The sequence below is a fragment of the Pleurodeles waltl genome, chromosome 6, assembly GCF_031143425.1.
Source record: "Pleurodeles waltl isolate 20211129_DDA chromosome 6, aPleWal1.hap1.20221129, whole genome shotgun sequence".
Taxonomy (NCBI): Eukaryota; Metazoa; Chordata; class Amphibia; order Caudata; family Salamandridae; genus Pleurodeles; species Pleurodeles waltl.
The window spans coordinates 83,452,357-83,574,252 of record NC_090445.1 but is presented as its reverse complement, the minus strand read 5'-3'; the positions used below and the strand labels follow the sequence as shown (position 1 = coordinate 83,574,252).

Below are 121,896 nucleotides of genomic sequence, written 5' to 3'. Positions count from 1 at the left end.
TACATACATGCATCTGTCCTCTCAACCTGTCTCTGGGCACATACTTAAATGTCCAGTAGAGAACAGTGTGAACTCTCCCTGTTTCGCGAGGTGGCAGTCAGCCTCTAGAGCCGTGTTCCGGAGGCTGCCGGAATGACTGAGCAGTGTATGGCGCCACATTCAAGATCAGTATTTTCCCCAGTCCTGTGATCAAATCCCGCTGCCGACATAAAGTAGTTTTCATACCTACTTTTATCATAACACCAGCAGGGATGAGACCTTAAACTCCTCTTTTTGAAAGGATGGGGGTGGGGACAGGACGGACCGGAGCGGACTCCGAGCTCGCTGTAAGAACGGGCGGCTCAGGCTAGGAAAGGGCGCTGGAAAGGCTCGGCCTAGGACCGCTCCCAGCGGCGCCTCCCAGGGCGGGAAGTGCTGCGTTGTGTGGAGTCCTTTGGGAATCGTGAGGCAAACTGCAGGATGTGTGTGTGTGTAGTTTTAAGCCTCAGCGAAATATCTGAAAAAGGAGAGTGTATGTTAAACCCGAAAATGGAGAAGCCTTTAAAAAGCATCACGCCCAACGTGGGGCTCGAACCCACGACCCTGAGATTAAGAGTCTCATGCTCTACCAACTGAGGTAGCCGGGCTGCTGTGCCTATGTCATTTCACACACCCTCTGTGTGTTCTTTGTGAGGAAGTAGTGTGTGGTTATCCCAGGAGGCCCCTTTGTTTCATTTTCTCTGCTGCTGACTCGACACAGGCACCTTTCTCTTTCTCCATCTCTCGCTCTACCCCAGTCTTATGTCCTCATCAGTCTCTCTGGAGCTCACTCTGGTACATACATGCATCTGTCCTCTCAACCTGTCTCTGGGCACATACTTAAATGTCCAGTAGAGAACAGTGTGAACTCTCCCTGTTTCGCGAGGTGGCAGTCAGCCTCCAGAGCTCTTTTCCGGAGGCTGCCGGAATGGCTGAGCGGTGTAAGGTGCCACATTCAAGAGCGGTATCTTCTCCAGTCCTGTGATCAAATCCAGCTACCGACATAAAGTTGTTTTCATACCTACTTTAATCATAACACCAGCGGGGATGAGACCGTAAAACTCCTCTTTTTGAAAGGATGGGGGTTGACAGGACGGACCGGAGCGGACTCCGAGCTCGCTGTAAGCACGGGCGGCTCAGGCTAGGAAAGGGCGCAGGAAAGGCTCGGCCTAGGACCGCTCCCAGCGGCGCCTCCCAGGGCGGGAAGTGCTGCGTTGTGTGGAGTCCTGTGGGAATCGTGAGGCAAACTGCAGGATGTGTGTGTGTGTAGTTTTAATCCTCAGCGAAATATCTGAAAAAGGTGAGAGTTAATGTTAAACCCGAAACATGGAGAAGCCTTTAAAAATTATCACGCCCAACTTGGGGCTCGAACCAACAACCCTGAGATTAAGAGTCTCATGCTCTACCGACCGAGCTAGCCAGGCTGCTGTGCCTATGTCATTTCACACACCGTCTGTGTGTTCTTTGTTAGGAAGTAGTGTGTGGTTATCCCAGGAGGCCCCTTTGTTTCATTTTCTCTGCTGCTGACTCGACACAGGCACCTTTCTCTTTCTCCATCTCTCGCTCTACCCCAGTCTTATGTCCCCATCAGTCTTTCTGGAGCTCACTCTGGTACATACATGCATCTGTCCTTTCAAACTGTCTCTGGGCACATGCTTCAATGTCCAGTAGAGAACAGTGTGAACTCTCCCTGTTTCGCGAGGTGGCAGTCAGCCTCCAGAGCCATGTCCTGGAGGCTGCCGGAATGGCCGAGCTGTGTAAGGCGCCACATTCAAGAGCAGTATCTTCCCCAGTCCCGAGATCAAATCCTGCTGCCGAAGTAAAGTAGTTTTCATACCTACTTTAATCATAACACCAGCGGGGATGAGACCTTAAACTCCTCTTTTTGAAAGGATGGGGGGGGAACAGGACGGACCGGAGCGGACTCCGAGCTCGCTGTAAGCACGGGCGGCTCAGGCTAGGAAAGGGCGCAGGAAAGGCTTGGCCTAGGAGCGCTCCCAGCGGCGCCTCCCAGGGCGGGAAGTGCTGCGTTGTGTGGAGTCCTGTGGGAATCGTGAGGCAAACTGCAGGATGTGTGTGTGTGTAGTTTTAAGCCTCAGCGAAATATCTGAAAAAGGTGAGAGTTAATGTTAAATCCGAAAATGGAGAAGCCTTTAAAAAAGGATCACGCCCAACGTGGGGCTCGAACCCACGACCCTGAGATTAAGAGTCTCATGCTCTACCGACTGAGCTAGCCGGGCTGTTGTGCCTATGTCATTTCACACACCCTCTGTGTGTTCTTTGTGAGGAAGTAGTGTGTGGTTATCCCAGGAGGCCCCTTTGTTTCATTTTCTCTGCTGCTGACTCGACACAGGCACCTTTCTCTTTCTCCATCTCTCGCTCTACCCCAGTCTTATGTCCTCATCAGTCTCTCTGGAGCTCGCTCTGGTACATACATGCATCTGTCCTCTCAACCTGTCTCTGGGCAGATACTTAAATGTCCAGTAGAGAACAGTGTGAACTCTCCCTGTTTCGCGAGGTGGCAGTCAGCCTCCAGAGCTGTTTTCCGGAGGCTGCCTGAATGGCTGAGCAGTGTAAGGTGTCACATTCAAGAGCAGTATCTTCCCCAATCCTGTGATCAAATCCCGCTGCAGACATAAAGTAGTTTTCATACCTACTTTAATCATAACACCAGCGGGGATGAGACCGTAAAACTCCTCATTTTGATAGGATGGGGGGGGGGGGACAGGACGGACCGGAGCGGACTCCGAGCTCGCTGTAAACACGGGCGGCTCAGGCTAGGAAAGGGCGCAGGAAAGGCTCGGCCTAGGACCACTCTCAGCGGCGCTTCCCAGGGCGGGAAGTGCTGCGTTGTGTGTAGTCCTGTGGGAATCGTGAGGCAAACTGCAGGATGTGTGTGTGTGTGTGTGTGTAGTTTTAAGCCTCAGCTAAATATCTGAAAAAGGTGAGAGTTAATGTTAAACCCGAAAATGGAGAAGCCTTTAAAAAGCACTACACCCAACGTGGGGCTCAAACCCACGACCCTGAGATAAAGAGTCTCATGCTCTACCGACTGAGCTAGCCGGGGTGCTGTACCTACGTTATTTCACACACCCTCTGTGTGTTCTTTGTGAGGAAGTAGTGTGTGGTTATCCCAAGAGGCCCCTTTGTTTCATTTTCTCTGCTGCTGACTCGACACAGGCACCTTTCTCTTTCTCCATCTCTCGCTCTACCCCAGTCTTATGTCCCCATCAGTCTCTCTGGAGCTCACTCTGGTATATACATGCATCTGTCCTCTCAACCTGTCTCTGGGCACTTGCTTAAATGTCCAGTAGAGAAGAGTGTGAACTATCCCTGTTTCGCGAGGTGGCAGTCAGCCTCCAGAGCCGTTTTCCGGAGGTTGCCGGAATGGCTGAGCGGTGTAAGGTGCCACATTCAAGAGCAGTATCTTCCCCAGTACTGTGATCAATTCCCGCTGCAGACATAAAGTAGTTTTCATACCTACTTTAATCATAACACCAGCAGGGATGAGACCGTAAAACTCCTCATTTTGATAGGATGGGGGGGGGGGGGGGGACAGGACGGACCGGAGAGGACTCCGAGCTCGCTGTAAGCGCGGGCGGCTCAGGCTAGGAAAGGGCGCAGGAAAGGCTCGGCCTAGGACCGCTCCCAGCGGCACCTCCCAGGGCGGGAAGTGCTGCGTTGTGTGGAGTCCTGTGGGAATTGTGAGGCAAACTGCAGGATGTGTGTGTGTGTGTAGTTTTAAGCCTCACCGAAATATCTGAAAAAGGTGAGAGTTAATGTTATACCCGACAATGGAGAAGCCTTTAAAAAGCATCACGCCCAACGTGTGCTTGAACCCACGACCCTGAGGTTAAGAGTCTCATGCTCTACCGACTGAGCTAGCCGGGCTGCTGTACATATGTCATTTCACACACCCTCTGTGTGTTCTTTGTGAAGAAGTAGTGTGTGGTTTTCCCAGGAGGCCCCTTTGTTTCATTTTCTCTGCTGCTGACTCGACACAGGCACCTTTCTCTTTCTCCATCTCTCGCTCTACCCCAGTCTTATGTCCTCATCAGTCTCTCTGGAGCTCACTCTGGTACATACATGCATCTGTCCTTTCAACCTGTCTCTGGGCACATGCTTAAATGTCCAGTAGAGAAGAGTGTGAACTCTCCCTGTTTTGCGAGGTGGCAGTCAGCCTCGAGAGCCGTGTTCCGGAGGCTGCCGGAATGGCCGAGCGGTGTAAGGTGCCACATTCAAGAGCAGTATCTTCCCCAGTTCTGTGATCAAATCCCGCTGCCGACATAAAGTAGTTTTCATACCTACTTTAATCATAACACCAGCGGGGATGAGACCTTAAACTCCTCTTTTTGAAAAAATGGGGGGGACAGGACGGACCGGAGCAGACTCCGAGCTCGCTGTAAGCACGGGCGGCTCAGGCTAGGAAAGGGCGCAGGAAAGGCTCGGCCTAGGACCGCTCCCAGCGGCGCCTCTCAGGGCGGGAAGTGCTGCGTTGTGTGGAGTCCTGTGGAATTCGTGAGGCAAACTGCAGGATGTGTGTGTGTGTAGTTTTAAGCCTCAGCGAAATATCTGAAAAAGGTGAGAGTTAATGTTAAACCCGAAAATGGAGAAGCCTTTAAAAAGCATCACGCCCAACGTGGGGCCCAAAACCACGACCCTGAGATTAAGAGTCTCATGCTCTACCGACTGAGCTTGTCGGGCTGCTGTGCCTATGTCATTTCACACACCCTCTGTGTGTTCTTTGTGAGGAAGTAGTGTGTGGTTATCCCAGGAGGCCCCTTTGTTTCATTTTCTCTGCTGCTGACTCGACACAGGCACCTTTCTCTTTCTCCATCTCTCGCTCTACCCCAGTCTTATGTCCCCATCAGTCTCTCTGGAGCTCACTCTGGTACATACATGCATCCGTCCTCTCAACCTGTCTCTGGGCACATACTTAAATGTCCAGTAGAGAAGATTGTGAACTCTCCCTGTTTCACGAGGTGGCAGTCAGCCTCCAGAGCTGTGTTACAGAGGCGGCCAGAATGGCCGAGCGGTGTAAGGCGCCACATTCAAGAGCAGTATCTTCCTCAGTCCTGTGATCAAATCCCGCTGCTGACATAAAGTAGTTTTCATACCTACTTTAATCATAACACCAGCGGGGATGAGACCTTAAACTCCTCTTTTTGAAAGGATGGGGGGGACAGGACGGACCGGAGCGGACTCCGAGCTCGCTGTAAGCATGGGCGACTCAGGCTAGGAAAGGGCGCAGGAAAGGCTCGGCATAGGACCACTCCCAGCGGCGCCTCCCAGGGCGGGAAGTGCTGCGTTGTGTGGAGTCCTGTGGGAATCGTGAGGCAAACTGCAGGATGTGTGTGTGTGTGTAGTTTTAAGTCTCAGCAAAATATCTGAAAAAGGTGAGAGTTAATGTTAAACCCGAAAATGGAGAAGCCTTTAAAAAGTATCATGCCCAACGTGGGGCTTGAACCCACGACCCTGAGATTAAGAGTCTCATGCTCTACCGACTGAGCTAGCCAGGATGCTGTGCCTATGTCATTTCATACACCCTCTGTGTGTTCTTTGTGAGGATGTAGTGTGTGGTTATCCCAGGAGGCCCCTTTGTTTCATTTTCTTTGCTGCTGACTCGACACAGGCACCTTTCTCTTTCTCCATCTCTCGCTCTACCCCAGTCTTATGTCCCCATCAGTCTCTCTGGAGCTCACTCTGGTACATACATGCATCTGTCCTCTCAACCTGTCTCTGGGCACATACTTAAATGTCCAGTAGAGAACAGTGTGAACTCTCCCTGTGTCGCGAGGTGGCAGTCAGCCTCCAGAGCCGTGTTCCGCAGGCTGCCGGAATGGCCGAGCGGTGTAAGGCGCCACATTCAAAAGCAGTATCTTCCCCAGTCCTGTGGTCAAATCCCGCTGCTGACATAAAGTAGTTTTCATACCTACTTTAATCATAACACCAGCGGGGATGAGACCTTAAACTCCTCTTTTTAAAAGGATGGGGGGGGACAGGACGGACCGGAGCGGACTCCGAGCTCGCTGTAAGCACAGGCGGCTCAGGATAGGAAAGGGCGCAGGAAAGACTCGGCATAGGACCGCTCCCAGCGGCGCCACCCATGGCGGGAAGTGCTGCGTTGTGTGGAGTACTGTGGGAATCGTGAGGCAAACTGCAGGATGTGTGTGTGTGTAGTTTTAAGCCTCAGCAAAATATCTGAAAAAGGTGAGAGTTAATGTTAAACCCGAAAATGGAGAAGCCTTTAAAAAGCATCACGCCCAACATGGGGCCCGAACCCACGACCCTGAGATTAAGAATCTCATGCTCTACCGACTGAGCTTGTCGGGCTGCTGTGCCTATATCATTTCACACACCCTCTGTGTGTTCTTTGTGAGGAAGTAGTGTGTGGTTATCCCAGGAGGCCCCTTTGTTTCATTTTCTCTGCTGCTGACTCGACACAGGCACCTTTCTCTTTCTCCATCTCTCGCTCTACCCCAGTCTTATGTCCCCATCAGTCTCTCTGGAGCTCACTCTGGTACATACATGCATCTTTCCTCTCAACCTGTCTCTGGGCATATACTTAAATGTCCAGTAGAGAACAGTGTGAACTCTCCCTGTGTCGCGAGGTGGCAGTCAGCCTCCAGAGCTATGTTCCGCAGGCTGCCATAATGGCCGAGCGGTGTAAGGCGCCACATTCAAGAGCAGTATCTTCCCCAGTCCTGTGATCAAATCCCGCTGCTGACATAAAGTAGTTTTCATACCTACTTTAATCATAACCCCAGCGGGGATGAGACTTTAAACTCCTCTTTTTGAAAGGATGGGGGGGGACAGGACGGACCGGAGCGGACTCCGAGCTCGCTGTAAGCACTGGCGGCTCAGGCTAGGAAAGGGCGCAGGAAAGGCTCGGCATAGGACCGCTCCCAGCGGCGCCTCCCAGGGCGGGAAGTGCTGCGTTGTGTGGAGTCCTGTGGGAATCGTGAGGCAAACTGCAGGATGTGTGTGTGTGTGTGTAGTTTTAAGCCTCAGCAAAATATCTGAAAAAGGTGAGAGTTAATGTTAAACCCGAAAAGGGAGAAGCCTTTAAAAAGCATCACGTCCAACGTGAAGCTCGAACCCACGACCCTGAGATTAAAAGTCTCATGCTCTAGCGACTGAGCTACCCAGGCTGCTGTGCCTATGTTGTTTCACACACCCTCTGTGTGTTCTTTGTGAGGAAGTAGTGTGTGGTTATCCCAGGAGGCCCCTTTGTTTCATTTTCCCATGCTGCTGACTCAACACAGGCACCTTTCTCTTTCTCCATCTCTCGCTCTGCCCCAGTCTTATGTCCTCATCAGTCTCTCTGGAGCTCAATCTGGTACATACATGCATCTGTCCTCTCAACCTGTCTCTTGGCACATACTTAAATGTCCAGTAGAGAACAGTGTGAACTCTCCCTGTTTCGCGAGGTGGCAGTCAGCCTCCAGAGACGTTTTCCAGAGGCTGCCGGAATGGCTGAGCGTTGTAAGGTGCCACATTCAAGAGCAGTATCTTCCCCACTCCTGTGATCAAATCCCGCTGCTGACATAAAGTAGTTTTCATACCTACTTTAATCATAACACCAGCGGGGATGAGACCGTAAAACTCCTCTTTTTGAAAGGATGGGGGTGGACAGGACGGACCGGAGCGGACTCCGAGCTCGCTGTAAGCACGGGCGGCTCAGGCTAGGAAAGGGCGCAGGAAAGGCTCGGCCTAAGACCGCTCCCAGCGGCGCCTCTCAGGGTGGGAAGTGCTGTGTTGTGTGGAGTCCTGTGGGAATTGTGAGGCAAACTGCAGGATGTGTGTGTGTGTGTGTGTAGTTTTAAGCCTCAGCGAAATATCTGAAAACGGTGAGAGTTAATGTTAAACCCGAAAATGGAGAAGCCTTTAAAAAGCATCACGCCCAACGTGGGGCTCGAAAATACAACCCTGAGTTTAAGAGTCTCATGCTCTAGCGACTGAGCTACCCAGGCTGCTGTGCCTATGTCATTTCACACACCCTCTGCGTGTTCTTTGTGAGGCAGTAGTGTGTGGTTATCCCAGGAGGCCCCTTTGTTTCATTTTCTCTGCTGCTGACTCGACACAGGCACCTTTCTCTTTCTCCATCTCTCGCTTTACCCCAGTTTTATGTCCCCATCAGTCTTTCTGGAGATCACTCTGGTACATACATGCATCTGTCCTCTCAACCTGTCTCTGGGCACATGCTTAAATGTCCAGTATAGAACAGTGTGAACTCTCCCTGTGTCGCGAGGTGGCATTCAGCCTCCAGAGGTGTGTTCCGGAGGCTGCCGGAATGGCCGAGCGGTGTAAGGCGCCACATTCAAGAGCAGTATCTTTCCCAGTCCTGTGGTCAAATCCCGCTGCTGACATAAAGGAGTTTTCATACCTACTTTAATCATAACACCAGCGGGGATGAGACCTTAATCTCCTCTTTTTGAAAGGATGGGGGGACAGGACGGACCGGAGCGGACTCCGAGCTCGCTGTAAGCACGGGCAATTCAGGCTAGGAAAGGGCGCAGGAAAGGCTCGGCCTTGGACCGCTCCCAGCGGCGCCTCTCAGGGCGGGAAGTGCTGCGTGGTGTGGAGTCCTGTGGGAATCGTGACCCAAACTGCAGGATGTGTGTGTGTGTAGTTTTAAGCCTCAGCGAAATATCTGAAAAAGGTGAGAGTTAATGTTAAACCCGAAAATGGAGAAGCCTTTAAAAAGCATCACGCCCAACATGGGGCCCGAACCCACAACCCTGAGATTAAGAGTCTCATGCACTAGCGACTGAGCTAGTAAGGCTGCTGTGCCTATGTTATTTCACACACCCTCTGTGTGTTGTTTGTGAGGAAGTAGTGTGTGGTTATCTCAGGAGGCCCCTTTGTTTCATTTTCTCTGCTGCTGACTCGACACAGGCACCTTTCTCTTTCTCCATCTCTCGCTCTACCCCAGTCTTATGTCCCCATCAGTCTCTCTGGAGCTCACTCTGGTACATACATGCATCTTTCCTCTCAACCTGTCTCTGGGCATATACTTAAATGTCCTGTAGAGAACAGTGTGAACTCTCCCTGTGTGGCGAGGTGGCAGTCAGCCTCCAGAGCCGTGTTCCGCAGGCTGCCGGAATGGCCGAGCGGTGTAAGGTGCCACATTGAAGAGCAGTATCTTCCCCAGTCCTGTGGTCAAATCCCACTGCTGACATAAAATAGTTTTCATACCTACTTTAATCATAACACCAGCGGGGATGAGACCTTAAACTCCTCTTTTTGAAAGGATGGGGGGGGACAGGACGGACCGGAGCGGACTCCGAGCTCGCTGTAAGCACGGGCAACTCAGGCTAGGAAAGGGCGCAGGAAAGGCTCGGCCTTGGACCACTCCCAGCGGCGCCTCTCAGGGCGGGAAGTGCTGCGTTGTATGGAGTCCTGTGGGAATCGTGACCCAAACTGCAGGATGCTTGTGTGTGTAGTTTTAAGCCTCAGCGAAATATCTGAAAAAGGTGAGAGTTAATGTTAAATCCGAAAATGGAGAAGCCTTTAAAAAGCATCACGCCCAACATGGGGCCCGAACCCACGACCCTGAGATTAAGAGTCTCATGCTCTACCGACTGAGCTTGTCAGGTTGCTGTGCCTATGTCGTTTCACACACCCTCTGTGTGTTCTTTGTGAGGAAGTAGTGTGTGGTTATCCCAGGAGGACCCTTTGTTTCATTTTCTCTGCTGCTGACTCGACACAGGCACCTTTCTCTTTCTCCATCTCTCGCTCTACCCCAGTCTTATGTCCCCATCAGTCTCTCTGGAGCTCACTCTGGTACATACATGCATCTGTCCTCTCAACCTGTCTCTGGGCACATACTTAAATGTCCAGTAGAGAACAGTGTGAACTCTCCCTGTTTCGCGAGGTGGCAGTCAGCCTCCAGAGCTGTGTTCCGCAGGCTGCCGTAATGGCCGAGCGGTGTAAGGCGCCACATTCAAAAGCAGTATCTTCCCCAGTCCTGTGGTCAAATCCCGCTGCTGACATAAAGTAGTTTTCATACCTACTTTAATCATAACACCAGCGGGGATGAGACCTTAAACTCCTCTTTTTGAAAGGATGGGGGGGGACAGGACGGACCGAAGCGGACTCCGAGCTCGCTGTAAGCACAGGCGGCTCAGGCTAGGAAAGGGCGCAGGAAAGGCTCGGCCTAGGACCGCTCCCAGCGGCGCCACCCATGGCGGGAAGTGCTGCGTTGTGTGGAGTCCTGTGGGAATCGTGAGGCAAACTGCAGGATGTGTGTGTGTGTGTGTAGTTTTAAGCCTCAGCAAAATATCTGAAAAAGGTGAGAGTTAATGTTAAACCCGAAAAGGGAGAAGCCTTTAAAAAGCATCACGCCCAACGTGAGGCTCGAACCCACAACCCTGAGATTAAAAGTCTCATGCTCTACCGACTGAGCTAGCCGGGATGCTGTGCCTATGTTGTTTCACACACCCTCTGTGTGTTCTTTGTGAGGAAGTAGTGTGTGGTTATCCCAGGAGGCCCCTTTGTTTCATTTACTCTGCTGCTGACTCGACACAGGCACCTTTCTCTTTCTCCATCTCTGGCTCTACCCCAGTCTTATGTCCTCATCAGTCTCTCTGGAGCTCAATCTGGTACATACATGCATCTGTCCTCTCAACCTGTCTCTTGGCACATACTTAAATGTCCAGTAGAGAACAGTGTGAACTCTCCCTGTTTCGCGAGGTGGCAGTCAGCCTCCAGAGACGTTTTCCAGAGGCTGCCAGAATGGCTGAGCATTGTAAGGTGCCACATTCAAGGGCAGTATCTTCCCCACTCCTGTGATCAAATCCCGCTGCCGACATAAAGTAGTTTTCATACCTACTTTAATCATAACACCAGCGGGGATGAGACCGTAAAACTCCTCTTTTTGAAAGGATGGGGGTGGACAGGACGGACCGGAGCGGACTCCGAGCTCGCTGTAAGCACGGGCGGCTCAGGCTAGGAAAGGGCGCAGGAAAGGTTCGGCCTAGGACCGCTCCCAGCGGCGCCTCTCCGGGTGGGAAGTGCTGCGTTGTGTGGAGTCCTGTGGGAATTGTGAGGCAAACTGCAGGATGTGTGTGTGTGTAGTTTTAAGCCTCAGCGAAATATCTGAAAAAGGTGAGAGTTAATGTTAAACCCGAAAATGGAGAAGCCTTTAAAAAGCATCACACCCAACGTGGGGCTTGAAACCACAACCCTGAGTTTAAGAGTCTCATGCTCTAGCGACTGAGCTACCCAGGCTGCTGTACCTATGTCATTTCTCACACCCTCTGCGTGTTCTTTGTGAGGCAGTAGTGTGTGGTTATCCCAGGAGGCCCCTTTGTTTCATTTTCTCTGCTGCTGACTCGACACAGGCACCTTTCTCTTTCTCCATCTCTCGCTTTACCCCAGTTTTATGTCCCCATCAGTCTTTCTGGAGATCACTCTGGTACATACATGCATCTGTCCTCTCAACCTGTCTCTGGGCACATGCTTAAATGTCCACTATAGAACAGTGTGAACTCTCCCTGTGTCGCGAGGTGGCATTCAGCCTCCAGAGGCGTGTTCCGGAGGCTGCCGGAATGGCCGAGTGGTGTAAGGCGCCACATTCAAGAGCAGTATCTTTCCCAGTCCTGTGGTAAAATCCCGCTGCTGACATAAAGTAGTTTTCATACCTACTTTAATCATAACACCAGCGGGGATGAGACCTTAAACTCCTCTTTTTGAAAGGATGGGGGGGACAGGACGGACCGGAGCGGACTCCGAGCTCGCTGTAAGCACGGGCAACTCAGGCTAGGAAAGGGCGCAGGAAAGGCTCGGCCTTGGACCGCTCCCAGCGGCGCCTCTCAGGGCGGGAAGTGCTGCGTTGTGTGGAGTCCTGTGGGAATCGTGACCCAAACTGCAGGATGTGTGTGTGTGTAGTTTTAAGCCTCAGCGAAATATCTGAAAAAGGTGAGAGTTAATGTTAAACCCGAAAATGGAGAAGCCTTTAAAAAGCATCACGCCCAACATGGGGCCCAAACCCACGACCCTGAGATTAAGAGTCTCGTGCGCTAGCGACTGAGCTAGTGAGGCTGCTGTGCCTATGTCATTTCACACACCCTCTGTGTGTTCTTTGTGAGGAAGTAGTGTGTGGTTATCCCAGGAGGCCCCTTTGTTTCATTTTCTCTGCTGCTGACTCGACACAGGCACCTTTCTCTTTCTCCATCTCTCGCTCTACCCCAGTCTTATGTCCCCATCAGTCTCTCTGGAGCTCACTCTGGTACATACATGCATCTTTCCTCTCAACCTGTCTCTGGGCATATACTTAAATGTCCAGTAGAGAACAGTGTGAACTCTCCCTGTGTCGCGAGGTGGCAGTCAGCCTCCAGAGCCGTGTTCCGCAGGCTGCCGGAATGGCCGAGCGGTGTAAGGGGCCACATTGAAGAGCAGTATCTTCCCCAGTCCTGTGGTCAAATCCCACTGCTGACATAAAATAGTTTTCATACCTACTTTAATCATAACACCAGCGGGGATGAGACCTTAAACTCCTCTTTTTGAAAGGATGGGGGGGACAGGACAGACCGGAGCGGACTCCGAGCTCGCTGTAAGCACGGGCAACTCAGGCTAGGAAAGGGCGCAGGAAAGGCTCGGCCTTGGACCGCTCCCAGCGGCGCCTCTCAGGGCGGGAAGTGCTGCGTTGTGTGGAGTACTGTGGGAATCGTGAGGCAAACTGCAGGATGTGTGTGTGTAGTTTTAAGCCTCAGCAAAATATCTGAAAAAGGTGAGAGTTAATGTTAAACCCGAAAATGGAGAAGCCTTTAAAAAGCATCACACCCAACATGGGGCTCGAACCCACGACCCTGAGATTAAGAGTCTCATGCTCTACCGACTGAGCTAGCCGGGCTGCTGTGCCTATGTCATTTCACACACCCTCTGTGTGTTCTTTGTGAGGAAGTAGTGTGTGGTTATTCCAGGAGGCCCCTTTGTTTCATTTTCTCTGCTGCTGACTCGACACAGGCACCTTTCTCTTTCTCCATCTCTCGCTCTACCCCAGTCTTATGTCCCCATCAGTCTCTCTGGAGCTCACTCTGGTACATACATGCATCTTTCCTCTCAACCTGTCTCTGGGCATATACTTAAATGTCCAGTAGAGAACAGTGTGAACTCTCCCTGTGTCGCGAGGTGGCAGTCAGCCTCCAGAGCCGTGTTCCGCAGGCTGCCGGAATGGCCGAGCGGTGTAAGGGGCCACATTGAAGAGCAGTATCTTCCCCAGTCCTGTGGTCAAATCCCACTGCTGACATAAAATAGTTTTCATACCTACTTTAATCATAACACCAGCGGGGATGAGACCTTAAACTCCTCTTTTTGAAAGGATGGGGGGGGACAGGACGGACCGGAGCGGACTCCGAGCTCGCTGTAAGCACGGGCAACTCAGGCTAGGAAAGGGCGCAGGAAAGGCTCGGCCTTGGACCGCTCCCAGTGGCGCCTCTCAGGGCGGGAAGTGCTGCGTTGTGTGGAGTACTGTGGGAATCGTGAGGCAAACTGCAGGATGTGTGTGTGTAGTTTTAAGCCTCAGCACAATATCTGAAAAAGGTGAGAGTTAATGTTAAACCCGAAAATGGAGAAGCCTTTAAAAAGCATCACACCCAACATGTGGCTCGAACCCACGACCCTGAGATTAAGAGTCTCATGCTCTACCGACTGAGCGAGCCGGGCTGCTGTGCCTATGTCATTTCACACACCCTCTGTGTGTTCTTTGTGAGGAAGTAGTGTGCGGTTATTCCAGGAGGCCCCTTTGTTTCATTTTCTCTGCTGCTGACTCGACACAGGCACCTTTCTCTTTCTCCATCTCTCGCTCTACCCCAGTCTTATGTCCCCATCAGTCTCTCTGGAGCTCACTCTGGTACATACATGCATCTGTCCTCTCAACCTGTCTCTGGGCACATACTTAAATGTCCATTAGAGAACAGTGTGAACTCTCCCTGTTTCGCGAGGTGGCATTCAGCCTCCAGAGGCGTGTTCCGGAGGCTGCCGGAATGGCCGAGCGGTGTAAGGCGCCACATTCAAGAGCAGTATCTTTCCCAGTCCTGTGGTCAAATCCCGCTGCTGACATAAAGTAGTTTTCATACCTACTTTAATCATAACACCAGCGGGGATGAGACCTTAAACTCCTCTTTTTGAAAGGATGGGGGGGGACAGGACGGACCGGAGCGGACTCCGAGCTCGCTGTAAGCACGGGCAACTCAGGCTAGGAAAGGGCGCAGGAAAGGCTCGGCCTTGGACCGCTCCCAGCGGCGCCTCTCAGGGCGGGAAGTGCTGCGTTGTGTGGAGTCCTGTGGGAATCGTGACCCAAACTGCAGGATGTGTGTGTGTGTAGTTTTAAGCCTCCGCGAAATATCTGAAAAAGGTGAGAGTTAATGTTAAACCCGAAAATGGAGAAGCCTTTAAAAAGGATCACGCCCAACATGGGGCCCGAACCCACAACCCTGAGATTAAGAGTCTCATGCGCTAGCTACTGAGCTAGTGAGGCTGCTATGCCTATGTCATTTCACACACCCTCTGTGTGTTCTTTGTGAGGAAGTAGTGTGTGGTTATCCCAGGAGGCCCCTTTGTTTCATTTTCTCTGCTGCTGACTCGACACAGGCACCTTTCTCTTTCTCCATCTCTCGCTCTACCCCAGTCTTATGTCCCCATCAGTCTCTCTGGAGCTCACTCTGGTACATACATGCATCTTTCCTCTCAACCTGTCTCTGGGCATATACTTAAATGTCCAGTAGAGAACAGTGTGAACTCTCCCTGTGTCGCGAGGTGGCAGTCAGCCTCCAGAGCCGTGTTCCGCAGGCTGCCGGAATGGCCGAGCGGTGTAAGGTGCCACATTGAAGAGCAGTATCTTCCCCAGTCCTGTGGTCAAATCCCACTGCTGACATAAAATAGTTTTCATACCTACTTTAATCATAACACCAGCGGGGATGAGACCTTAAACTCCTCTTTTTGAAAGGATGGGGGGGGGACAGGACGGACCGGAGCGGACTCCGAGCTCGCTGTAAGCATGGGCAACTCAGGCTAGGAAAGGGCGCAGGAAAGGCTCGGCCTTGGACCGCTCCCAGCGGCGCCTCTCAGGGCGGGAAGTGCTGCGTTGTGTGGAGTCCTGTGGGAATCGTGCCCCAAACTGCAGGATGTGTGTGTGTGTAGTTTTAAGCCTCAGCGAAATATCTGAAAAAGGTGAGAGTTAATGTTAAATCCGAAAATGGAGAAGCCTTTAAAAAGTATCACGCCCAACATGGGGCTTGAACCCACGACCCTGAGATTAAGAGTCTCATGCTCTACCGACTGAGCTAGCCGGGCTGCTGTGCCTGTGTCATTTCACACACCCTCTGTGTGTTCTTTGTGAGGAAGTAGTGTGTGGTTATCCCAGGAGGCCCCTTTGTTTCATTTTCTTTGCTGCTGACTCGACACAGGCACCTTTCTCTTTCTCCATCTCTCGCTCTACCCCTGTCTTATGTCCCCATCAGTCTCTCTGGAGCTCACTCTGGTACATACATGCATCTGTCCTCTCAACCTGTCTCTGGGCACATACTTAAATGTCCAGTAGAGAACAGTGTGAACTCTCCCTGTGTCGCGAGGTGGCAGTCAGCCTCCAGAGCTGTGTTCCGCAGGCTGCCGTAATGGCCGAGCGGTGTAAGGCGCCACATTCAAAAGCAGTATCTTCCCCAGTCCTGTGGTCAAATCCCGCTGCTGACATAAAGTAGTTTTCATACCTACTTTAATCATAACACCAGCGGGGATGAGACCTTAAACTCCTCTTTTTGAAAGGATGGGGGGGGACAGGACGGACCGAAGCGGACTCCGAGCTCGCTGTAAGCACAGGCGGCTCAGGCTAGGAAAGGGCGCAGGAAAGGCTCGGCCTAGGACCGCTCCCAGCGGCGCCACCCATGGCGGGAAGTGCTGCGTTGTGTGGAGTCCTGTGGGAATCGTGAGGCAAACTGCAGGATGTGTGTGTGTGTGTAGTTTTAAGCCTCAGCAAAATATCTGAAAAAGGTGAGAGTTAATGTTAAACCCGAAAAGGGAGAAGCCTTTAAAAAGCATCACGCCCAACGTGAGGCTCGAACCCACAACCCTGAGATTAAAAGTCTCATGCTCTACCGACTGAGCTAGCCGGGATGCTGTGCCTATGTTGTTTCACACACCCTCTGTGTGTTCTTTGTGAGGAAGTAGTGTGTGGTTATCCCAGGAGGCCCCTTTGTTTCATTTACTCTGCTGCTGACTCGACACAGGCACCTTTCTCTTTCTCCATCTCTGGCTCTACCCCAGTCTTATGTCCTCATCAGTCTCTCTGGAGCTCAATCTGGTACATACATGCATCTGTCCTCTCAACCTGTCTCTTGGCACATACTTAAATGTCCAGTAGAGAACAGTGTGAACTCTCCCTGTTTCGCGAGGTGGCAGTCAGCCTCCAGAGACGTTTTCCAGAGGCTGCCAGAATGGCTGAGCATTGTAAGGTGCCACATTCAAGAGCAGTATCTTCCCCACTCCTGTGATCAAATCCCGCTGCCGACATAAAGTAGTTTTCATACCTACTTTAATCATAACACCAGCGGGGATGAGACCGTAAAACTCCTCTTTTTGAAAGGATGGGGGTGGACAGGACGGACCGGAGCGGACTCCGAGCTCGCTGTAAGCACGGGCGGCTCAGGCTAGGAAAGGGCGCAGGAAAGGTTCGGCTTAGGACCGCTCCCAGCGGCGCCTCTCCGGGTGGGAAGTGCTGCGTTGTGTGGAGTCCTGTGGGAATTGTGAGGCAAACTGCAGGATGTGTGTGTGTGTAGTTTTAAGCCTCAGCGAAATATCTGAAAAAGGTGAGAGTTAATGTTAAACCCGAAAATGGAGAAGCCTTTAAAAAGCATCACGTCCAACGTGGGGCTTGAAACCACAACCCTGAGTTTAAGAGTTTCATGCTCTAGCGACTGAGCTACCCAGGCTGCTGTACCTATGTCATTTCTCACACCCTCTGCGTGTTCTTTGTGAGGCAGTAGTGTGTGGTTATCCCAGGAGGCCCCTTTGTTTCATTTTCTCTGCTGCTGACTCGACACAGGCACCTTTCTCTTTCTCCATCTCTCGCTTTACCCCAGTTTTATGTCCCCATCAGTCTTTCTGGAGATCACTCTGGTACATACATGCATCTGTCCTCTCAACCTGTCTCTGGGCACATGCTTAAATGTCCAGTATAGAACAGTGTGAACTCTCCCTGTGTCGCGAGGTGGCATTCAGCCTCCAGAGGCGTGTTCCGGAGGCTGCCGGAATGGCCGAGTGGTGTAAGGCGCCACATTCAAGAGCAGTATCTTTCCCAGTCCTGTGGTAAAATCCCGCTGCTGACATAAAGTAGTTTTCATACCTACTTTAATCATAACACCAGCGGGGATGAGACCTTAAACTCCTCTTTTTGAAAGGATGGGGGGGACAGGACGGACCGGAGCGGACTCCGAGCTCGCTTTAAGCACGGGCAACTCAGGCTAGGAAAGGGCGCAGGAAAGGCTCGGCCTTGGACCGCTCCCAGCGGCGCCTCTCAGGGCGGGAAGTGCTCCGTTGTGTGGAGTCCTGTGGGAATCGTGACCCAAACTGCAGGATGTGTGTGTGTGTAGTTTTAAGCCTCAGCGAAATATCTGAAAAAGGTGAGAGTTAATGTTAAACCCGAAAAAGGAGAAGCCTTTAAAAAGCATCACGCCCAACATGGGGCCCAAACCCACGACCCTGAGATTAAGAGTCTCGTGCGCTAGCGACTGAGCTAGTGAGGCGGCTGTGCCTATGTCATTTCACACACCCTCTGTGTGTTCTTTGTGAGGAAGTAGTGTGTGGTTATCCCAGGAGGCCCCTTTGTTTCATTTTCTCTGCTGCTGACTCGACACAGGCACCTTTCTCTTTCTCCATCTCTCGCTCTACCCCAGTCTTATGTCCCCATCAGTCTCTCTGGAGCTCACTCTGGTACATACATGCATCTTTCCTCTCAACCTGTCTCTGGGCATATACTTAAATGTCCAGTAGAGAACAGTGTGAACTCTCCCTGTGTCGCGAGGTGGCAGTCAGCCTCCAGAGCCGTGTTCCGCAGGCTGCCGGAATGGCCGAGCGGTGTAAGGGGCCACATTGAAGAGCAGTATCTTCCCCAGTTCTGTGGTCAAATCCCACTGCTGACATAAAATAGTTTTCATACCTACTTTAATCATAACACCAGCGGGGATGAGACCTTAAACTCCTCTTTTTGAAAGGATGGGGGGGACAGGACAGACCGGAGCGGACTCCGAGCTCGCTGTAAGCACGGGCAACTCAGGCTAGGAAAGGGCACAGGAAAGGCTCGGCCTTGGACCGCTCCCAGCGGCGCCTCTCAGGGCGGGAAGTGCTGCGTTGTGTGGAGTACTGTGGGAATCGTGAGGCAAACTGCAGGATGTGTGTGTGTAGTTTTAAGCCTCAGCAAAATATCTGAAAAAGGTGAGAGTTAATGTTAAACCCGAAAATGGAGAAGCCTTTAAAAAGCATCACACCCAACATGGGGCTCGAACCCACGACCCTGAGATTAAGAGTCTCATGCTCTACCGACTGAGCTAGCCGGGCTGCTGTGCCTATGTCATTTCACACACCCTCTGTGTGTTCTTTGTGAGGAAGTAGTGTGTGGTTATTCCAGGAGGCCCCTTTGTTTCATTTTCTCTGCTGCTGACTCGACACAGGCACCTTTCTCTTTCTCCATCTCTCGCTCTACCCCAGTCTTATGTCCCCATCAGTCTCTCTGGAGCTCACTCTGGTACATACATGCATCTTTCCTCTCAACCTGTCTCTGGGCATATACTTAAATGTCCAGTAGAGAACAGTGTGAACTCTCCCTGTGTCGCGAGGTGGCAGTCAGCCTCCAGAGCCGTGTTCCGCAGGCTGCCGGAATGGCCGAGCGGTGTAAGGGGCCACATTGAAGAGCAGTATCTTCCCCAGTCCTGTGGTCAAATCCCACTGCTGACATAAAATAGTTTTCATACCTACTTTAATCATAACACCAGCGGGGATGAGACCTTAAACTCCTCTTTTTGAAAGGATGGGGGGGGACAGGACGGACCGGAGCGGACTCCGAGCTCGCTGTAAGCACGGGCAACTCAGGCTAGGAAAGGGCGCAGGAAAGGCTCGGCCTTGGACCGCTCCCAGTGGCGCCTCTCAGGGCGGGAAGTGCTGCGTTGTGTGGAGTACTGTGGGAATCGTGAGGCAAACTGCAGGATGTGTGTGTTTAGTTTTAAGCCTCAGCACAATATCTGAAAAAGGTGAGAGTTAATGTTAAACCCGAAAATGGAGAAGCCTTTAAAAAGCATCACACCCAACATGTGGCTCGAACCCACGACCCTGAGATTAAGAGTCTCATGCTCTACCGACTGAGCGAGCCGGGCTGCTGTGCCTATGTCATTTCACACACCCTCTGTGTGTTCTTTGTGAGGAAGTAGTGTGTGGTTATTCCAGGAGGCCCCTTTGTTTCATTTTCTCTGCTGCTGACTCGACACAGGCACCTTTCTCTTTCTCCATCTCTCGCTCTACCCCAGTCTTATGTCCCCATCAGTCTCTCTGGAGCTCACTCTGGTACATACATGCATCTGTCCTCTCAACCTGTCTCTGGGCACATACTTAAATGTCCAGTAGAGAACGGTGTGAACTCTCCCTGTTTCGCGAGGTGGCAGTCAGCCTCCAGAGACGTTTTCCAGAGGCTGCCGGAATGGCTGAGCGTTGTAAGGTGCCACATTCAAGAGCAGTATCTTCCCCACTCCTGTGATCAAATCCCGCTGCCGACATAAAGCAGTTTTCATACCTACTTTAATCATAACACCAGCGGGGATGAGACTGTAAAACTCCTCTTTTTGAAAGGATGGGGGTGGACAGGTCGGACCGGAGCGGACTCCGAGCTCGCTGTAAGCACGGGCGGCTCAGGCTAGGAAAGGGCGCAGGAAAGGCTCGGCCTAGGACCGCTCCCAGCGGCGCCTCTCAGGGTGGGAAGTGCTGCGTTGTGTGGAGTCCTGTGGGAATTGTGAGGCAAACTGCAGGATGTGTGTGTGTGTAGTTTTAAGCCTCAGCGAAATATCTGAAAAAGGTGAGAGTTAATGTTAAACCCGAAAATGGAGAAGCCTTTAAAAAGCATCACGCCCAACGTGGGGCTCGAAACCACAACCCTGAGTTTAAGAGTCTCATGCTCTAGCGACTGAGCTACCCAGGCTGCTGTGCCTATGTCATTTCACACACCCTCTGCGTGTTCTTTGTGAGGCAGTAGTGTGTGGTTATCCCAGGAGGCCCCTTTGTTTCATTTTCTCTGCTGCTGACTCGACACAGGCACCTTTCTCTTTCTCCATCTCTCGCTTTACCCCAGTTTTATGTCCCCATCAGTCTTTCTGGAGATCACTCTGGTACATACATGCATCTGTCCTCTCAACCTGTCTCTGGGCACATGCTTAAATGTCCAGTATAAAACAGTGTGAACTCTCCCTGTGTCGCGAGGTGGCATTCAGCCTCCAGAGGCGTGTTCCGGAGGCTGCCGGAATGGCCGAGCGGTGTAAGGCGCCACTTTCAAGAGCAGTATCTTTCCCAGTCCTGTGGTCAAATCCCGCTGCTGACATAAAGTAGTTTTCATACCTACTTAAATCATAACACCAGCGGGGATGAGACCTTAAACTCCTCTTTTTGAAAGGATGGGGGGGGACAGGACGGACCGGAGCGGACTCCGAGCTCGCTGTAAGCACGGGCAACTCAGGCTAGGAAAGGGCGCAGGAAAGGCTCGGCCTTGGACCGCTCCCAGCGGCGCCTCTCAGGGCGGGAAGTGCTGCGTTGTGTGGAGTCCTGTGGGAATCGTGACCCAAACTGCAGGATGTGTGTGTGTGTAGTTTTAAGCCTCCGCGAAATATCTGAAAAAGGTGAGAGTTAATGTTAAACCCGAAAATGGAGAAGCCTTTAAAAAGCATCACGCCCAACATGGGGCCCGAACCCACAACCCTGAGATTAAGAGTCTCATGCGCTAGCTACTGAGCTAGTGAGACTGCTATGCCTATGTCATTTCACACACCCTCTGTGTGTTCTTTGTGAGGAAGTAGTGTGTGGTTATCCCAGGAGGCCCCTTTGTTTCATTTTCTCTGCTGCTGACTCGACACAGGCACCTTTCTCTTTCTCCATCTCTCGCTCTACCCCAGTCTTATGTCCCCATCAGTCTCTCTGGAGCTCACTCTGGTACATACATGCATCTTTCCTCTCAACCTGTCTCTGGGCATATACTTAAATGTCCAGTAGAGAACAGTGTGAACTCTCCCTGTGTCGCGAGGTGGCAGTCAGCCTCCAGAGCCGTGTTCCGCAGGCTGCCGGAATGGCCGAGCGGTGTAAGGTGCCACATTGAAGAGCAGTATCTTCCCCAGTCCTGTGGTCAAATCCCACTGCTGACATAAAATAGTTTTCATACCTACTTTAATCATAACACCAGCGGGGATGAGACCTTAAACTCCTCTTTTTGAAAGGATGGGGGGGGGACAGGACGGACCGGAGCGGACTCCGAGCTCGCTGTAAGCATGGGCAACTCAGGCTAGGAAAGGGCGCAGGAAAGGCTCGGCCTTGGACCGCTCCCAGCGGCGCCTCTCAGGGCGGGAAGTGCTGCGTTGTGTGGAGTCCTGTGGGAATCGTGCCCCAAACTGCAGGATGTGTGTGTGTGTAGTTTTAAGCCTCAGCGAAATATCTGAAAAAGGTGAGAGTTAATGTTAAATCCGAAAATGGAGAAGCCTTTAAAAAGCATCATGCCCAACATGGGGCCCGAACCCACGACACTGAGATTAAGAGTCTCATGCTCTACCGACTGAGCTTGTCAGGTTGCTGTGCCTATGTCGTTTCACACACCCTCTGTGTGTTCTTTGTGAGGAAGTAGTGTGTGGTTATCCCAGGAGGACCCTTTGTTTCATTTTGTCTGCTGCTGACTCGACACAGGCACCTTTCTCTTTCTCCATCTCTCGCTCTACCCCTGTCTTATATCCCCATCAGTCTCTCTGGAGCTCACTCTGGTACATACATGCATCTGTCCTCTCAACCTGTCTCTGGGCACATACTTAAATGTCCAGTAGAGAAGATTGTAAACTCTCCCTGTGTCGCGAGGTGGCAGTCAGCCTCCAGAGGCGTGTTCCGGAGACTGCCGGAATGGCTGAGTGGTGTAAGGTGCCACCTTCAAGAGCAGTATCTTCCCCAGTCATGTGATCAAATCCCGCTGCTGACATAAAGTAGTTTTCATACCTACTTTAATCATAACACCAGCGGGAATGAGACTTTAAACTCCTCTTTTTGAAAGGATGGGGGGGGGGGACAGGACGGAGCGGAGCGGACTCCGAGCTCGCTGTAAGCACGGGCGGCTCAGGCTAGGAAAGGGCGCAGGAAAGGCTCGGCATAGGACCGCTCCTAGCTGTGCCTCCCAGGGCGGGAAGTGCTGCGTTGTGTGGAGTCCTGTGGGAATCGTGAGGCAAACTGCAGGATGTGTGTGTGTGTGTAGTTTTAAGCCTCAGCAAAATATCTGAAAAAGGTGAGAGTTAATGTTAAACCCGAAAATGGAGAAGCCTTTAAAAAGCATCACGCCCAACATGGGGCTTGAACCCACGACCCTGAGATTAAGAGTCTCATGCACTAGCGACTGAGCTAGTGAGGCTGCTGTGTCTATGTCATTTCACACACCCTCTGTGTGTTCTTTGTGAGGAAGTAGTGTGTGGTTATCCCAGGAGGCCCCTTTGTTTCATTTTCTCTGCTGCTGACTCGACACAGGCACCTTTCTCTTTCTCCATCTCTCGCTCTACCCCAGTCTTATGTCCCCATCAGTCTCTCTGGAGCTCACTCTGGTACATACATGCATCTTTCCTCTCAACCTGTCTCTGTGCATATACTTAAATGTCCAGTAGAGAACAGTGTGAACTCTCCCTGTGTCGCGAGGTGGCAGTCAGCCTCCAGAGCCGTGTTCCGCGGGCTGCCGGAATGGCCGAGCGGTGTAAGGTGCCACATTGAAGAGCAGTATCTTCCCCAGTCCCGTGGTCAAATCCCACTGCTGACATAAAATAGTTTTCATACCTACTTTAATCATAACACCAGCGGGGATGAGACCTTAAACTCCTTTTTTTGAAAGGATGGGGGGGACAGGACGGAGCGGACTCCGAGCTCACTGTAAGCATGGGCGGCTCAGGCTAGGAAAGGGCGCAGGAAAGGCTCGGCCTAGGACCACTCCCAGCAGCGCCACCCAGGGCAGAAAGTGCTGCGTTGTGTGGAGTCCTGTGGGAATCGTGAGGCAAACTGCAGGATGTGTGTGTGTGTGTAGTTTTAAGCCTCAGCGAAATATCTGAAAAAGGTGAGCGTTAATGTTCAACCCGAAAATGGAAAAGCCTTTAAAAAGCATCACACCCAACATAGGGCTCGAACCCACGACCCTGAGATTAAGAGTCTCATGCTCTACCGACTGAGCTAGCCGGGCTCCTGTGCCTATGTCATTTCACACACCCTCTGTGTGTTCTTTGTGAGGAAGTAGTGTGTGGTTATTCCAGTAGGCCCCTTTGTTTCATTTTCTCTGCTGCTGACTCGACACAGGCACCTAGCTCTTTCTCCATCTCTCGCTCTACCCCAGTCTTATGTCCCCATCAGTCTCTCTGGAGCTCACTCTGGTACATACATGTATCTGTCCTCTCAACCTGTCTCTGGGCACATACTTAAATGTCCAGTAGAGAACAGTGTGAACTCTCCCTGTTTCGCGAGGTGGCAGTCAGCCTCCAGAGTTGTGTCCGGAGGCTGCCGGAATGGCTGAGCGTTGTAAGGTGCCACATTCAAGAGCAGTATCTTCCTCAGTCCCGTGGCCAAATCCCGCTGCTGACATAAAGTAGTTTTCATAACTACTTTAATCATAACACCAGCGGGGATGAGACTGTAAAACTCCTCTTTTTGAAAGGATGGGGTTGGACAGGACGGACCGGAGCGGACTCCGAGCTCGCTGTAAGCACGGGCGGCTCAGGCTAGGAAAGGGCACAGGAAAGGCTCGGCCTAGGACCGCTCCCAGCGGCGCCTCTCAGGGCGGGAAGTGCTGCGTTGTGTGGAGTCCTGTGGGAATTGTGAGGCAAACTGCAGGATGTGTGTGTGTGTAGTTTTAAGCCTCAGCGCAATATCTGAAAAATGTGAGAGTTAATGTTAAACTCGAAAATGGAGAAGCCTTTAAAAAGCATCACGCCCAACGTGGGGCTCGAACCCACGACCCTGAGATTAAGAGTCTCATGCTCTACCGACTGAGCTAGCCAGGCTGCAGTAACTATGTCATTTCACACACCCTCTGTGTGTTCTTTGTGAGGCAGTAGTGTGTGGTTATCCCAGGAGGCCCCTTTGTTTCATTTTCTCTGCTGCTGACTCGACACAGGCACCTTTCTCTTTCTCCATCTCTCGCTCTACCCCAGTCTTATGTCCCCATTAGTCTTTCTGGAGATCACTCTGGTACATACATGCATCTGTCCTCTCAACCTGTCTCTGGGCACATGCTTTAATGTCCAGTAGAGAACAGTGTGAACTCTCCCTGTTTCGCGAGGTGGCAGCCAGCCTCCAGAGCCGTGTTCCGGAGGCTGCCGGAATGGCCGAGCGGTGTAAAACGCCACATTCAAGAGCAGTATCTTCCCCAGTCCCGTGGTTAAATCCCGCTGCTGACATAAAGTAGTTTTCATACCTACTTTAATCATAACACCAGCGGGGATGAGACCTTAAACTCCTCTTTTTGAAACGATGGGGGGGACAGGACGGACCGGAGCGGACTCTGAGCTTGCTGTAAGCACGGGCGGCTCAGGCTAGGAAAGGGCGCAGGAAAGGCTCGGCCTAGGACCGCTCCCAGCGGCGCCTCTCAGGGCGGGAAGTGCTGCGTTGTGTGGAGTCCTGTGGGAATCGTGAGGCAAACTGCAGGATGTGTGTGTGTGTGTAGTTTTAAGTCTCAGCGAAATATCTGAAAAAGGTGAGAGTTAATGTTAAAGCCGAAGATGGAGAAGCCTTTAAAAAGTATCACGCCCAACGTGGGGCTTGAACCCACGACCCTGAGATTAAGAGTCTCATGCTCTACCGACTGAGCTAGCCGGGCTGCTGTGCCTATGTCATTTCACACACCCTCTGTGTGTTCTTTGTGAGGAAGTAGTGTGTGGTTATCCCAGGAGGCCCCTTTGTTTAATTTTCTCTGCTGCTGACTCGACACAGGCACCTTTCTCTTTCTCCATCGCTCGCTCTACCCCAGTCTTATGTCCCCATCAGTCTCTCTGGAGCTCACTCTGGTACATACATGCATCTGTCCTCTCAACCTGTCTCTGGGCACATACTTAAATGTCCAGTAGAGAACAGTGTGAACTCTCCCTGTGTCGCGAGGTGGCAGTCAGCCTCCAGAGCTGTGTTCCGCAGGCTGCCGTAATGGCCGAGCGGTGTAAGGCGCCACATTCAAGAACAGTATCGTCCCCAGTCCCGTGATCAAATCCTGCTGCTGACATTAAGTAGTTTTCATACCTACTTTAATCATAACACCAGCGGGGATGAGTCTTTAAACTCCTCTTTTTGAAAGGATGGGGGGGACAGGACGGACCGGAGCGGACTCCGAGCTCGCTGTAACAACGGGCGGCTCAGGCTAGGAAAGGTTGCAGGAAAGGCTCAGCCTAGGACCGCTCCCAGCGGCGCCTCCCAGGGCGGGAAGTGCTGCGTTGTGTGGAGTCCTGTGGGAATCGTGAGGCAAACTGCAGGATGTGTGTGTGTGTGTGTAGTTTTAAACCTCAGCGAAATATCTGAAAAAGCTGAGAGTTAATGTTAAACCCGAAAATGGAGAAGCCTTTAAAAAGCATCACACCCAACGTGGGGCTCGAACCCACGACCCTGAGATTAAGAGTCTCATGCTCTACCGACTGATCGAGCCAGGCTGTTGTGTCTATGTCATTTCAAACACTCTCTGTTTTTCTTTGTGAGGAAGTAGTGTGTGGTTATCCCAGGAGGCCCCTTTGTTTCATTTTCTCTGCTGCTGACTCGACACAGGCACCTTTCTCTTTCTCCATCACTCGCTCTACCCCAGTCTTATGTCCCCATCAGTCTCTCTGGAGCTCACTCTGGTACATACATGCATCTGTCCTCTCAACCTGTCTCTGGGCACATACTTAAATGTCCAGTAGAGAACAGTGTGAACTTTCCCTGTTTCGCGAGGTGGCAGTCAGCCTCCAGAGATGTGCACTGAAGGCTGCTGGAATGGCCGAGTGGTGTAAGGCGCCACATTCAAGAGCAGTATCTTCCCCAGTCCTGTGATCAAATCCTGCTGCTGACATAAAGTAGTTTTCATACCTACTTTAATCATAATACCAGCGGGGATGAGACCTTAAACTCCTCTTTTTGAAAGGATGGGGGGGAGGGGGGGACAGGACCGACCGGAGCGGACTCCGAGCTCGCTGTAAGCACAGGCGGCTCAGGCTAGGAAAGGGCGCAGGAAAGGCTCGGACTAGGACCTCTCCCAGCAGCGCCTTCCAGGGCGGGAAGTGCTGCGTTGTGTGGAGTCCTGTGGGAATCGTGAGGCAAACTGCAGGATGTGTGTGTAGTTTTAAGCCTCAGCGAAATATCTGAAAATGGTGAGAGTTAATGTTAAACCCGAAAATGGAGAAGCCTTTAAAAAGCATCATGCCAAACGTGGGGCTCGAACCCACGACCCTGAGATTAAGAGTTTCATGCTCTACCGACTGAGCTAGCAGGGCTGCTGTGCCTATGTCATTTCTCACACCCTCTGTGTGTTCTTTGTGAGGAAGTAGTGTGTGGTTATCCCAGGAGGCCCCTTTGTTTCATTTTCTCTGCTGCTGACTCGACACAGGCACCTTTCTCTTTCTCCATCTCTCGCTCTACCCTAGTGTTATGTCCCCATCAGTCTCTCTGAAGCTCACTCTGGTACATACATGCATCTGTCCTCTCAACCTGTCTCTGGGCACATACTTAAATGTCCAGTAGAGAACAGTGTGAACTTTCCCTGTGTCGCGAGGTGGCAGTCAGCCTCCAGAGCCGTGTTTCGCAGGCTGCTGGAATGGCCGAGCGGTGTAAGGTGCCACATTCAAGAGCAGTATCTTCCCCAGTCCTGTGATCAAATCCCACTGCTGACATAAAGTAGTTTTCATTCCTACTTTAATCATAACACCAGCAGCGATGAGACTTTAAACTCCTCTTTTTGAAAGGATGGGGGGGGACAGGATGGACCGGAGTGGACTCCGAGCTCGCTGTAAGCACGGGTGGCTCAGGCTAGGAAAGGGCGCAGGAAAGGCTCGGCCTAGAACCGCTCCCAGCGGCGCCTCCCAGGGCGGGAAGTGCTGCGTTGTGTGGAGTCCTGTGGGAATCGTGAGGCAAACTGCAGGATGTGTGTGTGTGTGTAGTTTTAAGCCTCAGCGAAATATCTGAAAAAGGTGAGAGTTAATGTTAAAACCGAAAATGGAGAAGCCTTTAAAAAGCATGTCGCCCAACGAGGGGCTTGAACCCACGACCCTGAGATTAAGAGTCTCATCCTCTACCAACTGAGATAGCCGGGCTGCTGTACTTATGTCATTTCACACACCCTCTGTGTGTTCTTTGTCAGGAAGTAGTGTGTGGTTATCCCAGGAGGCCCCTTTGTTTCATTTTCTCTGCTGCTGACTCGACACAGGCACCTTTCTCTTTCCCCATCTCTCGCTCTACCCCAGTCTTATGTCCCCATCAGTCTCTCTGGAGCTCACTCTGGTACATACATGCATCTGTCCTCTCAACCTGTCTCTGGGCACATACTTAAATGTCCAGTAGAGAACAGTGTGAACTCTCCTTGTTTCGCGAGGTGGCAGTCAGCCTCCAGAGCCATGTTCTGGAGGCTGCCGGAATTGCCGAGCGGTGTAAGGCGCCACATTCAAGAGCAGTATTTTCCCCAGTCCTATGATCAAATCCCGCTGCCGACGTAAAGTAGTTTTCATACCTACTTTAATCATAACACCAGCGGGGATGAGACCTTAAACTCCTCTTTTTGAAAGGATGGAGGAGGGACAGGACGGACCGGAGCGGACTCCGAGCTCGCTGTAAGCACGGACGGCTCAGGCTAGGAAAGGGCGCAGGAAAGGCTCGGCCTAGGACCTCTCCCAGGGGCGCCTCCCGGGGCGGGAAGTGCTGCGTTGTGTGGAGTCATGTGGGAATCGTGAGGCAAACTGCAGGATGTGTGTGTGTGTGTAGTTTTAAGCCTCAGCGAAATATCTGAAAAAGGTGAGATTTAATGTTAAACCCGAAAATGGAGAAGCCTTTAAAAGGCATCACGCCCAACGTGGGGCTTGAACCCACGACCCTGAGATTAAGAGTTTTATGCTCTACCGACTGATCTAGCCTGGCTGCTGTGCCTATGTCATTTCACACACCCTCTGTGTGTTCTTTGTGAGGAAGTAGTGTTTTATGCTTTACCAACTGAGCTAGCCGGGCTGCTGTGCTGATGTCATTTCAAACACCCTCTGTGTGTTCTTTGTGAGGAAGTAGTGTGTGCTTATCCCAGGAGGCCCCTTTGTTTCATTTTCTCTGCTGCTGACTCGACACAGGCACCTTTCTCTTTCTCCATCTCTCGCTCTACCCAATCCCGCTGCCGACATAAAGTAGTTTTCATACCTAGTTTAATCATAACACCAGCGGGGATGAGACCGTAAAACTCCTCTTTTTGAAAGGATGGGGGTAGACAGGACGGACCGGAGCGGACTCCGAGCTCGCTGTAAGCACAGGCGGCTCAGGCTAGGAAAGGGCGCAGGAAAGGTTCGGCCTAGGACCGCTCCCAGCGGCGCCTCGCAGGTCGGGAAGTGCTGCGTTGTGTGGAGTCCTGTGGGAATCGTGAGGCAAACTGCAGGATGTGTGTGTGTGTAGTTCTAAGCCTCAGCGAAATATCTGAAAAAGGTGAGAGTTAATGTTGAACCCGAAAATGGAGAAGCCTTTAAAAAGCATCACGCCCAACGTTGGGCTCGAACCCACAACCCTGAGATTAAGAGTCTCATGCTCTACCAACTGAGCAAGCCGGGCTGCTGTGCCTATGTCATTTCACACACCCTCTGTCTGTTCTTTGTGAGGAAGTAGTGTGTGGTTATCCCAGGAGGCCCCTTTGTTTCATTTTCTCTGCTGCTGACTCGACACAGGCACCTTTCTCTTTCTCCATCTCTCGCTCTACCCCAGTCTTATGTCCCCATCAGTCTCTCTGGAGCTCACTCGGGTACATACATGCATCTGTCTTCTCAACCTGTCTCTGGGCACATACTTAAATGTCCAGTAGAGAACAGTGTGAACTCTCCCTGTTTCGGGAGGTGGCAGTCAGCCTCCAGAGCGGTGTTCCGGAGGCTGCCGGAATGGCCGAGCAGTGTAAGGTGCCACATTCAAGTGCAGTATCTTCCCCAGTCCTGTGATCAAATCCCGCTGCCGACAGAAAGTAGTTTTCAAACCTACTTTAATCATAACACCAGCGGGGATGAGACCTTAAACTCCTCTTTTTGAAAGGATGGGGGGGGGGACAGGACGGACCGGAGCGTACTCCGAGCTCGCTGTAAGCATGGGCGGCTCAGGCTGGGAAAGGGCGCAGGAAAGGCTCGGCCTAGGACCGCTCCCAGCGGCGCCTCCCAGGGCGGGAAGTGCTGCGTTGTGTGGAGTCCTGTGGGAATTGTGAGGCAAACTGCAGGATGTGTGTGTGTGTAGTTTTAATCCTTAGCGAAATATCTGAAAAAGGTGAGAGTTAATGTTAAACCCGAACATGGAGAAGCCTTTAAAAAGCATCACGCCGAACTTGGGGTTCGAACCTACGACCCTGAGATTAAGAGTCTCATGCTCTACCGACTGAGCTAGCAGGGCTGCTGTGTCTAAGTCATTTCACACACGCTCGGTGTGTTCTTTGTGAGGAAGTAGTGTGTGGTTATCCCAGGATGACCCTTTGTTTCATTTTCTCTGCTGCTGACTCGACACAGGCACCTTTCTCTTTCTCCATCTCTCGCTCTACCCCAGTCTTATGTCCCCATCAGTCTCTCTGGAGCTCAATCTGGTACATACATGCATCTGTCCTCTCAACCTGTCTCTGGGCACATACTTAAATGTCCAGTAGAGAACAGTGTGAACTCTCCCTGTTTCGCGAGGTGGCAGTCAGCCTCCAGAGACATGTTCCGGAGGCTGCCGGAATTGCCGAGCGGTGTAAGGCGCCATATTCAAGAGCAGTATTTTCCCCAGTCCTATGATCAAATCCCGCTGCCGATGTAAAGTAGTTTTCATACCTACTTTAATCATAACACCAGCGGGGATGAGACCTTAAACTCCTCTTTTTGAAAGGATGGAAGGGGGACAGGACGGACCGGAGCGGACTCCGAGCTCGCTGTAAACACGGGCGGCTCAGGCTAGGAAAGGGCGCAGGAAAGGCTCGGCATAGGACCTCTCCCAGGGGCGCCTCCCAGGGCGGTAAGTGCTGCGTTGTGTGGAGTCGTGTGGGAATCGTGAGGCAAACTGCAGGATGTGTGTGTGTGTGTAGTTTTAAGCCTCAGCAAAATATCTGAAAAAGGTGAGAGTTAATATTAAACCCGAAAATGGAGAAGCCTTTAAAAAGCATCACACCCAACATGGGTCTCGAACCCACGACCCTGAGATTAAGAGTCCCATTCTCGACCGACTGAGCTAGCGGGGCTGCTGTGCCTATGTCATTTCACACACCCTCTGTGTGTTCTTTGTGAGGAAGTAGTGTGTGGTTATCCCAGGAGGCCCATTTGTTTCATTTTCTCTGCTGCTGACTCGACACAGGCACCTTTCTCTTTCTCCATCTCTCGCTCCACCCCAGTCTTATGTCCCCATCAGTCTCTCCGGAGCTCACTCTGGTACATATATGCATCTGTCCTCTCAACCTGTCTCTTGGCACATACTTAATTGTCCAGTAGAGAACAGTGTGAACTCTCCCTGTTTCGCGAGGTGGCAGTCAGCCTCCAAAGCACTGTTTCGGAGGCTGCCGGAATGGCCGAGCGCTGTAAGGTGACACATTGAAGAGAAATATCTTCCCCAGTCCTGTGATCAAATCCCGCTACCGACATAAAGTAGTTTTCATACCTACTTTAATCATAACACCAGCGGTGATGAGACCTTAAACTCTTCTTTTTGTAAGGATGGGGGGGGGAACAGGACGGACTGGAGCGGACTCCGAGCTCGCTGTAAGCACGGGCGGCTCAGGGTAGGAAAGGGCGCAGGAAAGGCTCGGCCTAGGACCGCGCCCAGCGGCGCCTCCCAGGGTGGGAAATGCTGCGTTGTGTGGAGTCCTGTGGGAATCGTGAGGCAAACTGCAGGATGTGTGTGTGTGTAGTTTTAAGCCTCAGCGAAATATCTGAAAAAGGTGAGAGTTAATGTTAAACCCGAAAATGGAGAAGCCTTTAAAAAGCATCACCCCCAACGTGGGGCTCGAACCCACGACCCTGAGATTAAGAGTCTCATGCTCTACCAACTGAGCTAGCCAGGCTGCTATGCCTAGGTCATTTCACACACCCTCTGTGTGTTCTTTCTGAGGAAGTAGTGTGTGGTTATCCCAGGAGGCCCCTTTGTTTCATTTTCTCTGCTGCTGACTCGACACAGGCACCTTTCTCTTTCCCCATTTCTCGCTCTACCCCAGTCTTATGTCCCCATCAGTCTCTCTGGAGCTCACTCTGGTACATACATGCATCTGTCCTCTCAACCTGTCTCTGGGCACATACTTAAATGTCCAGTAGAGAACAGTGTGAACTCTCCCTGTTTCGCGAGGTGGCAGTCAGCCTCCAGAGCCATGTTCCGGAGGCTGCCGGAATTGCCGAGCGGTGTAAGGCGCCACATTCAATAGCAGTATTTTCCCCAGTCCTATGATCAAATCCCGCTGCCGACATAAAGTAGTTTTCATACCTACTTTAATCATAACACCAGCGGGGATGAGACCTTAAACTCCTCTTTTTGAAAGGATGGGGGGGGACAGGACGGACCGGAGCGGACTCCGAGCTCGCTGTAAGCACGGGCGGCTAAGGCTAGGAAAGGGCGCAGGAATGGCTCGGCCTAGGAACGCTCCCAGTGGCGCCTCCCAGGGCGGGAATTGCTGCGTTGTGTGGAGTCCTGTGGGAATCGTGAGGCAAACTGCAGGTTGTGTGTGTGTGTAGTTTTAAGCCTCAGCGAAATATCTGAAAAAGGTGAGAGTTAATGTTAAACCCGAAAATGGAGAAGCTTTTAAAAAGCATCACACCCAACGTGGGGCTCGAACCCACGACCCTGAAATTAAGAGTCTCATGCTCTACCGACTGAGCTAGCCAGGTTGCTGTGCCTATGTCATTTCACACACCCTCTGTGTGTTCTTTGTGAGGAAGTCGTGTGTGGTTATCCCAGGAGGCCCCTTTGTTTCATTTTCTCTGCTGCTGACTCGACACAGGCACCTTTCTCTTTCTCCATCTCTCGCTCTACCCTAGTGTTATGTCCCCATCAGTCTCTCTGGAGCTCACTCTGGTACACACATGCATCTGTCCTCTCAACCTGTCTCTGGGCACATACTTAAATGTCCAGTAGAGAACAGTGTGAACTTTCCCTGTGTCGCGAGGTGGCAGTCAGCCTCCAGAGCCGTGTTTCGCAGGCTGCTGGAATGGCCGAGCGGTGTAAGGTGCCACATTCAAGAGCAGTATCTTCCCCAGTCCTGTGATCAAATCCCACTTCTGACATAAAGTAGTTTTCATTCCTACTTTAATCATAACACCAGCAGCGATGAGACTTTAAACTCCTCTTTTTGAAAGGATGGGGGGGGACAGGATGGACCGGAGTGGACTCCGAGCTCGCTGTAAGCACGGGTGGCTCAGGCTAGGAAAGTGCGCAGGAAAGGCTCGGCCTAGAACCACTCCCAGCGGCGCCTCCCAGGTCGGGAAGTGCTGCGTTGTGTGGAGTCCTGTGGGAATCGTGAGGCAAACTGCAGGATGTGTGTGTGTGTGTAGTTTTAAGCCTCAGCGAAATATCTGAAAAAGGTGAGAGTTAATGTTAAAACCGAAAATGGAGAAGCCTTTAAAAAGCATGTCGCCCAACGAGGGGCTTGAACCCACGACCCTGAGATTAAGAGTCTCATCCTCTACCAACTGACCTAGCCGGGCTGCTGTACTTATGTCATTTCACACACCCTCTGTGTGTTCTTTGTCAGGAAGTAGTGTGAGGTTATCCCAGGAGGCCCCTTTGTTTCATTTTCTCTGCTGCTGACTCGACACAGGCACCTTTCTCTTTCCCCATCTCTCGCTCTACCCCAGTCTTATGTCCCCATCAGTCTCTCTGGAGCTCACTCTGGTACATACATGCATCTGTCCTCTCAACCTGTCTCTGGGCACATACTTAAATGTCCAGTAGAGAACAGTGTGAACTCTCCTTGTTTCGCGAGGTGGCAGTCAGCCTCCAGAGCCATGTTCTGGAGGCTGCCGGAATTGCCGAGCGGTGTAAGGCGCCACATTCAAGAGCAGTATTTTCCCCAGTCCTGTGATCAAATCCCGCTGCCGACGTAAAGTAGTTTTCATACCTACTTTAATCATAACACCAGCGGGGATGAGACCTTAAACTCCTCTTTTTGAAAGGATGGAGGGGGGACAGGACGGACCGGAGCGGACTCCGAGCTCGCTGTAAGCACGGGCGGCTCAGGCTAGGAAAGGGCGCAGGAAAGGCTCGGCCTAGGACCTCTCCCAGGGGCGCCTCCCGGGGCGGGAAGTGCTGCGTTGTGTGGAGTCATGTGGGAATCGTGAGGCAAACTGCAGGATGTGTGTGTGTGTGTAGTTTTAAGCCTCAGCAAAATATCTGAAAAAGGTGAGATTTAATGTTAAACCCGAAATTGGAGAAGCCTTTAAAAGGCATCACGCCCAACGTGGGGCTTGAACCCACGACCCTGAGATTAAGAGTTTTATGCTCTACCGACTGATCTAGCCTGGCTGCTGTGCCTATTTCATTTCACACACCCTCTGTGTGTTCTTTGTGAGGAAGTAGTGTTTTATGCTTTACCAACTGAGCTAGCCGGGCTGCTGTGCTGATGTCATTTCAAACACCCTCTGTGTGTTCTTTGTGAGGAAGTAGTGTGTGCTTATCCCAGGAGGCCCCTTTGTTTCATTTTCTCTGCTGCTGACTCGACACAGGCACCTTTCTCTTTCTCCATCTCTCGCTCTACCCAATCCCGCTGCCGACATAAAGTAGTTTTCATACCTAGTTTAGTCATAACACCAGCGGGGATGAGACCGTAAAACTCCTCTTTTTGAAAGGATGGGGGTAGACAGGACGGACCGGAGCGGACTCCGAGCTCGCTGTAAGCACAGGCGGCTCAGGCTAGGAAAGGGCGCAGGAAAGGTTCGGCCTAGGACCGCTCCCAGCGGCGCCTCGCAGGTCGGGAAGTGCTGCGTTGTGTGGAGTCCTGTGGGAATCGTGAGGCAAACTGCAGGATGTGTGTGTGTGTAGTTCTAAGCCTCAGCGAAATATCTGAAAAAGGTGAGAGTTAATGTTAAACCCGAAAATGGAGAAGCCTTTAAAAAGCATCACGCCCAACGTTGGGCTCGAACCCACAACCCTGAGATTAAGAGTCTCATGCTCTACCAACTGAGCAAGCCGGGCTGCTGTGCCTATGTCATTTCACACACCCTCTGTGTGTTCTTTGTGAGGAAGTAGTGTGTGGTTATCCCAGGAGGCCCCTTTGTTTCATTTTCTCTGCTGCTGACTCGACACAGGCACCTTTCTCTTTCTCCATCTCTCGCTCTACCCCAGTCTTATGTCCCCATCAGTCTCTCTGGAGCTCACTCGGGTACATACATGCATCTGTCTTCTCAACCTGTCTCTGGGCACATACTTAAATGTCCAGTAGAGAACAGTGTGAACTCTCCCTGTTTCGGGAGGTGGCAGTCAGCCTCCAGAGCGGTGTTCCGGAGGCTGCCGGAATGGCCGAGCAGTGTAAGGTGCCACATTAAAATGCAGTATCTTCCCCAGTCCTGTGATCAAATCCCGCTGCCGACAGAAAGTAGTTTTCAAACCTACTTTAATCATAACACCAGCGGGGATGAGACCTTAAACTCCTCTTTTTGAAAGGATGGGGGGGGGGACAGGACGGACCGGAGCGTACTCCGAGCTCGCTGTAAGCATGGGCGGCTCAGGCTGGGAAAGGGCGCAGGAAAGGCTCGGCCTAGGACCGCTCCCAGCGGCGCCTCCCAGGGCGGGAAGTGCTGCGTTGTGTGGAGTCCTGTGGGAATTGTGAGGCAAACTGCAGGATGTGTGTGTGTGTAGTTTTAATCCTTAGCGAAATATCTGAAAAAGGTGAGAGTTAATGTTAAACCCGAAAATGGAGAAGCCTTTAAAAAGCATCACGCCGAACTTGGGGTTCGAACCTACGACCCTGAGATTAAGAGTCTCATGCTCTACCGACTGAGCGAGCAGGGCTGCTGTGTCTAAGTCATTTCACACACGCTCGGTGTGTTCTTTGTGAGGAAGTAGTGTGTGGTTATCCCAGGAGGACCCTTTGTTTCATTTTCTCTGCTGCTGACTCGACACAGGCACCTTTCTCTTTCTCCATCTCTCGCTCTACCCCAGTCTTATGTCCCCATCAGTCTCTCTGGAGCTCAATCTGGTACATACATGCATCTGTCCTCTCAACCTGTCTCTTGGCACATACTTAATTGTACAGTAGAGAACAGTGTGAACTCTCCCTGTTTCGCGAGGTGGCAGTCAGCCTCCAAAGCACTGTTTCGGAGGCTGCCGGAATGGCCGAGCGCTGTAAGGTGACACATTGAAGAGAAATATCTTCCCCAGTCCTGTGATCAAATCCCGCTACCGACATAAAGTAGTTTTCATACCTACTTTAATCATAACACCAGCGGTGATGAGACCTTAAACTCTTCTTTTTGTAAGGATGGGGGGGGGAACAGGACGGACTGGAGCGGACTCCGAGCTCGCTGTAAGCACGGGCGGCTCAGGGTAGGAAAGGGCGCAGGAAAGGCTCGGCCTAGGACCGCGCCCAGCGGCGCCTCCCAGGGCGGGAAATGCTGCGTTGTGTGGAGTCCTGTGGGAATCGTGAGGCAAACTGCAGGATGTGTGTGTGTGTAGTTTTAAGCCTCAGCGAAATATCTGAAAAAGGTGAGAGTTAATGTTAAACCCGAAAATGGAGAAGCCTTTAAAAAGCATCACCCCCAACGTGGGGCTCGAACCCACGACCCTGTGATTAAGAGTCTCATGCTCTACCGACTGAGCTAGCCAGGCTGCCATGGCTAGGTCATTTCACACACCCTCTGTGTGTTCTTTGTGAGGAAGTAGTGTGTGGTTATCCCAGGAGGCCCCTTTGTTTCATTTTCTCTGCTGCTGACTCGACACAGGCACCTTTCTCTTTCCCCATTTCTCGCTCTACCCCAGTCTTATGTCCCCATCAGTCTCTCTGGAGCTCACTCTGGTACACACATGCATCTGTCCTCTCAACCTGTCTCTGGGCACATACTTAAATGTCCAGTAGAGAACAGTGTGAACTCTCCCTGTTTCGCGAGGTGGCAGTCAGCCTCCAGAGCCATGTTCCGGAGGCTGCCGGAATTGCCGAGCGGTGTAAGGCGCCACATTCAATAGCAGTATTTTCCCCAGTCCTATGATCAAATCCCGCTGCCGACATAAAGTAGTTTTCATACCTACTTTAATCATAACACCAGCGGGGATGAGACCTTAAACTCCTCTTTTTGAAAGGATGGGGGGGACAGGACGGACCGGAGCAGACTCCGAGCTCGCTGTAAGCACGGGCGGCTAAGGCTAGGAAAGGGCGCAGGAATGGCTCGGCCTAGGAACGCTCCCAGTGGCGCCTCCCAGGGCGGGAATTGCTGCGTTGTGTGGAGTCCTGTGGGAATCGTGAGGCAAACTGCAGGATGTGTGTGTGTGTAGTTTTAAGCCTCAGCGAAATATCTGAAAAAGGTGAGAGTTAATGTTAAACCCGAAAATGGAGAAGCTTTTAAAAAGCATCACACCCAACGTGGGGCTCGAACCCACGACCCTGAAATTAAGAGTCTCATGCTCTACCGACTGAGCTAGCCGGGTTGCTGTGCCTATGTCATTTCACACACCCTCTGTGTGTTCTTTGTGAGGAAGTCGTGTGTGGTTATCCCAGGAGGCCCCTTTGTTTCATTTTCTCTGCTGCTGACTCGACACAGGCACCTTTCTCTTTCTCCATCTCTCGCTCTACCCTAGTGTTATGTCCCCATCAGTCTCTCTGGAGCTCACTCTGGTACATACATGCATCTGTCCTCTCAACCTGTCTCTGGGCACATACTTAAATGTCCAGTAGAGAACAGTGTGAACTTTCCCTGTGTCGCGAGGTGGCAGTCAGCCTCCAGAGCCGTGTTTCGCAGGCTGCTGGAATGGCCGAGCGGTGTAAGGTGCCACATTCAAGAGCAGTATCTTCCCCAGTCCTGTGATCAAATCCCACTGCTGACATAAAGTAGTTTTCATTCCTACTTTAATCATAACACCAGCAGCGATGAGACTTTAAACTCCTCTTTTTGAAAGGATGGGGGGGGACAGGATGGACCGGAGTGGACTCCGAGCTCGCTGTAAGCACGGGTGGCTCAGGCTAGGAAAGGGCGCAGGAAAGGCTCGGCCTAGAACCGCTTCCAGCGGCGCCTCCCAGGGCGGGAAGTGCTGCGTTGTGTGGAGTCCTGTGGGAATCGTGAGGCAAACTGCAGGATGTGTGTGTGTGTGTAGTTTTAAGCCTCAGCGAAATATCTGAAAAAGGTGAGAGTTAATGTTAAAACCGAAAATGGAGAAGCCTTTAAAAAGCATGACGCCCAACGAGGGGCTTGAACCCACGACCCTGAGATTAAGAGTCTCATCCTCTACCAACTGAGCTAGCCGGGCTGCTGTACTTATGTCATTTCACACACCCTCTGTGTGTTCTTTGTCAGGAAGTAGTGTGTGGTTATCCCAGGAGGCCCCTTTGTTTCATTTTCTCTGCTGCTGACTCGACACAGGCACCTTTCTCTTTCCCCATCTCTCGCTCTACCCCAGTCTTATGTCCCCATCAGTCTCTCTGGAGCTCACTCTGCTACATACATGCATCTGTCCTCTCAACCTGTCTCTGGGCACATACTTAAATGTCCAGTAGAGAACAGTGTGAACTCTCCTTGTTTCGCGAGGTGGCAGTCAGCCTCCAGAGCCATGTTCTGGAGGCTGCCGGAATTGCCGAGCGGTGTAAGGCGCCACATTCAAGAGCAGTATTTTCCCCAGTCCTATGATCAAATCCCGCTGCCGACGTAAAGTAGTTTTCATACCTACTTTAATCATAACACCAGCGGGGATGAGACCTTAAACTCCTCTTTTTGAAAGGATGGAGGGGGGACAGGACGGACCGGAGCGGACTCCGAGCTCGCTGTAAGCACGGGCGGCTCAGGCTAGGAAAGGGCGCAGGAAAGGCTCGGCCTAGGACCTCTCCCAGGGGCGCCTCCCGGGGCGGGAAGTCCTGCGTTGTGTGGAGTCATGTGGGAATCGTGAGGCAAACTGCAGGATGTGTGTGTGTGTGTAGTTTTAAGCCTCAGCGAAATATCTGAAAAAGGTGAGATTTAATGTTAAACCCGAAAATGGAGAAGCCTTTAAAAGGCATCACGCCCAACGTGGGGCTCGAACCCTCGACCTTGAGATTAAGAGTCTCATGCTCTACCGACTGAGTTAGCCAGCCTGCTGTGCTTATGTCATTTTACACACCCTCTGTGTGTTCTTTGTGAGAAAGTAGTGTGTGGTTATCCCAGGAGGCCCCTTTGTTTCATTTTCTCTGCTGCTGACTCGACACAGGCACCTTTCTCTTTCTCCATCTCTCGCTCTACCCCAGTCTTATGTCCACATCAGTCTTTCGGGAGCTCACTCAGGTACATACATGCATCTGTCCTTTCAAGCTGTCTCTGGGCACATGCTTAAATGTCCAGTAGAGAACAGTGTGAACTCTCCCTGTTTCGCGAGGTGGCAGTCAGCCTCCAGAGCCGTGTTCCGGAGGCTGCCGGAATGGCCGAGCGGTGTAAGGCGCCACATTCAAGAGCAATATCTTCCCCAGTCCTGTGGTCAAATCCCGCTGCTGACATAAAGTAGTTTTCATACCTACTTTAATCATAACACCAGCGGGGATGAGACTTTAAACTCCTCTTTTTGAAAGGATGGGGGGTGGACAGGACGGACCGGAGCGGACTCCGAGCTCGCTGTAAGCACGGGCGGCTCAGGCTAGGAAAGGGCGCAGGAAAGGCTCGGCCTAGGACCGCTCCCAGCGGAGCCACCCAGGGCGGGAAGTGCTGCGTTGTGTGGAGTCCTGTGGGAATCGTGAAGCAAACTGCAGGATGTGTGTGTGTGTAGTTTTAAGCCTCAGCAAAATATCTGAAAAAGGTGAGAGTTAATGTTCAACCCGAAAATGGAGAAGCCTTTAAAAAGCATCACGCCCAACGTGGGGCTCGATCCCACAACCCTGAGATTAAGAGTCTCATGCTCTACCAACTGAGCTAGCCGGGATGCTGTGCCTCTGTCATTTCACACACCCTCTGTGTGTTCTTTACGAGGAAGTAGTTTGTGGTTATCCCAGGAGGCCCCTTTGTTTCATTTTCTCTGCTGCTGACTCAACACAGGCACCTTTCTCTTTCTCCATCTCTCGCTCTACCCCAGTCTTATGTCCCCATCAGTCTCTCTGGAGCTCACTCTGGTACATACATGCATCTGTCCTCTCAACCTGTCTCTGGGCACATACTTAAATGTCCAGTAGAGAACAGTGTGAACTCTCCCTGTGTCGCGAGGTGGCAGTCAGCCTCCAGAGCCATGTTCTGCAGGTCGGCGGAATGGCCGAGCGGTGTAAGGCACCACATTCAAGAGCAGTATCTTCCCCAGTCCTGTGATCAAATCCTGCTGCTGACATAAAGTAGTTTTCATACCTACTTTAATCATAACACCAGCGGGGATGAGACTCTAATCTCCTCTTTTTGAAAGGATGGGTGGGGACAGGACGGACCGGAGCGGACTCCGAGCTCGCTGTAAGCACGGGCGGCTCAGGCTAGGAAAGGGCGCAGGAAAGGCTCGCATAGGACCGCTCCCAGCGGCGGCTCCCAGGGCGGGAAGTGCTGAGTTGTGTGGAGTCCTGTGGGAATCGTGAGGCAAACTGCAGGATGTGTGTGTGTAGTTTTAAGCCTCAGCAAAATATCTGAAAAAGGTGAGAGTTTATGTTAAACCCGAAAATGGAGAAGCCTTTAAAAAGCATCACACCCAACGTGGGGCTCAAACCCACAACCCTGAAATTAAGAGTCTCATGCTCTACCGACTGAGCTAGGCGGGCTGCTTTGCCTATATTATTTCACACACCCTCTGTGTGTTCTTTGTGAGGAAGTAGTGTGTGGTTATCCCAGGAGGCCCCTTTGTTTCATTTTCTCTGCTGCTGACTCGACCCAGGCACCTTTCTATTTCTCCATCTCTCGCTCTATCCCAGTCTTATGTCCCCATCAGTCTCTCTGGAGCTCACTTTGGTACATACATGCATATGTCCTCTCAACCTGACTCTGGGCACATACTTAAATGTCCAGTAGAGAACAGTGTGAACTCTCCCTGTTTCGCGAGGTGGCAGTCAGCCTCCAGGGCCACATTCAAGAGCAGTATCTTCCCCAGTCCTGTGATCAAATACCGCTGCCAACATAAAGTAGTTTTCATACCTACTTTAATCATAACACCAGCGGGGATGAGACCTTAAAATCCTCTTTTTGAAAGGATGGGGGGGACAGGACGGAGCGCAGTGGACTCCGAGCTCGCTGTAAGCACGGGCGGCTCAGGCTAGGAAAGGGCGCAGGAAAGGCTTGGCCTAGGACCGCTCCCAGCGGCGCCTTCCAGGGCGGGAAGTGCTGCGTTGTGTGGAGTCCTGTGGGAATCGTGAGGCAAACTGCAGGATGTGTGTGTGTGTGTAGTTTTAAGCCTCAGTGAAATATCTGAAAAAGGTGAGAGTTAATTTTAAACCCGAAAATGGAGAAGCCTTTAAAAAGCATCACGCCCAACGTGGGGCTCGAACCCACGACCCTGAGATTAAAAGTCTCATGCTCTACCGACTGAGCTAGCCGGGCTGCTGTGCCTATGTCATTTCACACACCCTCTGTGTGTTGCTTGTGAGGAAGTAGTGTGTGGTTATCCCAGGAGGCCCCTTTGTTTCATTTTCTCTGCTGCTGACTCGACATAGGCACCTTTCTCTTTCTCCATCTCTCGCTCTATCCCCATCAGTCTCTCTGGAGCTCACTCTGGTACATACATGCATCTGTCCTCTCAACCTGTCTCTGGGCACATACTTAAATGTCCAGTAGAGAACAGTGTGAACTCTCCCTGTGTCGCGAGGTGGCAGACAGCCTCCAGAGCCGTGTTCCGCAGGCTGCCGGAATGGCCGAGCAGTGTAAGGCGCCACATTGCTTAAATGTCCAGTAGAGAACAGTGTGAACTCTCCCTGTTTCGCGAGGTGGCAGTCAGCCTCCAGAGCCGTGTTCCGGAGGCTGCCGGAATGGCCGAGTGGTGTAAGGCGCCACATTCAAGAGCAATATCTTCCCCAGTCCTGTGGTCAAATCCCGTTGCTGACATAAAGTAGTTTTCATACCTACTTTAATCATAACACCAGCGGGGATGAGACTTTAAACTCCTCTTTTTGAAAGGATGGGGGGGGGGACAGGACGGACCGGAGCGGACTCCGAGCTCGCTGTAAGCACGGGCGGCTCAGGCTAGGAAAGGGCGCAGGAAAGGCTCGGCCTAGGACCGCTCCCAGCGGCGCCACCCAGGGCGGGAAGTGCTGCGTTGTGTGGAGTCCTGTGGGAATCGTGAAGCAAACTGCAGGATGTGTGTGTGTGTGTGTAGTTTTAAGCCTCAGCGAAATATCTGAAAAAGGTGAGAGTTTATGTTAAACCTGAAAATGGAGAAGCCTTTGAAAAGCATCACACCCAACGTGGGGCTCGAACCCACGACCCTGAGATTAAGAGTCTCATGCTCTACCGACTGAGCTAGGCGGGCTGCTGTGCCTATATCATTTCACACACCCTCTGTGTGTTCTTTGTGAGGAAGTAGTGTGTGGTTATCCCAGGAGGCCCCTTTGTTTCATTTTCTCTGCTGCTGACTCGACCCAGGCACCTTTCTCTTTCTCCGTCTCTCGCTCTACCCCAGTCTTATGTCCCCATCAGTCTCTCTGGAGCTCACTCTGGTACATACATGCATCTGTCCTCTCAACCTGTCTCTGGGCACATACTTAAATGTCCAGTAGAGAACAGTGTGAACTCTCCCTGTGTCGCGAGGTGGCAGTCAGCCTCCAGAGCCGTGTTCCGCAGGCTGCCGGAATGGCCGAGCGGTGTAAGGCGCCACATTCAAGAGCAGTATCTTCACCAGTCCCGTGGTCAAATCCCGATGCTGACATAAAGTAGTTTTAATTCCTACTTTAATCATAACACCAGCGGGGATGAGACTTTAAACTCCTCTTTTTGAAAGGATGGGGGGTGGACAGGACGGACCGGAGCGGACTCCGACCTCGCTGTAAGCACGGGCGGCTCAGGCTAGGAAAGGGCGCAGGAAAGGCTCGGCCTAGGACCGCTCCCAGCGGCGCCACCCAGGGCGGGAAGTGCTGCGTTGTGTGGAGTCCTGTGGGAATCGTGAAGCAAACTGCAGGATGTGTGTGTGTGTAGTTTTAAGCCTCAGCAAAATATCTGAAAAAGGTGAGAGTTAATGTTCAACCCAAAAATGGAGAAGCCTTTAAAAAGCATCACGCCCAACGTGGGGCTCGATCCCACAACCCTGAGATTAAGAGTCTCAAGCTCTACCAACTGAGCTAGCCAGGATGCTGTGCCTCTGTCATTTCACACACCCTCTGTGTGTTCTTTACGAGGAAGTAGTTTGTGGTTATCCCAGGAGGCCCCTTTGTTTCATTTTCTCTGCTGCTGACTCGACACAGGCACCTTTCTCTTTCTCCATCTCTCGCTCTACCCCAGTCTTATGTCCCCATCAGTCTCTCTGGAGCTCACTCTGGTACATACATGCATCTGTCCTCTCAACCTGTCTCTGGGCACATACTTAAATGTCCAGTAGAGAACAGTGTGAACTCTCCCTGTGTCGCGAGGTGGCAGTCAGCCTCCAGAGCCATGTTCTGCAGGTCGCCGGAATGGCTGAGCGGTGTAAGGCACCACATTCAAGAGCAGTATCTTCCCCAGTCCTGTGATCAAATCCTGCTGCTGACATAAAGTAGTTTTCATACCTACTTTAATCATAACACCAGCGGGGATGAGACTTTAATCTCCTCTTTTTGAAAGGATGGGTGGGGACAGGACGGACCGGAGCGGACTCCGAGCTCGCTGTAAGCACGGGCGGCTCAGGCTAGGAAAGGGCGCAGGAAAGGCTCGCATAGGACCGCTCCCAGCGGCGTCTCCCAGGGCGGGAAGTGCTGAGTTGTGTGGAGTCCTGTGGGAATCGTGAGGCAAACTGCAGGATGTGTGTGTGTGTGTGTAGTTTTAAGCCTCAGCAAAATATCTGAAAAAGGTGAGAGTTTATGTTAAACCCGAAAATGGAGAAGCCTTTAAAAAGCATCACACCCAACGTGGGGCTCAAACCCACAACCCTGAAATTAAGAGTCTCATGCTCTACCGACTGAGCTAGGCGGGCTGCTTTGCCTATATTATTTCACACACCCTCTGTGTGTTCTTTGTGAGGAAGTAGTGTGTGGTTATCCCAGGAGGCCCCTTTGTTTCATTTTCTCTGCTGCTGACTCGACCCAGGCACCTTTCTATTTCTCCATCTCTCGCTCTATCCCAGTCTTATGTCCCCATCAGTCTCTCTGGAGCTCACTTTGGTACATACATGCATATGTCCTCTCAACCTGACTCTGGGCACATACTTAAATGTCCAGTAGAGAACAGTGTGAACTCTCCCTGTTTCGCGAGGTGGCAGTCAGCCTCCAGGGCCACATTCAAGAGCAGTATCTTCCCCAGTCCTGTGATCAAATACCGCTGCCAACATAAAGTAGTTTTCATACCTACTTTAATCATAACACCAGCGGGGATGAGACCTTAAAATCCTCTTTTTGAAAGGATGGGGGGGGACAGGACGGAGCGCAGTGGACTCCGAGCTCGCTGTAAGCACGGGCGGCTCAGGCTAGGAAAGGGCGCAGGAAAGGCTTGGCCTAGGACCGCTCCCAGCGGCGCCTTCCAGGGCGGGAAGTGCTGCGTTGTGTGGAGTCCTGTGGGAATCGTGAGGCAAACTGCAGGATGTGTGTGTGTGTGTAGTTTTAAGCCTCAGTGAAATATCTGAAAAAGGTGAGAGTTAATGTTAAACCCGAAAATGGAGAAGCCTTTAAAAAGCATCACGCCCAACGTGGGGCTCGAACCCACGACCCTGAGATTAAAAGTCTCATGCTCTACCGACTGAGCTAGCCGGGCTGCTGTGCCTATGTCATTTCAAACACCCTCTGTGTGTTCTTTGTGAGGAAGTAGTGTGTGGTTATCCCAGGAGGCCCCTTTGTTTCCTTTTCTCTGCTGCTGACTCGACACAGGCACCTTTTTCTTTCTCCATCTCTCGCTCTACCCCAGTCTTATGTCCACATCAGTCTTTCGGGAGCTCACTCTTGTACATACATGCATCTGTCCTTTCAACCTGTCTCTGGGCACATGCTTAAATGTCCAGTAGAGAACAGTGTGAACTCTCAATGTTTCGCGAGGTGGCAGTCAGCCTCCAGAGCCGTGTTCCGGAGGCTGCCAGAATGGCCGAGCGGTGTAAGGCGCCACATTCAAGAGCAGTATCTTCCCCAGTCCTGTGGTCAAATCCCACTGCTGACTTAAAGTAGTTTTCATATCTACTTTAATCATAACACCAGCAGGGATGAGACCTTAAACTCCTCTTTTTGAAAGGATGGGGGGGACAGGACAGACCGGAGCGTACTCCGAGCTCGCTGTAAGCACGGGCGGCTCAGGCTAGGAAAGGGCGCAGGAAAGGCTCGGCCTAGGACCGCTCCCAGCGGCGCCTACCAGGGCGGGAAGTGCTGCGTTGTGTGGAGTCCTGTGGGAATCGTGAGGCAAACTGCAGGATGTGTGTGTGTGTAGTTTTAAGCCTCAGCGAAATATCTGAAAAAGGTGAGAGTTAATGTTAAACCCGAAAATGGAGAAGCCTTTAAAAAGCATCACGCCCAACGTGGGGCTCAAGCCCACAACCCTGAGATTAAGAGTCTCATGCTCTACCGACTGAGCTAGCCAGGCTGCTGTGCCTATGTCATTTCACACACCCTCTGTGTGTTCTTTGTGAGGAAGAAGTGTGTGGTTATCCCAGGAGGCCCCTTTGTTTCATTTTCTCTGCTGCTGATTTGACATAGGCCCCTTTCTCTTTCTCCATCTCTCACTCTACCCCAGTCTTATGTCCCCATCAGTCTCTCTGGAGCTCACTCTGGTACATACATGCATCTGTCCTCTCAACCTGTCTCTGGGCACATACTTAAATGTCCAGTAGAGAAGATTGTGAACTCTTCCTGTTTCGCGAGGTGGCAGTCAGCCTCCAGAGCCGTGTTCCAGAGGCCTGCCATGGGCTGCCTGAATGGCTGAGCGGTGTAAGGCGCCACATTCAAGAGCAGTATTTTCCCCAGTCCTGTGATCAAATCCCGCTGAAGACATAAAGTAGTTTTCATACCTACTTTAATCATAATGTTAGAAATGGGGTATTTGGTTGGCAGTCAGGTTACCCCCTGTCCAAGCAAAGCCCTCACTCTAGTCAGGGTAAGTCACACACAATCCAAGATTATCCTGTGCCCACCCTCTGGTAGCTTGGCACGAGCAGTCAGGCTTAACTTAGAATGCAACGTGTAAAGTATTTGTGCAATAAATCATACAATACCACCATATAGCACCACAAAAATACACCACACAGTGTTTAGAAAAATATATAATATTTATCAGGATAATTGTAGGTCAAAACGAAATAAAGTTGCAATGTGAATTTGTAGAGATATCACTGGAAAGTGATATAAAGTGTCTTAAGTCTTTAAAAAGCAAACAAAGGGGGTCATTCCAACCCTGGCGGTCGGTGTTAAAGCGGCGGCCAACCCGCAAACAGGCAGGCGGCCAAAAAAATGGAATTCCGACCCTGGCGGGAACCGCCAACACAGCCCGCCACTTTACCACTCCGACCGCCACGGCGGTACAGACAAGCAGCGCGGCGGTCACCGCCAACAGACAGGCGGCAGACAATGTACCGCCCACCGTATCACAACTCACCAATCCGCCACCTTTTCCGGGGCGGGAGCCCCTCGATAAAACACGGCGGAAACAGACTTCGAACGGGAAAACGCTCACCTCCATACACCCCACGAGGAATCTGGACAGCATGGAACCCGAACTACACATCCTACCAGCTATTGTCTACCTGCTCCTCTACCAGGAGCACGAACGCCGGCGCAGAAGACAACGGTGAGTACTGCACCTACGACACAGGGGAGGCAAAAAATTACGGGGACACACATACGCCACCCACCCACCCCCACCCTCACCCACTACAACACACACATCAATGCAGAGCAACAAGTCAGAGTGACACCCCCCATCCTCCCCGGAAGAATGCAAAGACAAAATAAAATGATGATTAAAAATGAAGTATATTATAGCATAATTGAAGTTAAGTGAAATATGAAAATATAAATAAAATATATTACATCATGAACAATATATACATAGGTCAAAAGTCCGGCCCATATTGGCTATCATCCATTGTTCGTGGGCCATTGGAGAGAACACTGCAGGGGCATCAGATAGTAAAACTACAGGCACCTCAGGGGGAAGGGAAGGGGGGCACCTCAGCCAGTTCAGTCCACGACGCCAGATCCACGAGGGGCCTCCATGCCCACTGTACCATCCTGGGGAGTGCAAAGCCACAGTCTCACAAGTCTCTACATTGGGTGGTTTGCCCACTGTACCATCCTGGGGAGTGCAAAGCCACAGTCCATCAAGTGGATTACAGACTCCACTGGTTCTGGAGGAGGAATGGTGCCCAGAGTGCTTCGTGAAGCCCTGGCCGACACAGATCCGGCCCTGCCAATGGGCCAGCGGTGCTTGAAATGAAGGGCCCAGCGGAGCGGTGCTTGAGATGAAGGGCCCAGCGGAGCGGTGCTTGAGATGAAGGGCCCAGCGGAGCGGTGCTTGACAGGAAGGGCCCAGCGGAGCGGTGCTTGAGATGAAGGGCCCAGCGGAGCGGTGCTTGCCACGGCGGGGCCCAGTTCGGTGGTGCCTGCCACGGCGGGGCCCTGTTCAGCGGTGCTTGTCACGGCAGGGCCCTGTTCAGCGGTGCTTGCCACGGCGGGGCCCAGTTCGGCGGTGCTTGTCACGGCGGGGCCCTGTTCAGCAGTGCTTGTCACGGCGGGGCCCTGTTCAGCGGTGCTTGTCACGGCGGGGCCCTGTTCAGCGGTGCTTGTCACGGCGGGCCCAGTTCGGCGGTGCCTGTCACGGTGGGGCCCTGTTCAGCGGTGCTTGTCACGGCGGGGCCCTGTTCAGCGGTGCTTGACATGTGTTCCCAGGGAACCAGATCGGGCCAATATTGTCCGCTCAGTCGCCATCCGACCTTTCGCTTGCGGGGCCCTCCTCTGCTGGAGTCCTGGGCCCGTGGTTGTCCTCCTTCACACCCGAAATGGGGCTGGTGGGGCACTCCTGGCAGCTCGCCTGCTGCCGGAAATATCCGCCCTGCTGCCCTTGCCCTCCTTCGCCAATTCTCTGGGGCCCTTGCCTCCCTTTGTGGATGTGCCAGGTGACGGTGCCAGGGTATTGCCTTTGGGGGCTGCCGTCTCTGGCCTCTCGCGCCGGCCCTTCCCTTTTTTAGTTTTTTTCCCAGGGGGGTGGGCTGCCTGTCCTCTTGCTGCTGGCTGATGTTGCTGCCCTAGAAGCTGGTGGACTCCAATAGCCCTGGACTATGGTCCTTGTAGGTGCAGGGCTTGTGGTGGCTGAGGTGCTGTTTGGACTCTTACGAGATGGAGGGGGTGGGTCAGGTGATGCAAAGAGGTTAATTTTGGAGAGGAAAAACTTTTTAGGAGCAGTGGGAAGGGTAGGTGCAGTGGGTATGGGAGTGGAGGAAGAGGATGTGGTTGTAGGAGAGTCAAGTGTGCTGTCTTTGGGTGCAGGTGCTTGTGACGGAGGCTGTCGTGAGGTGGATGGCTGTTGGGTGGGTGGCTGCCTGCGTTTGTGTGGTGTGGAAGAGGGGGTGACAGACACACTGGGAGAGGACACAGGGGACGTGTAAATGGCAGCGGGGGTGGTGACTGCACGTGTGCAGAGTGTTCTGGTGGGTGTGCTGGTGATGGACGTACTGGCTGATGGTGGCGTGCATGCAGGTGTGAGTGGAGACGTCACAGGGAGGGAGGAGGGAGACGAGGAGGAGGGGGACACAGAGGAGGCAGTGGCTGTTGGCATGTCTGTATGTGGATGTTGCATGTGTGATCTGTGGTGCTTATGTCTGGATGAGCTGCCCTTGGGTGTTGATGTGTGTGCAGGCTGGTCTGTAGGTGTGGCTGGGATAGGCAGAGGAACAGGGGAGTGGGACTGGGATGAGGAAATTGGAGGGGGGAGGCAGGAGACAGGGACAATGGTTGCCGTCAGTGCTGAGGCCAGAGCGTTGAACGATCGCTGATGGGCAGCCTGACCCGAATGAATGCCCTCCAGGTATGCATTGCTCCGGTGCACCTCCCTTTCTACACCCTGGATGGCATTCAGAAGGGTAGACTGCCCAACAATGAGCGTCTGGCGGAGGTCAATGATCTCCTCACTGAGGGCAGCAGGGGTAACTGGGGCAGGGCCTGAGGTGCCTGGGGCGAAGGAGATGCCCGCCTTCCTGGCCGAGCGGGCATGGGGCGAACGCTGAGGGGCTGCTTGGAGGGCAGAGCTGGTGCGCGGGGTGGCGGCTGTACCTGTTGTAGCGGTGGGCACGGATGTTGCCGCCACCACAAGGGAGCTCCCTTCCGAGGACGTGTCTGTGTCGCTGACGTCTCCACGGGTCCCTGTTGTGGAGCTCCCCTCGCCCTCCGTCTCACTGGTGAACTCGGAGTCGGTTGCATGGCCCTCCGGGGCCATGTGAGATGCAGCTCCCTCATGCTCCGATGCCACCTCTCCTCCGCCTGATGATGCTAATGCACACATGAACAGGAAGACCACAAAAAAGGGGGGGGAGAAAAAATGACATGTTGAGTGCATGCATTGGCGACACCGTTGGCAGAGAGGACAGACACAGAAGCCCCCTGCACTACACCGCGCACTCGGTGTACACTACTCAATTATTGTGACTTGGCCTACAAGCCTATGGACGACAACTGCCCACATAGGTGACCCAGGGCCATGGATAGCTGTACTTAGCACCCTACAGAGGTGGGGGGGCGGGGGCACAGGGCCATGCCTTACGGAGGGGACCAGCCTACAGAAGTCGCCCTGGCCTAGAGATACCCACAGCCCTCCTCCCCCACCCAGACACCTCCACTGTGCGCTAACATAGCAGAATGTGCTGGTACTCACCCCCTTGTGTCTGCTGTGATGTCCTCACGCGCCCATCCAAATCGGGGTAGGCCACCGCCAGGATCCGGGACATCAGGGGGGTCAATTGACGGGAGCCACCCCTCCTACGTTGGGAGGCCATCCCCAGCAGAGCCTCCGCGGTCTTCCTGCTCCCGCAGCGGATGTCCTCCCACCTCTTGTGGCAGTGGGTGCCCCGTCTGTTGTGGACCCCCAGGGTCCTGACGTCCTTGGCGATGGCCCGCCAAATGTCGATCTTCTGATGGGCGCTGACCTATGTGACATGGACAGGGTGGGAAAAAAAAATCATCATTTTCTGCATGGTCGATGTGAGTGGCCCCCTCTCCCCAACCTTGCCATATGGCACATGCTCTCATCTGTTGTGCGATGCATGCCTCATTCGCTCCCCTCCCCACCATCTTTCATCCGCCCCACTCAACACAGGCATTGCCCCCAAAGCATGGTCCCAGTTTACTTACCTGTTGGTCTGGAGGACCGTAGAGTAGCGCATACTGGGGGAGGACCCCATCAACAAGTTTCTCCAATTCCTCAGATGTGAAGGCAGGGGCCCTTTCCCCAGTCGCAGCAGCCATTGTATCTTCCAGACCGAGGTCACAGCAGCACTTGCAGTATAGGTCCTCTCCTGTGGATGATCAGGTTTCGAGTGATTAAGCAGATAGAAGATGGCGGTCAGGCCCGCGGCAGTGCGTACCGCGGCGGTGCGTACCGCGACCGCCGGCGCACATCGTCATTGGCTCCTGAGACCCATAGGGTTCGATGTTAACCAATGCTGCTTTGCGCCGTGGTCTTCGAGCGTCTACCGCCACGGTGTGCCACGCCAGCGCATTGACCTCACATCCCATTGTCACACTTTACAGGTCAGGCAGCCGCCATTTCAAGGGCCCACATGGCTTAATTTGTACTGCGTCCCACAGGCCTAGGCCTTGCATTGCCACTCATACAAGCCATTCAATGCATAGCGAATCGTGTTCTGTGCAAGCTGTGGTTACGTACCTGTGGGTTGCTTCACTCTGTGCTCCATGTTGTCCTTCCTAGGCACCGTCCGCTGGGACTTGCGAGGAGACAGAGGAATGTTCCCGTGTACAGACCGCTGGTGGACCTGTCGACAATGGAAGAAAGACATGTCATACTGACATACAGACTTGACCGAGCCACTATACCGGAACTGTGTGCCCAGCTGGAGCCAGACCTGATGTCCCCCATTCGCCAACCCACAGGGATTCCCCCTCTGGTGCAGGTTCTGTCAGTACTCCATTTTTTGGCAAGTGGATCATTCCAAACAACAGTGGCCCATCACCAGGGATGTCTCAGCCTATGTTTTCTAAGGTTTTGTCCAGAGTGTTGTTTGCCCTGATGAAATACATGCGGAGATACATTGTTTTCCCTGAGGTGGGCGATTTGGCTACAGTGAAGGGTGATTTCTATGCCCTTGGCCATATCCCCAACATCATTGGTGCCATTGATGGGACCCATGTGGCTTTGGTTCCCCCCAGTGAAAGTGAGCAGGTATACAGGAACAGAAAAAGTTATCATTCGATGAATGTCCAGGTGGTCTGTTTGGCTGACCAGTACATCTCCTATGTAAATGCCAAGTTCCCTGGGTCAGTGCATGACGCGTACATCATGCGAAATAGCAGCATCCCTTACGTGATGGAACAGCTACAGAGACACCGTGTGTGGCTAATTGGTGACTCTGGTTACCCCAACCTGTCGTGGTTACTGACCCCAGTGAGGAATCCCAGGACAAGGGCAGAGGAACAGTACAATGAGGCCCATGGGCGTACTAGGAGGGTGATCGAGTGGACCTTCGGCCTCCTGAAGGCCAGGTTTAGGTGCCTGCATATGACAGGTGGATCCCTAATGTACTCACCAAAGAAGGTGTGCCATATCATCGTGGCCTGCTGTATGCTTCACAACCTGGCTTTGCGACGCCAGGTGCCTTTCCTGCAGGAGGATGGTCCAGATGGTGTTGTAGCAGCTGTGGAGCCTGTGGAGAGTGAAGAGGAGGAAGACGACGGGGACGACACAGACAACAGGGACACAGTGATACAACAGTATTTTCAGTAGCACACAGGTACGAATCAACCCCGCCATTTTACATTTACTTAAAGTCTCCTGCCTCTCTACTGTCTGTGTTTCCCCCCAGTTCCTGTTAACTGAGTTGTGACTTTCCCTTCCGTTTTCAGAGCTGTGGGCCCCACTGCGTGACCTCTGCTTTGTTTGCCCATGGACTACAGCTGTGTGACAGTGGTATGTTGTCATCACAATGTAACTGAACATTTTGGCACCGTTATGTCTGATACATTTGTTCAAAATACAAGCAGACTCCAGATTTTTAAAGTGCAATAAGTGATTTTATTGAAGTGCTAAATTTAGGGACATGATTGAAAAACGGTGATGGGTGATGGTGGAGTAATGTCCATGGCAGAGTCCAGTTTTCAGTCTCACAGGTGCATTGTCCATATGCCTGTGGAAGGATGGAGCAGGGGCAGTTTAAGTTTGGACAGGGTGACAATGTGGGACAGTGGGATGACATCAGGGGGTATTGTTTGCTGGCGGGGGTCTTGGCATCCTACTCTGTCTTCTTGTGAGATCTCAGGTACCGCTTGCGGGGTGGTTCTTCTTCTGCAGGAGGTGGGGTTCTGGTAGCCTGTCGTTGTGTGGGGGCCTCCTGTACACTAGCGCCGGCGGAGGTGGTAGGCTGTTCCTGGTCCAGGCTAGTGCCACATGGTCCCGCAATGTGGTGACTATCTGGTTAAGGGCCACGACGATGGTCCCCATTGCGGAACTAATGTTTCTCAGTTCCTCTCTGAACCCCATGTACTGTTCCTCCTGCAGTACCTGGATCTCCTGGAACCTGGCCAGTACCGTAGCCATCGTCTCCTGGAAGCGGTGGTATGCTCCCATGATGGAGGAGAGGGCCTCTTGGAGAGTCGGTTCCCTGGGCCGGTCCCCCCCCTGTCGCACAGCAGCCCTCCCAGTTCCCCTGTTTCCCTGGGCCTCTGTCCCTTGGACCGTGTGCCCACTACCACTGCCCCCAGGTCCCTGTTGTTGTTGGGGTGGTGGGTCAACCTGGGTGCCCTGTAGTGGTGGACACACCGCTGATTGACATGTCCTGGAGACAGAGGCATGGGCCCGCTGGGTGGGAGCTGTGCTGGTGTTCCCAGAGGGGGTTAGGTCTGCTGTATCCTGTGGCTGTCTGTGGGGAACCGACTGTCCCGAGGTCCCCGATGGGCCGGGCTGGTCATCTGGGTCCAGGGAGACAGAGCTGCTGTCATCACTGGGGGCCTCTTCTGGGGGTGGGATGGACATCTCTGGACCCTCCTGGGCGGTGTGGTGGCGTTCGGGTCCTGCAGGGGTATAAGAGTATGGTTATTGCTTCTGTGTGTGCCATTTCGTGTAATGGGTGGGTGGCCGTGTACCCCAGTGCTGGCATTCCCTTGTGGGGGCTTTTGTGACGGTGGCTTGTGGGGGAGATGTCCATGCTTTGGGGAGGCATGCAGGGCTAGGTTTTGGGATGGGTGGGTTGTGATGGTGAGCCATTTGCAAGGAGTTGGTGTGATGGGGGTGGGGGTGAGGGTGGGGGTATGATTTGGCATGCAGGTGGGGTGGGGGGAATGAAGTAGTGAAGATTTGACTTACCAGAGTCCATTCCTCCGCCTACTCCTGCGAGGCCCTCAGGATGCAGGATGTGCAAGACTTCCTCCTCCCATGCTGTGAATTCTGGGGGAGTAGGTGGGGGTCCGCCGCCAGTCCGCTGTACCGCGATGTTGTGCCTTGATACCATGGAACGCACCTTCCCCCGTAGGTCGTTCCACCGCTTCCTGATGTCGTCCCGATTTCGTGGATGCTGTCCCACAGCGTTGACCCTGTCCACTATTCTGCTCCATAGCTCCATCTTCCTGGCAATGGTGGTGTGCTGCACCTGTGCCCCGAAGAGCTGGGGCTCTGCACAAACTATTTCCTCCACCATGACCCTGAGTTCGGCGTCAGAGAACCTGGGGTGTCTTTGGGGTGCCATGGGGTGGTGTGGAGGAGGTGAGGGGTGGTGTATGTGTTGTAGAGTGTGGTGAGTGTGGTGGTGTATGATGTTTTGTGCGTGGAAATTGTGTGGGTGATGTTGTGATTTGCCTCTGTGTGATGGTCTACTCTATGCTGTGCTGTCTCTCTCTGTCCTTCAGTCGCAATTGTGGTCGTAAGGGTTTGTGGGTGATGTGGGTGTGTGTTTTATATTTAATTGGGTGTGTGGGAGTGGTGTGTGTATGTGTCTCAGGTGTGTGTATTTTGAATTGTCCAATGTGGTAGTGTTTTGTAAAGGTGTGTGTATTTTGAGCGCGGAGGTGTGTACCGCCAATGGAATACCGCGGTTGAAAGACCGCTGCGGGGATTTGTGGGTCAGAATGGCATGGGCGTATTTCTGTTGGCGTGACGGTGGAGGTTTGGTCATCGCCAGTTTTTCGCTGGCCGTTGCTGTGGCGGACTTTTGTTGATGTCGGGTTTTTGGCGGCTTGCCAGTTGCGGGTCAGAATGACCGTGGCGGTTTACCGCGACCACGGCGGTGTTATGGCGGTCTTCTGACCAGCGGTAAGCGCCTTTTACCGCCGAGGTCAGAATGACCACCAAAGTCTCTTTCATGCACAAAGTACCTGGTTTGGAGTGGAAAATCTCCTCAGAGGGCCACAGAAGAAGAGATACGTGGAAAAAGGGTGTGTGCGTCGATTTCTCCTCAGCACACACGGACTTGCGTCGTTATTTTTCACGCGGGGAAGTCGTGCGCCGTTTTCTGGTGCGCGGACAGTCTCTTTCTGTGGATCGTGGGGATTACCAGATGTCCCGGGTCTGTGCGTGGATTTTCCTCCTTGTTTTCCGGTTGCGCGTCGTTCTGCGGGGCTGCGCGTCGAAATTACGATCTCACGGCAGGCGTCGCGTCGATTTCTCCTCTAGAGGTCGGGCGGCGTTGTCCTTGCGAAGCCGTGCGTCGCAGTTCCGGTCGTCCCGAAGGTGTCGCGTCGATCAGCGTCGGTGTGCGGCGTTTTTCTCGTAGCGGAACAAGCTGTGCGTCGAAATTTTCGGCGCACGGAGCGTCCAAGTGAAAAAGAGAAGTCTTTTTGATCCTGAGACTTCAGGGAACAGGAGGCAAGCTCTATCCACTTTCACAGCCAGACAAGAGTTCACCAAGGCAGCAGGCCAACAGCAAGGCAGCAGTCCTTTGTAGAAAGCAGACAGGTGAGTCCTTTGAGCAGCCAGGCAGTTCTTCTTGGCAGGATGTAGTTTCTGGTTCAGGTTTCTTCTCCAGCAAGTGTCTGATGAGGTAGGGCAGAGGCCCTGTTTTATACCCAAATGTGCCTTTGAAGTGGGGGAGACTTCAAAGAGTGGCCAAGAAGTGCACCAGGTCTCCTTTCAGTTCAATCCTGTCTGCCAGGGTCCCAGTAGGGGGGGTGGCAGTCCTTTGTGTGAGAGCAGGCCCTCCACCCTCTCAGCCAAGGAACACCCATTCAAAATGCAGATGTATGCAAGTGAGGCTGCAAGTGAGGCTGAGTACCCTGTGTTTGGGGTGTGTCTGAGTGAATGCACAAGGAGCTGTCAACTAAGCCCAGCCAGACGTGGATTGTAAGGCACAGAAAGATTTAAGTGCAAAGAAATGCTCACTTTCTAACAGTGGCATTTCTAGAATAGTAATATTAAATCCAACTTCACCAGTAAGCAGGATTTTTTATTACCATTCTGTCCATACTAAATATGACCTTCCTACTCCTTTCAGATCAGCAGCTACCACTTCAATACTGTATGAGGGCAGCCCAAATATTAGCCTATGAAGGGAGCAGGCCTCACAGTAGTGCAAAAACGAATTTAGGAGTTTTACACTACCAGGACATGTAAACTACACAGGTACATGTCCTGCCTTTCACCCACACAGCACCCTGCTCTAGGGGTTACCTAGGGCACACATTAGAGGTGACTTATATGTGGAGAAAGGGAGGTTTAGGCTTGGGAAGTACTTTTAAATGCCAAGTCGAGGTGACAGTGAAACTGCACACCCAGGCCTTGCAATGGCAGGCCTGAGACAAGGAAAAGGGACTACTTAAGTGGGTGGCACAACCAGTGCTGCAGGCCCACTAGTAGCATTTAATCTACCGGCCCTATGCACATAGAGTGCACATTACTAGGGACTTATAAGTAAATTAATAGTCCAATCAGGTATGATTCAAGGTTACCATGTTTTAAGGGAGAGAGCATATGCTCTTTAGCACTGGTTAGCAGTGGTAAAGTGCGAAGAGTCTAAAAGCCAGCAAAAACAGTGTCCAAAAAGTGGAGGGAGGCAGGCAAAAAGTTAGGGGTGACCACCCTAAGGCTGTCAGGTCTAACATGTGTCCCCCCCAGCTGAAAGTGGGGAGAGCTACCCGACCTCCTGGGAGCTCTCATCGCTAAGGCGGAAGTATTTGGAGAGACCATCAGCATTGGCGTGGTCAACCCCTGGGCGATGTTCCACTGTAAAGTCCATCCCCTGTAGGGAAATAAACCACCTCAAGAGTTTTGGATTCTCACCCCTCATCTGCATGAGCCATCTGAGGGGCCTGTGGTCTGTCTGAACCCGGAAGTGAGTCCCAAACAGGTAGGCTCTTAGCTTCTTCAGTGCCCAGACCACAGCAAAAGCTTCTCTCTCAATAGCACTCCACCTCTGTTCCCGTGTTAATAGCCTTCTGCTAATAAAGACTACTGGTTGGTCTAGGCCCTCCTCATTTAGCTGTGCTAGGACTGCCCCTATGCCATGCTCTGAAGCGTCTGTCTGCACGATAAATTCCTGGGAGTAGTCAGGGGCCTTGAGCACGGGGCCGTGCACATGGCTTCCTTCAGGGAGTCAAAGGCTTTCTGACAAGCCTCTGTCTAATTCACCAACCTAGGTTGTTTCTTGGAAGTGAGTTCTGTCATGGGTGACACAATGGTACCATAGCCCTTGACAAATCTGCGGTAGTATCCTGTGAGGCCTAAAAAGGCTCTCACCTCAGTCTGAGTTCTAGGTGGTTGCCAGGCCTTGATAGTTTCAATCTTGGCCTGGAGTGGCTGCACCTTGCCACCACCCACTAGGTGTCCCAAGTACACCACGGAACCCTGCCCAATCTGGCACTTACTAGCCTTGATGGTCAGGCCTGCCTGTTGCAGGGCCTGAAGCACATCCTTGAGGTGGAGCAGGTGTTCCTCCCAGCTGGAACTGTAGACAGCTATGTCATCCAGGTAGGCTGCACAGAAGGCATCCTTGCCAGCTAGGACCCCGTTAACCAACCGTTGGAAGGTAGCGGGGGCATTTTTCAATCCAAACGGCATCACCCGGAACTGGTAATGGCCATCAGGGGTTGAAAATGCGGATCTTTCTTTAGCCCCCTCAGTCAGGGCGATCTGCCAGTACCCTGAAGTAAGATCAAACGTACTCAGGAACTTGGCAGCGCCCAGCCTGTCAACGAGCTCATCAGCTCGGGGGATGGGGTGAGCATCAGTCCGTGTGACTGAGTTGGGACCCCGGTAGTCCACACAGAACCGGAGTTCTGGCTTTGCACCTGGGGCAGTAGCCTTAGGGACCAACACCACTGGGCTGGCCCAGGGACTACTGGATTTCTCGATAACCCTTAGAGCTAACATCTTGGAGACCTCCTCCTTGATGCTGGCCTTCACCTTATCCGATAACCTGTAAATTTTGTTCTTCACAGGGAGACTGTCACTGGTGTCAATGTCATGAACACAGAGGTGGGTCAGTCCAGGAGTAAGGGAGAACAGGGGAGAGAACTGCTCCAACAGCTCATAGCAGTCTCCTTTCTGGTTTAGAGTCAGGAAGTCAGAAAGAATGACCCCGTTCACTGACCCATCACCTTCTTGGGCAGAGAGGAGGTCGGGGAGAGGTTCACTCTCCTCTTCCATTCCTTCATCTGTGACCAGAAGCATGTTGATCTCAGACCTTTCAAAATGAGCTTTTAGTCGGTTAACATGGAGCACCATTAGGCGATTCCTAGGGGTTTGGAGGTCCACTAGGTAAGTGGCCTCCCCTTTCCGCTCCTTTACTTCAAATGGGCCAGACCAGCGGTCCTGGAGAGCTCTAGGCTCTACTGGCTCCATTACCCACACTTTGTCTCCAGGTTGAAACTCTACCAGGGCGGCCTTCTGGTCATACCAGCGTTTCATTACCTCTTGACTGGCCTCAAGGTTACTTTGGGCCTCTTTCCAGAAGCGGGTCATCTGGTTGCAGAGGGCCAACATGTAGCTGACCACGTCCTGAGGGGGTGCCTTTGGAGCTTTCTCCAACCCCTCCTTGACAATGCTTAAGGGTCCCCTGACAGGGTACCCATAGAGAAGCTCAAAGAGACTGAACCCTACCCCCCTCTGGGGGACCTCTCTGTAAGCAAAGAGAAGGCATGGTAAGAGGACGTCCCACTTACGCCTCATGGCCTCAGGGAGGCCACCAATCATGCCTTTCAAGGTCTTGTTGAATCTCTCCACAAGACCATTAGACTGGGGGTGATAGGGTGTGGTGAACTTGTAGGTTACACCACACGCATCCCACAGAGACTTCATGTATGCAGACATGAAGTTAGTGCCTCTGTCAGACACTATCTCCTTGGGGAATCCCACACGGGTAAATATCCCCATCAGAGTTCTGGTCACCACCGGTGCAGTTACGGTCCTCAGAGGGATTGCCTCTGGGTAACGGGTGGCATGGTCCACCAAAACCAGGATAAACATGTTGCCTAAGGCAGTTTTGGGGTCCAATGGACCAACAATGTCGATGCCCACCCTTTCAAAGGGGATGCCAACGACAGGAAGTGGAATCAGGGGGGTTTTAACCCTTTTTCCTGCTTTACCACTGGCCTGGCAGGTAGGACAAGATCTGCAGAACTTATCTGAGTTTGTCCTCATTCTGGGCCAATAAAAGTGGGTGACAAGCCTGTCAAAGGTCTTGCCTTGCCCCAAATGTCCTGCCAGGGGAATGTCGTGAGCCAGACCCAGTAGGAAGGTTCGGAAACACTGGGGGACCACCAGCGTACGCGCTGCCCCAAAGGCCGGAACCTTAGGCTCACTGTAGAGGAGATCATTCTCCCAATATATGTGGTGATCGCCAGAGGCTTCACCTGCCGCCTTGTCTGAGGCTTGTTTCCTCAGACCTTCCAGAGTGGGACATTCTTTCTGCGCTTTGCAGAATTTCTCCCTGGTGGGTCCACCCTCAACTTGCCAGCCAGCAAGCTCAGGTAAGTCACCTAGGGTGGCAATGTCTTCCCCAGTTGGCTCGGGAGCCTCCTCCTCAGGAGCCCCGTCAGCCACTGCGGGAACTTCTGGGGCCGGTTTCCCGCGCCCCTTGCCCCTCCTCTTGGCAGCTCTTTGGGCCATTGCTCCAGGCTCCAGATGCCCTTGACTTCCCTCGCGGTCAGCCATGGACCGTGTGGTCATGCAGACCCACTCAGGTAATCCTAACATCTCCAGGTGAGACCTGAGCTCTACTTCTTTCCAAGCAGTATGCTCAAGATCATTGCCTAACAGACAATCTACAGGCATGGCAGGACTCACAGCTACTTTCAGAGTACCAGAGACCCCCCCCCCCACTCAAAGGGAACCAGAGCCACCGGTAGGTGACTCTCACGATTGTCAGCGACTATGACCTGGTGGAATGTATTAGGGACTATCTGCTCTGTTGACACCAGCTGACTCTTGATAGTAGTCATACTGGCTCCTGTGTCACGCAGAGCCTCCACCTTCTGCCCATCAATGGTGACCCACTGCCTGTACTTGGAAGTATTTTGGGGCATGTGGGCTTTGGGCACCATTTCTCCTTCTCCCAGGGACACTAGGGAAATCTCTACCTGTTCCCCAAAGCTATCTGGGTCCATCTCCCCCCGAGCGCTACACTAGTCAACCCAGGTGTCTGTCCGGTAGTGGACGGTGCTCTCCTGGAGCACTGGGGGTCGCCTTTATAGTGACCGTACTGGTAACACTCCATGCATTTGGGGTTGGATTTTCCTGACCTATCATATGTCCCTGGCTTTTTCCCAAATCTGGAAAAGGAAGGGTTGCCACCCCCTCCCTGGGAATTCTTTTGGGGGCCTTTAGAGAGTTCCTTATCTGTAAGTTTATCTCCCCCCTCTTTCTTCTGTTGGGAACCCTGACCCCCTTTGTGAGTGTCCCCCCCAGGTACCTTCTTGGACACTCTGGTGCTAACCCAGAGGTCCGCCTCCTCAGCAAGCTTCCTGGGATCAGTCAGCTTACTATCCACTAAGTGCTGGCGCAACTCTGTATAAGTAGTATTAAGCATATGCTCTCTCAGAATCAAGTCATATAAACCTTCATAATCATCTACTTTGTTGTCCCGCACCCATCCATTCAGTGCCTTACTGGAGAAGTCAAAGAAATCTACCCATGTTTGTGTGGTTTGTTTGGTGCTGTCCCTGAACCTCTGACGGTATCCCTCAGGGGTCAGCCCAAACTTGGCAAGTAAAGTGGCTTTCTGAAGTGGGTATGTGTTTTGATCAGGTTGATCCAATGTGAAAAGTGTGTCCCTCCCCAATGGCGGTACATAACCCCACATAGCTACCCCCCATTGCCCTTCAGGAACCTCATGAGCCCTTAGTGCAACTTCATAGCAGCTAACCATTTATCTATGTCATCTCCCACCACAAAACTGGGCACCACATTTTTGGGTATACAAACCTTCTTTTGTCCAGCAGGTCCTGTCAGTATGCTGCCACCATTATTGCTGGATTCAGACTGCTTTGCCTTGAGATCCAGCTCCTTGAGACTCAGTTCATGAGCCAATAACAGTTTCTTTTCAGCCAAGGCTCTCTCAGCTGCAGCTTCAGCTCTTTCAGCTTCAATCTGTTTGGCTGCTCTTTCAGCCTCAGCTTGCTTGGCTTCTCTCTCTGCCCTTCTTTCCTCCTGTTGAGCCTCAATTTTCAGTTTTGCCATTTGCAATTGGAACTCCCTTTCCTCTCTCCTTTCCTCTGCGGTCAGGCTTTGCACAGAGACACTGCTCCCTGGTCTGGAAGGGGGCACAATTGCAGTGGTAACACCATCCACAGATAGTGACAAATTCTCTGAGGGGCCATTTTCTGGCTCCTCTTCCTCATCATCCTCTTCTAAATGGGCTTCTGCCCAGGCCCTCAGCGCCACTTGAAAGTCCTCCTTTTTGGAGGCCTCTTGGGTGGGTACCCTCATTGCCCTGCAGAATCCTTTTAGTTGTTTTAACGTATATGTATCCAACAGGACTAGCTCAAAGTCTCCTATCTGAGACCCAGTCAGAGACATGTTGAGTGAGGATTTAGTTTTTGAAAATTGTCAGGAAAAAACGAATTTGCAAAAAGAGATAAAAATCAAGTTGACCTTCAACTGTGGGTAGGTAGTGAAATACTTAGCTACTGTATGTCACTGCACAAATACAAGTCCTATCCTCACCGCTGATCACCAATCTTAGAAATTGGGTTTTTGGTTGGCAGTCAGGTTACCCCCTGTCCAAGCAAAAGCCCTCACTCTAGTCAGGGTAAGTCACACACAATCCAAGATTATCCTGTGCCCACCCTCTGGTAGCTTGGCACGAGCAGTCAGGCTTAACTTAGAAGGCAATGTGTAAAGTATTTGTGCAATAAATCATACAATACCACCATATAGCACCACAAAAATACACCACACAGTGTTTAGAAAAATATATAATATTTATCAGGATAATTGTAGGTCAAAACGAAATAAAGTTTAATGTAAATTTGTAGAGATATCACTGGAAAGTGATATAAAATGTCTTAAGTCTTTAAAAAGCAAACAAAGTCTCTTTCACGCACAAAGTACCTGGTTTGGAGTGGAAAATCTCCTCAGAGGGCCACAGAAGAAGAGATACGTGGAAAAAGGGTGTGTGCGTCGATTTCTCCTCAGCACACACGGACTTGCGTCGTTATTTTTCACGCGGGAAAGTCGTGCATCGTTTTCCGGCGCGCGGACAGTCTCTTTCTGTGGATCGCGGGGATTACCAGATGTCCCGGGTCTGTGCGTGGATTTTCCTGCTTGTTTTCCGGCTGCGCGTCATTCTGCGGGGCTGCGCGTCGAAATTACGATCTCACGGCAGACGTCGCGACGATTTCTCCTCTAGAGGCCGGGCAGCGTTGTCCTTGCGAAGCCGTGCATCGAAGTTCTGGTCGTCCTGAAGGCGTCGCGTCGATCAGCGTCGGTGTGCGGCGTTTTTGTCGCCACGGAACAAGCTGTGCGTCGAAATTTCGGCGCACGGAGCATCCAAGTGAAAAAGAGAAGTCTTTTTGGTCCTGAGACTTCAGGGAACAGGAGGCAAGCTCTATCCAAGCCCTTGGAGAGCACTTTCACAGCCAGACAAGAGTTCAGCAAGGCAGCAGGCCAACAGCAAGGCAGCAGTCCTTTGTAGAAAGCAGACAGGTGAGTCCTTTGAGCAGCCAGGCAGTTCTTCTTGGCAGGATGTAGTTTCTGGTTCAGGTTTCTTCTCCAGCAAGTGTCTGATGAGGTAGGGCAGAGGCCCTTTTTTTATACCCAAATGTGCCTTTGAAGTGGGGGAGACTTCAAAGAGTGGCTAAGAAGTGCACCAGGTCCCCTTTCAGTTCAATCCTGTCTGCCAGGGTCCCAGTAGGGGGTGTGGCAGTCCTTTGTGTGAGAGCAGGCCCTCCACCCTCCCAGCCCAGGAAGACCCATTCAAAATGCAGATGTATGCAAGTGAGGCTGAGTACCCTGTGTTTGAGGTGTGTCTGAGTGAATGCACAAGGAGCTGTCAACTAAGTCCAGCCAGACGTGGATTGTAAGGCACAGAAAGATTTAAGTGCAAAGAAATGCTCACTTTCTAACACAGGCATTTCTAGAATAGTAATATTAAATCCAACTTCACCAGTCAGCAGGATATTATATATAAACCATTCTGGCCATACTAAATATGACCTTCCTACTCCTTTCAGATCAGCAGCTACCACTTTAATACTGTATGAGGGCAGCCCCAATGTTAGCCTATGAAGGGAGCAGGCCTCACAGTAGTGCAAAAACGAATTTAGGAGTTTTACACTACCAGGACATGTAAACTACACAGGTACATGTCCTGCCTTTCACCCACACAGCACCCTGCTCTAGGGGTTACCTAGGGCACACATTAGAGGTGACTTATATGTGGAGAAAGGGGAGGTTTAGGCTTGGCAAGTACTTTTAAATGCCAAGTCCAGGTGACAGTGAAACTGCACACCCAGGCCTTGCAATGGCAGGCCTGAGACAAGGAAAAGGGGTTACTTAAGTGGGTGGCACAACCGGTGCTGCAGGCCCACAAGTAGCATTTAATCTACCGGCCCTATGCACATAGAGTGCACATTACTAGGGACTTATAAGTAAATTAATAGTCCAATCAGGTATGATTGAAGGTTACCATGTTTTAAGGGAGAGAGCATATGCACTTTAGCACTGGTTAGCAATGGCAGAGTGTGCAGAAGTGCGCAGAGTGTAAAAGCCAGCAAAAACAGTGTCCAAAAAGTGGAGGGAGGCAGGCAAAAAGTTAGGGGTGACCACCCTAGGGCTGTCAGGTCTAACACATAACACCAGCGGGGATGAGAACTTAAACTCCTCTTTTTGAAAGGATGGGGGGGGACAGGACGGACTGGAGCGGACTACGAGCTCGCTGTAAGCACGGGCGGCTCAGGCTAGGAAAGGGCACCTCCCAGGGGGGGAAGTGCTGCGTTGTGTGAAGTCCTGTGGGAATCGTGAGGCAAACTGCAGTATGTGTGTGTGTTTAGTTTTAAGCCTCAGCGAAATATCTGAAAAAGGTGAGAGTTAATGTTAAACCCGAAAATGGAGAAGCCTTTAAAAAGCATCACACCCAACGTGGGGCTCGAACCCACGACCCTGAGATTAAGAGTCTCATGCTCTACCAACTGAGCTAGCCGGGCTGCTGTGCCTATGTCATTTCACACACCCTCTGTGTGTTCTTTGTGAGGAAGTAGTGTGTGGTTATCCCAGGAGGCCCCTTTGTTTCATTTTCTCTGCTGCTGACTCGACACAGGCACCTTTCTCTTTCTCCATCTCTCGCTCTACCCCAGTCTTATGTCCCCATCAGTCTCTCTGGAGTTCACCCTGGTACATACATGCATCTGTCCTCTCAACCTGTCTCTGGGCACATACTTAAATGTCCAGTAGAGAACAGCATGAACTCTCCCTGTTTTGCGAGGTGGCAGTCAGCCTCCAGAGCAGTGTTCCAGAGGCTGCCGGAATGGCCGAGCGGTGTAAGGTGCCACATTCAAGAGCAGTATCTTCCCCAGTCCTGTGATCAAATCCCGCTGCCGAGATAAAGTAGTTTTCATACCTACTTTAATCATAACACCAGCGGGGATGAGACCTTAAACTAATCTTTTTGAAAGGATGGGGGAGGACAGCACGGACCGGAGCGGACTCCGAGCTCGCTGTAAGCACGGGCGGCTCAGGCTAGGAAAGGGCGCAGGAAAGGCTCGGCCTAGGACTGCTCCCAGCGGCGCCTCCCAGGGCATCACAGGTACAGACTTGAACACCACGGTAGTCAAGAAGCACCGCAGGTACAGACTTGCACAGGGCAGACTGGCACAATGCAAAGAGCTACATCAGGGTAGTCAAGAAGCATTGCAGGTATAGACTGGTGTAATGCAAAGTGCTGCACACAGGATGTGTAGAAGTATTAAAGGGGTAGATTGGTGCAGGTCAGACTGGTGCAATGCAGAGAGGTACAGGACTGATGTTAAGTGTCAAGATACAGACTGGCACAGGGCAGACTTGTGCAATGCAGATAACTACAGCACTGATGTGAAGTATCAGAGGAACCTGCAGGGTAGACTCGTACAATGCAGACAGCCGCAGCACTGATATGAAGTATCACTGGCGCAGACTGATGCAGGGCAAACTGGCGACATGCAGAGAGATACAATATAGATGTGAACTGTAGAATATCTGCCTTTTCTGCATAGTCACTACAATGGACCCTATATTTTTGCTGGTTTTAGAACTCTGTGCAGGTTACCCCTGCTATTAAGTAGTAAAGTGCCTGTGCTCCCCCTTTGAACATGGTTGAATTGGCATACTTGTTAATGGCATAGTTAACTTGCCAATAAGGTCCTGGTATATGGTACAAAGTGTACCAAAGACATGGAAGTTAAATGTCACTAGTGCTATGCAGCACATATTGTGACATCCACTACAGTCACAGTGCAAACCTGGCTTCAGGCTCATCATTATAGCCTGACTGTAGCATATGGAAGATGCCATTCAATCAGTCAAAATAAACCCTCTCAATAAGTAAAAACCTCCCTTTTAAATATTAACAACTCATCCCAATGTAGGTGTGGTAGTCCGCTAGACAGGGAACATGGTATTTAACCATAGGGCATGTAGAACTTTAATGTTAACATGTCCTTACAGTGATTAGCACCCACAAACTATTTTCCACTGTGGGATGCCTAGCTGTCCTATTTAGAAAACCAGAGTACAGATTAAAATACTAATACTATATTTTGGGGATGGAACTAGTTACAAAAAAATTTAAACAACTATTTTAATAGTTAATAAAAATCCAATTCAATGGTGGGGTCATATTTTTAATAGAAATGGAGGAAAAGTTACTTTTAGAAATCTATATTTTCCATGCCTGAAGTTCCTAGAGTCTAGTTTGCGTTGGCTCTGCAGCTTTTCACATCCAATAATTAGCCTTGAAAAGGTATGAAATGCTTCCCAGGAGCCGGTGCTGTAACAATAACCGAGGGGACCCTCTCGAAGGGAAGATAAGGGTGCTCCATCACCCCACCTTAGTCCTATTGCACTGGATGCATTGTTGCGCTATCCCCCTATACACTTTGCCTCACTGCACAGTCTCTAGGATATATTAGACCTTTTTGAAAACAGTTCCTCAAAGACAGTCAATCAATATAAGGACAACCCAAGATTCTACAAAAACCTTTTTATTTAAGTTAGTTTTGGATTACATAATCTGACTTCAAAACAACCTTACATTGCTACACTGATCTGGCTACGGAGAGAGGGAATGTAACCAAAGCTTCACCATCCTGAGATCTACCTGGTTATACCTGTGTAGTGACTGGGTACAAACTGTACATTACATCAGGGATGGTATGAAAATAAGCAAAGCATTCATCACCCCGAGAGGAGGACAGTTTTACCCACACAGTGTTTAGAAATAGGCCACACATTTTCTCAGCATAGGCCGGTAAATATCCCCAATACTGATAACTGAAGAGTTTCACCCCTGTAATGGCTGGAAAAAAGTATTATATTATCACACAATAAATCTGTAATAACAATTACCCACACCTTTGCTATATAATTATACCCAGCATCATCGGAAGGGAAGTTTACAGGCTTTCTGACAATGAAAGTGAAAAAGAACAATGTCTCTAAATAACAGGAAAACAATGCCTGGTCATTATCTTTTTTGTTTTGGCCTGAGGAGGACAACCTCCATGACATTAGCATTGTTAATATAGGGAAATAAACATCCTAACTTTTAAATAAAGGTGTGGTTATTCATGACTGCGAGGTCATGGTGTGTCAATTACTGACTTTTAATGATTACTAATGTTATTGATTATTGTTGAAATTGACAAATTGGTGATTGATCAGTGTTGGTATTGTTTCTTTATGGTGGGAACATCTCAAGCGTTAGTCAAAAGGTTCATCGACCTACTCGCCTCCCCTTGTAAGTTTACTTAATACGGTCTGACGTGCTAACATCTGTTGTGTGACATTTAACCCCTGATGTCTTTGCAAGAATCCTCTATACTACATGGCCGGTGACAATATTACATATGTAATAGTTGTTTTGTCTTGTGTGCTGTATGTGTCTACCCTGAGGCGTTTAAATCTAGGTGTCTCTTCTAGAGCTCCATGAAGTATGTCTGACCCAGGATGCGTTGCCATCGGGCTCTCATGGCAGACGCCATTAGCGATGTCTTTACTGCAACATTTGATTTGTAATCGAAAATATCTCACTATTGATGAACCTTCTGGGAACAGTCCCTTTAGATGTGGCTTAGGGGACAGTTTATACCGTAAGTCTGTGACATTCTTCTCAATTGTGAATGTGAAATAGAGAACCTGGCATTGCTGATAGCTGTTTCGGGAAGTATGCTCAAGATGTCTGTTGTGAAACATTTACATGCTGCTATCTCTGCTAAAAAGAGGCGATGCCTGTGGCATAAATGTCTGGTACAGCAGATGCCAACGGCTGTGCTCTTACTGTGACTTCAGTGCCAGATGCCTGTTCCAAGAGATCTGGGTTCCAGATGTCTGAACTAGAATATCTCACTGGAGATGTCAGTGAAATGATATTAAATCATTGGTTTATGTTCATGAACGTCAATTCACCGAAATGCCGGGGGGAGCAGAAGTGACATCACACGACCTTTGACCTCCACTTTCACTCACACACACATACTTATAAAAACATACAAATTGACACTTGCATACATTCTCTCTCACATAAATACCCTCTCACCCGCAAGCATGCACACAATAGACATTTACAAGCATTTTTTCTGCTAACCAGAACCTCAGTGGTTATGCTCTCTCTTTACAAATCGTCACTAACAGGCTAGTGACCAATTTCACCAATTCACATTGGCATACTGGAACACCCTTATAATTCCCTAGTATATGGTACTGAGGTACCCAGGGTATTGGGGTTCCAGGAGATCCCTATGGGCTGCAGCATTTTTTTTGCCACCCATAGGGAGCTCTGACAATTCTTACACAGGCCTGCCACTGCAGCCTGAGTGAAATAATGCACACATTATTTCACAGCCATTTTCACTGCACTTATGTAACTTATAAGTCACCTATATGTCTAACCTTTACCTAGTAAAGGTTAGGTGCAAAGTTACTTAGTGTGAGGGCACCTTGGCACTAGCCAAGGTGCCCCCACATTGTTCAGGGCCAATTCCCCGGACTTTGTGAGTGCGGGGACACCATTACACGCGTGCACTACATATAGGTCACTACCTATATGTAGCTTCACAATGGTAACTCCGAATATGGCCATGTAACATGTCTATGATCATGGAATTGCCCCCTCTATGCCATCCTGGCATAGTTGGCACAATCCCATGATCCCAGTAGTCTGTAGCACAAACCCTGGTACTGCCAAACTGCCTTTCCTGGGGTTTTACTGCAGCTGCTGCTGCTGCCAACCCCTCAGACAGGTTTCTGCCCCCCTGGGGTCAAGCCAGGCTTGTCCCAGGATGGCAGAACAAAGGACTTCCTCTGATAGAGGGTGGTACACCCTCTCCCTTTGGAAAATGGTGTGAAGGCAGGGGAGGAGTAGCCTCCCCCAGCCTCTGGAAATGCTTTCATGGGCACAGATGTGCCCAATTCTGCATAAGCCAGTCTACACCGGTTCAGGGGACCCCTTAGCCCTGCTCTGGCGCGAAACTGGACAAAGGAAAGGGGAGTGACCACTCCCCTGACCTGCACCTCCCCTGGGAGGTGTCCAGAGCTCCTCCAGTGTGCTCCAGACCTCTGCCATCTTGGAAACAGAGGTGCTTCCAGCACACTGGACTGCTCTGAGTGGCCAGTGCCACCAGGTGACGTCAGAGACTCCTTCTGATAGGCTCCTTCAGGTGTTGCTAGCCTATCCTCTCTCCTAGGTAGCCAAACCCTCTTTTCTGGCTATTTAGGGTCTCTGTCTCTGGGGAAACTTTAGATAACGAATGCAAGAGCTCATCAGAGCTCCTCTGCATCTCTCTCTTCACCTTCTGCCAAGGAATCGACTGCTGACCGCGCTTGAAGCCTGCAAAACTGCAACATAGTAGCAAAGACGACTACTGCAACTCTGTAACGCTGATCCTGCCGCCTTCTCGACTGTTTTCCTGGTGGTGCATGCTGTGGGGGTAGTCTGCCTCCTCTCTGCACTAGAAGTTCCTAAGAAATCTCCTGTGGGTCGACGGAATCTTCCCCCTGCAACCGCAGGCACCAAAAAGCTGCATTACCGGTCCCTTGGGTCTCCTCTCAGCATGACGAGCGAGGTCCCTTGAATCCAGAAACTCTGTCCAAGTGACTCACACAGTCCAGTGACTCTTCAGTCCAAGTTTGGTGGAGGTAAGTCCTTGCCTCCCCACGTCAGACTGCACTGTTGGAAAACCGCGTCTTTTGCAACTACTCCGGCTTCCGTGCACTTCCGGCAGAAATCCTTTGTGCACAGCCAAGCCTGGGTCCACAGCACTCTAACCTGCATTGCACGACTTTCTAAGTTGGTCTCCGGTGACGTGGGTCTCCTTTGTGCAACTTCGGTGCGAACCGTTTCACGCATCCTTGTAGTGCCTATTTCTGGCAGTTTTCTGGGTGCTACCTGCTGCTTAGAGGGCTCCTTGTCTTGCTCGACGTCCCCTCTCTCTCCTGACGCAATTTGCGACATCCTGATCTCTCCTGGGCCACAGCAGCACCCAAAAACGCTTACCACACGATTTGCAGCTAGCAAGGCTTGTTGGCAGTCTTTTGGCGGGAAAACACTTTTGTACGACTTTCCAAGGCGAGAGGGATCCGTTCTCTAAAGGGGAAGTCTCTAGCCCTTTGCGTTCCTGCAGAAACCTCAGCTTCTTCTGTCCAGTAGAAGCTTCTTTGCACCCACAGCTGGCATTTCCTGGGCATCTGCCCATCTCCGACTTGCTTGTGACTTTTGGACTTGGTCCCCTTGTTCCACAGGTACCCTAGATTGGAAATCCACCATTGTTGCATTGCTGGTTTGTGTCTTTCCTGCATTATTCCCCTATCACGACTTCTTTGTCCTTTGGGGAACTTTAGTGCACTTTGCACTCACTTTTCAGGGTCTTGGGGAGGGTTATTTTTCTAACTCTCACTATTTTCTAATAGTCCCAGCGACCCTCTACAAGGTCACATAGGTTTGGGGTCCATTCGTGGTTCGCATTCCACTTTTGGAGTATATGGTTTGTGTTGCCCCTATCCCTATGTGTCCCCATTGCATCCTATTGTAACTATACATTGTTTGCACTGTTGTCTAAGACTATACTGCATATTTTTGGTATTGTGTACATATATCTTGTGTATATTTCCTATCCTCTCACTGAGGGTACACTCTGAGATACTTTGGCATATTGTCATAAAAATAAAGTACCTTTATTTTTAGTATAACTGTGTATTGTGTTTTCTTATGATATTGTGCAAGTGACACTAGTGGTACTGTAGGAGCTTCACTCGTCTCCTAGTTCAGCCTAAGCTGCTCTGCAAAGCTACCATTATCTATCAGCCTATGCTGCTAGACACCCTATACACTAATAAGGGATAACTGGGCCTGGTGCAAGGTGCAAGTACCCCTTGGTACTCACTACAAGCCAGTCCAGCCTCCTACATTGGTTGTGCAGCGGTGGGATAAGTGCTTTGAGACTACTTACCACTCTTGTCATTGTACTTTTCATAAGAGAAAAATATACAAAACAAGTTCAGCGTGTGTACACATTGCTAAAAGTTTTGCATTTCCTCTTTTCACTCTTTTCTAAGTGCTGAAAAGTTCTTCTAACTTTCTAAAAAGTTCTTTAAAAGTTGAAAAAGTTTTTTTTCTCTTTCTAAAAGTTCTGAAAACCTTTTTCTTCACTTTTTCTATCACTTAAACTCTTTCTAAAATGTCTGGCACAGACCAAAATGTTGATCTGTCCAAACTTGCATATGACCACCTTAGCTGGAAAGGAGGAAGGAGTCTTTGTATAGAAAGAGGTTTGAGTGTATGGAAGAATCCTTCCTTGGAATTGTTACTTAACATGCTTAGAGAACAAGATAAGGCTAAAAGTGCCCCATCTGTTGAAAAAGTAGCTAATGGTTCCCAATCTGATCCAGGGACTCCCCCAGGAAAAGATTCAGGAAAGAAACTTCTCAGCCTGCACATTACTAGACAGTCTAGCATAGTTGGTACTGATGTAGAGTCACACCATACAGATAGTGTTGTCTCACATCATAGCAAGAGCATTGTTTCTCACCACAGTAGAACTGATGTTTCTGTTAGCCAAGCTGTTAGGGTGCCTTCTGTAAGGGACAGGTCTCCTTCTGTCCATTCTCACCATACTTCTGTGTCTAGGAATGTCCCTCCCACCCACCCTGAAGACAGATTGTTAGAAAGGGAGCTCAATAGATTGAGAGTGGAATAAACCAGACTGAAGCTCAAGAAGCAACAGCTGGATTTGGATAGACAGACCTTAGAAGTAGAGAAGGAGAGACAGAAATTGGGTTTAGAAACCCATGGTGGCAGCAGCAGTATTCCCCATAGTCATCCTGCAAGAGAGCATGATTCAAGGAATATGCACAAGATAGTTCCCCCTTACAAGGAGGGGGATGACATTAACAAGTGGTTTGCTGCACTTGAGAGGGCCTGTGTTGTACAGGATGTCCCTCAAAGGCAGTGGGCTGCTCTCCTATGGCTATCATTTAGTGGAAAAGGTAGGGGTAGGCTCCTTACTGTGAAAGAAAGTGATGCCAATAATTTTACAGTTCTTAAGAATGCACTCCTGGATGGTTATGGCTTAACCACTGAACAATACAGGATAAAGTTCAGAGAGACCAAAAAGGAGTCTTCACAAGACTGGGTTGATTTTGTTGACCATTCAGTGAAGGCCTTGGAGGGGTGGTTACATGGCAGTAAAGTTACTGATTATGACAGCCTGTATAACTTGATCCTGAGAGAGCATATTCTTAATAATTGTGTGTCTGATTTGTTGCACCAGTACCTGGTAGACTCTGATCTGACCTCTCCCCAACAATTGGGAAAGAAGGCAGACAAATGGGTCAGAACAAGGGTGAACAGAAAAGTTCATACAGGGGGTGACAAAGAGAACAATAAGAAGAAAGATGGTGAAAAATCTCAAGATAAGCATGGGGATAAGGGTAAAACCAAAGATCCCACTTCTAATCTTAAACACTCTTCAGGGGGTGGAGAAAAAACAAATTCTTCCTCTTCTTCTCAACCTACACAATTTAAAAAGACTTGGTGCTTTGTGTGTAAAAATAGAGGCCATAGGCCAGGGGATAAGTCCTGTCAAGGTAAACCCCCTGAGCCTACCACCACTAATACATCAAGCTCTAGTGCCCCTAGCAGTAGTGGTACTAGTGGTGGGACTGCTGGCAACAGTCAAGTTAAGGGTGTAGTTGGGTTCACTTATGGGTCAATAGTAGAAACTGGGGTAGTCACTCCCAAGACAGTTTCTGTCACACCTAGTGGCATTGGCCTTGCCACACTGGCTGCTTGTCCCCTTACAATGGATAAGTACAGGCAGACAGTTTCAATAAATGGTGTTGAGGCCTTGGCCTACAGGGACACAGGTGCCAGTATCACTTTGGTGACTGAAAACCTAGTGCACAATGATCAACACATCATTGGACAACAGTTTAAAATTATAGATGTCCATAACGCCACTAAGTTTCTTCCCTTAGCTATAATTCAGTTTAGTTGGGGTGGAGTTACTGGCCCTAAACAGGTGGTGGTATCACCTAGCTTACCTGTAGACTGTCTCTTAGGTAATGACCTAGAGGCCTCAGGTTGGGCTGATGTAGAGTTTTATGCCCATGCAACCATGCTGGGCATCCCTGAGGAATTGTTCCCTCTCATTTCTACTGAAATGAAAAAGCAAAGGAGAGAAGGCCTGAAAACTCAGGATCCCTCTCCATCAACAGGTAAAAAGGGTATCACAGTATTCCCTAACAACCCTACCATTCAGGACACCATTCCTGTGGTGGGAGAAACCTCTCCTGGGGTGGCACCTGTTCCAAGGGAATCATCAGTTGGCAAAACTGTACTCCCTGAGGTAGAAGTACCTCTCTGTGGGATAACTAACATTGGTGAGAAAAAGAGCACCATTTTAGTTAACATGGAGCATCCCTCCAACCCTCCCAGAGAAACTTTAGTGCAGAAAATCTGCACTGCCTCACAACACTTAGGACAGCATCCCTGCCCTAGTGTGGAGCTCATAGGACAGCATCCCTGCCCTGCTCCAACTCAAGAGAAACAGCATCCCTGTTCTCTCTTCCAGCCATATGGACAAAGTTTTTGCCCAGCAATGGCGTTATTGAGACAGCATCCCTGTCTGGCATTTCCATCATTACAAATAGGTTCAGTGGACAATTCCCACTGCTCTAAACTAAACCTTACTGATAGAAACTATGAAAATACATCTTCACATTGTTGCTTAGCTAAAAAACTTCAAACAGGGTGGTTTACATCCTCACAGGGAAGTAACCATATAGTGGATGATAAAGGGAGTAACCAGTCTATTGCAGAGCTACTCTCTACTTATCACCACTTAGACAATAAAGTCTCAACTGGCCAAGGTTAGCCTTATTGTCCTTCGTTTGGGGGGGTGGGGTTGTGTGAGAAGGTAGCCTCTTTCTAGCCTTATTACCCCACTTTTGGCCTGTTTGTGAGTGTATGTCAGGGTGTTTTCACTGTCTCACTGGGGTCCTGCCAGCCAGGACCCAGTGCTCATAGTGAAAACCCTATGTTTTCAGTATGTTTGTTATGTGTCACTGGGACCCTGCTAGCCAGGACCCCAGTGCTCATAAGTTTGTGACCTATATGTATGTGTTCCCTGTGTGATGCCTAACTGTCTCACTGAGGCTCTGCTAACCAGAACCTCAGTGGTTATGCTCTCTCTTTACAAATTGTCACTAACAGGCTAGTGACCAATTTCACCAATTCACATTGGCATACTGGAACACCCTTATAATTCCCTAGTATATGGTACTGAGGTACCCAGGGTATTGGGGTTCCAGGAGATCCCTATGGGCTGCAGCATTTCTTTTGCCACCCATAGGGAGCTCTGACAATTCTTACACAGGCCTGCCACTGCAGCCTGATTGAAATAATGCACACATAATTTCACAGCCATTTTCACTGCACTTATGTAACTTATAAGTCACCTATATATCTAACCTTTACCTAATAAAGGTTAGGTGCAAAGTTACTTTGTGTGAGGGCACCCTGGCACTAGCCAAGGTGCCCCCACATTGTTCAGGGCCAATTCCCCGGACTTTGTGAGTGCGGGGATGTGAGAAGGTAGCCTCTTTCTAGCCTTGTTACCCCCACTTTTGGCCTGTTTGTGAGTGTATGTCAGGGTGTTTGTCACTGTTTTCACTGTCTCACTGGGATCCTGATAGCCAGGCCTCAGTGCTAATAGTGAAAACACTATGTTTTCAGTTTGTTTGTTATGTGTCACTGGGATCCTGCTGGTCAGGACCCCAGTGCTCATAGGTTTGTGGCCTATATGTATGTGTCACTGGGACCCTGTCACACAGGGCCCCAGTGCTCATAGGTGTGCATGTATATGTTCCCTGTGTGGTGCCTAACTGTCTCACTGAGGCTCTGCTAACCAGAACCTCAGTGGTTATGCTCTCTCATTACTTTCAAATTGTCACTAACAGGCTAGTGACCAGTTTTTACCAATTTACATTGGCTTACTGGAACACCCTTATAATTCCCTACTATATGGTACTGAGGTACCCAGGGCATTGGGGTTCCAGGAGATCCCTATGGGCTGCAGCATTTCTTTTGCCACCCATAGGGAGCTCTGACAATTCTTACACAGGCCTGCCACTGCAGCCTGAGTGAAATAACGTCCACGTTATTTCACAGCCATTTTACACTGCACTTAAGTAACTTATAAGTCACCTATATGTCTAACCTTTACCTGGTAAAGGTTAGGTGCAAAGTTACTTAGTGTGAGGGCACCCTGGCACTAGCCAAGGTGCCCCCACATTGTTCAGAGCCAATTCCCTGAACTTTGTGAGTGCGGGGACACCATTACACGCGTGCACTACATATAGGTCACTACCTATATGTAGCTTCACAATGGTAACTCCGAATATGGCCATGTAACATGTCTATGATCATGGAATTGCCCCCTCTATGCCATCCTGGCATAGTTGGCACAATCCCATGATCCCAGTGGTCTGTAGCACAGGCCCTGGTACTGCCAAACTGCCCTTCCTGGGGTTTCACTGCAGCTGCTGCTGCTGCCAACCCCTCAGACAGGCATCTGCCCTCCTGGGGTCCAGCCAGGCCTGGCCCAGGATGGCAGAACAAAGAACTTCCTCTGAGAGAGGGTGTGACACCCTCTCCCTTTGGAAAATGGTGTGAAGGCAGGGGAGGAGTAGCCTCCCCCACTCTCTGGAAATGCTTTGTTGGGCACAGAGGTGCCCAATTCTGCATAAGCCAGTCTACACCGGTTCAGGGACCCCTTAGCCCCTGCTCTGGCGCGAAACTGGACAAAGGAAAGGGGAGTGACCACTCCCCTGACCTGCACCTCCCCTGGGAGGTGTCCAGAGCTCCTCCATTCTGCTCCAGACCTCTGCAATCTTGGAAACAGAGGTGCTGCTGGCACACTGGACTGCTCTGAGTGGCCAGTGCCACCAGGTGACGTCAGAGACTCCTGCTGATAGGCTCTTTCAGGTGTTAGTAGCCTATCCTCTCTCCTAGGTAGACAAACCCTCTTTTCTGGCTATTTAGGGTCTCTGTCTCTGGGGAAACTTCAGATAACGAATGCAAGAGCTCATCCGAGTTCCTCTGCATCTCCCTCTTCACCTTCTGATAAGGAAACGACTGCTGACCGCGCTGGAAGCCTGCAAACCTGCAACATAGTAGCAAAGACGACTACTGCAACTCTGTAACGCTGATCCTGCCGCCTTCTCGACTGTTTTCCTGCTTGTGCATGCTGTGGGGGTAGCCTGCCTCCTCTCTGCACCAGAAACTCCGAAGAAATCTCCGTGGGTCGACGGAATCTTCCCCCTGCAACCGCAGGCACCAAAAAGCTGCATTACCGGTCCCTTGGGTCTCCTCTCAGCACGACGAGCGAGGTCCCTCGAATCCAGTGACTCTGTCCAAGTGACCCCCACAGTCCAGTGACTCTTCAGCCCAAGTTTGGTGGAGGTAAGTCCTTGCCTCACCTCGCTGGGCTGCATTGCTGGGAACCGCGACTTTGCAGCTACTCCAGCCCCTGTGCACTTCCGGTGGAAATCCTTTGTGCACAGCCAAGCCTGGGTCCACGGCACTCTAACCTGCATTGCACGACTTTCTAAGTTGGTCTCCGGCGACGTGGGACTCCTTTGTGCAACTTCGGCGAGCACCGTTTCACGCATCCTCGTAGTGCCTGTTTCTGGCACTTCTCCGGGTGCTACCTGCTTCAGTGAGGACTCTTTGTCTTGCTCGACGTCCCCTCTCTCTTCAGGTCCAATTTGCGACCTCCTGGTCCCTCCTGGGCCCCAGCAGCGTCCAAAAAACGCCAAACGCACAATTTGCGTGTAGCAAGGCTTGTTGGCGTCCTTCCGGCGGGAAAACACTTCTGCACGACTCTCCAAGGCGAGAGGGATCCGTCCACCAAAGGGGAAGTCTCTAGCCCTTTTCGTTCCTGCAGAAACCTCAGCTTCTTCTGTCCAGTCGAAGCTTCTTTGCACCCGCAGCTGGCATTTCCTGGGCATCTGCCCATCTCCGACTTGCTTGTGACTTTTGGACTTGGTCCCCTTGTTCCACAGGTACCCTAGATTGGAAATCCACAGTTGTTGCATTGCTGGTTTGTGTCTTTCCTGCATTATTCCTCTAACACGACTACTTTGTCCTTAGGGGAACTTTAGTGCACTTTGCACTCACTTTTCAGGGTCTTGGGGAGGGTTATTTTTCTAACTCTCACTATTTTCTAATAGTCCCAGCGACCCTCTACAAGGTCACATAGGTTTGGGGTCCATTTGTGGTTCGCATTCCACTTTTGGAGTATATGGTTTGTGTTGCCCCTATCCCTATATGTCCCCATTGCATCCTATTGTAACTATACATTGTTTGCACTGTTTTCTAAGACTATACTGCATATTTTTGCTATTGTGTATATATATCTTGTGTATATTTCCTATCCTCTCACTGAGGGTACACTCTAAGATACTTTGGCATATTGTCATAAAAATAAAGTACCTTTATTTTTAGTATAACGGTGTATTGTGTTTTCTTATGATATTGTGCATATGACACTAAGTGGTACTGTAGTAGCTTCACACGTCTCCTAGTTCAGCCTAAGCTGCTCTGCTAAGCTACCATTATCTATCAGCCTAAGCTGCTAGACACCCTATACACTAATAAGGGATAACTGGGCCTGGTGCAAGGTGCAAGTACCCCTTGGTACTCACTACAAGCCAGTCCAGCCTCCTACATTGGTTGTGCAGTGGTGGGATAAGTGCTTGAGACTACTTACCACTCTTGTCATTGTACTTTTCATAAGAGAAAAATATACAAAACAAGGTCAGTGTATATACACATAGCCAAAAAGTTTTGCATTTCCTCTTTTCACTCTTTTCTAAGTGCTGAAAAGTACTTCTAAACTTTCAAAAAGTTCTTAAAAGTTTAAAAAGTTTTTTCTGTCTTTCCAAAAAGTTCTGAAAACTTTTTTCTCTTTTTCTATCACTTTAACTCTCTCTAAAAATGTCTGGCACAGGCCAAAGTGTTGATCTGTCCAAACTTGCATATGACAACCTTAGCTGGAAAAGAGCAAGGAGTCTCTGTATAGAGAGAGGTTTGAGTGTAGGGAAGAATCCTGCCTTGGAACTGTTACTTAACATGCTTAGAGAACAGGATAAGGCCATAGGTGCCCCATCTGTTGAAAAAGTACCTAATAGTTCCCAATCTGATTCAGGGACTCCCCCAGGAAAAGATTTAGGAAAGAAACTTCCTAGCCTGCCCATTACTAGACAATCTAGCATAGATGGTAATGATGATGAGCCACACCAAATAAATAGTGTTGTCTCACATCATAGCAAAAGCATTTATTCTCACCATACTGGTAGTAATGTTTCTGTAAACCGAGCTGTTAAGTTGGCTTCTGTAAGGGACAGGTCTCCTTCTGTTCATTCCCATCATAGCTCTGTTTCTAGAAATGTCCCTCCCACCAACCCTGATGACAGAATGTTAGAGAGGGAACTCAATAAGTTGAGGGTGGAACAAACCAGACTGAAGCTTAAAAAGCAACAGCTGGATTTGGATAGACAGTCTTTTGAATTAGAGAAGGAAAGACAGAAGTTGGGTTTAGATACCCATGGTGGCAGCAGCAGTATTCCCCATAGTCATCCTGCAAAAGAGCATGATTCCAGGAATCTGCACAAGATAGTTCCCCCTTATAAGGAGGGGGATGACATTAACAAGTGGTTTGCTGCACTTGAGAGGGCCTGTGTTGTACAGGATGTCCCTCAAAGGCAGTGGGCTGCTATCCTATGGCTATCATTTAGTGGAAAAGGTAGGGATAGGCTCCTTACTGTGAAAGAAAATGATGCCAATAATTTTACAGTTCTTAAGAATGCACTCCTGGATGGTTATGGCTTAACCACTGAACAGTACAGGATAAAGTTCAGAGAGACCAAAAAGGAGTCTTCACAAGACTGGGTTGATTTCATTGACCATTCAGTGAAGGCCTTGGAGGGGTGGTTACATGGCAGTAAAGTTACTGATTATGAAAGCCTGTATAACACAATCCTGAGAGAGCATATACTTAATAATTGTGTGTCTGATTTGTTGCACCAGTACCTGGTAGACTCTGATCTGACCTCTCCCCAAGAATTGGGAAAGAAGGCAGACAAATGGGTCAGAACAAGGGTGAACAGAAAAGTTCATACAGGGGGTGACAAAGATGGCAATAAGAAGAAAGATGGTGAAAAATCTCAAGATAAGCATGGGGATAAGGGTAAAACCAAAGATCCCACTTCAAATCTTAAACACTCTTCAGAGGGTGGGGATAAAACTAATTCTTCCTCTTCTTCTCAACCTGCACACATTAAAAAGCCTTGGTGCTTTGTGTGTAAAAACAGAGGCCATAGGCCAGGGGATAAGTCCTGTCCAGGTAAACCCCCTGAGCCTACCACCACTAATACATCAAGCTCTAGTGCCCCTAGCAGTAGTGGTACTAGTGGTGGGACTGCTGGCAACAGTCAAGTTAAGGGTGTAGTTGGGTTCACTTTTGGGTCCATAGTAGAAACTGGGGTAGTCAGTCCCAAGACAGTTTCTGTCACACCTAGTGGCATTGGCCTTGCCACACTGGCTGCTTGTCCCCTTACAATGGAGAAGTACAGGCAGACAGTTTCAATAAATGGTGTTGAGGCCTTGGCCTACAGGGACACAGGTGCCAGTTTCACTTTGGTGACTGAAAACCTAGTGCACCCTGATCAACACATCATTGGACAACAGTATAAGATTATTGATGTCCATAACTCCACTAAGTTTCTTCCCTTAGCTATAATTCAGTTTAGTTGGGGTGGTGTTACTGGCCCTAAGCAGGTGGTGGTATCACCTAGCTTACCTGTAGACTGTCTCTTAGGTAATGACCTAGAGGCCTCAGGTTGGGCTGATGTAGAGTTTTATGCCCATGCAGCCATGCTGGGCATCCCTGAGGAATTGTTCCCTCTCATTTCTACTGAAATGAAAAAGCAAAGGAGAGAAGGCCTGAAAACTCAGGAACCCTCTCCATCAACAGGTAAAAAGGGTATCGCAGTATCCCCTAACCACCCTACCATTCAGGATACCATTCCTGTGGTGGGAGAAACCTCTCCTGGGGTGACACCTGTTCCAAGGGAATCATCAGTTGGCAAAACTGTACTCCCTGAGGTGGAAGTACCTCTCTGTGGGATAACTAACATTGGTGAGAAAAAGAGCACCATTTTAGTTAACATGGAGCATCCCTCCAACCCTCCCAGAGAAACTTTAGTGCAGAAACTCTGCACTGCCTCACAACACTTAGGACAGCATCCCTGCCCTAGTGTGGAGCTGATAGGACAGCATCCCTGCCCTGCTCCAACCCAAGAGAAACAGCATCCCTGTTCTCTCTTCCAGCCATATGGACAAAGTTTTTGCCCAGCTATGGCTTTTCTGAGACAGCATCCCTGTCTGGCATTTCCATCACTACAAATAGGTTCAGTGGACAATTCCCACTGCTCTAAACTAAAACTTACTGATAGAAACTCTGAAAATACATCTTCACATTGTTGCTTAGCTAAAAAACTTCAAACAGGGTGGTTTACATCCCCACAGGGAAGTAACCATATAGTGGATGATAAAGGGAGTAACCAGTCTATTGCAGAGCTACTCTCTACTTATCACCACTTAGACAATAAAGTCTCAACTGGCCAAGGTTAGCCTTATTGTCCTTCGTTTGGGGGGGGGGGTTGTGTGAGAAGGTAGCCTCTTTCTAGCCTTGTTACCCCCACTTTTGGCCTGTTTGTGAGTGTATGTCAGGGTGTTTGTCACTGTTTTCACTGTCTCACTGGGATCCTGATAGCCAGGCCTCAGTGCTCATAGTGAAAACACTATGTTTTCAGTATGTTTGTTATGTGTCACTGGGATCCTGCTGGTCAGGACCCCAGTGCTCATAGGTTTGTGGCCTATATGTATGTGTCACTGGGACCCTGTCACACAGGGCCCCAGTGCTCATAGGTGTGCATGTATATGTTCCCTGTGTGGTGCCTAACTGTCTCACTGAGGCTCTGCTAACCAGAACCTCAGTGGTTATGCTCTCTCATTACTTTCAAATTGTCACTAACAGGCTAGTGACCAATTTTTACCAATTTACATTGGCTTACTGGAACATTCTTATACTTCCCTAGTATATGGTACTGAGGTACCCAGGGTATTGGGGTTCCAGGAGATCCCTATGGGCTGCAGCATTTCTTTTGCCACCCATAGGGAGCTCTGACAATTCTTACACAGGCCTGCCACTGCAGCCTGAGTGAAATAACGTCCACGTTATTTCACAGCCATTTTACACTGCACTTAAGTAACTTATAAGTCACCTATATGTCTAACCTTTACCTGGTAAAGGTTAGGTGCAAAGTTACTTAGTGTGAGGGCACCCTGGCACTAGCCAAGGTGCCCCCACATTGTTCAGAGCCAATTCCCTGAACTTTGTGAGTGCGGGGACACCATTACACGCGTGCACTACATATAGGTCACTACCTATATGTAGCTTCACAATGGTAACTCCGAATATGGCCATGTAACATGTCTATGATCATGGAATTGCCCCCTCTATGCCATCCTGGCATAGTTGGCACAATCCCATGATCCCAGTGGTCTGTAGCACAGGCCCTGGTACTGCCAAACTGCCCTTCCTGGGGTTTCACTGCAGCTGCTGCTGCTGCCAACCCCTCAGACAGGCATCTGCCCTCCTGGGGTCCAGCCAGGCCTGGCCCAGGATGGCAGAACAAAGAACTTCCTCTGAGAGAGGGTGTGACACCCTCTCCCTTTGGAAAATGGTGTGAAGGCAGGGGAGGAGTAGCCTCCCCCAGCCTCTGGAAATGCTTTGTTGGGCACAGAGGTGCCCAATTCTGCATAAGCCAGTCTACACCGGTTCAGGGACCCCTTAGCCCCTGCTCTGGCGCGAAACTGGACAAAGGAAAGGGGAGTGACCACTCCCCTGACCTGCACCTCCCCTGGGAGGTGTCCAGAGCTCCTCCAGTGTGCTCCAGACCTCTGCCATCTTGGAAACAGAGGTGCTGCTGGCACACTGGACTGCTCTGAGTGGCCAGTGCCACCAGGTGACATCAGAGACTCCTGCTGATAGGCTCTTTCAGGTGTTAGTAGCCTATCCTCTCTCCTAGGTAGACAAACCCTCTTTTCTGGCTATTTAGGGTCTCTGTCTCTGGGGAAACTTCAGATAACGAATGCAAGAGCTCATCCGAGTTCCTCTGCATCTCCCTCTTCACCTTCTGATAAGGAAACGACTGCTGACCGCACTGGAAGCCTGCAAACCTGCAACATAGTAGCAAAGACGACTACTGCAACTCTGTAACGCTGATCCTGCCGCCTTCTCGACTGTTTTCCTGCTTGTGCATGCTGTGGGGGTAGCCTGCCTCCTCTCTGCACCAGAAGCTCCGAAGAAATCTCCTGTGGGTCGACGGAATCTTCCCCCTGCAACCACAGGCACCAAAAAGCTGCATTACCGGTCCCTTGGGTCTCCTCTCAGCACGACGAGCGAGGTCCCTCGAATCCAGCGACTCTGTCCAAGTAACCCCCACAGTCCAGTGACTCTTCAGCCCAAGTTTGGTGGAGGTAAGTCCTTGCCTCACCTCGCTGGGCTGCATTGCTGGGAACCGCGACTTTGCAGCTACTCCGGCCCCTGTGCACTTCCGGCGGAAATCCTTTGTGCACAGCCAAGCCTGGGTCCACGGCACTCTAACCTGCATTGCACGACTTTCTAAGTTGGTCTCCGGCGACGTGGGACTCCTTTGTGCAACTTCGGCGAGCACCGTTTCACGCATCCTCGTAGTGCATGTTTCTGGCACTTCTCCGGGTGCTACCTGCTTCAGTGAGGGCTCTTTGTCTTGCTCGACGTCCCCTCTCTCTTCAGGTCCAATTTGCGACCTCCTGGTCCCTCCTGGGCCCCAGCAGCGTCCAAAAAACGCCAAACGCACGATTTGCGTGTAGCAAGGCTTGTTGGCGTCCTTCCGGCGGTAAAACACTTCTGCACGACTCTCCAAGGCGAGAGGGATCCGTCCACCAAAGGGGAAGTCTCTAGCCCTTTTCGTTCCTGCAGAAACCTCAGCTTCTTCTGTCCAGTCGAAGCTTCTTTGCACCCGCAGCTGGCATTTCCTGGGCATCTGCCCATCTCCGACTTGCTTGTGACTTTTGGACTTGGTCCCCTTGTTCCACAGGTACCCTAGATTGGAAATCCACAGTTGTTGCATTGCTGGTTTGTGTCTTTCCTGCATTATTCCTCTAACACGACTACTTTGTCCTTAGGGGAACTTTAGTGCACTTTGCACTCACTTTTCAGGGTCTTGGGGAGGGTTATTTTTCTAACTCTCACTATTTTCTAATAGTCCCAGCGACCCTCTACAAGGTCACATAGGTTTGGGGTCCATTCGTGGTTCGCATTCCACTTTTGGAGTATATGGTTTGTGTTGCCCCTATCCCTATGTTTTCCCATTGCATCCTATTGTAACTATACATTGTTTGCACTGTTTTCTAAGACTATACTGCATATTTTTGCTATTGTGTATATATATCTTGTGTATATTTCCTATCCTCTCACTGAGGGTACACTCTAAGATACTTTGGCATATTGTCATAAAAATAAAGTACCTTTATTTTTAGTATAACGGTGTATTGTGTTTTCTTATGATATTGTGCATATGACACTAAGTGGTACTGAAGTAGCTTCACACGTCTCCTAGTTCAGCCTAAGCTGCTCTGCTAAGCTACCATTATCTATCAGCCTAAGCTGCTAGACACCCTATACACTAATAAGGGATAACTGGGCCTGGTGCAAGGTGCAAGTACCCCTTGGTACTCACTACAAGCCAGTCCAGCCTCCTACAGGGGACACCATTACACGCGTGCACTACATATAGGTCACTACCTATATGTAGCTTCACAATGGTAACTCCGAATATGGCCATGTAACATGTCTATGATCATGGAATTGCCCCCTCTATGCCATCCTGGCATAGTTGGCACAATCCCATGATCCTAGTGGTCTGTAGCACAAACCCTGGTACTGCCAAACTGCCTTTCCTGGGGTTTCACTGCAGCTGCTGCTGCTTCCAACCCCTGAGACAGGTTTCTGCCCCTCAGGCATCAAGCCAGGCTTGTCCCAGGATGGCAGAACAAAGGACTTCCTCTGAGAGAGGGTGGTACACCCTCTCCCTTTGGAAAATGGTGTGAAGGCAGGGGAGGAGTAGCCTCCCCCAGCCTCTGGAAATGCTTTCATGGGCACAGATGTGCCCAATTCTGCATAAGCCAGTCTACACCGGTTCAGGGGACCCCTTAGCCCTGCTCTGGCGCGAAACTGGACAAAGGAAAGGGGAGTGACCACTCACCTGACCTGCACCTCCCCTGGGAGGTGTCCAGAGCTCCTCCAGTGTGCTCCAGACCTCTGCCATCTTGGAAACAGAGGTGCTGCCAGCACACTGGACTGCTCTGAGTGGCCAGTGCCACCAGGTGACGTCAGAGACTCCTTCTGATAGGCTCCTTCAGGTGTTGCTAGCCTATCCTCTCTCCTAGGTAGCCAAACCCTCTTTTCGGGATATTTAGGGTCTCTGTCTCTGGGGAAACTTTAGATAACGAATGCAAGAGCTCATCAGAGCTCCTCTGCATCTCTCTCTTCACCTTCTGCCAAGGAATCGACTGCTGACCGCGCTGGAAGCCTGCAAAACTGCAACATAGTAGCAAAGACGACTACTGCAACTCTGTAACGCTGATCCTGCCGCCTTCTCAACTGTTTTCCTGGTGGTGCATGCTGTGGGGGTAGTCTGCCTCCTCTCTGCACTAGAAGTTCCTAAGAAATCTCCTGTGGGTCGACGGAATCTTCCCCCTGCAACCGCAGGCACCAAAAAGCTGCATTACCGGTCCCTTGGGTCTCCTCTCAGCATGACGAGCGAGGTCCCTTGAATCCAGAAACTCTGTCCAAGTGACTCCCACAGTCCAGTGACTCTTCAGTCCAAGTTTGGTGGAGGTAAGTCCTTGCCTCCCCATGTCAGACTGCATTGTTGGAAAACCGCGTCTTTTGCAACTACTCCGGCTTCCGTGCACTTCCGGCAGAAATCCTTTGTGCACAGCCAAGCCTGGGTCCACGGCACTCTAACCTGCATTGCACGACTTTCTAAGTTGGTCTCCGGTGACGTGGGTCTCCTTTGTGCAACTTCGGTGAGCACCGTTTCACGCATCCTTGTAGTGCCTATTTCTGGCACTTTTCTGGGTGCTACCTGCTGCTTAGAGGGCTCCTTGTCTTGCTCGATGTCCCCTCTCTCACCTGACGCAATTTGCGACATCCTGATCTCTCCTGGGCCACAGCAGCACCCAAAAACGCTTACCGCACGATTTGCAGCTAGCAAGGCTTGTTGGCAGTCTTTTGGCGGGAACACACTTTTGTACGACTTTCCAAGGCGAGAGGGATCCGTCCTCTAAAGGGGAAGTCTCTAGCCCTTTGCGTTCCTGCAGAAACCTCAGCTTCTTCTGTCCAGTAGAAGCTTCTTTGCACCCACAGCTGGCATTTCCTGGGCATCTGCCCATCTCCGACTTGCTTGTGACTTTTGGACTTGGTCCCCTTGTTCCACAGGTACCCTAGATTGGAAATCCACCATTGTTGCATTGCTGGTTTGTGTCTTTCCTGCATTATTCCCCTATCACGACTTCTTTGTCCTTTGGGGAACTTTAGTGCACTTTGCACTCACTTTTCAGGGTCTTGGGGAGGGTTATTTTTCTAACTCTCACTATTTTCTAATAGTCCCAGCGACCCTCTACAAGGTCACATAGGTTTGGGGTCCATTTGTGGTTCGCATTCCACTTTTGGAGTATATGGTTTGTGTTGCCCCTATCCCTATGTGTCCCCATTGCATCCTATTGTAACTATACATTGTTTGCACTGTTGTCTAAGACTATACTGCATATTTTTGGTATTGTGTACATATATCTTGTGTATATTTCCTATCCTCTCACTGAGGGTACACTCTGAGATACTTTGGCATATTGTCATAAAAATAAAGTACCTTTATTTTTAGTATAACTGTGTATTGTGTTTTCTTATGATATTGTGCAAGTGACACTAGTGGTACTGTAGGAGCTTCACTCGTCTCCTAGTTCAGCCTAAGCTGCTCTGCAAAGCTACCATTATCTATCAGCCTATGCTGCTAGACACCCTATACACTAATAAGGGATAACTGGGCCTGGTGCAAGGTGCAAGTACCCCTTGGTACTCACTACAAGCCAGTCCAGCCTCCTACATTGGTTGTGCAGCGGTGGGATAAGTGCTTTGAGACTACTTACCACTCTTGTCATTGTACTTTTCATAAGAGAAAAATATACAAAACAAGTTCAGCGTGTGTACACATTGCTAAAAGTTTTGCATTTCCTCTTTTCACTCTTTTCTAAGTGCTGAAAAGTACTTCTAACTTTCTAAAAAGTTCTTTAAAAGTTTAAAAAGTTTTTTTTCTCTTTCTAAAAGTTCTGAAAACCTTTTTCTTCACTTTTTCTATCACTTAAACTCTTTCTAAAATGTCTGGCACAGACCAAAATGTTGATCTGTCCAAACTTGCATATGACCACCTTAGCTGGAAAGGAGGAAGGAGTCTTTGTATAGAAAGAGGTTTGAGTGTATGGAAGAATCCTTCCTTGGAATTGTTACTTAACATGCTTAGAGAACAAGATAAGGCTAAAAGTGCCCCATCTGTTGAAAAAGTAGCTAATGGTTCCCAATCTGATCCAGGGACTCCCCCAGGAAAAGATTCAGGAAAGAAACTTCTCAGCCTGCCCATTACTAGACAGTCTAGCATAGTTGGTACTGATGTAGAGTCACACCATACAGATAGTGTTGTCTCACATCATAGCAAGAGCATTGTTTCTCACCACAGTAGAACTGATGTTTCTGTTAGCCAAGCTGTTAGGGTGCCTTCTGTAAGGGACAGGTCTCCTTCTGTCCATTCTCACCATACTTCTGTGTCTAGGAATGTCCCTCCCACCCACCCTGAAGACAGATTGTTAGAAAGGGAGCTCAATAGATTGAGAGTGGAACAAACCAGACTGAAGCTCAAGAAGCAACAGCTGGATTTGGATAGACAGACCTTAGAAGTAGAGAAGGAGAGACAGAAATTGGGTTTAGAAACCCATGGTGGCAGCAGCAGTATTCCCCGTAGTCATCCTGCAAGAGAGCATGATTCAAGGAATCTGCACAAGATAGTTCCCCCTTACAAGGAGGGGGATGACATTAACAAGTGGTTTGCTGCACTTGAGAGGGCCTGTGTTGTACAGGATGTCCCTCAAAGGCAGTGGGCTGCTCTCCTATGGCTATCATTTAGTGGAAAAGGTAGGGGTAGGCTCCTTACTGTGAAAGAAAGTGATGCCAATAATTTTACAGTTCTTAAGAATGCACTCCTGGATGGTTATGGCTTAACCACTGAACAATACAGGATAAAGTTCAGAGAGACCAAAAAGGAGTCTTCACAAGACTGGGTTGATTTTGTTGACCATTCAGTGAAGGCCTTGGAGGGGTGGTTACATGGCAGTAAAGTTACTTATTATGACAGCCTGTATAACTTGATCCTGAGAGAGCATATTCTTAATAATTGTGTGTCGGATTTGTTGCACCAGTACCTGGTAGACTCTGATCTGACCTCTCCCCAACAATTGGGAAAGAAGGCAGACAAATGGGTCAGAACAAGGGTGAACAGAAAAGTTCATACAGGGGGTGACAAAGAGAACAATAAGAAGAAAGATGGTGAAAAATCTCAAGATAAGCATGGGGATAAGGGTAAAACCAAAGATCCCACTTCTAATCTTAAACACTCTTCAGGGGGTGGAGAAAAAACAAATTCTTCCTCTTCTTCTCAACCTACACAATTTAAAAAGACTTGGTGCTTTGTGTGTAAAAATAGAGGCCATAGGCCAGGGGATAAGTCCTGTCAAGGTAAACCCCCTGAGCCTACCACCACTAATACATCAAGCTCTAGTGCCCCCAGCAGTAGTGGTACTAGTGGTGGGACTGCTGGCAACAGTCAAGTTAAGGGTGTAGTTGGGTTCACTTATGGGTCCATAGTAGAAACTGGGGTAGTCACTCCCAAGACAGTTTCTGTCACACCTAGTGGCATTGGCCTTGCCACACTGGCTGCTTGTCCCCTTACAATGGATAAGTACAGGCAGACAGTTTCAATAAATGGTGTTGAGGCCTTGGCCTACAGGGACACAGGTGCCAGTATCACTTTGGTGACTAAAAACCTAGTGCACAATGATCAACACATCATTGGACAACAGTTTAAAATTATAGATGTCCATAACGCCACTAAGTTTCTTCCCTTAGCTATAATTCAGTTTAGTTGGGGTGGAGTTACTGGCCCTAAGCAGGTGGTGGTATCACCTAGCTTACCTGTAGACTGTCTCTTAGGTAATGACCTAGAGGCCTCAGGTTGGGCTGATGTAGAGTTTTATGCCCATGCAGCCATGCTGGGCATCCCTGAGGAATTGTTCCCTCTCATTTCTACTGAAATGAAAAAGCAAAGGAGAGAAGGCCTGAAAACTCAGGATCCCTCTCCATCAACAGGTAAAAAGGGTATCACAGTATTCCCTAACAACCCTACCATTCAGGACACCATTCCTGTGGTGGGAGAAACCTCTCCTGGGGTGGCACCTGTTCCAAGGGAATCATCAGTTGGCAAAACTGTACTCCCTGAGGTAGAAGTACCTCTCTGTGGGATAACTAACATTGGTGAGAAAAAGAGCACCATTTTAGTTAACATGGAGCATCCCTCCAACCCTCCCAGAGAAACTTTAGTGCAGAAAATCTGCACTGCCTCACAACACTTAGGACAGCATCCCTGCCCTAGTGTGGAGCTCATAGGACAGCATCCCTGCCCTGCTCCAACTCAAGAGAAACAGCATCCCTGTTCTCTCTTCCAGCCATATGGACAAAGTTTTTGCCCAGCAATGGCGTTATTGAGACAGCATCCCTGTCTGGCATTTCCATCATTACAAATAGGTTCAGTGGACAATTCCCACTGCTCTAAACTAAACCTTACTGATAGAAACTATGAAAATACATCTTCACATTGTTGCTTAGCTAAAAAACTTCAAACAGGGTGGTTTACATCCTCACAGGGAAGTAACCATATAGTGGATGATAAAGGGAGTAACCAGTCTATTGCAGAGCTACTCTCTACTTATCACCACTTAGACAATAAAGTCTCAACTGGCCAAGGTTAGCCTTATTGTCCTTCGTTTGGGGGGGTGGGGTTGTGTGAGAAGGTAGCCTCTTTCTAGCCTTATTACCCCCACTTTTGGCCTGTTTGTGAGTGTATGTCAGGGTGTTTTCACTGTCTCACTGGGGTCCTGCCAGCCAGGACCCAGTGCTCATAGTGAAAACCCTATGTTTTCAGTATGTTTGTTATGTTTCACTGGGACCCTTCTAGCCAGGACCCCAGTGCTCATAAGTTTGTGACCTATATGTATGTGTTCCCTGTGTGATGCCTAACTGTCTCACTGAGGCTCTGCTAACCAGAACCTCAGTGGTTATGCTCTCTCTTTACAAATTGTCACTAACAGGCTAGTGACCAATTTCACCAATTCACATTGGCATACTGGAACACCCTTATAATTCCCTAGTATATGGTACTGAGGTACCCAGGGTATTGGGGTTCCAGGAGATCCCTATGGGCTGCAGCATTTCTTTTGCCACCCATAGGGAGCTCTGACAATTCTTACACAGGCCTGCCACTGCAGCCTGATTGAAATAATGCACACATAATTTCACAGCCATTTTCACAGCACTTATGTAACTTATAAGTCACCTATATATCTAACCTTTACCTAATAAAGGTTAGGTGCAAAGTTACTTAGTGTGAGGGCACCCTGGCACTAGCCAAGGTGCCCCCACATTGTTCAGGGCCAATTCCCCGGACTTTGTGAGTGCGGGGACACCATTACACGCGTGCACTACATATAGGTCACTACCTATATGTAGCTTCACAATGGTAACTCCGAATATGGCCATGTAACATGTCTATGATCATGGAATTGCCCCCTCTCACAATCCCATGATCCTAGTGGTCTGTAGCACAAACCCTGGTACTGCCAAACTGCCTTTCCTGGGGTTTCACTGCAGCTGCTGCTGCTGCCAACCCCTGAGACAGGTTTCTGCCCCTCGGGCATCAAGCCAGGCTTGTCCCAGGATGGCAGAACAAAGGACTTCCTCTGAGAGAGGGTGGTACACCCTCTCCCTTTGGAAAATGGTGTGAAGGCAGGGGAGGAGTAGCCTCCCCCAGCCTCTGGAAATGCTTTCATGGGCACAGATGTGTCCAATTCTGCATAAGCCAGTCTACACCGGTTCAGGGGACCCCTTAGCCCTGCTCTGGCGTGAAACTGGACAAAGGAAAGGGGAGTGACCACTCTCCTGACCTGCACCTCCCCTGGGAGGTGTCCAGAGCTCCTCCAGTGTGCTCCAGACCTCTGCCATCTTGGAAACAGAGGTGCTGCCAGCACACTGGACTGCTCTGAGTGGCCAGTGCCACCAGGTGACGTCAGAGACTCCTTCTGGTAGGCTCCTTCAGGTGTTGCTAGCCTATCCTCTCTCCTAGGTAGCCAAACCCTCTTTTCTGGCTATTTAGGGTCTCTGTCTCTGGGGAAAGTTTAGATAACGAATGCAAGAGCTCCTCAGAGTTCCTCTGCATCTCTCTCTTCACCTTCTGCCAAAGAATCGACTGCTGACCGCGCTGGAAGCCTGCAAAACTGCAACATAGTAGCAAAGACGACTACTGCAACTCTGTAACGCTGATCCTGCCGCCTTCTCGACTGTTTTCCTGGTGGTGCATGCTGTGGGGGTAGTCTGCCTCTTCTCTGCACTAGAAGTTCCGAAGAAATCTCCCGTGGGTCGACAGAATCTTCTCCCTGCAACCGCAGGCACCAAAAAGCTGCATTACCGGTCCCTTGGGTCTCCTCTCAGCACGATGAGCGAGGTCCCTTGAATCCAGCAACTCTGTCCAAGTGACTCCCACAGTCCAGTGACTCTTCAGTCCAAGTTTGGTGGAGGTAAGTCCTTGCCTCCCCACGCCAGACTGCATTGTTAGAAACCGCGTCTTTTGCAACTACTCCGGCGTCTGTGCACTCCCGGCGGAAATCCTTTTTGCACAGCCAAGCCTGGGTCCACGGCACTCTAACCTGCATTGCATGACTTTCTAAGTTGGTCTCCGTCGACGTGGGACTCCTTTGTGCAACTTCAGCGAGCACCGTTTCACGCATCTTTGTAGTGCCTGTTTCTGGCACTTCTCTGGGTGCTACCTGCTGCTGAGAGAGCTCCTTGTCTTGAACGACGTCTCTTCTCTCACCAGTCACAATTTGCGACATCCTGGTCCCTCCTGGGCCACAGCACCACCCAAAAACGCTTACCACACGATTTGCAGCTAGCAAGGCTTGTTGGCAGTCTTTTGGCGGGAAATTACTTTTGCACGACTCTCCAAGGCGAGAGGAATCCGTCCTCCAAAGGGGAAGTCTCTATCCCTTTGTGTTCTTGCAGAAACCTCAGCTTCTTCTGTCCAGTAGAAGCTTCTTTGCACCCACAGCTGGCATTTCCTGGGCATCTGCCCATCTCCGACTTGCTTGTGACTTTTGGACTTGGTCCCCTTGTTCCACAGGTACCCTAGATTGTAAATCCACCGTTGTTGCATTGCTGGTTTGTGTCTTTCCTGCATTATTCCCCTATCACGACTTCTTTGTCCTTTGGGGAACTTTAGTGCACTTTGCACTCACTTTTCAGGGTCTTGGGGAGGGTTATTTTTCTAACTCTCACTATTTTCTAATAGTCCCAGCGACCCTCTACAAGGTCACATAGGTTTGGGGTCCATTCGTGGTTCGCATTCCACTTTTGGAGTATATGGTTTGTGTTGCCCCTATCCCTATGTGTCCCCATTGCATCCTATTGTAACTATACATTGTTTGCACTGTTTTCTAAGACTATACTGCATATTTTTGGTATTGTGTACATATATCTTGTGTATATTTCCTATCCTCTCACTGAGGGTACACTCTGAGATACTTTGGCATATTGTCATAAAAATAAAATACCTTTATTTTTAGTATAACTGTGTATTGTGTTTTCTTATGATATTGTGCAAGTGACACTAGTGGTACTGTAGGAGCTTCACTCGTCTCCTAGTTCAGCCTAAGCTGCTCTGCTAAGCTACCATTATCCATCAGCCTATGCTGCTAGACACCCTATACACTAATAAGGGATAACTGGGCCTGGTGCAAGGTGCAAGTACCCCTTGGTACTCACTACAAGCCAGTCCAGCCTCCTACACGCTCCCAGCGGCGCCTCATAGGGCGGGAAGTGCTGCGTTGTGTGGAGTCCTGTGGGAATCGTGAGGCAAACTGCAGGATGTGTGTGTGTGTAGTTTTAAGCGTCAGCGAAATATTTGAAAAAGGTGAGAGTTAATGTTAAACCCGAAAATGGAGAAGCCTTTTAAAAGCATCACGCCCAACGTGGGGCTTGAACCCACAACCCTGAGATTAAGAGTCTCATGCTCTACCAACTGAGCTAGCCGGGCTGCTGTGCCTATGTCATTTCACACACCCTCTGTGTGTTCTTTGTGAGGAAGTAGTGTGTGGTTATCCCAGGAGGCCCCTTTGTTTCATTTTCTCTGCTGCTGACTCGACACAGGCACCTTCCTCTTTCTCCATCTCTCGCTCTACCCCAGTCTTATGTCCCCATCAGTCTCTCTGGAGCTCACTCTGGTACATACATGCATCTGTCCTCTCAACCTGTCTCTGGGCACATACTTAAATGTCCAGTAGAGAACAGTGTGAACTCTCCCTGTTTCGCAAGGTGGCAGTCAGCCTCCAGAGGCATGTTCTGGAGGCTGCCGGAATGGCTGAGTGGTGTAAGGCGCCACATTCAAGAGCATTATTTTCCCCAGTCCCGTGATCAAATCCTGCTGCTGACATAAAGTAGTTTTCATACCTACTTTAATCATAACACCAGCGGGTTGAGACCTTAAACTCCTCTTTTTGAAATGATGTGGGGGGACAGGACGGACTGGACTCCGAGCTCGCTGTAAGCACGGGCGGCTCAGGCTAGGAAAGGCCCGGCCTAGGACCTCTCCCAGCGGCGCCTCCCAGGGCGGGAAGTGCTGCTTTCTGTGGAGTCCAGTGGGAATCGTGAGGCAAACTGCAGGATGTGTGTGTGTGCAGTTTTAAGCCTCAGTGAAATATCTGAAAAAGGTGAGAGTTAACGTTAAACCCGAAAATGGAGAAGCCTTTAAAAAGCATCACGCCCAACGTGGGGCTCAAACCCACGACCCTGAGATTAAGGGTCTCATGCTCTACCGACTGAGCAAACCGGGTTGCTGTGCCTATGTCATTTCACACACCCTCTGTGTGTTCTTTGTGAGGAAGTAGTGTGTGGTTATTCCAGGAGGCCCCTTTGTTTCATTTTCTCTGCTGCTGACTCGACACAGGCACCTTTCTCTTTCTCCATCTCTCGCTCTACCCCAGTCTTATGTCCCCATCAGTCTCTCTGGAGCTCACTCTGGTACATACATGCATCTGTCCTCTCAACCTGTCTCTGGGCACATACTTAAATGTCCAGTAGAGAACAGTGTGAACTCTCCCTGTTTCGCGAGGTGGCAGTCAGCCTCCAGAGTTGTGTCCGGAGGCTGCCGGAATGGCTGAGCGTTGTAAGGTGCCACATTCAAGAGCAGTATCTTCCTCAGTCCCGTGGCCAAATCCCGCTGCTGACATAAAGTAGTTTTCATAACTACTTTAATCATAACACCAGCGGGGATGAGACTGTAAAACTCCTCTTTTTGAAAGGATGGGGTTGGACAGGACGGACCGGAGCGGACTCCGAGCTCGCTGTAAGCACGGGCGGCTCAGGCTAGGAAAGGGCGCAGGAAAGGCTCGGCCTAGGACCGCTCCCAGCGGCGCCTCTCAGGGCGGGAAGTGCTGCGTTGTGTGGAGTCCTGTGGGAATTGTGAGGCAAACTGCAGGATGTGTGTGTGTGTAGTTTTAAGCCTCAGCGATATATCTGAAAAATGTGAGAGTTAATGTTAAACTCGAAAATGGAGAAGCCTTTAAAAAGCATCACGCCCAACGTGGGGCTCGAACCCACGACCCTGAGATTAAGAGTCTCATGCTCTACCGACTGAGCTAGCCAGGCTGCTGTACCTATGTCATTTCACACACCCTCTGTGTGTTCTTTGTGAGGCAGTAGTGTGTGGTTATCCCAGGAGGCCCCTTTGTTTCATTTTCTCTGCTGCTGACTCGACACAGGCACCTTTCTCTTTCTCCATCTCTCGCTCTACCCCAGTCTTATGTCCCCATTAGTCTTTCTGGTGATCACTCTGGTACATACATGCATCTGTCCTCTCAACCTGTCTCTGGGCACATGCTTTAACGTCCAGTAGAGAACAGTGTGAACTCTCCCTGTTTCGCGAGGTGGCAGCCAGCCTCCAGAGCCGTGTTCCGGAGGCTGCCGGAATGGCCGAGCGGTGTAAAACGCCACATTCAAGAGCAGTATCTTCCCCAGTCCCGTGGTTAAATCCCGCTGCTGACATAAAGTAGTTTTCATACCTACTTTATTCATAACACCAGTGGGGATGAGACCTTAAACTCCTCTTTTTGAAAGGATGGGGGGGACAGGACGGACCGGAGCGGACTCTGAGCTCGCTGTAAGCACGGGCGGCTCAGGCTAGGAAAGGGCGCAGGAAAGGCTCGGCCTAGGACCGCTCCCAGCGGCGCCTCTCAGGGCGGGAAGTGCTGCGTTGTGTGGAGTCCTGTGGGAATCGTGAGGCAAACTGCAGGATGTGTGTGTGTGTGTAGTTTTAAGTCTCAGCGAAATATCTGAAAAAGGTGAGAGTTAATGTTAAAGCCGAAAATGGAGAAGCCTTTAAAAAGTATCACGCCCAACGTGGGGTTTGAACCCACGACCCTGAGATTGAGAGTCTCATGCTCTTCCGACTGAGCTAGCCGGACTGCTGTGCCTATGTCATTTCACACACCCTCTGTGTGTTCTTTGTGAGGAAGTAGTGTGTGGTTATCCCAGGAGGCCCCTTTGTTTCATTTTCTCTGCTGCTGACTTGACACAGGAACCTTTCTCTTTCTCCATCGCTCGCTCTACCCCAGTCTTATGTCCCCATCAGTCTCTCTGGAGCTCACTCTGGTACATACATGCATCTGTCCTCTCAACCTGTCTCTGGGCACATACTTAAATGTCCAGTAGAGAACAGTGTGAACTCTCCCTGTGTCGCGAGGTGGCAGTCAGCCTCCAGAGCTGCGTTCCGCAGGCTGCCGTAATGGCCGAGCGGTGTAAGGTGCCACATTCAAGAGCAGTATCGTCCCCAGTCCTGTGATCAAATCCCGCTGCTGACATAAAGTAGTTTTCATGGGTGAGGATGAGACCTTAAACTCCTCTTTTTGAAAGGATGGGGGGGGACAGGAGGCACCAGAGCGGACTCCGAGCTCGCTGTAACCACGGGCGGCTCAGGCTAGGAAAGGGTGCAGGAAAGGCTCAGCCTAGGACCGCTCCCAGCGGCGCCTCCCAGGGCGGGAAGTGCTGCGTTGTGTGGAGTCCTGTGGGAATCGTGAGGCAAACTGCAGGATGTGTGTGTCTGTGTGTAGTTTTAAACCTCAGCGAAATATCTGAAAAAGGTGAGAGTTAATGTTAAACCCGAAAATGGAGAAGCCTTTAAAAAGCATCACACCCAACGTGGGGCTCGAACCCACGACCCTGAGATTAAGAGTCTCATGCTCTACCAACTGATCGAGCCAGGCTGTTGTGTCTATGTCATTTCACACACTCTCTGTGTGTTCTTTGTGAGGAAGTAGTGTGTGGTTATCCCAGGAGGCCCCTTTGTTTCATTTTCTCTGCTGCTGACTCGACACAGGCACCTTTCTCTTTCTCCATCACTCGCTCTACCCCAGTCTTATGTCCCCATCAGTCTCTCTGGAGCTCACTCTGGTACATACATGCATCTGTCCTCTCAACCTGTCTCTGCGCACATACTTAAATGTCCAGTAGAGAACAGTGTGAACTTTCCCTGTTTCGCGAGGTGGCAGTCAGCCTCCAGAGAGGTGCTCTGAAGGCTGCTGGAATGGCCGAGCGGTGTAAGGCGCCACATTCAAGAGCAGTATCTTCCCCCGTCCTGTGATCAAATCCCGCTACTGACATAAAGTAGTTTTCATTCCTACTTTAATCATAACACCAGCGGGGATGAGACCTTAAACTCCTCTTTTTGAAAGGATGGGGGGGGGGTGGGGGAACAGGACAGACCGGAGCGGACTCCGAGCTCGCTGTAAGCACAGGCGGCTCAGGCTAGGAAAGGGCGCAGGAAAGGCTCGGACTAGGACCTCTCCCAGCGGCGCCTTCCAGGGCGGGAAGTGCTGCGTTGTGTGGAGTCCTGTGGGAATCGTGAGGCAAACTGCAGGATGTGTGTGTAGTTTTAAGCCTCAGCGAAATATCTGAAAATGGTGAGAGTTAATGTTAAACCCGAAAATGGAGAAGCCTTTAAAAAGCATAACGCCAAACGTGGGGCTCGAACCCACGACCCTGAGATTAAGAGTTTCATGCTCTACCGACTGAGGTAGCAGGGCTGCTGTGCCTATGTCATTTCTCACACCCTCTGTGTGTTCTTTGTGAGGAAGGAGTGTGTGGTTATCCCAGGAGGCCCCTTTGTTTCATTTTCTCTGCTGCTGACTCGACACAGGCACCTTTCTCTTTCTCCATCTCTCGCTCTACCCCAGTCTTCTGTCCCCATCAGTCTCTCTGGAGCTCAATCTGGTACATACATGCATCTGTCCTCTCAACCTGTCTCTGGGCACATACTTAAATGTCCAGTAGAGAACAGTGTGAACTCTTCCTGTTTCGCGAGGTGGCAGTCAGCCTCCAAAGCGGTGTTCCGGAGGCTGCCGGAATGGCCGAGCCGTGTAAGGTGCCACATTCAAGAGCAGTATCTTCCCCAGTCCCGTGATCAAATCCTGCTGCTGACATAAAGTAGTTTTCATACCTACTTTAATCATAATACCAGCGGGGATGAGACCTTAAACTCCTCTTTTTGAAAGGATGGGGGGGAACAGGACGGACCGGAGCGGACTCCGAGCTCGCAGTAAGCACGGGCGGCTCAGGCTAGGAAAGGGCGCAGGAAAGGCTCGGCCTAGGACCACTCCCAGAGCGGGAAGTGCTGCGTTGTGTGGAGTCCTGTGAGAATCGTGAGGCAAACTGCAGGATGTGTGTGTGTGTAGTTTTAAGCCTCAGCGAAATATCTGAAAAAGGTGAGAGTTAATGTTAAACCCGAAAATGGAGAAGCCTTTAAAAAGCATCACCCCCAACGTGGGGCTAGAACCCACGACCCTGAGATTAAGAGTCTCATGCTCTACCGACTGAGCTAGCCAGGCTGCTATGCCTAGGTCATTTCACACACCCTCTGTGTGTTCTTTGTGAGGAAGTAGTGTGTGGTTATCCCAGGAGGCCCCTTTGTTTCATTTTCTCTGCTGCTGACTCGACACAGGCACCTTTCTCTTTCCCCATTTCTCGCTCTACCCCAGTCTTATGTCCCCATCAGTCTCTCTGGACCTCACTCTGGTACATACATGCATCTGTCCTCTCAACCTGTCTCTGGGCACATACTTAAATGTCCAGTAGAGAACAGTGTGAAATCTCCCTGTTTCGCGAGGTGGCAGTCAGCCTCCAGAGCAATGTTCCGGAGGCTGCTGGAATTGCCGAGCGGTGTAAGGCGCCACATTCAATAGCAGTATTTTCCCCAGTCCTATGATCAAATCCCGCTGCCGACGTAAAGTAGTTTTCATACCTACTTTTATCATAACACCAGCGGGGATGAGACCTTAAACTCCTCTTTTTGAAAGGATGGGGGGGGACAGGACGGACCGGAGCGGACTCCGAGCTCGCTGTAAACACGGGCGGCTCAGGCTAGGAAAGGGCGCAGGAATGGCTCGGCCTAGGAACGCTCCCAGTGGCACCTCCCAGGGCAGGAAGTGCTGCGTTGTGTGGAGTCCTGTGGGAATTGTGAGGCAAACTGCAGGATGTGTGTGGGTAGTTTTAAGCCTCAGCGAAATATCTGAAAAAGGTGAGAGTTAATGTTAAACCCAAAAATGGAGAAGCTTTTAAAAAGCATCACACCCAACGTGGGGCTCGAACCCACAACCCTGAAATTAAGAGTCTCATGCTCTACCGACTGAGCTAGCCGGGTTGCTGTGCCTATGTCATTTCACACACCCTCTGTGTGTTCTTTGTGAGGAAGTCGTGTGTGGTTATTCCAGGAGGCCCCTTTGTTTCATTTTCTCTGCTGCTGACTCGACACAGGCACCTTTCTCTTTCTCCATCTCTCGCTCTACCCTAGTGTTATGACCCCATCAGTCTCTCTGGAGCTCACTCTGGTACAGACATGCATCTGTCCTCTCAACCTGTCTCTGGGCACATACTTAAATGTCCAGTAGAGAACAGTGTGAACTTTCCCTGTGTTGCGAGGTGGCAGTCAGCCTCCAGAGCCGTGTTTCGCAGGCTGCCGGAACGGCCGAGCGGTGTAAGGTGCCACATTCAAGAGCAGTATCTTCCCCAGTTCTGTGATCAAATCCCACTGCTGACATAAAGTAGTTTTCATTCCTACTTTAATCATAACACCAGCAGCGATGAGACTTTAAACTCCTCTTTTTGAAAGGATGGGGGGGGACAGGATGGACCGGAGTGGACTCCGAGCTCGCTGTAAGCACGGGCGGCTCAGGCTAGGAAAGGGCGCAGGAAAGGCTCGGCCTAGAACCGCTCCCAGCGGCGCCTCCCAGGGCGGGAAGTGCTGCGTTGTGTGGAGTCCTGTGGGAATCGTGAGGCAAACTGCAGGATGTGTGTGTGTGTGTAGTTTTAAGCCTCAGCGAAATATCTGAAAAAGGTGAGAGTTAATGTTAAAACCGAAAATGGAGAAGCCTTTAAAAAGCATGTCGCCCAACGTGGGGCTTGAACCCACGACCCTGAGATTAAGAGTCTCATCCACTACCAACTGAGCTAAACGGGCTGCTGTGCTTATGTCATTTCACACACCCTCTGTGTGTTCTTTGTCAGGAAGTAGTGTGTGGTTATCCCAGGAGGCCCCTTTGTTTCATTTTCTCTGCTGCTGACTCGACACAGGCACCTTTCTCTTTCCCCATCTCTCGCTCTACCCCAGTCTTATGTCCCCATCAGTCTCTCTGGAGCTCACTCTGGTACATACATGCATCTGTCCTCTCAACCTGTATCTGGAAACATACTTAAATGTCCAGTAGAGAACAGTGTGAACTCTCCCTGTTTCGCAAGGTGGCAGTCAGCCTCCAGAGCAATGATCTGGAGGCTGCCGGAATGGCCGAGCGGTGTAAGGTGCCACATTCAAGAGCAGTATCTTCCCCATCCCCGTCATCAAATCCTGCTGCCGACATAAAGTAGTTTTCATACCTACTTTAATTATAACACCAGCGGGGATGAGACCTTAAACTCCACTTTTTGAAAGGGTGGGGGGGACTGGACGGACCGGAGCGGACTCCGAGCTCGCTGTAAGCACGGGCGGCTCAGGGTAGGAAAGGGCGCAGGAAAGGCTCGGCCTAGGACCGCTCCCAGGGGCGCCTCCCAGTGCGGGAAGTGCTGCGTTGTGTGGAGTCCTGAGGGAATCGTGAGGCAAACTGCAGGATGTGTGTGTGTGTAGTTTTAAGCCTCAGCGAAATATCTGAAAAAGGTGAGAGTTAATGTTAAACCCGAAAATGGAGAAGCCTTTAAAAAGCATCACGCCCAATGTGGGGATCGAACCCACGACACTGAGATTAAGAGTCTCATGCTCTACCGACTGAGCTAGCCGGGCTGCTGTGCCTATGTCATTTCACACACCCTTTGTGTGTTCTTCGTGAGGAAGTAGTGTGTGGTTATCCCAGGAGGCCCCTTTGTTTCATTTTCTCTGCTGCTGACTCGACACAGGCACCTTTCTCTTTCTCCATCTCTCGCTCTACCCCAGTCTTATGTCCCCATCAGTCTCTCTGGAGATGACTCTGGTACATACATGCATCTGTCCTCTCAACCTGTCTCTGGGCACATACTTAAATGTCCAGTAGAGAACAGTGTGAACTCTCCCTGTTTCGCGAGGTGACAATCAGCCTCCAGAGCCGTGCTCCGAAGGCTGCCGGAATGGCCGTGCGGTGTAAGGTGCCATATTCAAGAGCAGTATCTTCCCCAGTCCTGTGATCAAATCCCGGTGCCGACATAAAGTAGTGTTCATACCTACTTTAATCATAACACTAGCAGGATGAGACCTTAAACTCCTCTTTTTGAAAGGATGGGGGGGACAGGACGGACCGGAGCGGACTCCGAGCTCGCTGTAAGCACGGGCGGCTCAGGCTAGGAAAGGGCTCAGTTAAGGCTTGGCCTAGGACCGCTCCCAGCGGCGCCTCCCTGGGCTGGAAGTTTTGCGTTGTGTGGAGTCCTGTGGGAATCATGAGGCAAACTGCAGGATGTGTGTGTGTAGTTTTGAGCCTCAGCAAAATATCTGAAAAGGTGAGAGTTAATGTTAAACCCGAAAATGGAGAAGCCTTTAAAAAGCATGACACCACACGTGGGGCTCAAACCCACGACCCTGAGATTAAGAGTCTCATGCTCTACCGACTGAGATAGCCGGGCTGCTGTGCCTATGTCATTTCACACACCCTCTGTGTGTTCTTTGTGAGGAAGTAGTGTGTGGTTATCCCAGGAGGCCCCTTTGTTTCATTTTCTATGCTGCTGACTCGACACAGGCACCTTCCTCTTTCTCCATCTCTCGCTCTACCCCAGTCTTATGTCCCCATCAGTCTCTCTGGAGCTCACTCTGGTACATACATGCATCTGTCCTCTCAACCTGTCTCTGGGCACATACTTAAATGTCCAGTAGAGAACAGTGTGAACTCTCCCTGTTTCGCGAGGTGGCAGTCAGCCTCCAGAGCCATGTTCTAGAGGCTGCCGGAATGGCCGAGCGGTGTAGGGTGCCACATTCAAGAGGAGTATCTTCCCCAGTTGTGTGATCAAATCCCGCTGCCGACATAAAGTAGTTTTCATACCTGCTTTAATTATAACACCAGCGGGGATGAGACCTTAAACTCCACTTTTTGAAAGGATGGGGGGGGACAGGACGGACCGGAGCGGACTCCGAGATCGCTGTAAGTACGGGAGGCTCAGGCTAGGAAAGGGCGCAGGAAAGGCTCGGCCTAGGACCGCTCCCAGGGGCGCCTCCCAGGGCTGAAAAGTGCTGCGTTGTGTGGAGTCCTGAGGGAATCGTGAGGCAAACTGCAGGATGTGTGTGTGTGTAGTTTTAATCCTCAGCGAAATATCTGAAAAAGGTGAGAGTTAATGTTAAACCCAAAAATGGAGAAGCCTTTAAAAAGTATCACGCCCAACGTGGGGCTCGAAACCACGAGCCTGAGTTTAAGAGTCTCATGCTCTACCGACTGAGCTAGCCAGGCTGCTGTGTTCATGTCATTTCACACACCCTCTGTGTGTTCTTTGTGAGGAAGTAGTGTGTGGTTATCCCAGGAGGCCCCTTTGTTTCATTTTCTCTGCTGCTGACTCGACACAGGCACCTTTCTCTTTCTCCGTCTCTCGCTCTACCCCAGTCTTATGTCCCCATCAGTCTCTCTGGAGCTCACTCTGGTACATACATGCATCTGTCCTCTCAACCTGTCTCTGGGCACATACTTAAATGTCCAGTAGAGAACAGTGTGAACTCTCCCTGTTTCGCGAGGTGGCAGTCAGCCTCCAGAGGAATGCTCCGGAGGCTGCCGGAACGGCCGAGCGGAGTAAGGCGACACATTCAAGAGCAGTATCTTCCCCAGTCCTGTGAACAAATCCCGCTGCCGGCATGAAGTAGTTTTCATACCTACTTTAATCATAACACCAGCGGGGATGAAACCTTAAACTACTCTTTTTGAAAGATTGGGGGGGGACAGGACGGACCGGAGCGGACTCTGGGCTCGCTGTAAGCACGGGCTGCTCAGGCTAGGAAAGGGCGCAGGAAAGGATCAGCCTATTACCGCTCCCAGCAGCTCCTCCCAGGGCGGGAAGTGCTGCGTTGTGTGGAGTCCTGTGGGAATCGTGAGGCAAACTGCAGGATGTGTGTGTGTGTAGTTTTAAGCCTCAGCGAAATATCTGAAAAAGGTGTGAGTTAATGTTAAACCCGAAAATGGATAAGCCTTTAAAAAGCATCACGCCCAACATGGGGCTCAAACCAACGACCCTGATATTAAGAGTCTCGTGCTCTACCGACTGAGCTAGCCGGGCTACTGTGCCTATGTTATTTCACACATCCTCTGTGTGTTCTTTGTGAGGAAGTAGTGTGTGGTTATCCCAGGAGGCCCCTTTGTTTCATTTTCTCTGCTGCTGACTCGACACAGACACCTTGCTCTTTCTCCATCTCTCGCTCTACCCCAGTTTTATGTCCCCATCAGTCTCTCTGGAGCTCACTCTGGTGCATACATGCATCTGTCCTCTCAACCTGTCTCTGGGCACATACTTAAATGTCCAGTAGAGAACAGTGTGAACTCTCCCTGTTTCGCGAGGTGGCAGTCAGCCTCCAGAGCCGTGTTCCGGAGGCTGCCGGAATGGCCGATCAGTGTAAGGTGCCACATTCAAGAACAGTATCTTCCCCACTCCCATGATCAAATCCCGCTGCTGACATAAAGTAGTTTTCATACCTACTTTAATCATAACACCAGCGGGGATGAGACCTTAAACTCCACTTTTTGAAAGGATGGGGGGGGACAGGACGGACCGGAGCAGACTCCGAGCTCGCTGTAAGCACGGGCGGCTCAGGCTAGGAAAGGGCGCAGTAAAGGCTCGGCCTAGGACAGCTCCCAGCGGCGACTCCCTGGGTTGGAAGTGCTGCGTTGTGTGGAATCCTGTGGGAATCGTGAGGCAAACTGCAGGATGTGTGTGTGTGTAGTTTTAAGCCTCAGCGAAATATCTGAAAAAGGTGAGAGTTAATGTTAAACCCGAAAATGGAGAAGCCTTTAAAAGGCATCACGCCGAACGTGGGGCTCGAACCCACGACCCTGACATTAAGAGTCTAATGCTCTACCGACTGAGCTAGCAAGGCTGCTGTGCCTATGCTATATCACACACCCTCTGTGTGTTCTTTGTGAGGAAGTAGTTTGTGGTTATCCCAGGAGGCCCCTTTGTTTCATTTTCTCTGCTGCTGACTCGACACAGGCACCTTTCTCTTTCGCCATCTCTCGCTCTATCCCAGTCTTATGTCCCCATCAGTCTCCCTGGAGCTCACTCTGGTACATACATGCATCTGTCCTCTCAACCTGTCTCTGGGCACATACTTAAATGTCCAGTAGAGAACAGTGTGAACTCTACCTGTTTCGCGAAGTGCCAGTCAGCCTCCAGAGCCGTGTTCCGGAGGCTGCCGGAATGGCCGAGCGGAGTAAGGCGACACTTTCAAAAACAGTATCTTGCCCAGTCCTGTGATCAAATCTTGCTGCCGAAATAAAGTAGTTTTCATACCTACTTTAATCATAACACCAGCGGGGAAGAGACCTTAAAGTCGTCTTTTTGAAAGGATGGGGGGGGAGGGGGGACAGGACGGACCGGAGTGGACTCCGAGATCGCTGTAAGCAAAGGCGGCTCAGGCTAGGAAAGGGCGCAGGAAAGGCTCGGCCTAGGACCGCTCCCAGCGGCGCCTCCCAGGGTGGGAAGTGCTGCGTTGTGTGGAGTCCTGAGGGAATCGTGAGGCAAACTGCAGGATGTGTGTGTTTGTAGTTTTAAGCGTCAGCGAAATATCTGAAAAAGGTGAGAGTTAATGTTAAACCCGAAAATGGAGAAGCCTTTAAAAAGCATTACGCCCAACGTGGGTCTCGAACCCACGACCCTGAGATTAAGAGTCTAATGCTCTACCGACTGAGCTAGCCGGGCTGCTGTGCCTATGTCATTTCACACACCCTCTGTGTGTTCTTTGTGAGGAAGTAGTGTGTGGTTATCCCAGGAGGCCCCTTTGTTTCATTTTCTCTGCTGCTGACTCGACACAGGCACCTTTGTCTTTCTCCATCTCTCGCTCTACCCCAGTCTTATGTCCCCATCAGTCTCTCTGGAGCTCACTCTGGTACATACATGCATCTGTCCTCTCAACCTGTCTCTGGGCACATACTTAAATGTCCAGTATAGAACAGTGTGAACTCTCCCTGTTTCACGAGGTGGCAGTCAGCCTCCAGAGCCGTGTTCCGGAGGCTGCCGGAATGGCCGAGCGGTGTAAGGTGCCACATTCAAGAGCAGTATCTTCCCCAGTCCCGTGATCAAATCCTGCTGCCGAGATAAAGTAGTTTTCATACCTACTTTAATCATAACACCAGTGGGGATGAGACCTTAAACTCCTCTTTTTGAAAGGATGGGGGAGGACAGGACGGACCGGAGAGGACTCCGAGCTCGCTGTAAGCACGGGCGGCTCAGGCTAGGAAAGGGGGCAGGAAAGGCTCGGCCTAGGACCGCTCCCAGCGGCGCCTCTCAGGGCGGGAAATGCTGCGTTGTGTGGAGTCCTGTGGGAATCGTGAGGCAAACTGCAGGATGTGTGTGTGTGTAGTTTTAAGCCTCAGCGAAATATCTGAAAAAGGTGAGAGTTAATGTTAAACCCGAAAATGGATAAGCCTTTAAAAAGCATCACGCCCAACATGGGGCTCAAACCAACGACCCTGAGATTAAGAGTCTCATGCTCTACCGACTGAGCTAGCCGGGCTACTGTGCCTATGTTATTTCACACATCCTCTGTGTGTTCTTTGTGAGGAAGTAGTGTGTGGTTATCCCAGGAGGCCCCTTTGTTTCATTTTCTCTGCTGCTGACTCGACACAGACACCTTGCTCTTTCTCCATCTCTCGCTCTACCCCAGTTTTATGTCCCCATCAGTCTCTCTGGAGCTCACTCTGGTGCATACATGCATCTGTCCTCTCAACCTGTCTCTGGGCACATACTTAAATGTCCAGTAGAGAACAGTGTGAACTCTCCCTGTTTCGCGAGGTGGCAGTCAGCCTCCAGAGCCATGCTCCGGAGGGTGCTGGAATGGGCGAGCGGTGTAAGGTGCCTCATTCAAAAGCAGTATCTTCCCCAGTCCTGTGATCAAATCCTGCTGCCGACGTTAAGTAGTTTTTATACCTACTTTAATCATAACACCAGCGTGGATGAGACCTTAAACTCTTCTTTTTGAAAGGATGGGGGGGGGACAGGACGGACCGGAGCGGACTCCGAGCTCGCTGTAAGCACGGGCGGCTCAGGCTAGGAAAGGGCGCAGGAAAGGCTCGTCCTAGGACAGCTCCCAGCGGCGCCTCCCAGGGCGGAAAGTGCTGCGTTGTGTGGAGTCTTGTGGGAATCGTGAGGCAAACTGCAGGATGTGTGTGTGTGTGTTTAGTTTTAAGCCTCAGCGAAATATCTGAAAAAGGTGAGAATTAATGTTAAACCCGAAAATGGAGAAGCCTAAAAAAGTATCACACCCAACATGTGGCTTGAACCCATGACCCTGATATTAAGTGTCTCATGTTCTACCAACTGAGCTAGCCGGGCTGCTGTGCCTATATTATTTCACACACCCTCTGTGTGTTCTTTGTGAGGAAGTAGTGTGTGGTTATCCCAGGAGGCCCCTTTGTTTCATTTTCTCTGCTGCTGACTCAACACAGGCACCTTTCTCTTTCTCCATCTCTCGCTCTACCCCAGTCTTATGTCCCCGTCAGTCTCTCTGGAGCTCACTCTGGAACATACATTCATCTGTCCTCTCAAACTGTCTCTGGGCACATACTTAAATGTCCAGTAGAGAACAGTGTGAACTCTCCCTGTTTCGCGAGGTGGCAGTCAGCCTCCAGAGCCGTGTTCCGAAGGCTGCCGGAATGGCCGAGCGGTGTAAGGTGACCCATTCAAGAGCAGTATCATCCCCAGTCCCCTGATCAAATCCTGCTGCCAACATAAAGTAGTTTTCATACCTACTTTAATCATAACACCAGCGGGGATGAGGCCTTAAACTCCTCTTTTTGAAAGGATGGGGGGGGGGGAACAGGACGGACCGGAGCGGACTCCGAGCTCGCTGTAAGCACGGGCGGCTCAGGCTAGGAAAGGGCGCAGGAAATGCTCGGCCTAGGACCTCTCCCAGCGGCGCCTCCCAGGGCGGGAAGTGCTGCGTTGTGTGGAGTCCTGTGGGAATCGTGAGGCAAACTGCAGGATATGTGTGTGTGTAGTTTTAAGCCTCAGCGAAATATCTGAATAAGGTGAGAGTTAATGTTAAACCCGAAAATGGAGATGCCTTTAAAAAGCATCATGCCCAACGTGGGGCTCGAACCCACGACCCTGAAATTAAGAGTCTCATGCTCTACCAACTGAGCTAGCCAGGCTGCTGTGCCTATGCTATTTCACACACCCTCTGTGTGTTCTTTGTGAGGAAGTAGTTTGTGGTTATCCCAGGAGGCCCCTTTGTTTCATTTTCTCTGCTGCTGACTCGACACAGGCACCTTTCTCTTTCGCCATCTCTCGCTCTACCCCAGTCTTATGTCCCCATCAGTCTCCCTGGAGCTCACTCTGGTACATACATGCATCTGTCCTCTCAACCTGTCTCTGGGCACATACTTAAATGTCCAGTAGAGAACAATGTGAACTCTCCCTGTATCGCGAGGTGGCAGTCAGCCTCTAGAGCAATGTTCCGGAGGCTGCCGGAATGGCCGAGCGGAGTAAGGCGACACATTCAAAAACAGTATCTTGCCCAGTCCTGTGATCAAATCCTGCTGCCGAAATAAAGTAGTTTTCATACCTACTTTAATCATAACACCAGCGGGGAAGAGACCTTAAAGTCGTCTTTTTGAAAGGATGGGGGGGAGGGGGGGGGGGGACAGGACGGACCGGAGCGGACTCCGAGATCGCTGTAAGCACGGGCGGCTCAGGTTAGGAAAGGGAGCAGGAAAGGCTCGGCCTAGGACCGTTCCCAGCGGCGCCTCCCAGTGTGGGAAGTGCTGCTTTGTGTGGAGTCCTGAGGGAATCGTGAGGCAAACTGCAGGATGTGTGTGTGTGTAGTTTTAAGCCTCAGCGAAATATCTGAAAAAGGTGAGAGTTAATGTTAAACCCGAAAATGGAGAAGCCTTTAAAAAGCATCACGCCCAACATGGGTCTCGAACCCACGACCCTGAGATTAAGAGTCTAATGCTTTACCGACTGAGCAAGCCGGGCTGCTATGCTTATGTCATTTCACACACCCTCTGTGTGTTCTTTGTGAGGAAGTAGTGTGTGGTTATCCCAGGAGGCCCCTTTGTTTCATTTTCTCTGCTGCTGACTCGACACAGGCACCTTTCTCTTTCGCCATCTCTCGCTCTATCCCAGTCTTATGTCCCCATCAGTCTCCCTGGAGCTCACTCTGGTACATACATGCATCTGTCCTCTCAACCTGTCTCTGGGCACATACTTAAATGTCCAGTAGAGAACAGTGTGAACTCTCCCTGTTTCGCGAGGTGGCAGTCAGCCTCCAGAGCCGTGTTCCGAAGCCTGCCGGAATGGCCGAGCGGTGTAAGGTGCCACATTCAAGAGCAGTATCTTCCCCAGTCCCGTGATCAAATCCTGCTGCCGAGATAAAGTAGTTTTCATACCTACTTTAATCATAACACCAGTGGGGATGAGACCTTAAACTCCTCTTTTTGAAAGGATGGGGGAGGACAGGACGGACCGGAGAGGACTCCGAGCTCGCTGTAAGCACGGGCGGCTCAGGCTAGGAAAGGGGGCAGGAAAGGCTCGGCCTAGGACCGCTCCCAGCGGCGCCTCTCAGGGCGGGAAATGCTGCGTTGTGTGGAGTCCTGTGGGAATCGTGAGGCAAACTGCAGGATGTGTGTGTGTGTAGTTTTAAGCCTCAGCAAAATATCTGAAAAAGGTGAGAGTTAATGTTAAACCCGAAAATGGATAAGCCTTTAAAAAGCATCACGCCCAACATGGGGCTCAAACCAACGACCCTGAGATTAAGAGTCTCATGCTCTACCGACTGAGCTAGCCGGGCTACTGTGCCTATGTTATTTCACACATCCTCTGTGTGTTCTTTGTGAGGAAGTAGTGTGTGGTTATCCCAGGAGGCCCCTTTGTTTCATTTTCTCTGCTGCTGACTCGACACAGACACCTTGCTCTTTCTCCATCTCTCGCTCTACCCCAGTCTTATGTCCCCATCAGTCTCCCTGGAGCTCACTCTGGTACATACATGCATCTGTCCTCTCAACCTGTCTCTGGGCACATACTTAAATGTCCAGTAGAGAACAATGTGAACTCTCCCTGTATCGCGAGGTGGCAGTCAGCCTCTAGAGCAATGTTCCGGAGGCTGCCGGAATGGCCGAGCGGAGTAAGGCGACACATTCAAAAACAGTATCTTGCCCAGTCCTGTGATCAAATCCTGCTGCCGAAATAAAGTAGTTTTCATACCTACTTTAATCATAACACCAGCGGGGAAGAGACCTTAAAGTCGTCTTTTTGAAAGGATGGGGGGGAGGGGGGGGGGGGACAGGACGGACCGGAGCGGACTCCGAGATCGCTGTAAGCACGGGCGGCTCAGGTTAGGAAAGGGAGCAGGAAAGGCTCGGCCTAGGACCGTTCCCAGCGGCGCCTCCCAGTGTGGGAAGTGCTGCTTTGTGTGGAGTCCTGAGGGAATCGTGAGGCAAACTGCAGGATGTGTGTGTGTGTAGTTTTAAGCCTCAGCGAAATATCTGAAAAAGGTGAGAGTTAATGTTAAACCCGAAAATGGAGAAGCCTTTAAAAAGCATCACGCCCAACATGGGTCTCGAACCCACGACCCTGAGATTAAGAGTCTAATTCTTTACCGACTGAGCAAGCCGGGCTGCTATGCTTATGTCATTTCACACACCCTCTGTGTGTTCTTTGTGAGGAAGTAGTGTGTGGTTATCCCAGGAGGCCCCTTTGTTTCATTTTCTCTGCTGCTGACTCGACACAGGCACCTTTCTCTTTCTCCATCTCTCGCTCTACCCCAGTCTTATGTCCCCGTCAGTCTCTCTGGAGCTCACTCTGGTACATACATGCATCTGTCCTCTCAATCTGTCTCTGGGCACATACTTGCAGTTGCTTTTGTCTCTTTGCCATTGTTCTGGGTACACTACACTCATCTGTCTCCCTGCATCCAGCCGCCTGTCTCTCTGGACCAGCTTCTGCTTACATACTTGCAGCTCTCTTTCTGCTTCCAGCAGGCTGTCTCTCTTTGGGCCAGGTTTCAGAAGCCCCCACTGCCACCTTGTGCCACATTTGCATGAGGTTTCAAGCAAATGTGGCGCTAAGGTTGCATTTTCACCCACGCCATATTTACAAAGTGGCACAATGCATGCATTCTGCCACTTTGTAACCCCTTGCGCCACATTATGCCTGCGCCAGGCATAATGTATGCAAGGGTGGTGTTCAGGCGCTAGTAGGCCCGAAAGAATGGCACAGTGAAATTTACCAGATTTCACTGCGCCACTTTTTCTCTCATTTTGCACAGCTGCTCAGAGCAGGCATTAAAATGACGCACCCTTTTAAATCAATGCGCCTCCTTGCACTTTGCTATACTAGCATCAAATATTTTGGCGCCAGTGTAGCAAAGCGCCACAATAGCGTCAAACATTTTGATGCTATTGTTCTAACTACCACCATGGTGTGCCTTATGGTAAATACGGCACAACTATGGCGTTGTAGGTGCCTCTAGGGTGGCACAGAAAAAGTGGCTCGTCAGAGCTAATGAGCTACTTTTTTATCAATCTGGGTTTTTGTGTGTCTTCACTTGAATGAAAAGATTCTGAAGCAGCCCGCCCTGTGTGCATTTCCACCAACCATTAATACCCACTCCAGTCTGTCAAACCCGGGCAGATAAATAGCTTTGGAGGCGGTTCATAGCGCAAATACGTGTCTGTGAAAACAAGACAAAGTTGTTTTTATGCCTCAGTTACATTTCCACCTTCCATTACATTCAGGGACACAGGCACAGACTCTGTCAGAGAGAGTGTGAAGAGCAGAGTGACCCCATAGCGCCTCACAGCCTTGGTACAGGGAGCTACAACAGCTGAAGAGAGTGAAGGATTAACTGGACAACACACAGAGTTCCACTGGCTTGCGAGGCCCGACAGCAACTGACTCAGAAGGGCAGACTGGCACAGTGGAAAGAGCACCAAGGCTGTGTAGAAGCATCACAGGTACAGAGTGGCACAGGGCAGACTGGTACACCACGGTAGTCAAGAAGCACCGCAGGTACAGACTGGCACAGGGCAGACTGGCACAATGCAAAGAGCTACATCAGGGTAGTCAAGAAGCATTGCATGTATAGACTGGTGTAATGGAAAGTGCTGCACACAGGATGTGTAGAAGTATTAAAGGGGTAGATTGGTGCAGGTCAGACTGGTGCAATGCAGAGAGGTACAGGACTGATGTTAAGTGTCAAGATACAGACTGGCACAGGGCAGACTGGTGCAATGCAGATAACTACAGCACTGATGTGAAGTATCATAGGAACCTGCAGGGTAGACTCGTACAATACAGACAGCCGCAGCACTGATATGAAGTATCACTGGCGCAGACTGATGCAGGGCAAACTGGCGACATGCAGAGAGCTACAATATAGATGTGAACTGTAGAATATCTGCCTTTTCTGCATAGTCACTACAATGGACCCTATATTTTTGCTGGTTTTAGAACTCTGTGCAGTTTACCCCTGCTATTAAGTAGTAAAGTGCCTGTGCTCCCCCTTTGAACATGGTTGAATTGGCATACTTGTTAATGGCATAGTTAACTTGCCAATAAGGTCCTGGTATATGGTACAAAGTGTACCAAAGACATGGGAGTTAAATGTCACTAGTGCTATGCAGCACATATTGTGACATCCACTACAGTGACAGTGCAAACCTGGCTTCAGGCTCATCATTATAGCCTGACTGTAGCATATGGAAGATGCCATTCAATCAGTCAAAATAAACCCTCTCAATAAGTAAAAACCTCCCTTTTAAATATTAACAACTCATCCCAATGTAGGTGTTGTAGTCCGCTAGAGAGGGAACATGGTATTTAACCATAGGGCATGTAGAACTTTAATGTTAACATGTCCTTACAGTGATTAGCACCCACAAGCTATTTTCCACTGTGGGATAACTAGCTGTCCTATTTAGTAAACCAGAGTACAGATTAAAATACTAATACTATATTTTGGGGATGGAACTAGTTACCAAAAAATGTAAACAACTATTTTAATAGTTAATAAAAATCCAATTCAATGGTGGGGTCGGATTTTTAATAGAAATTAAGGAAAAGTAACTTTTAGAAATCTATATTTTCCATGCCTGAAGTTCCTAGAGTCTAGTTTGCGTTGGCTCTGCAGCTTTTCACATCCAATAATTAGCCTTGAAAAGGTATGAAATGCTTCCCAGGAGCCGGTGCTGTAACAATACCTGAGGGGACCCTCTCGAAGGGAAGATAAGGTTGCTCCATCACCCCACCTTAGTCCTATTGCACTGGATGCATTGTTGCGCTATCCCCCTATACACTTTGCCTCACTGCACAGTGTCTAGGATATATTAGACCTTTTTGAAAACAGTTCCTCAAAGACAGTCAATCAATATAAGGATAACCCAAGATTCTACAAAAACCTTTTTATTTAAGTTAGTTTTGGATGATATAATCTGACTTCAAAACAACCTTACATTGCTACACTGATCTGGCTACGGAGAGAGGGAATGTAACCAAAGCTTCACCATCCTGAGATCTGCCTGGTTATACCTGTGTAGTGACTGGGTACAAACTGTACATTACATCAGGGATGGTATGAAAATGAGCAAAGCATTCATCACCCCGAGAGGAGGACAGTTTTACCCACACAGTGTTTAGAAATAGGCCACACATTTTCTCAGCATAGGCCTGTAAATATCCCCAATACTGATAACTGAAGAGTTTCACCTCTGTAATGGTTGGAAAAAAGTCTTATATTATCACACAATAAATCTGTAATAACAATTACCCACACCTTTGCTATATAATTATACCCAGCATCATCGGAAGGGAAGTTTCCAGGCTTTCTGACAATGAAAGTGAAAAAGAACAATGTCTCTAAATAACAGGAAAACAATGCCTGGTCATTATCTTTTTTGTTTTGGCCTGAGGAGTACAACCTCCATGACATTAGCATTGTTAATATAGGGAAATAAACATCCTAACTTTTAAATAAAGGTGTGGTTATTCATTACTGCGAGGTCATGGTGTGTCAATTACTGACTTTTAATGATTACTAATGTTATTGATTATTGTTGAAATTGACAAATTGGTTATTGATCAGTGTTGGTATTGTTTCTTTATGGTGGGAACATCTCAAGCGTTAGTCAAAAGGTTCATCGACCTACTCGCGTCCCCTTGTAAGTTTACTTATTACGGTCTGACGTGCTAACATCTGTTGTGTGACATTTAACCCCTGATGTCTTTGCAAGAATCCTCTATACTACATGGCCGGTGACAATATTACATATGTAATAGTTGTTTTGTCTTGTGTGCTGTATGTGTCTACTCTGAGGCGTTTAAATCTAGGTCTCTCTTCTAGAGCTCCATGAAGTATGTCTGACCCAGGATGCGTTGCCATCGGGCTCTCATGGCAGACGCCATTAGCGATGTCTTTACTGCAACATTTGATTTGTAATCGAAAATATCTCACTAGTGATGAACCTTCTGGGAACAGTCCCTTTAGATGTGGCTTAGGGGACAGTTTATACCGTAAGTGTGACATTCTTCTCAATTGTGAATGTGAGATAGAGAATCTGGCATTGCTGATAGCTGTTTCGGGAAGTATGCTCAAGATGTCTGTTGTGAAACATTTACATGCTGCAATCTCTGCTAAAAAGAGGCGATGCCTGTGGCATAAATGTCTGGTACAGCAGATGCCAACGGCTGTGCTCTTACTGTGACTTCAGTGCCAGATGCCTGTTCCAAGAGATCTGGGTTCCAGATGTCTGAGCTAGAATATCTCACCGGAGATGTCAGTGAAATGATATTAAATCATTGGTTTATGTTCATGAACGTCAATTCACCGAAATGCCGGGGGTAGCAGAAGTGACATCACATGACCTTTGAACTCCACTTTCACTCACACACACATACTTATAAAAACATACAAATTGACACTTGCATACATGCTCTCTCACATAAACACCCTCTCACCCGCAAGCATGCACACAATAGACATTTACAAGCATTTTTTACTTACCTCAGCTGCCATGGACAGGCATATCCCAGCTAACTGTACTCCATTTTTATTACACTAATAGTGAATAATATATTATTTTTCACTATTAGTGTAATAAAAAAATTGACAGACTACAAAGAGTGGAGCCCAAACTGAAGTCCATAAGGACGAGCTGCCACTGTGTTCCTGGCAGTGAATTTGCCATGAATGACGTTTATGTTTATGTCCCAGAAAGGTCTGGTGCCGGGTTTGAAGGGGAAGGGTGGATTAGTATGGGCAGTTGTGTAATATTAAGCGGCAGCCTTGGGCTCTGTGGCCTTTAGGGTCTGACACCTGCTCTAGATGGAGAGATGTGTAAATTAGACAATGATTTTTCTAGTTCCTGATGTGACATGCCTTTTCTGATGCGTCCTTGAATGATAAAGCCGTGGTATGTGCTGTAAAAGCATTGGGGTTGGGTGTGTGATGTAGAAGGTTGAAGTGCTGGTGTTTATTGTTAAACATTTGGTCCTTCGATGCCCGTCTTGCAGCAGCGTCTCCCTGATGTCTGTTGAGGAGGCCCGTGCTGCTGAGGGTGTTGTGATAATTGTCCAGTAGAGAAGATTGTGAACGCTTCCTGTTTCGTGAGGCGGCAGTCAGCCTCCAGAGCCGTGTTCCTGAGGTCTGCCGTGGGCTGCCGGAATGGCCGAGCGGTGTAAGGCGCCACATTCAAGAGCAGTATCTTCCCCAGTCCCGTGATCAAATCCTGCTGCTGACATAAAGTAGTTTTCATACCTACTTCAATCATAACACCAGCGGGGATGAGACCTTAATCTCCTCTTTTTGAAAGGATGGGGAGGGACAGGACGGAGCGGAGCGGACTCCGAGCTCGCTGTAAGCACAGGCGGCTCAGGCTAGGAAAGGGCGCAGAAAAGGCCCGGCCTAGGATCGCTCCCAGCGGCGCCTCCCAGGGTTGGAAGTGCTGCGTTGTGTGGAATCCTGTGGGAATCGTGAGGCAAACTGCAGGATGTGTGTGTGTGTAGTTTTAAGCCTCAGCGAAATATCTGAAAAAGGTGAGAGTTAATGTTAAACCCGAAAATGGAGAAGCCTTTAAAAAGCATCACGCCCAACGTGGGGCTCGAACCCACAACCCTGAATTAAGAGTCTCATGCTCTACCGACTGAGCTAGCCGGGCTGCTGTGCCTATGTCATTTCACACACCCTCTGTGTGTTCTTTGTGAGGAAGTAGTGTGTGGTTATCCAAGGAGGCCCCTTTGTTTCATTTTCTCTGCTGCTGACTCGACACAGGCACCTTTCTCTTTCTCCATCTCTCGCTCTACCCCAGTCTTATGTCCCCATCAGTCTCTCTGGAGCTCACTCTGGTACATACATGCATCTGTCCTCTCTACCTGTCTCTGGGCACATAATTAAATGTCTAGTAGAGAACAGTGTGAACTCTCCCTGTTTCGCGAGGTGGCAGTCAGCCTCCAGAGTCGTGTTCCGGAGGCTGCCGGAATAGCCGAGCGGTGTAAGGTCCCACATTCAAGAGCAGTATTTTCCCCAGTCCCGTGATCAAATCCCACTGCTGACATAAAGTAGTTTTCATACCTACTTTAATCATAACACCAGCGGGGATGAGACCTTAAACTCCTCTTTTAGAAAGGCTGGGGGGGACAGGATGGACCGTAGCGGGCTCCGAGCTCGCTGTAAGCACGGGCGGCTCAGGCTAGGAAAGGGCGCAGGAAAGGCTCGGCCTAGGACCGCTCCCAGCGGCGCCTTCCAGAGCGGGAAGTGCTGCGTTGTGTGGAGTCCTGTGGGAATCGTGAGGCAAACTGCAGGATGTTTGTGTGTGTAGTTTTAAGCCTCAGCGAAATATCTGAAAAAGGTGAGAGTTAATATTAAACCCGAAAATGGAGAAGCCTTTAAAAAGCATCACGCCCAACATGGGGCTCGAACCAACAACCCTTAGATTAAGAGTCTCATGCTCTACCGACTGAGCTAGCCAAGATGCTGTACCTATGTCATTTCACACACCCTCTGTGTGTTCTTTGTGAGGAAGTAGTGTGTGGTTATCCCAGGAGGCCCCTTTGTTTCATTTTCTCTGCTGCTGACTCGACACAGGCACCTTTCTCTTTCTCCATCTCTCGCTCTACCCCAGTCTTATGTCCCCATCAGTCTCTCTGGAGCTCACTCTGGTACATACATGCATCTGTCCTCTCAACCTCTCTCTGGGCACATACTTAAATGTCCAGTAGACAACAGTGTGAACACTCCCTGTTTCGCGAGGTAGCAGTCAGCCTCCAGAGCCGTGTTCTGGAGGCTGCCGGAATGGCTGAGCGGTGTAAGGTGCCACATTCAAAGACAGTATTTTCCCCAGTCCCGTGATCAAATCCTGCTGCTGACATAAAGTAGTTTTCATACCTACTTTAATCATAACACCAGCGGGGATGAGACCTTAAACTCCTCTTTTTGAAAGGATAGGAAGGGGGGGTGACAGGACGGACCGGAGCGGACTCCGAGCTCGCTGTAAGCACGGGCGGCTCAGGCTAGGAAAGGGAGCAGGAAAGGCTCGGCCTAGGACCACTCCCAGCGGCGCCTCCCAGGGCGGGAAGTGCTGCGTTGTGTGGAGTCCTGTGGGAATCGTGAGGCAAACTGCAGGATGTTTGTGTGTGTAGTTTTAAGCCTCAGCGAAATATCTGAAAAAGGTGAGAGTTAATGTTAAACCCGAAAAAGGAGAAGCCTTTAAAAAGCATCACGCCCATCATGGGGCTCGAACCCACGACCCTGAGATTAAGAGTCTCATGCTCTACCGACTGAGCTAGCCGGTCTGCTGTGCTTATGTCATTTCACACACCCTCTGTGTGTTCTTTGTGAGGAAGTAGTGTGTGGTTATCCAAGGAGGCCCCTTTGTTTCATTTTCTCTGCTGCTGACTCGACACAGGCACCTTTCTCTTTCTCCATCTCTCGCTCTACCCCAGTCTTATGTCCCCATCAGTCTCTCTGGAGCTCACTCTGGTACATACATGCATCTGTCCTCTCAACCTGTCTCTGGGCACATACTTAAATGTCCAGTAGAGAACAGTGTGAACTCTCCCTGTTTCGCGAGGTGGCAATCAGGCTCCAGAGCCATGTTCAGGAGGCTTCTGGAATGGCCGAGCATTGTAAGGTGCCACATTCAAGAGCAGTATCTTCCCCAGTCTTGTGATCAAATCCCGCTGCCGACATAAAGTAGTTTTCATACCTACTTTAATCATAACACCAGCGGGGATGAGACCTTAAACTCCTCTTTTTGAAAGGATGGGGGGGAACAGGACGGACTGGACCGGACTCCGAGCTCGCTGTAAGCACGGGCGGCCCAGGCTAGGAAAGGGCGCAGGAAAGGCTCAGCCTAGGACCGCTCCCAGCGGCGCCTCCCAGGGCGGGAAGTGCTGCGTTGTGTGGAGTCCTGTGGGAATCGTGAGGCAAACTGCAGGATGTGCGTGTGTGTAGTTTTAAGCCTCAGCGAAATATCTGAAAAAGGTGAGAGTTAAAGTTAAACCCGAAAAAGGAGAAGCCTTTAAAAAGCATCACACCCAACTTGGGGCTCGAACCCACAACCCTGAGATTAAGAGTCTCATCCTCTACCGACTGAGCTAGCCGGGCTGCTGTCCTTATGACATTTCAGACACCCTCTGTGTGTTCTTTGTGAGGAAGTAGTGTGTGGTTATCCCAGGAGGCCCCTTTGTTTCATTTTCTCTGCTGCTGACTCGACACAGGCACCTTTCTCTTTCTCCATCTCTCGCTCTACCCCAGTCTTATGTCCCCATCAGTCTCTCTGGAGCTCACTCTGGTACATACATGCATCTGTCCTCTCAACCTGTCTCTGGGCACATACTTAAATGTCCAGTAGACAACAGTGTGAACTCTCCCTGTTTTGCGAGGTGGCAGTCAGCCTCCAGAGCTGTGTTCTGGAGGCTGCCGGAATGGCTGAGCGGTGTAAGGTGCCACATTCAAAAGCAGTATTTTCCCCAGTCCCGTGATCAAATCCTGCTGCCGACATAAAGTAGTTTTCATACCTACTTTAATCATAACACCAGCGGGGATGAGACCTTAAACTCCTCTTTTTGAAAGGATGGGGGGGGACAGGACGGACCGGAGCGGACTCCGAGCTCGCTGTAAGCACGGGCGGCTCAGGCTAGGAAAGGGCGCAGGAAAGGCTCGGCCAAGGACCGCTCCCAGTGGCGCCTCCCAGGGCGGGAAGTGCTGCGTTGTGTGGAGCCCTGTGGGAATCGTGAGGCAAACTGCAGGATGTGTGTGTGTGTGTAGTATTAAGCCTCAGCAAAATATCTGAAAAAGGTGAGAGTTAATGTTAAACCCGAAAATGGAGAAGCCTTTAAAAAGCATCACACCCAACATGGGGTTCGAACACACGACCCTGAGATTAAGAGGCTCATGCTCTACCGACTAAGCTAACCGGGCTGCTGTGTCTATGTAAGTTCACACACCCTCTGTGTGTTCTTTGTGAGGAAGTAGTGTGTGGTTACCCCAGGAGGCCCCTTTGTTTCATTTTCTCTGCTGCTGACTCGACACAGGCACCTTTCTCTTTCTCCATCTCTCGCTCTACCCCAGTCTTATGTCCCCATCAGTCTCTCTGGAGCTCACTCAGGTACATACATGCATCTGTCCTCTCAACCTGTCTCTGGGCACATACTTAAATGTCCAGTAGAGAACAGTGTGAACTCTCCCTGTGTCGCGAGGTGGCAGTCAGACTCCAGAGACGTGTTCCTTAGGCTGCCGGAATGGTGAGCGGTGTAAGGCGCCACATTCAAGAGCAGTATCTTCCCCAGTCCTGTGATCAAACCCCGCTGCTGACATAAAGTAGTTTTCATTCCTACTTTAATCATAACACCAGCAGGGATGAGACTTTAAACTCCTCTTTTTGAAAGGATGGGGGGGGATAGGACGGACCCAAGCGGACTCCTAGCTCGCTGTAACCACTGGCGGCTCAGGCTAGGAAAGGGCGCAGGAAAGGCTCGGCCTAGGACCGCTCCCAGCGGCGCCTCTCAGGGCTGGAATTGCTGCGTTGTGTGGAGTCCTGTGGGAATTGTGAGGCAGACTGCAGGATGTGTGTTTGTGTATGTTTAAGCCTCAGCGAAATATCTGAAAAAGGTGATGTAGGAAAGTACCATCTTGCCTGGCATGTTACCCCCATTTTTCACTGTATATATGTTGTTTTAGTTGTATGTGTCACTGGGACCCTGGTAACCCATGGCCCCAGTGCTCATAAGTGTGCCTGAATGTGTTACCTGTGTAGTGACTAACTGTCTCACTGAGGCTCTGCTAATCAGAACCTCAGTGGTTATGCTCTCTCATCTCTTTCCAAATTGTCACTAACAGGCTAGTGACCATCTTTAACCAATTTACATTGGCTTACTGGAACACCCTTATAATTCCCTAGTATATGGTACTGAGGTACCCAGGGTATTGGGGTTCCAGGAGATCCCTATGGGCTGCAGCATTTCTTTTGCCACCCATAGGGAGCTCTGACAATTCTTACACAGGCCTGCCACTGCAGCCTGAGTGAAATAACGTCCACGTTATTTCACAGCCATTTTACACTGCACTTAAGTAACTTATAAGTCACCTATATGTCTAACCTTTACCTGGTGAAGGTTAGGTGCAAAGTTACTTAGTGGTAGGGCACCCTGGCACTAGCCAAGGTGCCCCCACATTGTTCAGAGCCAATTCCCTGAACTTTGTGAGTGCGGGGACACCATTACACGCGTGCACTACATATAGGTCACTACCTATATGTAGCTTCACAATGGTAACTCCGAATATGGCCATGTAACATGTCTATGATCATGGAATTGCCCCCTCTATGCCATCCTGGCATAGTTGGCACAATCCCATGATCCCAGTGGTCTGTAGCACAGACCCTGGTACTGCCAAACTGCCCTTCCTGGGGTTTCACTGCAGCTGCTGCTGCTGCTGCCAACCCCTCAGACAGGCATCTGCCCTCCTGGGGTCCAGCCAGGCCTGGCCCAGGATGGCAGAACAAAGAACTTCCTCTGAGAGAGGGTGTGACACCCTCTCCCTTTGGAAAATGGTGTGAAGGCAGGGGAGGAGTAGCCTCCCCCAGCCTCTGAAAATGCTTTGTTGGGCACAGAGGTGCCCAATTCTGCATAAGCCAGTCTACACCGGTTCAGGGGACCCTTAGCCCTGCTCTGGCGTGAAACTGGACAAAGGAAAGGGGAGTGACCACTCCCCTGACCTGCACCTCCCCTGGGAGGTGTCCAGAGCTCCTCCAGTGTGCTCCAGACCTCTGCCATCTTGGAAACAGAGGTGCTGCTGGCACACTGGACTGCTCTGAGTGGCCAGTGCCACCAGGTGACGTCAGAGACTCCTTGTGATAGGCTCCTTCAGGTGTTGCTAGCCTATCCTCTCTCCTAAGTAGCCAAACCCTCTTTTCTGGCAATTTAGGGTCTCTGTCTCTGGGGAAACTTTAGATAACGAATGCAAGAGCTCATCCGAGTTCCTCTGCATCTCTCTCTTCACCTTCTGATGAGGAATCGACTGCTGACCGCGCTGGAAGCCTGCAAACCTGCAACATAGTAGCAAAGACGACTACTGCAACTCTGTAACGCTGATCCTGCCGCCTTCACGACTGTTTTCCTGCTTGTGCATGCTGTGGGGGTAGTCTGCCTCCTCTCTGCACCAGAAGCTCCGAAGAAATCTCCCGTGGGTCGACGGAATCTTCCCCCTGCAACCGCAGGCACCAAAAAGCTGCATTACCGGTCCCTTGGGTCTCCCCTCAGCACGACGAGCGAGGTCCCTCGAATCCCGCGACTCTGTCCAAGTGACCACCACAGTCCAGTGACTCTTCAGTCCAAGTTTGGTGGAGGTAAGTCCTTGCCTCACCTCGCTGGGCTGCATTGCTGGGAACCGCGACTTTGCAGCTACTCCGGCCCCTGTGCACTTCCGGCGGAAATCCTTTGTGCACAGCCAAGCCTGGGTCCACGGCACTCTAACCTGCATTGCACGACTTTCTAAGTTGGTCTCCGGCGACGTGGGACTCCTTTGTGCAACTTCGGCAAGCACCGTTTCACGCATCCTCGTAGTGCCTGTTTCTGGCACTTCTCCGGGTGCTACCTGCTTTAGTGAGGGCTCTTTGTCTTGCTCGACGTCCCCTCTCTCTGCAGGTCCAATTTGCGACCTCCTGGTCCCTCCTGGGCCCCAGCAGCGTCCAAAAACGCAAAACGCACGATTTGCATGTAGCAAGGCTTGTTGGCGTCCTTCCGGCGGGAAAACACTTCTGCACGACTCTCCAAGGCGAGAGGGATCCGTCCACCAAAGGAGAAGTCTCTAGCCCTTTTCGTTCCTGCAGAAACCTCAGCTTCTTCTGTCCAGTCGAAGCTTCTTTGCACCCACAGCTGGCATTTCCTGGGCATCTGCCCATCTCCGACTTGCTTGTGACTTTTGGACTTGGTCCCCTTGTTCCACAGGTACCCTAGATTGGAAATCCACAGTTGTTGCATTGCTGGTTTGTGTCTTTCCTGCATTATTCCTCTAACACGACTCTTTTGTCCTTAGGGGAACTTTAGTGCACTTTGCACTCACTTTTCAGGGTCTTGGGGAGGGTTATTTTTCTAACTCTCACTATTTTCTAATAGTCCCAGCGACCCTCTACAAGGTCACATAGGTTTGGGGTCCATTCGTGGTTCGCATTCCACTTTTGGAGTATATGGTTTGTGTTGCCCCTATCCCTATGTTTCCCCATTGCATCCTATTGTAACTATACATTGTTTGCACTGTTTTCTAAGACTATACTGCATATTTTTGCTATTGTGTATATATATCTTGTGTATATTTCCTATCCTCTCACTGAGGGTACACTCTAAGATACTTTGGCATATTGTCATAAAAATAAAGTACCTTTATTTTTAGTATAACTGTGTATTGTGTTTTCTTATGATATTGTGCATATGACACTAAGTGGTACTGTAGTAGCTTCACACTTAGGGCGACAAAGCAAAAACAACAAGTGATGGACGGAATGCTGAACATTGTCAAACATTCGCCCCCAGTACAGTGATCTGGGCCTAAATCCATTGTTTTTTTTGCTGCCCATGCCATTCCAGTTTGGACCCAGCCATATGCAAATCAGTCTTGACCCTGTTCCCCATGGGAACAGTCCAGCCCGAACTGCTAGGCCTGGCCTTCCCTGGACTGGAAACAAGCATCCTGGGACCGGTTTCGGGGTTTCACCCCTCATCAGCCAGGCTAGCTTGAATCCAGTGGCATGGGAAGCACGGGACCCACGTCTGGGCATACCCTTCCCACTTAGGGCGACAAAGCAAAAACAACAAGTGATGGACGGAATGCTGAACATTGTCAAACATTCGCCCCCAGTACAGTGATCTGGGCCTAAATCCATCGTTTTTTTTGCTGCCCATGCCATTCCAGTTTGGACCCAGCCATATGCAAATCAGTCTTGACCCTGTTCCCCATGGGAACAGTCCAGCCCGAACTGCTAGGCCAGGCCTTCCCTGGACTGGAAACAAGCATCCTGGGACCGGTTTCGGGGTTTCACCCCTCATCAGCCAGGCTAGCTTGAATCCAGTGGCATGGGAAGCACGGGACCCACGTCTGGGCATACCCTTCCCACTTAGGGCGACAAAGCAAAAACAACAAGTGATGGACGGAATGCTGAACATTGTCAAACATTCGCCCCCAATACAGTGATCTGGGCCTAAATCCATCGTTTTTTTTGCTGCCCATGCCATTCCAGTTTGGACCCAGCCATATGCAAATCAGTCTTGACCCTGTTCCCCATGGGAGCAGTCCAGCCCGAACTGCTAGGCCAGGCCTTCCCTGGACTGGAAACAAGCATCCTGGGACCGGTTTCGGGGTTTCACCCCTCATCAGCCAGGCTAGCTTGAATCCAGTGGCATGGGAAGCACGGGACCCACGTCTGGGCATACCCTTCCCACTTAGTGCGACAAAGCAAAAACAACAAGTGATGGACGGAATGCTGAACATTGTCAAACATTCGCCCCCAGTACAGTGATCTGGGCCTAAATCCATCGTTTTTTTTGCTGCCCATGCCATTCCAGTTTGGACCCAGCCATATGCAAATCAGTCTTGACCCTGTTCCCCATGGGAACAGTCCAACCCGAACTGCTAGGCCAGGCCTTCCCTGGACTGGAAACAAGCATCCTGGGACCGGTTTCGGGGTTTCACCCCTCATCAGCCAGGCTAGCTTGAATCCAGTGGCATGGGAAGCACGGGACCCACGTCTGAAACAACAAGTGATGGACGGAATGCTGAACATTGTCAAACATTCAACCCCCAGTACAGTGATCTGGGCCTAAATCCATCGTTTTTTTTGCTGCCCATGCCATTCCAGTTTGGACCCAGCCATATGCAAATCAGTCTTGACCCTGTTCCCCATGGGAACAGTCCAGCCCGAACTGCTAGGCCAGGCCTTCCCTGGACTGGAAACAAGCATCCTGGGACCGGTTTCGGGGTTTCACCCCTCATCAGCCAGGCTAGCTTGAATCCAGTGGCATGGGAAGCACGGGACCCACGTCTGGGCATACCCTTCCCACTTAGGGCGACAAAGCAAAAACAACAAGTGATGGACGGAATGCTGAACATTGTCAAACATTCGCCCCCAGTACAGTGATCTGGGCCTAAATCCATCGTTTTTTTTGCTGCCCATGCCATTCCAGTTTGGACCCAGCCATATGCAAATCAGTCTTGACCCTGTTCC

General features: G+C 50.5%; 13 non-coding genes across 13 annotated transcripts; all 13 read right to left on the bottom strand.

Moving 5' to 3' along the window:
* Positions 1 to 2,185: 2,185 nt before the first annotated feature.
* TRNAK-CUU (transfer RNA lysine (anticodon CUU)) lies at positions 2,186 to 2,258 on the bottom strand. The gene has a single exon. It is a non-coding gene; the product is annotated as a tRNA-Lys (tRNA).
* Positions 2,259 to 10,362: 8,104 nt separating this feature from the next.
* On the bottom strand, positions 10,363 to 10,435 carry TRNAK-UUU (transfer RNA lysine (anticodon UUU)). Its single transcript has one exon. It is a non-coding gene; the product is annotated as a tRNA-Lys (tRNA).
* A 4,807-nt stretch (positions 10,436 to 15,242) lies between these two features.
* Positions 15,243 to 15,315, bottom strand: TRNAK-CUU (transfer RNA lysine (anticodon CUU)). The gene has a single exon. It is a non-coding gene; the product is annotated as a tRNA-Lys (tRNA).
* Positions 15,316 to 16,058: 743 nt separating this feature from the next.
* On the bottom strand, positions 16,059 to 16,131 carry TRNAK-UUU (transfer RNA lysine (anticodon UUU)). Its single transcript has one exon. It is a non-coding gene; the product is annotated as a tRNA-Lys (tRNA).
* An 8,065-nt stretch (positions 16,132 to 24,196) lies between these two features.
* On the bottom strand, positions 24,197 to 24,269 carry TRNAK-CUU (transfer RNA lysine (anticodon CUU)). The gene has a single exon. It is a non-coding gene; the product is annotated as a tRNA-Lys (tRNA).
* A 742-nt stretch (positions 24,270 to 25,011) lies between these two features.
* On the bottom strand, positions 25,012 to 25,084 carry TRNAK-CUU (transfer RNA lysine (anticodon CUU)). The gene has a single exon. It is a non-coding gene; the product is annotated as a tRNA-Lys (tRNA).
* A 15,903-nt stretch (positions 25,085 to 40,987) lies between these two features.
* TRNAK-UUU (transfer RNA lysine (anticodon UUU)) lies at positions 40,988 to 41,060 on the bottom strand. Its single transcript has one exon. It is a non-coding gene; the product is annotated as a tRNA-Lys (tRNA).
* A 3,257-nt stretch (positions 41,061 to 44,317) lies between these two features.
* TRNAK-UUU (transfer RNA lysine (anticodon UUU)) lies at positions 44,318 to 44,390 on the bottom strand. Its single transcript has one exon. It is a non-coding gene; the product is annotated as a tRNA-Lys (tRNA).
* Positions 44,391 to 63,333: 18,943 nt separating this feature from the next.
* Positions 63,334 to 63,406, bottom strand: TRNAK-CUU (transfer RNA lysine (anticodon CUU)). The gene has a single exon. It is a non-coding gene; the product is annotated as a tRNA-Lys (tRNA).
* Positions 63,407 to 91,456: 28,050 nt separating this feature from the next.
* TRNAK-CUU (transfer RNA lysine (anticodon CUU)) lies at positions 91,457 to 91,529 on the bottom strand. The gene has a single exon. It is a non-coding gene; the product is annotated as a tRNA-Lys (tRNA).
* A 1,537-nt stretch (positions 91,530 to 93,066) lies between these two features.
* On the bottom strand, positions 93,067 to 93,139 carry TRNAK-CUU (transfer RNA lysine (anticodon CUU)). The gene has a single exon. It is a non-coding gene; the product is annotated as a tRNA-Lys (tRNA).
* A 742-nt stretch (positions 93,140 to 93,881) lies between these two features.
* TRNAE-CUC (transfer RNA glutamic acid (anticodon CUC)) lies at positions 93,882 to 93,954 on the bottom strand. Its single transcript has one exon. It is a non-coding gene; the product is annotated as a tRNA-Glu (tRNA).
* Positions 93,955 to 105,263: 11,309 nt separating this feature from the next.
* On the bottom strand, positions 105,264 to 105,336 carry TRNAK-CUU (transfer RNA lysine (anticodon CUU)). The gene has a single exon. It is a non-coding gene; the product is annotated as a tRNA-Lys (tRNA).
* Positions 105,337 to 121,896: the final 16,560 nt, after the last annotated feature.